The sequence below is a fragment of the Bos grunniens genome, chromosome 11 (genome assembly GCF_055505025.1).
Source record: "Bos grunniens cultivar Pamir isolate PY7600 chromosome 11, Bosgru_T2T1.0, whole genome shotgun sequence".
NCBI lineage: Eukaryota > Metazoa > Chordata > Mammalia > Artiodactyla > Bovidae > Bos > Bos grunniens.
In genome coordinates this window covers 68,011,977-68,156,155 of record NC_141175.1, presented here as the reverse complement: position 1 = coordinate 68,156,155, position 144,179 = coordinate 68,011,977, and the positions used below count along the sequence as shown (strand labels likewise).

The 144,179-nt window shown below is 38.0% G+C and overlaps 1 long non-coding RNA gene across 2 annotated transcripts; it reads right to left on the bottom strand.

Annotated features, from left to right (window-relative positions):
* Nucleotides 1-26,701: 26,701 nt before the first annotated feature.
* On the bottom strand, nt 26,702-91,191 carry LOC147363279 (uncharacterized). Of its 2 annotated transcripts, none has more exons than XR_015135939.1 (3): nt 90,760-91,191; nt 61,671-61,932; nt 26,702-26,760 (listed from the first exon to the last, which is right to left on the bottom strand). It is a non-coding gene; the product is annotated as an uncharacterized LOC147363279 (long non-coding RNA). The 2 variants fall into 2 exon arrangements; XR_015135941.1 differs by lacking the exon at nt 90,760-91,191 and adding an exon at nt 88,759-89,751.
* Between the last annotated feature and the right edge of the window lie 52,988 nt (nt 91,192-144,179).

Here is a 144,179-nt window from a genome sequence, read left to right as displayed (position 1 = left end):
AGGCAGGATAAACCCAAGGAGGAACATGCCAAGACACAGAGCAACTAAATTGACAAAAATTAAAGACAAGGAGCAAATATTAAAAATAACAAGCAACAGATAACATACAAGGGAATCCCCATAATGTTATCACAGTTTTCTCAGCAAAACTCTGCAGGCCGGAAAGGAGTGACAAAATATATTTAAAATGATAAAAGAGAAAAACCTACAAACCAAGAATACTCTACTCAACAAGGCTGTCATTCAGATTCAACAGAGAAAGCAAAAGCTTTACAGATAAGCAAAGACTAACAGAATTCAGCACCACTAAATGAGGTTTACAACAAGTGCTAAAGGAACTTCCCCAATCAGGAAAGAAGTCCCAACTAGCAACAAGAACATTATGGGTGGGAAAGCTCATCAGGAAAGGCAAACACACAGTAAAGGTAAGAAAATCATCCACACACAAAATACGATCTCAAAACCAGCAATTATGAGAAGATATGAGCATAAGGCAGGATATTGGAAATTTATTTGAAATTAAAAGCAAAGCAACTTAAAAAAATCATGTTGATATACAAAGCTCTATATCAAAACCTCATGGTAACAAACTGAAAATCTACAATTGATACAAAAAAGAAAAAGCACTTCAAACAAAACACTAAAGTTAGTAATCAAATCACTAGAAAAGAGAACAAAAGAAAAGAAAGGAAGGGAAAATGATTTACAAAAATAATCAAAAGCAATTAACAAAATGGCTATAAGAATATACATATATATCAATAACTACCTTAAACACAAAGTAAACTATTTATATGCTTCAACCGAAAGACATAGACTGGCTGAATGAATACAAAAACAACAACTGTATATAAGTGTCTACAAGAGATCCACTTTAGATCTAGGGGCATATGCAGACTGAGACTGAGGGGATAGAAGAAAGAATGCCATAAAAATGGAAATCAAAAGAAAACTGGATGTCTTCTTTGGAGAAATGTCTATTTAGTTCTTTGGCCCATTTTTTGATTGGGTCATTTATTTTTCTGGAGTTGAGCTGTAGGAGTTGCTTGTATATTTTTGAGATTAGTTGTTTGTCAGTTGCTTCATTTGCTATTATTTTCTCCCATTCTGAAGGCTGTCTTTTCACCTTGCTAATAGTTTCCTTTGATGTGCAGAAGCTTTTAAGGTTAATTAGGTCCCATTTGTTTATTTTTGCTTTTATTTCCAATATTCTGGGAGGTGGGTCATAGAGGATCCTGCTGTGATGTATGGAGCCTATTATACAGAGTGAAGTAAGCCAGAAGGAAAAACATAAATACAGTATACTAACGCATATATATGGAATTTAGAAAGATGGTAACAATAACCTGGTGTACGAGATAGCAAAAGAGACACTGATGTATAGAACAGTCTTATGGACTCTGTGGGAGAGGGAGAGGGTGAGAAGATTTGGGAGAGTGACATTGAAACATGTAGAATATCATGTAAGAAATGAGTTGCCAGTCCAGGTTCGATGCGCGATACTGGATGCTTGGGGCTGGTGCACTGGGACGACCCAGAGGGATGGTATGGGGAGGGAGGAGGGAGGAGGGTTCAGGATGGGGAACACATGTATGCCTGTGGCGGATTCATTTTGATATTTGGCAAAACTAATACAATTATGTAAAGTTTAAAAATAAAATAAAATTTAAAAGAAAAAAAAAAAAGAAAACTGGAGAAGCCATACTCGTATTAGCCAAAATAGACTGTGAAATAGAGACTGTTAAAAGATACAGTGGGACACCGCATAATCATCAATGGATCGATCCCAGAAGAAGATATAACAATTGCAAATATGTAAGCACTGAACATGGGCTTCCCTGGTGGCATAGGTGGTAAAGAATCCATGGGCAATGCAGGAAACCTGGGTTTGATCCCTGGGTTGGTAAAATACCCTGGAGGAGGGCACGGCAACCCACTCCAGTTTCTTGCCTGAAGAATCCTTATGGACAGAGGAGCCTGGTGAGCTCAGTCCATGGGGTTGCAAAGAGTCAGACATGACTGAATGACTAAGCACAGCATGTACACCCAACATAGGAGGATTTCAAAATACAAGGCAAATGCTAACAGCCATAAAATGAAAAATCAACAGTAACACAATAATAGTGGGGGACTTTAACACTCCACTTTACTCAAAGGATGGATCATTCAGACAAAAAATCAATTAAAATAACCACAAGCCTTAAATGACACATTATACCAGAACAACTAAATTGATATTTATAAAGGATTTTATCAGAAAGCACAGAATACACATTCATTACAAGTGCACATGGAACATTCTCTATGATTGATCACCTGCTGGCCCACAAACCAAACCTCAGTAAATTTAAGAAAGCTGAAATCATATCAAGTATCTTTTCTGGCCACAATGCTATGAGATTAGAAGTCAACTACAAGAAAAAAAAATTGTAAAAAACAAAACAAAAAAACATGTGAAGGCTAAACAGTATGCTACCAAATTATGTAAAGTTTAAAAATAAAATAAAATTTAAAAAAAAGAAATCAAAGAGGAAATAAAACATATGAGACAAACGAAAATGAAAACACAACAATCCAAAACATATAGGATACAGCAAAAGTAGTTCTAAGAGGAAAGTTCATATCAATACAATTTTACCTTTGGAGAGAAGAAATATCTCAGGTAAAAAAGCTACAGCTAAAGCAACTACAGAAAGAAGAACAAACAAAATTCAGAGTTAGGTAGAAGGAAAGAAATCATAAAGATCAGAGTAGAAGTGAATGAAATAGAGACAAAGAAAACAATAAGAAAAACCAATAAAATGAAAAGCTGGTTCTTTGAAAAGATAAAGTTGATAAACCTTTAGCCAGACTCATCAAGCTAAAAAGGGAGTGGGCTCAAATCAATAACATTAGAAACGAAAAAGGAGAAGTTATAACAGACACCACAGAAATACAAAGACTCATAAGAGACTACTATAAACAATATGTCAATAAAATGGACAAATGTTTTTTGGTTGAAGAATAAAATTAGAAAAAAATGGACAAATTCTTAGAAAGGTACAATCTCCCAAGGCTGACCCAGGAAAAATAGAAGTATGAACAGATTCATCTCAAGTACAGAGATTGAAATGGTGATTAATAAACTCTCCACAAACCAAAGTCCAGGACCTGATGGCTTCTCAGCCAAACTTCTATCAAACATTTAGAGAAGAGTTAACAGCTATACTTCTGAAATTACTGCAAAAAATTGCAGTGGAAGGAACATTTGCAAACTCATTCTATGAGGCCACTATCACCCTGATACAAAAACTAGACAAAGGTATCACAAAAAAATAAATTACAGGCCAATATCACTGATGAACATAGGCACAAAGATCTGCAACAAAATACAAGCAGACAGAATACTACAATATATTAAAAGGATCATACACCATGATCAAATGAGATTTATTCCCAGGCTACAAGATTTTTTCAATATCTGTAAATCAATCAGTGTAATACACAACACTAACAAAATGAAGGATAAAAACTAAATGATCATCTCAATAAAGGCAGAAAAAGCTTTTGGTAAGATTCAATACTGATTCATGGTAAGAACTCTACAATAAGTGGGCACAGAGGGGACGCATCTCAACATAATAAAGGCCATATATGACAAACCTACAGCTAATGTCATGTTCAGTGGTAAAAAGCTGAAAGCATTTCCTTTAAGATCAGGAAAAGAAAAGGATGCCTATTATTGCCAATTTTTATCAACATAGTTTTGGAAGATCTAGCCATGGCAATCAGAGAAGAACAAGAAATAAAGGGCATCCAAACTGGAAAACAGTAAGCAAAACTGTCACTGTTTGCAGACGACATGATACTACACATAGAAAATCCTAAAAATGTTTCCCCAAAACTACTAGTTTCATCAATGAATTCAGTAAAGTTGTAGGATACAAAACTAATACACAGAAGCCTGTTGCATTTCCATACACTAACAACAAAAGATCAGAAAGAAATTAAGAAATCAATACCATTTACCATTTCGTTGAAAAGAAGAAAATACCTAGGAATAAATCTACCTAAGGAGATAAAAGACCTGTACTCTTAAAACTGTAAGACTTTGATGAAAGAAATTGAAGATGACACAAACAGATGAAAAGATACACTATGTTCTTGGACTGAAGAGTTTATATTGTTAAAATGACTACTACCCAAAGCAATCTAAAGAGTCAATGCAATCCCTACCAAATTACCAATGGTATTTTTTCACAGAAATAAAACCAAATAATTAAATGTATATGGAGATACACAAAAAAATCTCAAATAATAAAACAATCTTAAGAAAAACAGCTGGAGGGAACAGGCCCTTTGACTTCAGACTATACTACAGAGCTACAGTAATCAAAAGAGTATGATTCAAGCACAGAAACCAATACAGATCAATGGAACAGGACAGAAAGCCCAGAAATAAACCTACCCACTAATGGTCAGTTAATTGATAAAGGAGGCAAGATTTACAATGGAAAAAAGACAGTCTCTAGATAACCAATGGGAATTTGCTGTATGACTCAGGGAACGCCAACAGGGGCTCTGTGACAATCTAGAGGGGTGGGATGGGGAGGTGGATGGTGGGGAAGTTGGGGAGGGAGGGGACATGGGTGTACCTATGGCTGATTCTTGCTGATGTTTGACAGAAAACCATGAAATTCCGTAAAGAAGTTATCCTTCAATTAAAAAAATAAAGTGGCAAGAAAATATGATACAAAGGAACTTATTTACAAAACAGAAATAGACTTACAGACACAGAAGATAAATTTATGGTTACCAAAGGGGAAAGGGAGGGAGGTAGTACAAATCAGGAGTTTGGGATTAGCAGATACAAACTACTGTATATAAAATAAACAATAAGGTCCTATTGGGCTTCCCTGGTGGCTCAGATGGTAAAGCATCTGCCTGCAATGTGGGAGACCCAGGTTTGATCCCTGGGTCGGGAAGAACCCCTGGAGAAGGAAATGGCAACCCACTCCAGTACTCTTGCCTGGAAAATTCCATGGATATAGGAGCCTGGTAGGCTACATTCCAAGGGGTTGCAAAGAGTCAGACATGACTGAGCAACTTCACTTTCACTTTAATGTAATACAGCGAACTATGTTCAATAACATGTAGTAACATATAACAGAAAATAATCTGAAAAAACATAACTGAATCACTTTGCTGTACACCAGAAACGAACACAACATTGTAAATCAACTATACTTCAATAAAAACAACCAACCAAACAAAAGAACATGAAAAACAAAAAGACTGTCTTCAACAAGTGGGCCTGGGAAAATTGGACAACTACATGTAAATATATGAAATTCAAACATTCTTTAACACCATATACAAAAATAAACTCAAAATAGACTAAAGACCTAAATGTAAGACCAGATGCTATAAAACTCTTAGAGTAAAACAGAGGAAGAAACCTCTGTGACGTAAATTGCAGTGATATCACTTTTGATCCACCTTCTAGAGTAATAGAAATAAAAATAAACAAATGGGACTTATGAAATGTAAAAGCATTTGCACAGCAAATTAAACAATAAACAATAAGACAGTCTACTGAATTGGAGACTATATTTGTAAACAATAGGACTAAAAAGGGATTAATATTCAAAATCAACAACAGCTAATGCAGCTCAATATCAAAATAAATAAATAAAAACAGCCCAATCAAAAAAATGAACAGAAGACCTAAAGAGACATTTCTCCAAAGAAAACATACAGATGGCCAAGAGGCATGTGAAAAAATGCTCAAAATGCTAATTATTAGAGAAATACAAGTCAAAACTATGATGAGATATCACCTCACACCAGTTAGAATGGCCTTCATCAAACAATACATGCTGGAAAGGATATATAGAAAAGGGGAACCCTCCTACACTATTGGTGGGAAGGTATATTGGCACAGCCACTATGGAGAACAAGTATGGTGGCTCCTTAAAAAACTAAAATAAAGCTACGATATGATCCAGCAGTTCCAGTCCTGGGCACGTATCTGGAGAAAACCATAGTTCAAAAAGATACATGCACAGCAATGTTCATTGCAGCGCTATTTACAATAACCCACACATTTAGGAAGCAACCTAAATGTCCATCAACAGATGAATGGATAAAAAGAAGTGGTACATTTTCTACAATGGAATATTGTTGTTTGGTCATTAAATTGTGTCCGACACTTTTGGGACCCCATGGACTATAGTTGATGTCTGTCAGTGGGATTTCCCAGGCAAGAATACTGGAATGGGTTGCCACTTCCTTCTCCAGGGACTCTTCCCAACCCAAATATCGAACCCAAGTATCCAGCACTGACATGGCAGATTCTTTACCACTGAGCCACTAGGGAAGCCTCACAATGGAATATTATTCATCCCTTAAAAAGAATGAAACAATGCCATTTGCAGCAACATGGATGGGCCTAGAGATTATATTACTAAGTAAGGTAAGTCAGACACAGAAAGAAAATTACATTTGATATCATTTATATATAAAATCTAAAAAAAATGATAGAAATGAACTTATTTATAAAAAAGAAACAGACTCACAGATTTAGAAAACAAAATTGTGGTTACCAAAGGGGAGAGATGTGGGAAAGGAATAAATTAGAAATCTGGGATAAACCTATACACACTACTATATTTAAAACAGATAATCAACAAGGACCTATTCTGCAATTGGATAAACTGGAAAAGAATTTGAAAAAGGATAGATATGTGTGTATGCATAACTGAATCACTTTGCTGTACACCTGAAACTAAGGTAACACTGTCAATAAACCATATTTAAATAATAAAAAAACAGATAAAGACCAAAACCTCATGGGGTTTACATTCTAGTTGAAAAGAGAAAATTAATGAGAGAATAAATAGTTATATAAAATAATTTCATATGATGATGAAGTGAAAATAATATTAGAAACTAAAATGTTCATTTGTAAACAAGAGAAAATTGTTATCTCTGGGATATTTTTGAGTCTTTCTTACATGGTCCCAAGATGACTAGAAATATCATGGTAAAAATAGAAAAATAAAAGGGAAGGTCCACTCAAAAGAATACAGAAAAATATGAGATTAGGGACCTTAGAAATTCATATACTCATGACAATGAGAACAGGATGTATGTGGTTCTACAGTTCCCAAACACCTGACTGCAAATTTTCTCCCTACTAGTGCTGCTTTATTTTTGACAGTTTCCTCAGGATCTATGGCCTTAAATGATGCATGGTGAAGGAGGAAAATGGAATTACTCCTTTGTGCCATATCTGAATTTAATGTCTCACAGCAATGCCCAAAATTTTTACTTTGGGTCTTGCAAAAGTAGTATCTCTCCATGAGGGATAGGCAAAACTGGAGGCAACAAAGACCTGAGTGCCTGAAAATAGAGCCATTATATTTAGCCTAAGAAAAAGAAATGGCAGCCAGAAGTAATTATGAACATTATAGCAAGTATGATTTATTGAGTTTCCACTCTGACTTATGTATTGAAGAGGCATCTGTATACTTTACCCAAATAAATTCAAAGACCCAGTGTAACCTAACTTTCAGGAAAAGTCACATTCAAAGTAACACAATCCAGCTGTCAAAAGACATTTCTAAATAGTTCTGTTCATTACTTGTATTTGAATTAAACTTCTTAAATTGAAAAAAAAAAAAGTATGCTTTTATTTTTCTCAGCAATAAACTACGGTCTTTAGAATATTTCTGTAAATATGTAAATCAATCCCTGACTCACCCAAAAAAAGAAAGAAAAGGAAGAAAAAGTCAGCTACGTGGTCTGGCTCAAAAAAACCAAAAAGTAAAAAAGGATGCAGGCTTAGACAGAGCCATGATGAAGAAACGACTAGGACTGAAATTGGAAGTACACCTGAATTCAGTTGAAATGAACACTACTGTTATTACAGTTATTTTCTAACATTGAATCAAAAAAATCCAGGAGATTTGAAGGCTTATAAATTAGTCTTTTGCTTTTCTATTCAAATAAGCTTCCCCCGCCCCCTTGAGGGTATTTTTTAATCTTTATATTATTTTGATCTTTCATTGCTAGAAAATTTTATAACATTGTGGCTGGTATATTGAGGTCATCTTGTTTCTGAGGTATCAGTCAATCATAAATGTTGCTGAAATGAAATTCTCTCTACTGCTGATGAATTTCTCCTGTGTGATCAGTCTTGCTAACTTGCTGGAAACAAATGAGTGACAGACAGTTCTGAGGGATGGAGACTGGAACTGAGATAAACAGACAGAGATATGAAAGCGCAAAACAATATAATGTAGAACATTATCCAACTGCAGCTTCCAGTCACTGTATGCAGCCATCCAACCCATTCATTCCCATGATATCCCCTAAGGAAGCTATACAACATAAAAGCACAGATTTGTTTCAGAATGAGAAAAATCAACCTAACAATTTTCCATACTTTTATATTTACAGTCAACTATATGAAATATTCAAGTAGGAAATTACCCTGGTATCTAAATCATACATAAATAATTCAAATTGTCATCTTTTGGCAGATCCACTAAAAGCACTGTTTTCATTTTTGAAACAATTGAGAATTTTAATGTAGAAGAACATATGTATAGGGAATACACCCACAATGTTTTATTATAAAGCCTGTCAAGCTCCCATGTTCCCAAATGATGTACCTGATGTACAGGTTCAGAGCCTGACATTCTATTAAGAACTAGTGATTAGCAGGCCAGAGGGGATGCCTTACTTTGCATAAAGACATCTAATAGAGTTTCACATGGTAGATGGCATTTACAGTAATAATTTTATGATACTGTTCTAAAGACAGAAAACAATTTATTTTGAAGATTAGGCTAACTGATTAATGAATCATTTAAGAAATGATTCAAGTGTTTAATATCCACCTGTCAGTCTATTTGGTTTTTTAGATGAGAAAGGTGAGATAAAATACAGTCCTTACCACAAAAAGGTGCTGCTAGAGGTAAAGAACCTGCCTGCCAATGCAGGAAATGTAAGCGACACAGGTTTGATACCTGGGTCAGGAAGATCCCTTGGAGGAGAGCATGGCAACCCACTCCAGTATCCTTGCCTGGAGAATTCCATGGACAGAAGAGCCTGGCGGGCTACGGTCCATAGGGTTGCAAAAAGTCAGACACGACTGAAGCAACTTAGCACGCATGTACCACAAAGAAGTCCCACTACACTTAAGGAACAATGTATACATATTTTTTAAATGAGCTTTATATAAAGTATTCACTGTATAGCAGCTTCCTTGTAAATTAGAATGATATGTAACATTTCAAAAAATTCTTCATTTGCTTTATTAAACTACTTGTGATCAGAGATTCCATTTTATAATTTTCAGTCTATTGACTATCACCCAAGGTGAGAGAGAGAACACTAACATAAATTCAGTTGTCCTCATGTCAAATATTTGGCAGATCCTAAAGTAGCTATCTCGGAGAAGGCGATGGCACCCCACTCCAGTACTCTTGCCTGGAAAATCCCATGGATAGAGGAGCCCGGTGGGCTGCAGTCCATGGGATCCCTGAGTTGGGCACGACTGAGCAATTTCACTTTCACTTTTCACTTTCGTGCATTGGAGAAGGAAATGGCAACCCACTCCAGTGTTCTTGCCTGGAGAATCCCAGGGACGGAGGAGCCTGGTGGGCTGCTGTCTATGGGATCGTACAGAGTTGGACACGACTGAAGCAACTTAGCAGCAGCAGCAGCAGCAAAGTAGCTATCTATATAGTTACAAGGTTTTAGTTGGAAGGAATACAGATATCCAGGTAAGCGAAGCTTCTCATGCCATATTAGGTTATGGTTAGTTGGATCAAAAATCCCGGAGATGCTGGTTTTGTAACCATGGAGAGGTATACAAAAATAAGTTTTGTAATTGGTCATGATGAATTTATCTATTAAATATTTATTGAAAGTATACTATGTACTGGCATGTGTTCTAAATACTTATTTTGAATACAGAGATGAATTAAATACACAGTTCACAATGAAAGATAAAAACATGTATATTGTTAAAATTATTATAGTAGATTTATACTAATACTTTGGATGATATTTTCGGAGCCACAGGAAAGTACAACAAATTCTTGAGGGTTGCAGGGTGGGCAGGAAATTAGCAGAGATTTCACTGAGGTAGTGATATTCGAGGTGGGTTCTAAAGGGTAATTTAGACATTGCATTCTAGGATAAGTCAAGAAATTTACATGAAAAGGTAAAATACCCAGATTAGCCAATGCAATATTGATGAAGAAAGTCAGAGGACTGACACTACTTGAATTCAACACTTACTGCAAAGCTGCAGTGATCAAGACAGTATAGTGCTGACAAAAGATTAGACAAACAACAAGCAATATAACAGAATAAAGAGGCCAGAAATAGACCCGTATAAATATAGACAATTGATCTTTGATAAATAAACCCAGGCTATTCAACAGAGTAAAACTAAGTCTTTTCAAAAAATGTTGCTAGAAAAACTGGACATTTGCATATCAAAAAGAAAAGGAAAAAAAGAGTCAAGACACTGACCTTAAATATTTCACAAAAATTAAGTCATACTATAGGCTTAAGAGTATGATATAAAGTTATGAAACTAGAAAATAACAGGAAAAACTCTAGTTGAGCATTGTTTTAGCCATAGATTTAGATGAAATACTGAAGGCACAATCCATGAAAGAAAAAAATGGTAAATTGGATTTCATTAAAATTTAAAAAACTGCTTCTCTGCAAAGGAAAGAATGAAAAGAACCACTAAACTATTAAAAGAATGAAAAAAAAAAAAAAAAAACGAAACAAGACATAGCTGGTAGACACTGTTTGCAAGGATTTGCTGGTATCTAAAATATTTAAAGAATTCTCAAAAATTAACAGTAGGAAAACAAACAACTCAGTTAAAAAGTGGGCAAAAGTTCTAAATGGAAATCTCACCAAAGAAGACATACAAATAGCAAATAAGCATATGGAAAAATGTTAATCAAATGTCATTAGAGAATTGCAAATTAATACAACAATGCTACAACACTATACACCTATTAGAATGGCTAAAATCCATAGCACTAATAACATCAGATGCTGGCAAGGGTGTGGAGGCTTAGGAACTCTCATTCAATGCCAGTGGGATTGCAAAATGGTACAGCTACTTTGGAAAAAGTGTGATAGCTTCTTGAAATACTACACATACTTTTACCATAAGATCCCACAATCACACTCCTTGATAGCTACACACGGGATGTTTACAGCTGCTTTATTCATAGCTGTGAAAAATCAGAAGCAACCAAGATATCCTTCAACAAGTTAATGGAGAAACAAACTGTGACACGTCCATGCAATGGACTATTAGTCACTGATTAAAAAGAAATATGTCATCAAGCCACAAAAAGACATGGAAGAACCTCTAATGCATATTGCTAAGTGAAAGGAGCCAGTCGAAAAGTCTATACACTACACAATTTGAATAATATTACATTCCAGAAAAACAAAACTAGAGAGACAACAAACAGATTGGTAGTTGCCAGTTGAGTTGTGGTGGGAGAAAGGAGTATGGTAAGAAGGGGAGACAAGAAAGAGGGAGGTAAGTGGAGCACAGGGAATTCTTAGGGATGTGAAACTAAGCTCTATATGATACTAAAATGGTGGATACATAATTTTCTGCATTTGTCAAAATTCATAGAATGTACAACCAGTGAACTCTAATGTAAATGGACATCAGCTAATGGTAATGCATCAGTATTGGTTAATCAATTGTTAAAAACATACCACACCAATGCAAGATATTAAAACAGAAGAAATGACAGGAGTGGGGGAAAAGGGAATATATGAAAACTCTGTATTTTCTGTTCAGCTGTTCTACAAATTTAAAACTGATGTAAAAAATAAAGTCTAATTATCTTAAAAGTATAATTGATTTACTAAAGAGAGGAGATAAAATACAATCATATAAAATATTCAAAATCAGAAGAGAGAAAAATGGGGGTAAGAAACAAAAACAAATACAATGAATATTTACACACACAGAGGATAATGATCTGACTATATCAATAACTCATTATATATATAAATGGTCTGAACACACCCATTAAATGACAAATGTTTTCAAAGTAGATTTTAAGAAAACAAGATCCAGCTGTGTGCTGTCCATAAGAAATAAACCTGAAATTTACACCCACTCAGATGGGTAAAAATTATGGGGACAGAGAGAAAGCTTCACTACGCTAACACTAATCAAAAGCAAGCTGGGTGATTATATTAATTTCCAGTTAAGCAGGGATCATTAGGGGCATTATGTAATGATAAAGGGGATAATTTTTAAAGAAGACATAACAATCCCAGATGTGAATGCTCCTTACAAAAGAATGTCAAAATACATGAAGCAAGAACAGAAAACTTCAAGGATAAATAGATGAATTCAGTATTATAGTTGGAGATTTCAACTTCTCTTTGCCAGTTATTGATAGCTCAGGTAGGCAGAAAATCAGTAACAATATACATGACCTGAATAGTACTATCAATCAACTTGATCTAGCTTCTATTTGTAGAATACTCCAGCCAACATCCAAAACCACATTCTTTTCAAGCCTATATGTTCACCAAGAGAGACCATGTTCTGGAACAATAATAAATATGCCACCAAATTTTAAAGAATAGAAACCATACAAAGGATGTTTCCAGGCCTCAGTGGAATTAATCTAGAAATCAATAACAGAAAGGTAGCTGGAAAATCACCGAATATATAGAAACTAAACAGCATATTTCTAAATAACCTATGGGTCAAAGATATTTTAAAAGAAACAGTTTAAATGACTGAAATGGCATGACAAATGCATTGAACTCTAATGTATCTTGCTGTGTAGAACTGATAGAAAGTAGGACTGGAAAACAGAGAGGAGGACAGGATTCAAAATGCAAAAAGCTTTCCTGAGCATAATAAGTGTAGTCTTTATTCTTTAAGTGAAACTGCACCACTGAAGTCACTGAACTCATATATGCATTTTGGATCTTTGCCAGAGATACAGACAAACCAATACGTATAGACAAATCAATATAAAAATAGGATCTGCCATATGGTAACTATTTTTAAGGAATCATCAATACCTCTCCTGGGCATATATCCAGAGAAAACCATAATTTGAAAAGATATTTGCACCCCAATATTCACTGCAGCACTATTTACAATAGCCAGAACATGGAAGCAACCTAAATGTCCATCAACAGAGGAATAAAGAAGATGCGGTACATATATACAATGGAATATTATTCAGCCACAAAAGAGAACAAAATGCCATTTACAGCAACCTGGATGAACCTAGAGATTGGCATACTGAGTGAAATAAGTCAGACAGAGAAAGATAAACATCATATGCTATCACTTACATGCATGCATGCATGCTCATTCACTTCAGTTGTGTCTGACTCTTTGCGACACTATGCAGTGTAGCCCTCCAGGCTCCTCTGTCCATGGGATTCTCCAGGCAAGAATACGGGAGTGAGTTACCATGTTCTCCTCCAGGGGATCTTCCTGACCTAGGGCTCGAAAATATGTCTCCCGAATTGTAGGCAGATTCTTTAGCTACTGAGCCACCTAGGAACCCCCTGGAATATGAAAAAATAAAAAGGGACAAATGAACTTGTCTACAAAACAGAAACAGAGTTACAGATAGATAAAACAAAGTTATGATTACTGGGGGATAATGGAGGAGACAATAAATTGGGAGACTTATATTGACATATACACGTGCTACATATAAAAGAGACACCTAATAAAGACCTCTCCTTCATGGGTCGCACTCATGTGGTGGCGAAGGAGCTTGCATAACTCAATAAAGCTATAAACCATGCCATGCCGGGTCACTCAAGATGGGAGGGTCATGGTGGAGAGTTCTGACAAAACTGGAGGAGAGAATTGCTAGCCACTCTAGTATTCTTGCCATGAGAACCCCATGAACAGTATGAAAAGGCAAAAAGATATGACACTGGAAGATGAGCCCCACCCCCCAGGCCAAAAGGGGTCCAATGTGCTATTGGGGAAGAGCGAGGGGCAATTACTAACAGCTCCAGAAAGAATGAAGAGGCCTGGCCAAAGAGGAAATGAAGCTCAGCTGTGGATGGGTCTGGTGATGAAAGTAAAGTCCGATGCTGTAAAATACAATACTGCCTTGGAACCTGGACTGTTAGGTCCATGAATCAAGGTAAATTGGATGTGATCAAGCAGGAAATGGAAAGAGTGAATATCGACATCTGAGGAATAAATGAACTAAAGTGGACGGGAATGGAAGATTTAATTCAGATGACATTATATCTACTACTGCGGGCAAGAATCCCTTGGAAGAAACGGAGTAGCCCTCACAGTCAACAAGAGTCCTAAATGAAGTACTCGGGTGCAATCTCAAAAATGGCAGAAAGATCTTGGTTCATTTCCAAGGCAAATCAATCAATATAGAATTCAACATCACAGTAATTCATCATCACAGTAATTCAAATCTATGCCCCAACCATGAAGGCCAAAGAAGCTGAAGTTGATCAGTTCTCTGAAGACCAAGACTTTCTATAACTAAAACCAAGAAAAGATGTCCTTTTCATCATAGGGGATTGGAATGCAAAAGTAAGAAGTCAAGATATACCTGGAATAATAGGCAAATTTGGCCTGTAGTACAGAATAAAGCAAGGCAAAGTCTAACAGATTTGTCAAGAGAACACACTAATCATAGCAAACACCTTCTTTCAACAACACAAGAGACAACTTCACACATGGAAATCACCAGATGGTCAATATTGAAGTCAGAATGATTATATTCTTTGCAGCCAAAGATGGAGAAGCTCCATACAGTCAGCAAAAACAAGACCTGGAGCTGACTATGGCTCAGATCATGAGATCCTTCTTGCAAAATTCAGGCTTAAACTGAAGAATGTAGGGAAAAGCACTAGGCCATTCAGGTACTTGTTGCTGTTCAGTTGCTAAGTCATGTCTGACTCTTTGCAACTCTATGGCCCACAGCATGCCAGGCTTCTCTGTCCTTCATTGTCTTCCAAAGTTTGCTCAAACTCAAATCCATTGAGTTGGAGATGCCATCCAACCATCTCATCCTCTGTCCTGCCTTGTTCTCCTGCTTTCAGTCTTCCCAGTAGTAGGGTCTTTTCCAATGGGTCGGCTCATCACATCAGATGGCCAATATACTGGAGTTTCAGATTCAGCATCAGTCCTTCTAAAGAATATTCAGGGGTAATTTCCTTAAGGGTTGACTGGTTTGATTTTTTGCTGTCCAAGGAATCTCAAGAGTCTTCTCCAGCACCAGAAATCAAAAGGGTCAAAACTTCCATGCTTAGTCTTCTTTATGGTCCAGCTCTCACAACCATACATGACTACTGGAAAAACCATAGTTTTAACTATGTACTCCTTTGTTAGCAAATTGATGTCTCTACTTTTTAATATGCTGCCTAAGTCTGTCATTGCTTTTCTTTCAAGGAGCAAACATCTTTTAGTTTCATGGCTGCTGTCACTATCCACAGTGATTTTGGAGGCCAGTTAAATATAAAGTCTGCCACTGTTTTCAACTTTTGCCCCATCTGTTCGCCATGAAATGATGGGACCAGATGCTATGATCTTCGTTTTTTGAATGTTGAGTTTTAAGCCAGGTTTTTCACTCTCCTCTTTCACCTTCATCAAGAAGCTCTTTCTTTCCTCTTCTCTATCTGCCATTAGAGTGGTATTATTTGCATATCTGAAGTTGTTATTTCTCTCAGAAATCTTCATTCCAGCTTGTGATTCATCCAGCTGGCATTTTGCATGAAGTTAAATGGAACAACAGACTGGTTCCAAATAGGTAAAGGAGTATGTCAAGGCTGTATATTGTCACCCTATTTATTTAATTTATATGCAGAGTACATCATGATAAATGCTGGGCTGGAGGAAGCACAAGATGAAATCAAGATTGCAGGGAGAAATATCAATTATCTCGGATATGCAGATGACAGCACCCCTATGGCAGAAAGTGAAGAGGAACTAAAGAGCCTCTAGATGAAAGTGAAAGAGGAGAGTGAAAAGTTGGCTTAAAACTCAATATTCATAAAACTAAGATAATAGCATCTTGTCCCATCACTTCATGGCAAATAGATGGGGAAACAGTGGAAACAGTGGCAGACTTTATTTTTCTGGGCTCCAAAATCACTGCATATGGTGATTGAAGCCATGAAATTAAAAGGCGCTTACTCCTTGGAAGGAAAGTTATGACCAACCTCGAAAGCATATTAAAAAGCAGAGACATTACTTTGCCAACAAAGGTCCGTCTAGTCAAGGCTATGGTTTCCAGTGGTCATGTATGGATGTGAGAGTTGGACTATAAAGAAAGCTGAGTGGCGAAGAATTGATGCTTTTGAACTGTGGTGTTGGAGAAGACTCTTGAGAGTCCAACTAGTCCATCCTAAAGGAGATCAGTCCTGGGTGTTCATTGGAAGGATTGATGTTGAAGCTGAAACTCCAATCCTTTGGCTACCTGATGCGAAGAGCTGACTCAATGGAAAAGGCCCTGATGCTGGGAAAGATTGAGGGCAGGAGAAGAAGGGGACAACAGAGGATTAGATGGCTGGATGGCATCACCAACTCAGTGGACATGGGTTTGGGTGGACTCTGGGAGTTGGTGATGGACAGGGAGGCCTGGTGTGCTGCGGTTCATAGTGTCGCAAAGATTCAGACATGACTAAACGACAGAACTGAAATAAGTAGAGTGACAATATACAGCCTTGACGTACTCCTTTTCCAATTTTGAACCAGTCCATTTTCCCAAGTCCAGTTTTAACTGATGCTTCTTGACCTGCCTACAGGTTTCACAGGGGTCAGGAATGGTGATCTGGAATTTCATCTTTTTAAGAATTTTCCACATTTTGTTCTGAGCTACACAGTCAAAGGCTTTCACATTATCAATGAAACAGAAGTAGTTTTTCTAGGATTCCCCTCCAAGGAGGCAAAGTGGTTGTCTTAGGAGGCTTTATAAATAACTCAGAAAAGAAGTGAAAGGCAAAGAAGAAAGGGAAAGATATATCCAACTGAGTGTAGATTTCCAGATAGTAGCAAGGAAAGACAAGAAAGCCTTAAGTGAACAATGCAAAGAAATAGAGAAAAAACAGTTTAATGGAAAAGACTAGCAAGCTTTTCAAGAAAATTGGAGACCAAGGGAAACTTGCACATAAAGATGGGTACAATGAAGGACAGAAACAGCAAGGGCCTAACAGACGCAGAAGAGATTAAGAAGAGGTGACTAAAATATGCAGAAAAACTACGCCAAAAAATTCTTAATGACCTGGATAATCACAATGCTTAGAGCCAGATATCCTGGAGTGTGAGGTCAAGTGGACCTTAGGAAGTGTTACTACCAATAAAGCTAGTGGAGGTGATGAAATTCCAGTCAAGCTACTTCAAATCCTATAAGATGATACTGTGAGAGTGCTGCAGTCAATATGTCAGCAAATTTGGAACGCTCAGCAGTGGCCACAGGACTGGAAAAGATCAGTTTTCATTCCAATCCCTAAAAAGACAACACCAAAGAATGTTCAAACTACTACCATACAATTGAACTCATTTCACATGCTAGCAAGTTAATGCTCAAAATCCTTCAAGCTAGGCTTCAGCAGTTCATGAACTGAGAACTTCCAGATGTACAAGCTAGATTTAGAAAAGGCAGGGAAATTAGAGATCAAATTGCCAACATTTGTTGGATCACAGAGAAAGCCATTTGGGTATGACCTAAATCAAATCCCTTTTGATTATACAGTGGAGGAGACAACTAGATTCAAGGCATTAGATCTGCTAAACAAAGTGCCTGAAGAACCATGGTCAGAAGTTCCTAACATTGGACAGGAGGCAGTGACCAAAACTGTCCTAAAGAAAAATAAATACAAGAGGCAAAGCACCTGCCTGAGGAGGCCTTACAAATAACTGAGAAAAGAAGAGAAGCAAAAGGTAAGGGAGAAAGGGAAAGATATACTCACTGAATGCAGAGTTCTAGAGAAGAGCAAACACCTTCTTAAGTGAACACTGTAAAGAGATAAAGAAAATCAACAGAATGGGAAAGATTAGAGATCTCATCAAGAAAATTGGAGATACCAAGAGAACATGTCAGGAAAGGATGGGCACGATAAAGGATAGAAACTGTAAGGGCCTAACAGAAGCCGAAGACATTCAGAAGAGGTGGCAAAAATACACAGAAGAACTATATAGCACAGGGAACTCTACAATACTCTGCAATGGCCTATATGGGAAATAAATCTAAAAAAAAGTAGACATATGTATAACTGATTCAATGCTGAAACTAACACAGCACTGTAAATCAACTACAAAAAAAATTTTTAATAGAGTAGGCCAAATATTCCCAACTAAGGCTAAAGTAGCATGACTAGAAAGGAAGAATGCCAAATGGTACCCAGGTGGTCAAAGTTGAAGTCAGTAGAACTTTGTGCTTCCCTACAGGTTGGAGGTTAAATAAAACAGAATATGACTTTAACATATTTGGTTTGGGCAACTAGATAGATGATGGTGCTCTTTACTGGGAGAAGTGAAAACATTTGTTTGTAATATGGAAATGTTAATTTTTAACAATTTAAGTACAAATGGTTATTTTTTTTTTTACAAACTGGTAACCAACTTAGAGTATGATTCCAAAAGCCTTATTTTGAAACTCTCATTTTTATTCTTTTATAAACTACTTGAGAGTAAAACTATTTTTATAAGCATGGTTTTCTTTATTCAAAAAGCTTCACTGAGATATAATCCACATATGACAACATATAGCCAACTAAAGTTTGCCACTGAATGGATTCCAGTACATTCGCAGTTTTTTGTATCTACCACTGCTATCTAATTTTAGAACATTTTCATCCCAAAATAAAGCATATACCCACTGGTAGTCACTCCCCATTCCTCTCTCTCCCTAGCCCTAGGCAACCATTATCTACTTTCTGTCTCTATTAAATTTTCCTATTCTAGCCATTTCATAAACATGGAATTATATGATACATGGTCATTTATGATTGGCTTCTTTCACTTATTGTGTTTCCAAGGTTCACCCATGTTATAATATGCATCATTCACTTTTATTGCCAAATAATTTTTGATTGTATAGATATACCACATTATGTTTATTCTTCAGTTCAGTTCAGTTCAGTCACTCAGTCATGTCCGACTCTTTGCCACCCCATGAAGAGCAGCATGCCAGGCCTCCCTGTCCATCACCAACTCCCGGAGTTCACCCAGACTCACGTCCATCGAGTCAGTGATGCCATCCAGCCATCTCATTCTCTGTCGTCCCCTTCTCCTCCTGCCCCCAATCCCTCCCAGCATCAGAGTCTTTTCCAATGAGTCAACTCTTCGCATGAGGTGGCCAAAGTACTGGAGTTTCAGCTTTAGCATCATTCCTTCCAAAGAAATCCCAGGGCTGATCTTCTTCAGAATGGATTGGTTGGATCTCCTTGCAGTCCAAGGGACTCTCAAGAGTTTTCTCCAACACCACAGTTCAAAAGCATCAATTCTTTGATGCTCAGCTTTCTTCACAGTCCAACTCTCACATCCATACATGACCACTGGAAAAACCATAGCCTTGATTAGACAGACCTTTGTTGGCAAAGTAATGTCTCTGCTTTTCCGTATGCTATCTAGGTTGCTCATAACTTTTCTTCCAAGGAGTAAGTGTCTTTTAATTTCATGGCTGCAGTCACCATCTGCAGTGGTTTTGGAGCCCCGAAAAATAAAGTCTGACACTGTTTCCACTGTTTCCCCATCTATTTCCCATGAAGTGGTGGGACCAGATGCATGATCTTCGTTTTCTGAATGTTGAGCTTTAAGCCAACTTTTTCACTCTCCACTTTCACTTTCATCAAGAGGCTTTTGAGTTCCTCTTCACTTTCTGCCATAAGGGTGGTGTCATCTGCATATCTGAGGTTATTGATATTTCTCCCGGGAATCTTGATTACAGCTTGTGCTTCTTCCAGCCCAGCATTTCTCATGATGTACTCTGCATAGAAGTTAAGTAAGCAGGGTGACAATATACAGCCTTGACGTACTCCTTTTCCTATTTGGAATAAGTATGTTGTTCCATGTCCAGTTCTAACTGCTGCTTCCTGACCTGCATATAGGTTTCTCAAGAGGCAGGTCAGGTGGTCTGGTATTCCCATCTTTTTCACAATTTTCCACAGTTTATTGTGATCCACAGAGTCAAAGGCTTTGGCATAGTAGTAAAGCAGAAATAGATGATTTTCTGGAACACTCTTGCTTTTTCCATAATCCAGCAGATGTTGGCAGTTTGATCTCTGGTTCCTCTGCCTTTTCTAAAACCAGCTTGAACATCTGGAAGTTCAGAGTTCACCTATTTCTGAAGCCTAGCTTGGAGAATTTTGAGCATTACTTTACTAGTGTGTGAGATGAGTGCAATTGTGTGGTAGTTTGAGCCTTCTTTGGCATTGCCTTTCTTTGGGATTGGAATGAAAACTGACTTTTCTAGGCCTGTGGCCACTGCTGAGTTTTCCAAATTTGCTGGCATATTGAGGGCAGCACTTTCACAGTGTCATCTTCCAGGATTTGAAATAGCTCAACTGGAATTCCATCACCTCCACTAGCTTTGTTCGTAGTGATGCTTTTTAAGGCCCACTTGACTTCACATTCCAGGATGTCTGGCTCTAGGTGAGTGATCACACCATCGTGATTATCTGGGTCATGAAGATCTTTTTTGTACAGTTCTTCCGTGTATTTTTGTCACCTCTTCTTAACATCTTCTGCTTCTGTTAGGTCCATACCATTTCTGTCCTTTATCGAGCCCATCTTTGCATGAAACGTTCCCTTGGTATCTCTAATTTTCCTGAAGAGATCCCTTGTCTTTCCCATTCTGTTGTTTTCCTCTATTTCTTTGCATTGATCGCTGAGGAAGGCTTTCTTATTTCTTCTTGCTATTCTTTGGAACTCTGCATTCAGATGCTTATTATATCTTTCCTTATCTTTCACAATCAAATAATTTTTGATTGTATAGATATACCACATTTTGTTTATTCTTCAGTTAATAGATATTTGTATTCTTTACAATTTTTATAGATGCTAATGGATAATGCTAATATGAGCATTCCTGTACAAAATTTTGTTTTCATTTCTCTTGAGCCTATACCTAAAGGTTGATTAACCTAGCTTAAAAGTAGGCAAAGGATTTGAATAGAAGATATACAAAATGACCAAAAAGTACCTGAGAAGATGCTCAATACAATTAGTCATTAGGGAAATGCAACTTCCAACTACAATGAGATATTTTTCACATCCACTATATCTCTATCTACCTACATATACATAGACATGCATAAAATTTCTGCATTAATTACATTCACTTTTTATCACTATGTGAATGCTCACTATAGCAATTTTCTATGTTTTGAAAGTGAAAGTTGCTCAGTCATGCCTGACTGATTGCAACAACATGAACTATACAGTCCATGGAATTCTCCAGGCCAGAATCCTGGAGTAGGTAGCCATTCCCTTCTCCAGGGGATCTTCCCAACCCAGGGATCAAAGTCAGGTCTCCCTCATTGAGGACGGATTCTTTACCAGCTGAGCCACAAGGGAAGCCCTTCTATGTCTTTAAATTACATTGAATATCTGTCATAGGAAAACAATATTCAATTCTAAAATTTGCTTTATTACAGCAAAAATATTTTTTCTCCTACCTGTTAAAAAAAAATAAACCCTACTTAACATATAAAAACATGTCATTTCACTGTTAAAACTTTATGTTTATGCAAAATAATATTGTTAAATGTATCTTTTTACATAAATTTCAAAAGGTACACCTATGGAAATAAGAATCTGATACAAGTCGTATGTGTCTAAGTTTATTTGTGATGTTCACAGCGAGTCTCCAAATGTCAGAAGTCATGAAACATTAACCATTGAAACAATTTTTGAAACTTATATACAAAATTAGGGTTGTGGAGAAAAGATTATTTTAGCTTTCTTTGTACTTAACTTCTAAATCATGTAATCATATGACAAAAAATAATAATTCTGAAGTTCATATAGAAAAAACATATGCTAGAAAATGATGCCAGGAATTAGTAATTCTGTATTATTATGCCTACTTTGCCTCTTTCTATCTGAGAGAGAGCCTGGGCTAGTCACTTAACCAATCTGACTTTCAGTGTCCTCATATGAAAAAAATAAAACCATTGTGCTGAATTACCCATAAAATCACTGCCTATTCTAAATAATATGATTCAACCTATACTCTTGCATTTAAGTATTTAAAGAATTCTAAATACACATGCATCAAAATAAAGAAAAGCTCTTCTCTTTTAAAGGAATATTTTCCATAAGAGGTCTGAGTACTAGGTTTCTATTTTAGATGATTTTCTGAAATAGGTAGTGGGAGGAATGACCAGCAGAATGAAAAAAGAGTAATAAAAACTTATGTATCAGGCCACTTGACTATTCTACTATTCATTATTATTATTTTATTTCACAAAAACCTGAAATTTCAGCCAGGGATAGAGAGAAGCTGTGCAATTTACTTGATTAGATGATAAATAATTTCATGGCTGATGATTTTTAAGATTCTCACAAATGTCACCAACTACCACAAGGTCACTTCTGATAAGCAGAGCAGAGTCTTCTTAATTTGTGCAAACTGCTGGAAAGCTGAAAGAGCCAATTAAGAAATCATCTCAATCTAGTAGTTGCATGGTATATTAAAGTACATGGTATAGTACTTGACATCAAAGGAGAACATCAGTTGGTAATAAAGCCTTGGGTTATCCTAAGATGGGAAATATGTTTGCTAAAATAAGGACTATTCATTATGAATTCAAGCAAGGAACAACACAAGAAAATATAAAACAAAATCACAACAGCATGAAGTGATTTAAGCTGAAGTTTAACAATTAACCCTGCTGAACTTTCACCCTCATGAAGCAGAACATTCTGTAAGTGCTAGTCATGAGTAATACATCATGTCAAGTCATAAAAAACAGTAAACTAGTCATCTCTGGCATTTGGTTCAATCAACTGAACATTTCATTTATTCATATGCCAATTTAGTGGCTTTAACCACTTCTCTGGGTATTATTCATCCTTTAGTAATGATACAAGAATAGCAGAATCAGGCAGATTCTTACATACAGGAATGAATACATACACACGCATTGCCCTTCATTAATGAAGACAAGTTCTAATTTTTGTTACTAATATAGGGTCCACAGTTAATGCTAACTTATGTTAAGTTTCATTTTTGTCAAAGATTTCAAAAATGTCCCTGGAGTGACTATTCCTTTAAAGTAGAAATTGATTTTCATTCACACTAGTATTTTCAGCACCTAGCATAGAAAAGCAATCCATTTATTGAAATTTCTATTAGTCAGAACATAGACAGTTGTAGTCTGTAATGGAATAATCCTTCTGCAAAAAGAACTTCCCATCTCACATTTTTTTTCAAAATTTATTTGAAGTATAGATGATTTACGATCATTCCATGATTTCTTTAGGAAAAACTCCAGACACTGGGATCAGTCTGCATGAAAACCCAACCTAAATATCAGGGAGGCTGCAGAATCAGGCTTTCATCATTTCTAGGGGACCCAAATAAATTTATCTCTAGAACAGCTGTAACGACAAACTGGTTCCAAATCAGGAAAGGAGTACGTCAAAGCTGTATATTGTCACCCTGCTTATTTAACTTATATTCAGAGTACATCATGAGAAATGCCAGGCTGGATGAAGCGCAAGCTGAATGAAGATTGCTGGGAGAAATATCAATAACCCCAAATATGTAGATGACACCACCCTTATGGCAGAAAGCAAAGAACTAAAGAACCTCTTGATGAAAGTGAAAGGGGAGAGTGAAAAAGTTGGCTTAAAACTCAACATTGAGAAAACTAAGAACATGGCATCTGGTCCCATCATTTCATGGGAAATAGATGGGGAAACAATGGAAACAGTGACAGACTTTATTTTCTGGGGCTCCAAAATCACTGTAGATGTGACTGCAGCCATGAAATCAAAACACACTTACTCCTTGGAAGCAAAGTTATGACCAATCTAGACAGCATATTAAAAAAAAGAGACAACACTTGGTCAACAAAGCTCCATCTAGTCAAGGCTATGGTTTTCCAGTAGTCACATATGGATATGAGAGTTGGACTATAAAGAAAACTGAGTGCCAAAGAATTGATGCTTTTGAACTGTGGTGTTGGAGAAGACTGTTGAGAGTCCCTTGGACTGCAAGGAGATCCAACCAGTCCATCCAAAAGGAAATCAGTACTGAATATTCATTGGAAGGACAGATGTTGAAGCTGAAACTCCAATACTCTGGCCACCTGTTGCAAAGAGCTGACTCATTTGAAAAGGCCCTGATGCTGGGAAAGATTGAAGGCAGGAGGAGAAGGGGATGACAGAGGATGAGATGACTGGATGGCATCACCGACTCAATGGACATGAGTTTGAGTAAACTCTGGGAATTGGCGATGGACAGGGAGGCCTGGCGTGCTGCAGTCCATGGGGTCACAAAGAGTCAGACATGACTGAGCAACTGAACTGAGAACAGCTGGTTCTCATCTGGGAGCAATTCTGCCCGAAGGGGCTTTTGGGAAGAATTAAAGATATTTTTTGTTGTCACAGTTGTGTGTGTGAGTACTACTAGCATCTAGTAGATTATTGAGCCTGGGTAAGCAGATAAACATCCTACAATGCATAGATCAGATCCCACAACAAGGAATCAACAGCCAGCACTGAGAAACTGCCCTACATGAACCAATCAGTGGAGTCTGGCAAGGGTGAGATCATCTGTGATTTTAGAAAGGAGATTGGGTTAGGTCCAAGAATGATGCTTTTGTAAATTTGTACTTCTTCCAGAAGAACAGGTAACTTCCAGGCTGCTTGAATGCAGCTGAGAATGTGTGAGATTCGGTAGAAGATAAAAGCAGCAGGAGTCTTCAATAATACACAGTACAGGAACACATGATCTATGAGGCACCCTCAGAATCTTGACAACCTAGGATCAAATCCCTGGAATATTAACTTTTCTTGAAGCTTCTCCTTTAGCAAACTGGATGCTGATTGTGACTGCTGAGAATGCAAATCAGAAACACCATCTTGCCCCTGAAATGACTAAGTATAACTTGGCAAAACTTCTTTGCAGAAAGTCTATAAAAAGTTTATTTTATTATACGGAGAGGATAGACAGGCCTTTGAGTCTCTCCCTCTTCTACTATCAAGATATCATTTGGTGTTTGTTCTGTTTCATTGCTTGTCTAGTTTCCCACTGGTGAATTCTTGGAACCTAGCTAAAAAAAATTTATAATCCATGTTTGGTTCAGTGAACAAGATATATTTGTAAAGTTTTTTATTCTTAACTGAAATGAACTCTCCATTTACCAGGCTTATTTTCTCCACAAATGGTGTAAAACTGCTTAAAAACCTAAATACTGTATTTACTTTTGTTTTAAACATATACTCACTTTTCACAATTCAGAATAAAGGATGAGGTCATAAAATTAGTCGACACTGGAAAAGTGACACCTATCTAATAAAACTGACACATAGTTGAATCTAGGATGCCTCATAAGCATAGTTTCATTCTTATGCAACTTCACTTGCTCACTTTATTAATACTTAATAGTATTCATTAGCTCTTTTCACACCCTAAAAAAGAGGATCAGCACTAAGAATAGAAGCACCAGCTTCTGTGGTTTGCCAAGAATTTGATCAGGCACAAGTAAACCATGCTCTGGTAAAATTGTACATAACTTTGGGTTATGAAGGTTAGGATGAACTGTTTCTGTGACTCCCTACCATTGCTGAAAAGTATAACAATTTTTTAAAAAGATCCAATATCTAGAACTAGAAATGACCACAAAGCAATATGCAGCAAGTTCTGATCAATTAGCAACATTCACAAAAGTCATGCTGGGTTAAAAAGTGCAGCAACACACATTTTTCACCGGAGTTCTTATGAGCAGTGAAAGCCTTACACAATGGGCTTTTCAGGGCCCTCTCCAGGATACAGCTCAGTATACGGTGCAGTCTCCAGCTGGCATCTTTAGGTAACATCCCTTCCCTGACAGGTGATTCTCAGCAGCAGACTATTCAATCCAATCAGCATTTCTATAGTCCAAAGCCCATACTGTCCGCAAGTAGGACCAAGAAATATATATTTCCTAAATCACCTCACGCCAGCCAGTTCTGTAAAAACTGCGAATAGGCCATCTAAATGATCTACTTTTTTAAACAGAACATTTTAACTTGGAGTTTTCAAAAGGAAGCAAGCCATATCAGAAAATTCCTTCTGGCAAAGGCTCCAGGATGCATTTTTTAGGATATACAACACCTCAAGAAATGTTGCAACAAACATAAATTTTAAATATTAAAATTACTTCACCCCCAACCACCAACATCATGCTTTCTGCATGTATTTTCTAGCAATAGAAGTCATCTTATTGTCCATTAGAAGGCTCATGATAGAAACATTAGAACCATCTTTGCATCAGCCTTTTCCTAAATTTTCACTTTCAAGTTGTCTCACAAGTATCCATTCCACTTCCTAAATGGTTTTCAGACTCACTATTTTCTTCCATCTGCTCCTGCAATAAAACTCAATGGTGTCTCACACTGCCTCTTACCTATTCTGATCCACTATCCACACACTAGCAAGTATAACCTTTTAGAAAATAGCAGCAAAGTAACAAGAATACTTACAGATCTACTATCCACTTTACTGTGCAGGCTTCAGATAAGCAGATGACAGATGATTACTGGTAAAGAAACAGATGATAGATACATGAATGATACATAGTGTACAGATCAATGGATGATAGGATAGGATTATGAAATTGTTACGGTATACAAAAATCATAAAAGTAACAAAATTAACATGTACATAACAGGCCCTCAGCTTAAAAAATATTATTTCATGAAGCCCCAAAGCATGTCTTTTTCATCCTCTTCCCTTCTTTTTCCCCAGAGATAACAGTCTTGAAATCTGGTATTCATCATTCCCGTGCACATTATCTATGACTACTTGTGCATGTATGAATACATATTATGTAGAAGAGTTTCTTTTTTCAAACTTTATAAAAATGCACCTCATCAGAAACTTGAATTTTTTGCTTCATGTGATGATTTTGAAGTGTAACTGTGAAGCTGTAGTTCATTCATTTGAGTAACATGAGGTAAATATTCTATTGTAAAGTAACAACATTTATGTTTTCTTGTTAATGGATATTTAAATCATTTTCAGTCTTTCCTATGACAAGCAATATTGCCAAGGACATCTTTTTTAAACCTGTGTCAGCAAAATCTCCCCAGGGTGTATAAACAGCGTGAAGGGTATGACCACCATTGACACTGTTGAATCATGCTAAATTCTACTGCCACCAACATAAATGAGAGTTCATATAGTTCCATACTCTCATCAACTTACTGAATTGTCAACGTGGATTTTAATTCTTCAAACTTAATAGCTATTAAATGGAGTTCTCCAAATAATAAGTGAAATTGAGGATATGTTTATGGGTCTGGGTTATGCTTCCATTTCTGTTCCCTCTTCCTCTCCTATGTTCATTCACTTGTTGTGTCATTAGTTTGTCTTATTTATATGTAGGAATCCTTTTTAATTCTAGATCCCAACTTTTTGTTAGATGCATTTCAAATACTTTTAGATATTTCAGATATTTGCTTTCATGTATGGCTTATATTTTAATTTTTATGGTGTCTCTTGATGACCAGAAACTTTTGATTTGAATATAGTCAAGTCATTAATAATTTCCTTTAAGATTTATGCTGTTTTGAAACTTAACTCATTTCTTAATTAAAGTTCTAAACCTAATTATTTCATCCACCTAATTATTTATGTAGGGTGAAATAGGAATCCAATTGTCTTCATCAGGAAAGCTAATTTTCCCAGACTGTTTACATACTTGGTCACTCTTTCCCAATAATTTTAGTGACACCTCTGGAATATAAGTATTTAAGTATTCACATAGGTACTTTCAGCTCCCTAAAAAAATCCAATTTTTCTATTTGTCTAATCTCAAGCAACTACTGTACAAGATAATCACAATCATTATGCTGGGAAGTAAGTTAGGTAAGGTCTATTTTCCATTTAAAAAAATTGTCTGAGCCATTTTTGGTCCTTTGTAAATTCACATTCATTTTATGAAGAGCTATGAAAGACCTCCAATAAATCTTTTAAAGTTTCAGTAGACACTGAACAGACAATATAAAATCCGGTATTAATCCGAGGCAAATCAATGTCTCTTTAAGATGAGTCATGAGATTCCAAAACTTACCTTCTTTTATTCATCTTAAGTATTTCAGTAACACTTTGAAATTATTTCCTTTTGAAAAGTGTATAAAATTATGTTAGGTCGAATCCTAAAATGTATTATATAATGTTATTTCTTTTTACTGGTGAGTAGTTGCTATATAGTCTTTTTTTCAGTTGATCTTGAAATCAGTAAATTTGCAAAACTATATTACTGGTTATGTAGTTTGTCTATATATGCTTTCCAGTTTTCCATGAAAGCAGTCATATTCTTGGCAATTTTTCCTTTTCTTTTCTAATGTTTTAACATTATGTCTCTATCTTGTAGCACTGACTAGTTTCTGTAGTCTGGCATTTTTTTCATTTCAGAATGTAGTGGGAGACTGCTAACCTTTTTTCAACTAGTATCATGTTTGTTAAAGAATCTGAAGAGATATCTTTTCCAGGCTAAACTTTTTTCAGCTAGTATGATACCTGCTAAAGAATCTGAATAGATACCTTTTTTCAGGTTAAGGAAGCTTCCTACTTTATCAGTTAGGACTACTTGGGGCTGAAAGTAAGAGTATCTAGCATTGTTATTTACAAAAAAGACAGTTAATTATCTCATACAGTAACTAAAACCAATGGAGGTGATGGAATTCCAGTTGAGCTATTTCAAATCCTAAAAGATGATGCTGTGAAAGTCCTGTATTCAATATGCCAGCAAATTTGGAAAACTCAGCAGTGGCCACAGGCCTGGAAAAGGTCAGTTTTCATCCAGTCCTAAAGAAAGGCAATGCCAAAGAATGCTCAAACTACCACACAATTGCACTCATATCACACGCTAGTAAAGTAATGCTCAAAATTCTCCATGCTGGGCTTCAGCAGTATGTGAATTGTGAATTTCCAGATGTTCAAGCTGGTTTTAGAAAAGGCAGAGGAACCAGAGATCAAATTGCCAACATCTGCTGGATCACTGATAAAGCAAGAGAGTTCCAGAAAAACATCTACTTCTGTTTTGTTGACTATGCCAAAGCCTTTGACTGTGTGGCTCACAACAAATTGTGGAAAATTCTTCAAAATATGGGACTACCAGACCACCTGACCTGCCTCCTGACAAATCTGTATGCCGGTCAAGAAGCAACAGTTAGAACTGGACATGGAACAATAGACTGGTTCCAAATCAGGAAAGGAGTACATCAAGGTTGTATATTGTCACCCTGCTTATTTAACTTACATGCAGAGTACATCATGAGAAATGCCAGGCTGGATGAAGTACAAGCTAGAATCAAGATTGCCGGGAGAAATATCAAGAACCTCAGATATTCAAATGACACCACCCTTATGGCAGAAAGTGAAGAGGAACTAAAAAGCCTCTTGATGAAAGTGAAAGAGGAGTGTGAAAAAGTTGGCTTAAAACCCAACATTCAGAAAACTAAGATCATGGCATCTGGTCAAATCACTTCATGGCAAATATATGGGGAAACAATGGAAACAGTGACAGACTTTATTTTGGGGGGCTCCAAAATCACTGCAGATGGTGATTGCAGCAATGAATTTAAAAGACGCTTGCTCCTTGGAAGAAAAGCTATGACCAAATAGACAGCATATTAAAAATAAGAGACATTACTTGGACAAAGGTCCTTCTAGATATAGCTATGGTTTTTCCAGTAGTTATGTATGGATGTGAGAGTTGACCTATAAAGAAAGCTGAGCACTGAAGAATAGACGCTTTTGAACTGTGGTGTTGGAGAAGACTCTTGAGAGTCCCTTGGACTGCAAGGGGATCCAACCAGTCTATCCTAAAGGAAATCAGTCCTGAATATTCACTGGAAAGACTAATACTGATGCTGAAACTCCAATACTTTGACCATCTGATGTGAAGAACTGACTCAGTAGAAAAGACCCTAATACTGGGAAAAATTGAAGGAGGGAGGAGAAGCGGACAACAGAGGAAAAGACAGTTGGATGGCATCACTGACTCAATGGACATGAGTTTGAGTAAGCTCCAGGAGTTGGTGATGGATAGCGAAGCCTGGAATGCTGCAATCCATGGGGTTACAAAGAGTCAGACACAAATGAGTGACTGAACTAAAAGGAAATCAAACCTGAATATTCACTGGAAGAACTGATGCTAAAGCTCCAATACTTTGGCCACCTGATATGAAGATCTGACTCATTGGAAAAGACCATGATGCTGGGAAAGACTTAAGGCAAAAGGAGAAGCCGGTGACAGAGGATGAAATGGTTAGACAGCATCACCAACTCAATGGACATGAATTAGAGCAAACTCCTGGAGATAGTGAAGGATGGCGGAGTCAGCATGCTGCAGTCCATGGGGTTGCAAAGAGTCAGACATGACTTAGTGACCGAACAACAACATGGTGGGTCTAGGTCTGGGCAGCAGTTCACTGAGAGCAGGGTACTGGATTACAGTCTTTGGTCTTCTCTTATGCCATAATTACAAGCATCACATCCACTTACAACCATGGTCAGTAAAAGAAAGAATGCATATCTCTTTTACCAGGGAGGAAAGTCATTCCTAGAATCCTTCCATCAGAATTCTCTTTTCACTTCACTGTCCAGAACTAGGTCATATGACCATTTCTACACAAGAGAGACTAGAAAAGTGAATGGTTGACTTTTTCACCTTGATAGTAAGAAGTAGGTAAGAAAAAAGTGTTTAGGAATGGGTATTGGATGGATTAAAAAACAGAAGTGACACATTTTATGTCTTTCATCTGCTAGGAGATTTTATTTTTTTATCTATGAAGCAGTGCTGAAATTACATTTGTGTTTTACTGCTTCTACAGAAATAATCATATAGATTTTTTAATTTGTTCTATTAATTATATATGATTTTGATAGCTTTTTAAATACTGAAGCATTCTTGCTTTCCTGGGATCAACTGCAATTGGTCACAATGTATTTTTTTATGTACTGCTCAGTTAAATACATTAGGATTTGGGGAGACTTTTTCCATTCAAATTCATAGGTGAGATTTTATATAATTTTTTCTGAAGTTTTTATTATCTCATTTTGATCTCAATATTACACTAGACTCATTAAAATGAATTTTCTCATTTCTATCTTCTGTTTTCCACAGAAAACTTCACATAAAGACTGTTGATTCAATAGGCTAATTCACCATTATGTGTTTTCTTATTTTTTGGAATTGTGTGCCCAATAGGCTGCAGAAGCCAATAATTTTTTGTGCCACCACTGACAGTGTAAGGTATCAGATACCAAAGCTCATGGCTTTATACTACTTGAGTTTCTGTTATGTTTTTGATCTGCATAAATAAGTTTGTTCTGGATCCCAACTGCATATTTTGAGGGGGGGTTGCAACTGTTTTTATATATACTGTTTTATATCATTGCTATTTGCTTAATATTAAAGGACTTCATATAAACTCATGTACAATCTTGATCAAAAGCCCAAAACAATTCTTTGAAAATGTGGTCTAGCATAGCCTGCAATATTTAGCTCTTGCCTATCTCTCCTCCTGTGCTCCTACCTATTTCTCTCCTAATCTTTATGCTTCATTCAAGCAGGCCTACATTTGGTTCCTAAATCTAATATCTTTCCATCTTAAGGATCTTTTAATATTTCCTAACCTAGCCCGAAATCCTCTCCCATCCATGCATTGTCATGTATATCATTACACCATATCATCTTACTAAACATCACTCAAGTTCAATACATGTGTCCATTCTCAGAGAAGCCTTTGTTCCCCACCCTCATTCTTGCTTAGTTCCAGTCCCCATTAAGGCCCACACAGCATCATGTGCTTTATTCTCACAGAATTTATCACAATTGTAATTAAATAAATATTTGGTTACTGACGTACACTTCCAAAACTAGATAGTAATCATTACAAAATATAGATTCAATTGTTCAGATCAGATGTATCTATAGAATGACTCAATATGCATGAGTTTGACCAAACTCTGGGAGATAGTGAAGGACAGGGAAACCTGGTGTGCTGAAGTCCATGGGGTCGCAAAGAGTCAGACACAATAGAGCAACTGGACAAAAACAATAGAATTAAGGCTAACATAGATGTGGAGTAAAAAAAAGAAATCATGTAGCAAAGAAGGACTGCTGATAGAAAGTGTAAAATACGAATCAACACTTTTAGGGAAAGAAGTAGAAATGTACTTAAGAACTTGGCCTTGTATGCACACTTTTTTATCATTATGCACAATTTTATCATTATAATTCAGAGCCACTATTTATAATTCTTTCTGGAGAATATAATATAGGAGTAGGTTGCATATTATTTATCACTAATAATAGGAAAATTGGGCTTCCTTGGTAGCTCAGCTGGTAAAGTATCTACCTACAATTCAGGAGACCCCAGTTTAGGAAGATCCCCTCGAGAAGGGATAGGCTACCCACTCCAGTATTTTGGAGCTTCCCTGATGGCTCAGATGGTAAGAATCTGCCTTCAAGGCAGTAGACCTGGGTTTGATCCCTGGGTTGGGAAGATCCCCTACAGGAGGGCATGGAAACCCAGTCTAGTATTCTTGTCTGGAGAATCCCCATGGACAGCGGAGCCTGGCAAACTACAGTCCATGAGGTCACAAAGAGATGGACATGATTGAGTGACTAAGCACAGCCCCAAAATAGGAAAATTATTAAATTTTTAAAGATTAAAAATGAATTACAACAGATTCATGATTAGACATAATCAAATCACTTCAATTCACTCACATTATAACACACATTAAGTGGGAGAGAAGGAGATGGAGACACAGCTTAAGAATGAGAAATTTCTACAATGAGATATAACCTCACATTCAGCAAGATGGATACTATCAACAAATATACAGAAAACAGCAAGTGTTGACGAGGATGTGGAGAAACTAGAACTTTTGCATACTGTTGGTAGGAATGTAAAATAGTCCAGCCACCATAAAAACTGGAGGCTTCTCAAAAAATTAAAAACAGAATGACCATATGATCCAGCTATTCAATTTCTGGGTAAATAATCAAAATAATTGAAAGTAAGGTCATGAAAAATTTTGTGCACGCTTGTTCATAGTAGTATTAGTCACAATAACTAAAGGGTGGAAACAATCCAAGTGTTTATTAATGGATTAAAGAATAAATAAAATGTGGCAAATACATATGCTATAGACCAAATACTTGTATTGCCCCCAAACTCACATGTTGAAACTTTATTATATAAAATAACCCAAACAACACAATATTAAAATAGGCAGAAGACCTGAATAGGCATTTTTCAAGAAGATATACAAATGGCCAACAGGCACATGAAAAGATGCTCAATATTGCTAATTATCAATAAAGATGCTCAATATTGCTAATTATCAAATAAGTACAAATCAAAACCACAGTGACATAATCACCTCAGACCTGTCAGAATGGCTATCAAAAAGACCACAAATAAATATTGATGAGGATGTGGATAAAAGGGAACTTTTGTATACTGGATATATATCCGAAGAAAATGAAAACACTAATTTGAAAAGATACATGCACCCCAAGGTTCACAGCAGCATTACTTATAATAGCCAGGATGTGGAAGCAACCTAAATGTCCACCAACAAATGAATGTATAGAAAAGATGTGGTATGTATATATATATATATATATATATATATATATATATATACACAAAATAGAATATCTCTTAGCCATATCACACTTAGTGAAATAAGTCAGACAGAGACAAATATGTTGTTACTTACATGTGGAATCTAAAAAATAAATGAATATATATAACAAAATATAAACAGATTAGATACAGAGAATGAACTAGTGGCTATCACTGGGGAGGTGGGGGAGAGGGGTATGGGATTAAGAGATACAAGTTACTATAAATAAAATAGATAAACACAAGGGTATAATCATACAACAGAGAAATATAGCTATTATTTGGTAATAACTTTAAATGGAGTATTATCTATAAAAATGTTGAATCACTATGTTGTACATCTGAAATTAATGTAATTTTGTAAATCAAACATATTTCAATAGAAAAAAGAAACAAAATGCTATTGGGAAGTGGATTCTTTGGGAAGTAATTAGGACTAGAGATCATGAGGGTACAGCCTTCATGAATGGGATTAACAACCTTATAAGATTCATAGGACAGCTTGATTTCTCTTTGCTCTCTTCCATGTGAGGATACATTAGGAAGTCAGCATTCAGAAGTCAGCAACCCAGAAGACAAATTTGACTATACTTGCACCCTGATTTCAGACTGCCAACCCCCATAACTCTGAGAAATAAATCTCTGTTGTTTAATATCCATCCAGTCAATGACATTTTTGATATAGTTGCCCAAGTTGACTAAGACAGAAATTAATACTGAGAAGGGGCTATGCTGCTGTAACAAATAACCTGAAGATGTAGATGGAACTTTGAAATAGGTAATGGTAGAGGCTGGGACACTGTTGAGGTACATGCTAGAAAAAGCATGCATTGCCATGACTGGATCATTAAGGGAGAGTCTGGAAAGAGCTCAGAAAGAAAACCTGTAGAGAAAATTTCAAACTCTTTAGAGGATACTTCAGTATTCCTAAACAAAATATTGGTAGTAATACAGATGATGAAGTCCATTCTGATGTGATTTTGGACAAAAATGAGAAGCATGTTATTGGATACTGGAGAAAAGGTAATACTTGTTATAAAGTGGAAAATACCTTGGCTAAATTGTGTTTATGTTCCAGTGTTTTGTGGAAGGTTCAGTTCAGTTCATTCGCTCAGTCGTGTCCGACTCTTTGCGACTTCCTGAACTGCCGCACACCAGGCCTCCATGTCCATCATCAACTCCCGGAGTTTACCCAAACTCATCTCCATTGAGACGATGCCATCCAACCATCTCATCCTCTGTCATCCCCTTCTCCTCCTGCCCTCAAATCTTTCCCAGCATCAGGGTCTTTTCAAATGAGTCAGCCCTTCGCATCAGGTGGCCAAGTATTGGAGTTTCAGCTTTAGCATCAGTCCTTCCAATGAACACCCAGGACTGATCACTTTTAGGATGGACTGGTTGGATCTCCTTGCAGTCCAAGGGACTCTCAACAGTCTTCTCCAACACCACAGTTCAAAAGCATCAATTCTTCAGCATGCAGCTTTCTTTATAGTCCAACTCTCACATCCATACATGACTACTGGAAAAACCATAGCCTTGACTAGACGGACCTTTGTTGACAAAGTAATGTCTCTGCTTTTTAATATGCTGTCTAGGTTGGTCATAACTTTCCTTTCAAGGAGTAAAATGAAAGTGAAGTCACTCAGTCATATCCGACTCTTTGAGATCCCATGGACTGTAGTCTGCCAGGCTTCTCTGTCCATGGGATTTTCCAGGCAAGAGTACTGGAGTAGGTTGCCACTTTCTTCTCCAGGGGATCTTCCTGACCCAGGGATCAAACTCAGGTCTCCTGCATTGCAAGCAGACGCTTTACCCTCTGAGCCACCAGGGAAGCCCTCAAGAATACTGGAGTGGGTAGCCATTCCCTTCTCCAGAGGATCTTCCCAACCCAGAAATCAAACCTGGGTCTCCTGCATTGCAAGCGGATTCCTTACCGTCTAAGCCACCAGGGAAGCCCAAGGAGTAAGCATCTTTTAATTTCATGGCTGCAATCAACATCTGCAGGGATTTTGGAGCCCAGAAAAATAGTCAGCCACTGTTTCCACTGTTTCCCCATCTATTTCCCATGAAGTGATGGGACTGGATGCCGTGATCTTAGTTTTCTGAATGTTGAGCTTTAAGCCAACCTTTTGACTCTCCTCTTTCACTTTCATCAAGAGGCTCTTTAGCTCCTCTTCACTTTCTGCCATAAGGGTGGTATCATTTGCATATCTGAGTTATTGATATTTCTCCCAGCAATCTTGATTCCAGCTTGTGTTTCTTCCAGTTCAGCATTCTCATGATGTACTCTGCATATAACTTAAATAAGCAGGGTGACAATATACAGCCTAGATGTACTCTTTTTCCTATTTGGAACCAGCCTGTTGTTCCACATCCAGTTCTAACCGTTGCTTCCTGACCTGCATACAGGTTTCTCAAGAGGCAGGTCAGGTGGTCTACTATCCCCATCTCTTTTAGAATTTTCTACAATTTATTGTGATTCACACAGTCAAAGGCTTGGCATAGTTTGTGGAAGGTAGAACTTATGAAATTGGATATCAATCTAAAACTATTGGTATCAAACTAAAACTCTCTAAGTAAAGAGTTGAAAGTACAGCTCGGGTTCTCTTGACTACATAAAATGTGAGAAGAGAGAAATGACAGAAAGATGGAATTTTTAAGCAAATACTGAGGCAGAAGTTAAAGATTTGGAAAATTCTCAGCTTATCCATAATGGGAAAAATAAGAACACGAAGGATGTGGACAGGCAGTTCTTTGTTAAGATTAGTATGAATCAGTCATTTCAACAGAAGCCAGGAAGTATTCAAGGCAACTGAAGAATGACCCCAAAGGTGAACTGAAGGCTGCTCAAGGCTGCTCCCTCCATCACAGAATCAGTGTGCAGAAGACTGGGGGGATAGGGTTGGGAAGAATGGTTTCAAAGGAGGGGGTCACCAGAAAAGCCAGGATGCTCCTATCAAATGCCTCAAAGGTTGATCCCCTGCAGAGAACTAAGCATGGGCCATATTCACCAGAGCCATGGGACATAATTTCCACCTAGATTTCAAAGAATGGGACCACTCAGCAAAGCCTCAAGCTCAGGATCTCTGATGAGCCATGGGCACATGATCTAAACCTGCTGCTCCTGCTGCTAAGTCACTTCAGTCGTGTCCAACTCTGTGTGACCCCATAGAGTGCAGCCCACCAGGCTCCCCCATCCCTGGGATTCTCCAGGTAAGAACACTGGAGTGGGTTGCCATTTCCTTCTCCATTGTATGAAAATGAAAAGTGAAAGTGAAGTTGCTCAGTCGTGTCCAACTCCTAGTGACCCCATGGACTGCAGCCTACCAGGCTCCTCCGTCCATGGGATTTTCCAGGCAAGAGTATTGGAGTTGGATGCCATTGCCTTCTCCTCTCTAAACCTAGAGAGCCATAAAATCCAGGCAGAAAGTTGTTGTGTGAGCAGGGCCCTTGCAGAAAGTCACTTAAGACTGTCTCACACTGTCATGCTGATGACACCTTCCCTATGACAGAAAGTGAAGAGGAACTAAAGAGCCTCTTGATGAAAGTGAAAAAGGAGAGTGAAAAAGTTGGTTTAAAGCTCAACATTCATAAAACTAAGATCATGGCATCCGGTCCCATCACCTCATGACAAATAGATGTGGAAACAATGGAAACAGTGGCAGACTTTATTTTCTTGGGCTCCAAAATCACTGCAGATGGTGACTGCAGCCATGAAATTAAAAGACACTTACTCCTTGAAAGAAAAGTTATGACCAACCTAGACAGCATATTAAAAAACAGAGACATTACTTTGCCAACAAAGATCTGTCTAGTCAAAGTTATGGTTTTTCCAGTAGTCATGTATGGATGTAAGAGGTGGACCATAAAGAAAGCTGAGTGTCCACGAATTGATGCTTTTGAACTGTGGTATTGGAGAAACTCTTGAGAGTCTCTTGGAATGCAAGGAGATCCAACCAGTCTATCCTAAAGGAAATCAATCCTGAATATTCATTGGAAGGATTGATGCTGAAGCTGAAGCTCCAATACTTTGGCTGCCTAATGGGAAGAACTGACTCATTGGGAAAGATCCTGATGCTGGGCAAGATTGAAAGCAAGAGAGGAAGGGGACAACAGAGGATGAGACAATTGGATGGCATCACCAACTTGATGGACATGAGTTTGAGCAAGCTCCGGGAATTGGTGATGGACAGGGAAGCCTGGTATGCTGCAGTACATAGGGTCGCAAAGAGTGAGATATGACTGAGCGACTGAACCGAACACTGTCATGAGGGTAGTATGCCACCCAGTGGGATTGGATGGCAGAGCTCAAGCCAAAGAGGCTTATTCTTAAGCCTTGAGGCTTACTGCTGCTTACCTTATGTTTTAGACTTATTTGAGACTCATTACCCCTTTCTTCTTTCCTACTTCTCCCTTTTGGAACAGGAATATCAACCCTATGCCTATACCACTATTATATTTTGGAAGCACATTACACATTTGGTTTCACAGATTCACAGCTGAAGAGAAATTTGCCTCAGGGTGAAGGACACCTTAAATCTCACCCATTTCTGATTTAGATGATATTTACATGAGCCTTTGGATTTTAGATTTTAGAGCTCATGTTGCAGTGAGTTGAGACTTTGGGGATTGTTGAGACGATTTTTTTTTCATGTGAGAAGGACATAAATTTTGGTAGCCAGGGATGGAATGTTATGTATTGCATGCTGTTTCCTCAAGAATTCATATCTTACTATCCAGTGGGGTGGTATTAAGAGATAAAGCTCTTGGGAAGTACTTAGGATTTGATGAGATCATGAGGGTAGAGCCAACAGGAAGAAACCAATGAGAGAATCAGAGTCAAATGTAAAGGAAACCATGAGTTTGTCTGAATGCAGACTCCAGTTATCCCAGAGTTACTGCCAATACTGTTTTTGAGATTTGGCTATGTGGCTAAGAAATTATTCTTTTTTTTTTCTTTTTTGGGCTGTAGCCTACTTTGTCTCAATTTAACTTATAATAGGGCTTTCCTGTGGCTCAGAGGTTAAAGCGTCTGCCTCCAATGCGAGAGACCTGAGTTTGATCCCTGGGTCGGGAAGGTCCCCTGGAGAAGGAAATGGTAACCCACTCCAGTATTCTTGCCTGGAGAATCCCATGGATGGAGAAGCCTGGTAGGCTACATACAGTCCATGGGGTCGCAGAGTCAGATAAGACTGAATGACTTCACTTTCACTATAACCTATAATACCACTTGAATTAGAGGGAGAGCTAAGAAATGAGACTTCTTCTCCCCTGACTAGTGAGACAAGGCTAGAAATGTTGCTGTGATGGCAAACTTAAGAAGGGGCCACTAGGAAGTCTCCTTCCAACATCTATATCTGATGCAGCACACTAATACACTCTCTTAAGAATTATTACAATTATTACTCTTAAGTAATAAAAGTACTTTATGACCACGATTCAGCTTAGTTTTCAAACATCTTTCATTCTTATTCCCCCCAGACACACGATAATCCTGTAAACAAAGAGAAAAACAAGACAAAAGAGTCTGACTTGAAACTCATTTTCCCCCTCCACCCATCCAGACATGTGTTTTCACAGAAGAATGCCTCTGATTACTACTTTCACTGAGATTCAAAACACTGACTTCTCAATAAATGTTCTTTAGGTTTATACAGAGGTTATTCCATTTCTTGTAGAATTCAAACATCAATAGCTTACTTTTAAATCAAGCACACTTCTATTCTCTTTGGTTGTCTAGACTTATTTTGGTATTTCCAAAACTCTGATACATATTAAAGGTAATTTTGAATAGTGGTATGACTTTCGTTCTCTCCCAAGGTTGGAAATAAAGGCTCAAGTAAATTTAACCCAGTAGATACTTTAAACTTAGATAGTGAAACAACTTTTAAACTTCTCACAGAAATTAATCCCTTGATTGCATTTATACCACAGGCAATTAATTTGGCTGAAACAAATATTCTTTGATGACCATCAAGGATAAAGCAGAGTAATTTTGATATGATGGAATTATTATTGACTGGGGAGTATTATGCAAAATTGGTATAACCAAGCAAGATCAAAAAGGCTCTCTAATTATAAAACATCAAAGAGTTCAAGCAAGTCCCTCCTTGGAGACAAGCCTAAAATATTGGAGAACCCATTTACACCATTATGTTAAGGAATGATTTTAATGATGGTCCCCTTGAGATGATATACTAAGGTAGAACTTCAGACTGTATTCAATCAGCTTCATGAATTGCTTAGTTAGAGAAATGATTCACACTAAGCATCTGTCACTCAAGCATGTACACATTATTTTTAAAAGTATGGTACTGAAAAAAGTATATGATTTATAGTTTATCTCAGTCTGGTCAATTACTATAGATTTGACCTCAGGTTATCCTCAACATTTCTGAATATTTTCCCCTTTGTGATTATCCTTTTTTTTTTATAATTTAAAGAGACAGTAATATGAAGAAATTGTCCAAATGTATTATCATATATTTATAAATCATACACTTCTATATCAATTACTAATATCTAGGGTATATATTTGAATAACAGGAACAACTTTCCAAAGTGTCTTTACTAAAATTAAACAAGTTGAAACAGTATTCTAGAACTTTATTTTCAACAGTAGCCAATAAGTTCTTTAAGCATATGTAATACAGAGAATATGCAAACTAAACTTAATATTCAAAGTAGAAAAATCCTTGTTTACCATTCTAGTATCTCCCTGTATAACTGCAGAAAATTATATTTTTTGGCAAACAATTTTAAGTCATTATATATCTCCCACACAATTCTACTCTTCTGTGAGGATGCAACATTTGAGAGTTAGTAATGCTGGGGAAGTACCTACAGAGAAGAGAGAGGCACAGAAGTACATTTGGTATTTATTATTGTGTGATACTGAAGGTAATCATTGTTAAATGGAAAATGCTATCTAATGGTAACTGCTAACTGACTACACCAACACTGAGTCTTGGCAAGCGGGGAGGACAATGATGAAGAAGGTTAAAGAGGCTTTAACTCTCCTGTTTTTTATACCAAGTTCTATTTCTAATTATTGAGAAAGAAAAATATATACAGATTAAAATGGGTCAAACTATGAAGTATCATGTAGGTTATATATAATGTAATAAAATATATCACACTGCATTAAGATATGGATATTTTAGCTTGTATTCTCATTAGTAGATATTCAATGTTATAATGTATTAAAGTCCTGAAGAGAATAATGTTAACAAAAAATGGCACAGCAATAAAATCTAAGTCTATCTTGCCATAAAATCATAAAAACACTGGCAAAATCTATCAGAATGAACTTTTTTTTTGGAATTCTGGAAAATAATCAGAAGCTTGAAGCAACTAAAATAATGTTTAAACACAAAAAACTGGTGGAATTTTGATAAAAATTGAGAGCACATGGTACTTTTACATTGGTCCTATTAACCAATTCTGTATTCAGACGTGGCCTTGACTTGACAGCTCACAGTCCCAATGTAGAGTACTACTAGAGACACTTAGATTTCATTCACAAAGATGTGGGTTGACATTGGCCTGTCTGGTGACTCCTTGGATCAAACTGCTTTCATTTTGCCTAACTTACAACTTCTGCAGAGCTGAAAGGTGGCTATCTGAGGAGGGGTATTTACCAAATTTACAAAAATACTAGTCATGGCTGCCTAAGGGCAATGGATGACAGTTGGGCCAAATAATAGACTAACCAGAACGCTTGGGAAGATTATAGAACGAGATACTTTGAGGAATAAAGGTTTTGAAAAGCTCCAATATAATACTAAGAATCCAAAAGACCACGTATACATGTTCAGAAAAGACATGAGAAGCCCCTAAATTCTCCCCTTAACTGATTCTCAGGCTATGCACAAGCAGGAAGTGAAGGCTAAAACAAAGCTATAAACTGTCTAGCTGAGTACTGAAGATATCTCCTAAAATGATGCACAGAGCTCATCTGAAAACTGAGAGACTGTACTTTAGTTCCAAGAATTTAGGGATCACCGGCTGATCACTAAGGCAACAAAACAGAAAATACGACAGCCAAACATAAGAACACAGGTTTTACAGAATTAGTTCAGAAAAACCACCAAATATATAACAACAAGCAGCAACAAAAACCCAAAGAGAGGAGGAGAATATAATTTCCAAGTTTGCATAATCATAATATTCAAAATGTTATGTTTTCAAAGAAAATTACAGGCAATAAGAAAACAAGAAAGCATAACTTGTACCACACCAAAAAAGAAATTAATAGGATCTCTCTCTGAGGATGCTTAGACATTGGAAATACTAAACAGAAATTTAAAATAGCCATTTTAAGTATGTCCAGGGACTTCTCTGATGGTCCAATGGCTGGGACTTTGCACTCCCAATGCAGGAGCCCAAGTTCAATTCCTAGTCTGTGGACTGGGTCCCACATGCTGCACCTAGGAGTTCCCATGCCGCAACCAAACATCCCACACATCACAGCACTGTTTATAATAGCCAGGACATGGAAGCAACCTAGATGCCCATCAGCAGATGAATGGATAAGAAAGCTGTGGTACATATACACAATGGAGTATTATTCAGCCATTAAAAAGAATACATTTGAATCAGTTCTAATGAGATGGATGAAACTGGAACCTATTATACAGAGTGAAGTAAGCCAGAAAGAAAAACACCAATACAGTATACTAATGCATATATATGGAATTTAGAAAGATGGTAACAATAACCCTGTGTATGAGACCGCAAAAGAGACACCGATGTATAGATCAGTCTTATGGACTCTGTGGGAGAGGCAGAGGGTGGGGAGATTTGGGAGAATAGCAGTGAAACAGGTATAATATCATGTATGAAATGAGTCGCCAGTCCAGGTTCGATGCACGATGCTGGATGCTTGGGGCTGGTGCACTGGGACGACCCAGAGGGAGGGTATGGGGAGGGGGGAGGGAGGGGGGTTCAGGATGGGGAGCGCGGGTGTGCCTGTGGCGGATTCATCTCGATGTTTGGCAAAGCTAGTACAATATTGTGGAGTTTAAAAAAAAAAGACATCAATTACTAAATTAAAAAAAAATTAAAAGTATTTGAGAATATTAATGAAAATGTTCGATACCACCTAAGATGTCCTCTATAGGAAAACAAATGTTTTAGTTTTTAAATTATCACTATGTTTAAGCTCATCAATTTATAAAATGCCAATATAAAGACTGCATAATTGCTTACTTCTTAATTTTACTAAAATTAAGGTTTTAAGAGCTGAGGATTCTAATTTAAACATGTAATTAAAGCTATTGGAAATAATAAAGTAACTTTTCAGAATACAGTAGGAAATAAAATGTGTTTCCAATAAAGAAGACATGAGCAATGAAACTACATTTTAGTTAAAGAAAAAGAATGAGCTAGTTAATTTTATTTAGTTGAAAAATGAAAGGCTGGATACAAAAAGTGGAACCTGAGGAAAAAGTTTTATTCCTAGTCAGGATTAACTTGAATTTAGATTGAAGTTAACTAAGTAAATGGACTTTGTTAAGTGAGCTAATGCAAGACTGGAATTTTTATTTCTGTCTGTGATAAGTGCTCCTCCTAATAAAAGATTGTGTGAGTTTCTGTGCCCTTAAAAAAAAAAAAAAAAAAAGACCATGCACCTAAATAAACAAACAGATATTTAAATATGTTCAAAAACTAAATGAAATCATGCCATAAGAACAAAATAAACTATGAGAATGAGTCACCAAATTGATAATATCAACAAAAGGAAATAATTATAAAAGGGTACCAAAAGTTATACACTAACAATGAAAAATCTGAAACAAAATTAAGAAAAAAAACCCATTCACAACTGCAACAAAGAAATAAAATACTTGGTAATAACCTAACCAAAATGGTGAAAAACTTGCACAATGAAAACTACAGAATATTGCTGAAGCAAATTAAAGACAACACAAATAATGGAAAGGCAGGCTGCACTCATGCCTTGGAAACTTAATATTTTTAATATGTTCATACTGTCCAGAGTGATCTGCATATTCAATGACATTCCAATGAAAATCCCTACATATATTTTTCAGAAATAGAAAAAATTATTCACATAAAGAACATACATAAAAAACACTTATAACTCAACAACAAAAAGACAAACAACCCAACTAAAAAATGAGCAAAAGTTTTGAATAGACAATTCTCCAAAGAATACACACAAATGAACAACATAAAAAGATGCTCAACATCTTTACTAATTAGGGAAATGAAAATCAAACCACATTAAGTTATCGCCTCATGCCCACTAGGATGGCTATAACACACAAACAAAACAGAAAATAAAACATATTGCAATGATGTGACTCAACTGGAACCCTCATACCTTGCTGGTGGGAATATAAAATTGTGGAGCTGTGGTAAGAAAAACAATTTGGCAGTTCCTCAACAAGTTAAATATGGAGTTAACATTACTTAGCAATTCCATTGCAAGGTGTACACCTGAGAGAAAGTATATATCCATGCAAAAAACTATACATGAATGAAACATCAGTATTATTCATAGTAGCCAAAATGTGAAAACAACCCAGATGTTCATCAATCAGCGAATGAATGAAGATGTGATATATTCATACAATGAAATATTATTCAGTCTTGAGAAGGACTGAAGTACTGATGCTACAACATGGATGAATCTCGAAAATGTTATGCTGAATGATAGAAGCCAGACATAAAATATCATATATGATTACATTTATTTGAAATATACAGAATAAGAAAATTCACTGATACAGGAAGTACATTAGTTCTTGCTAGTGCTTTGGGAGGAAGGAAAGAATGGTGAGTAACTGCTAATAAATGAAGAGTTACATTTTGGCATGATAAAAATGTCTTATTAGTGGTGAAGGTCATACAACTTTGTGAAAATACGAAAAATCATTGACTTGCATACTTTAAAATTGCTAAAGTGATAAATTTTAAGTCATGCAAATGTCTCAATTTTTTAAAATCCTAATATTCATGACACTTAAAAAGGAAATGTTAGAAGAAATGCTTTCAATTTTTCACCATTGAGGATAATGTTTGCTGTGGGTTTGTCATATATTATTATGTTGAGGTATGTTCCTTCTATTCCTGCTTTCTGGAGAGTTTTTATCATAAATGGATGTTGAATTTTGTCAAAGGCTTTCTCTGCATCTATTGAGATAATCATATGGTTTTTATTTTTCAATTTGTTAATGTGGTATATTACATTGATTGATTTGCGGATATTGAAGAATCCTTGCATCCCTGGGATAAAGCCCACTTGGTCATGGTGTATGATCTTTTTAATGTGTTGTTGGATTCTGATTGCTAGAATTTTGTTAAGGATTTTTGCATCTATGTTCATCAGTGATATTGGCCTGTAGTTTTCTTTTTGTGTGGCATCTTTGTCAGGTTTTGGTATTAGGGTGATGGTGGCCTCATAGAATGAGTTTGGAAGTTGATCTTCCTCTGCAATTTTCTGGAAGAGTTTGAGTAGGATAGGCGTTAGCTCTTCTCTAAATTTTTGGTAGAATTAGCTGGGAAGCCGTCTGGACCTGGGCTTTTGTTTGCTGGAAGATTTCTGATTACAGTTTCAATTTCTGTGCTTATGATGGGTCTGTTAAGATTTTCTATTTCTTCCTGATCCAGTTTCGGAAAGTTTTGCTTTTCTAAGAATTTGTCCATTTCTTCCACATTGTCCATTTTATTGCCATATAATTGTTGATAGTAGTCTCTTATGATCCTTTGTATTTCTGTGTTGTCTGCTGTGATCTCTCCATTTTCATTTCTAATTTTATTGATTTGATTTTTCTCCCTTTGTTTCTTGATGAGTCTGGCTAATGGTTTGTCAATTTTATTTATCCTTTCAAAGAACAAGCTTTTGGCTTTGTTGATTTTTGCTATGGTCTCACGTGTACCCCAATGTTCATCGCAGCACTGTTTATAATAGCCAGGACATGTAAGCAACCTAGATGCCCATCAGCAGATGAATGGATAAGAAAGCTGTGGTACATATACACAATGGAGTATTACTCAGCCATTAAAAAGAATACATTTGAATCAGTTCTAATGAGGTGGATGAAACTGGAACCTATTGTACAGAGTGAAATAAGCCAGAAATAAAAACACCAATACAGTATACTAATGCATATATATGGAATTTAGAAAGATGGTAACAATAACCCTGTATACGAGACAGCAAAAGAGACACTGATATATAGAACAGTCTTTTGGACTCTGTGGGAGAGGAAGAGGGTGGGATTATTTGGGAGAATGGCATTGAAATATGTATAATATCATATATGAAACAAGTCACCAGTCCAGGTTCAATGAACGATACTGGATGCTTGGGGCTGGTGCACTGGGACGACCCAGAGGGATGGTACGGGGAGGGAGGAGGGAGGAGGGTTCAGGATGGGGAACACATGTATACCTGTGGCAGATTCATTTTGATATATGGCAAAACCAATACAATATTGTAAAGTTAAATAAAATAAAATTTAAAAAAAAAGTAAATGTTAAGTTAAATGTAAACAGTTAAGTCTAATATTGACAAGAGGGAAATATGTTCTAGACCTTCTCTATAGTATAGTTATACAGGTACCACACTCTAGATTAAAGATTTTGCTAAATACTTCTTTATATTTCTTTTCATAATAATTCTTATGGAAACTCAAAAAATTCAATCGTTATTTAATTTTACACTGCCTTATTTCCCAGGGGATTTAAGAAAGCCATAATGAGTAGATCTTAGACTCTCACTGGTAAAGAAGAGTTTGAATCATAGCTCATGCTGAATGTTACAGAAACTAATCTAAGAATTTCAGCATTAACTAATTCAGATGCAATTAGGAGTACAATAAGTAGTATTTCATTAGATGATTTCTGGTTTTTTGTCATGAAAATTTTTTATATCAAGAAGTCACAACATTTCTGGAAAAAGACTATGTGATGAGAATTAATCTAAAGACATAAACACAGGCACACCTCAGAGATATTCTGTCTTTGGTTCCAGACCATTATAATAAAGCAATATGGCAGTAAAACAAGTCACAAGAACTTTCTGGCTTCCTAGCTCCTATAAAAGTTATGTTTACACTCTATTGTAGTCTATTGTGTGCAACAGCACTATGCCTTAAAAAATGTACCTACCTTAATAAAAAAACATTTTATTGCCAAAAAAAGATAACCATCATCTAACAGCCAAGGATTGCCACAAACCTTCAATTTATAAAAAAAAAAAACACAATATCTGTGAATTGCAATAAAGTGAAATGAGTGCAATAAAATGAGTTATGCCTATATCTGTATAATAAAGTATAATCAATTGCATAAATTCAAATTTCTACTGCCAATAATTTCAAAGAACATTTCTTCAAATTATATTTCCCAAGGTCATTACAATTCATATTATAGACACTGAACATCGTGGAAGTATCCTAAGAATATAATCTTTACCTTCTAAAGAAATCATATGAGCAGATCAATAATGTCTCTTGCCAGATCCATTTTTCTCTGTAGTGAAGCTTAACCAAAGATTCTATTGGCCTAATTTCATTTATTTAATATACTTAAGCAGGAGCTAAAACTGATGCTAATATACATACAATTAGCCCTTTGTAAAAGATCTTGTGGCTTCTTTCTTTTGTCAGACTTACTGCTCATTGCCTAATTCCCCAAACACCAGGTGACTGGTTGCTAGGCAACCAAACCCTACCACCCAGAGAATTCTATCCATCTCAACAGATGCCATCTCATTTGGATACAAAGGTGTTCAAAGCCTCAGAATTTGTTTATGTGACCCAGTAAGTCAATGTTATTTGGTGGTGAATTTCTGATGAGTAAATCATATAAGTGGATTGCACTGAAGTGTTCACATTAACACATTATTATCAACATTTTATAATTGTATGGTATAATACATGCTAATGGTGAAAAGTTTTGGAAAACTTGTAAATGAAATATATTTGTAGCTAATTTTAAAATAGCACTTTTCTTCATTTCTGACACAAGAGCTAATACCATGTAGATTCTGCCTTACTGGTTTAGAATCATCTAACTGAAATTAAAAGACACTTACTTCTTGGAAGGAAAATTATGACCAACCTAGATAGCATATTGAAAAGCAGAGACATTTCTTTGCCAACAAAGGTCCATCTAGTCAAGGCTATGGTTTTTCCAGTGGTCATGTATGGATGTGAGAATTGGACTGCGAAGAAAGCTGAGTGTCGAAGGATTGATGCTTTTGAACTGTGGTGTTGGAGAAGACTCTTGAGAGTCCCTTGGACTGCAAGGAGATCCAACCAGTCCATCCTAAAGGAGATCAGCCCTGGGTGTTCTTTGGAAGGAATGATGCTAAAGCTGAAACTCCAGTACTTTGGTCACCTCATGCAAAGAGTTGACTCATTGGAAAAGACTCTGATGCTGGGAGGGATTGGGGGCAGGAGGAGAAGGGGACGACAGAGGATGAGATGGCTGGATGGCATTACCGACTCAATGGACGTGAGTTTAAGTGTACTCCAGGAGTTGGTGATGGACAGGGAGGCCTGGCTTGATGTGATTCATGTGGTCACAAAGAGCTGGACACGACTGAGCGACTGAACTGAACTGAATTGCTAATTTAATAAATTTGATACATACTGTGTTCTGTAAGGTCTAATATAGTACATAAAAGCATTTAAAAACATTGTATCAACTTGGATACTTCAAAATGACTATTACATTTTTGTAAAATTGTGGTTTTTCCCAACTGCTCTTAAATTTATCAAATTCAGAATTTGATTTTGCTCTTCAGGTAATCTGGGATTACTTCTGTAAAGAGTTAATCAACTCTTCTCTAATTATTTGACATATCAGATCCCTTTATAGATATCAACTGATGTTAAGATCAAAGAGAATTCAATAAAAATGTCTTTTGGTGGTAATTCTTTTCATAAGTTATTTACAGCAATCCATTAGAAAGATGGTCAGGATCTGTTGATGTGTAGCAGAATATTTTACCATATCAAATAAGCAAACATACAATATTGTATTAAATGATGATATCCTAGTAAAAGATTGCAAACTCAAACAAATATTTAGGTTTATCTCCCTCTGGCTTTAGGATCCTTTTCAAATATATAAGAATTTTGTGTTTTTAAAATGATCAGTTTTCTCAAACACAGGTTTCACTCAGCTCAACCAGAAGTTACTCAAATAGGTAGATGAAGCTTGGGAGTTTCCAAAAGAGAGGGGTAAATAAGTAGCAACTCATTGTGGAAAGATGTTGTTCAGTCTCTCAGTTGTCTCTGACTCTATACAACCCCATGGACTGCAGCACTTCCAGGTTTCCCTGTCTTTCACCATCTCTTCACTGTCCTTTCCTGTCCTGTCCTATTCCTAGAGAGAGATGACCTTCAATAGAACACAGATGAATTAACCAAAACTGAAAAACTTGCTCAAGGGTCTGGCAAGAGAAAACCTGGATATTAGAAGGAAAGTAGAAATGACTTTCTGGCTGTAAAAATTTTGTTGTTCGGTCACTCAGTTGTGTCTGACTCTGCAACCCCACGGACTGCAGGATGCCAGGCTTTGCTGTCCTTCACTATCTCACAGAGTTTGTTTGAACTCACGTTCATTGAATTGATGATGCCAACCATCTCAGCCTCTGTTGCCCCTTTCTCTTCCTGCCCTCAATCTTTCCCAGCATCAATGTCTTTTTCAATGAGCGACTCTTTGGATCAGTTGGCAGGGTATTGGAGCTTCAGCATTAATACTTCCAAAGAATATTCAGGGTTGTTTTCCTTTAGGATTGATTGGTTTGATCTCCTTTCAGTCCAAGGGACTCTCAAAAGAGTCTTCTCCAGCACCATATTTCAAAAGCATCAATTCTTTGGTGCTCAGCTTTCTTTATGGTCCAATTCTCACATCCATACATGACTGCTGGAAAAATCATGGCTTTGACTATATCAGCAAAGTGATGTCTCTGCTTTTTAACAGGTTAAGTTTGTCAAAACTTTTCTTCCAAGGAGCAAGCATCTTTTAATTTCATGGCAGCAGTCATCATCTGCAGTGATTTTGGAGCCCAAAAAATAAAATTTGTCATTATTTCCAGTTTCCCCATGTATTTGCCATCAAGTGATGGGACTGAATGCCATGATCTCAGTTTTTTGAATGTTGAGTTTTAAGCCAGCTTTTTCATTCTCCTCTTTTACTTCATCAAGAGGCTGTTTAATTTCTCTTCACTTTCAACCATTATGTTGGTGTCAAGTGCATATATGAGGTTATTGATATTTCTCCCAGCAATCTTGATTCCAGCTTGAACTTCATCCAGCCTGGCATTTTACATGATGTACTCTGCATAGAAGTTATATAAACAGAGTAACAATATATAGCCTTGATGTACTCCTTTCCCAATTTGGAAACAGTCCATTGTTCCATGTCTAGTTCTAACTATTGCTTCTTGGCCTACAAAAGATTTCTCAGGAGACTGGTATTCTTATCTTTTTAAGGATTTTCCACAGTTTATTGTGACCCACACAAAGACTTTATCATAGTCAATGAACCAGATGGTTTTTTTTTTTTTCTGGAATTCCCTTGCTTTTTCTATGATCCAGTGGATGTTGGCAATTTGATCTCTGGTTCCTTTCCTTTTTCTAAATCCAGCTTGAATATCTGTAAGTTCTCAGTTCATGTACTGTTGATGCCTGGCTTGGAGAATTTTGAGCATTACTTTGCTAGCATGGGAGATGAGGGCAATTGTGCAGTAGTTTGAACATTCTTTGGCATTGCCCTTCTTTGGGATTGAAATGAATATTGACCTTTTCCAGTCTTGTGGCCACTGATGAATTTTCCAAATTTTCTGGCATATTACATGCAGCACCTACAGCATCATCTTTTAGGATTTGAAATAGATCAGCTGGAATTTCATCACTTCCACTTGGTTTGTTTGTAGTAATATATATTATTATTAACATTAACAAAGCTTAGGTTAATAACTATATATATATTATGAAAAATGACTAGAATAATTAAAACTTGCCTACTAAGGGTAATTTGCAAAGCTCCTTGACATAATTTTTTTTCTTTACTCAAAACAGCCACATGATACAATATGTTTTTATATTTTTAGGAAAGAATAAACTAAAATTCAGAGAGGCAAAGACCTCAGGATTAGAACCACAGCCAAGTGACTCACAAATCAGTGGTTTTGCATCTATACTTATATCCTAACAGGCAAGGATGTGCATTTTAGAAATTATTATGAATGAGGATCTTTTTATTTAAAATCTCTTAAACAATGTGGCATTTTCAATGTTTATTATAATCTCGGTGCTAGAGACATAAATTTAATATTATAGCCTATTGGAATCAATCAAGAAATCATCATCATATCTAAAACATACTAAGATATTTTGGAAGGTAACAAATTAGTCACATCAAGAGCTTCTTGTTTCTCTGTAAAGAGATTCACCCAAAGAAAATAAAATCACTGAAGTTCAAAATGAACTCTAATAGTCAAGCAGTTTCGTAAAATAATAAACTTCACTGTAGTTTTTGCTTAGGGATTTGTACCCAGTTCCCAGTTCAGTCACTCAGTTGTGTCCGACTCTTTGCGACCCCATGAATCGCAGCAAAAAAAGTTATTTTATGAGACTCGCTCCTTCACTGCCTTATGCCCTCAAGTATATTACAGATTTTATGAACTCTATACCTAAAACCATCTGAATTCAGTTTCTTCTAGATAGATCCACCTTGAAATTAATGTGTTTCAGTTCAGTTCCGTCGCTCAGTCGTGTCCGATTCTTTGCGACCCCATGAATCGCAGCACGTCAGGCCTCCCTGTCCATCACCATCTCCTGGAGTTCATTCAAACTCACGTCCATCGAGTCGGTGATGCCATCCAGCCATCTCATCCTCTGTCGTCCCCTTCTCCTCCTGCCCCCAATCCCTCCCAGCATCAGTCTTTCGCATGAGTTGGCCAAAGTATTGGAGTTTCAGCTTTAGCATCATTCCTTCCAAAGAAATCCCAGGGCTGATCTTCAGAATGGACTGGTTGGATCTCCTTGCAGTCCAAGGGACTCTCAAGAGTCTTCTCCAACACCACAGTTCAAAAGTATCAATTCTTTGGCCTTCAGCTTTCTTCACAGTCCAACTCTCCCATCCATACATGACCACTGGAAAAACCATAGCCTTGACTAGATGGACCTTAGTTGGCAAAGTAATATCTCTGCTTTTCAATATGCTATCTAGGTTGGTCATAACTTTTCTTCCAAGGAGTAAGCGTCTTTTAATTTCATGGCTGCAGTCACCATCTGCAGTGATTTTGGAGCCCCCTAAAAAATAAAATCTGACACTGTTTCCACTGTTTCCCCATCTATTTCCCATGAAGTGATGGGACCAGATGCCATGATCTTCATTTTCTGAATGTTGAGCTTTAAGCCAACTTTTTCACTCTCCTGTTTCACTCTCATCAAGAGGCTTTTTAGTTCCTCTTCACTTTCTGCCATAATGATGATGTCATCTGCATATCTGAGGTTGATATTTCTCCCGGGAATCTTGATTCCAGCTTCTGCTTCTTCCAGCCCAGCGTTTCTCATTAGCCTAAATATTCATGGCATCAGTATATCTTTATCTGAAGGCATTCTGTATTTTAAAATTGCTGATTCTTTGGGAAAACTAGGGTTAGAATTATTCCTACTGAGGTTGTCTTTTCAATAAATCAACTGTTGAAAGCACTTTCAAACAAATCTTTACTTTCCCTCTTTCTATACAAAACCTAATGTAAGCTATAACTAAAGTAGTGATGGTCTACACTGAAATGGAGAGAGAAAAAAATGCTCAACTGATTTTCTAAAAGGCATTTTCTTACAATCAAAGAAAGTCATCACATGACTTCATTTTTATATAGTCATATGGCTTCATCATAAATTTTCAGTCCTATTCATTCAGGCTGAATGCAGTTATTTCAGAATTTTGTGAATGTCCAAGGTATCATGAAGAGAAACTTTAAAATAAGGTAAAAATGAAGGTGCATTACAAAAACATATATTAAAAAACTTATGTGGGTTACAGCCAGACATTTATTATTACTGTATGGCTATTTTAATTGGACACATTTGCAAGATATTGAGACTATTTTAGTCTAATTAACTTGGCAAAAATTCAACAAAAGCCATCATTTTAAGCCTGATGCATATGTGGGTAGGCTAATTGATTTATATATGTAAGCAGGGGTTCAGTTTGTGTATGAGTTCCAAAAAAGCAAAACTTTAATCAGTACATTTTTTTAAATGTGTACAGGAAAAATACATTGAGTAAACTTGCATAATTCTGGATTTTGCTATCAAATTGGATTTTCAAGGGGATTGTTTAAGTAAGCAGATACAATAGAAAAGATAGAAAGGAGGAAATGGGCTACAATGATAAGGAGAACAAGCTCCAGCATAAGACTGGGTAGAAATTCTAGCTCTATTATTTAATTATTGTTTAGTCACTAAGTTGTGTCTGACTCTTTGCTTAATAACTGTGTGATTTTGGATGTTTGTTAAAATGCATAGGACTTTACCTTGTGGTTACATAGAGATAGTAACTATGTCAATACAAGAGTTTTTTTGTGCTTTTTAAATTTTAATAATACATAAAATTCCTTGGAACAGTGTTAGGTGCATCAGTTCAGTTCAGTCGCTCAGTCATGTTTGACTCTTTGAGATCCCATGGACTGAGCACGCCAGGCCTCCCTGTCCATCACCAACTCCCAGAGTTTATCCAAACCCATGTCCATTGAGTCAGTGATGCTATCCAACCATCTCATCCTTTGTCGTCCCCTTCTCCTCCTGCCCTCAATCTTTCCCAAAATCAGGGTCTTTTCAAATGAGTCAGTTCTTCGCATCAGGTGGCTAAAGGATTGGAGTTTCAGCTTCAACATCAGTCCTTCCAATGAATACTCAGGACTGATCTCCTTTAGAATGGACTGGTTGGATGTCCTTGCAGTCCAAGGGATTCTCAAGAGTCTTCTCCAACACCACATTTCAAAAGCATCAATTCTTTGGCACTCAGCTTTCTTTATAGTCCAACTCTCACATCCATACATGACCACTGGAATAACCATAGCCTTGACTAGCCGGACCTTTGTTGGCAAAGTAATGTTCCTGCTTTTTAATATGCTGTCTAGGTTGGTCATAATTTTCCTTCCAAGGAGTAAGCATCTTTTAATTTCATGGCTGCAATCACCATGTGCAGTGATTCTGGAGCCCCCAAAAATAAAGCCTGCCATTGTTTCCCCATCTATTTGCCATGAAGTGATGGGACTGAATGCCATGATCTTAGTTTTCTGAATGTTGAGCTTTAAGCCAACCTTTTCACACTCCTCTTTCACTATCACCAAGAGGCTCTTTAGTTCTTCTTCACTTTTTACCATAAGGGTGGTGTCATCTGCATATGTGAGGTTATTGATGTTTCTCCCGGCAATCTTGATTCCAGCTTGTGTTTCTTCCAGCCCAGTGTTTCTCATGATGCACTTTGCATATAAGCTAAATAAGCAGGGTGACAATATACAGCCTTGCCATACTCCTTTCCCTATTTGGAATCAGTCTGTTGTTCCATGTCCAGTTCTAACTGTTACTTCCTGACCTGCAAACAGATTTCTCAAGAGGCAGGTCAGGTGGTCTGATATTCCCATCTCTTTCAGAATTTTCCAGAGTTTGTTGTGGTCCACACAGTCAAAGCCTTTGGCATAGTCAATAAAGCAGAAATAGATGTTTTTTTCTGGCACTCTCTTGCCTTTTTGATGATCCAGCAGATGTTGGCAACTTGATTTCTGGTTCTTCTGCCTACATTATCATAAAATATTATTGTTGTTGATGGTCTCAAAATTAGGAGCAGTAACAATGTTATTGCCTTGACATCAAGCTATTAATGTTAGTGTATAGGAAGCAGAGACTCTTTCTAAATAAATCTTCAAATGTACTCCACATAGTAAGAACTCAAAAATGTTGATTTACTGAATCTAGGAACACTGCTATTGTAACTCTTCAGAAGGAAGAATTACAAGCCCAGCCCTTACAATATGTGGGCACAACGATAGCTGATTACACAATTAGTTTGTATACACCAGCAGTGGTCTGCTCTACATCCAATTTTGGATCCTGGTATAATCAAATAAAGAGGTCAAATAGCCACTGTAATCAACAGACAATTTGGGGATATTTTATCTCATTTAGTTAAAAATTTCTTGCTTAAGGACTTCGTCACTGACCATGTCTCAGCACATCTTCCGATAAATTTACAACAGCTAACATTTCAACACTCAATAAAATATGCAGAATTACATGTTATAGATAGAACACCTTTTTTTCTGTAGCTAAAGATTGATAGTTCAAATTTCTACCATTTTTTGAAGTAAAAGAATAAATATTGTGTATATAAATTCAGAAACATTTAAATTCAAATACATGTACAGACTACATATGGTACAATGCTAGAAAATCTAGACAAAGAATTTTTTGATGAGTTTAATGCTTTGAAAATGAAGAAACTACATAATATTTGGTATATTTTGTACACCTAGATAATTTCAACAAATTCTAAATGTTTCTATTTAATTTCTGTGTATTATGGAACCATAAGTCTAGAAAGTTCCATGGGAGATAATTGAACCTAATTCAACCTATTCTATTTTATCCTATTCAGTCATCATTCTTATATTAACAAGAAGCAGATTAAGAAGATGTTAGCTATGCCTGAATTCAAAGAACACAAAATCTAGTGAAAAAACACACACACACATGAATTTAAAATAACAACACCCTTGTTAACCAACAATTTGATGGGATATATGCTGTATCATCACTAGAGAAGATAGAGTAGCAGTTAACTATTAGTGAAGGCTTTGGAAATGAGGAATATAAATTGTGTTCACACCAAAAAACTAGAGGTATAAGACCTTTCCTATCAAAAACTATGTACCAAAGCAGAAAAGTTAAAATATTAGCTGCTCAGTCATGTCTGACTCTTTGCAACTCCATGGACTATATCCCACCAGGCTCCTCTGTCCATGGAATTCTCCAGGCAAGAATACTGGAGTGGTTAGCCATTCCCTTCTGCAGGGTCTCTTCCTGACCCAGGGACCAAACTGCAACTCCTCTATTGCAGGTGGATTCTTTACCATCTGAGCTCCCAAGGAAGCCCGAAAGCAAAAAGATGTGAATAATATGGAAGAAATGTTGTGGCACTGATGAATTCATTTGATGTAATAATCAGAGATGAAGCTGTTTACTCTCAGCAGTGGCCACAGGACTGGAAAAGGTCAGTTTGCATTTCAACCCCAAAGAAAGGCAAGGCCAAAGAATACTCAAACTACCACACAATTGCACTCATCTCACATGCTAAAAGTAATGCTCAAAATTCTCCAAGCCAGGCTTCAGCAATACATGAACCGTGAACTTCCAGATGTGCAGGCTGGTTTTAGAAAAGGCAGAGGAACCAGAGATCAAATTGCCAACATCTGCTGGATCATCAAAAAAGCAAGAGATTTCCAGAAAAACATCTATTTCTGCTTTATTTACTATGCCAAAGGCTTTGACCCTGTGGCTCACAATAAACTGGAAAATTCTGAAAGAGATGGGAATCCCAGACCACCTGACCTGCCTCTTAAGAAACCTGTTTGTAGGTCAGTAAGCAACAGTTAGAACTGGACATGGAACAACAGACTGGTTTCAAATAGGAAAAGGAGTATGTCAAGGCTATATATTGTTACCCTGCTTATTTAACTTGTATGCAGAGTACATCATGAGAAACGCCACAAGGTGGAATCATGATTGCCGGGAGAAATATCAATAACCTCAGATATGCAGATGACATCACCCTTATGGCAGAAAGTGAAGAAGAACTAAAAAGCCTCTTGATGAAAGTGAAAGAGGAGAGTGAAAAAGTTGTCTTGAAGCTCAACATTCAGAAAACTAAGATCATGGAATCTGGGCCCATCATTTCATGACAAATAGATGGGGAAACAGTGGAAACAGTGGCTGTCTTTATTTTTGGGGGCTCCAAAATTACTGCAGATGGTGATTATAGCCATGAAATTAAAAGATGCTTACTTCTTGGAAGGAAAGTTATGACCAACCTCGACAGCATATTAAAAGCAGAGACATTACTTTGCCAACAAAGGTCCGTCTAGTCAAGGCTATGGTTTTTCCAGTGGTCATGTATGGATATAAGAGTTGGACTATAAAGAAAGCTGAGCGCCGAAGAATCAATACTTTTGAACTGTGGTGTTGGAGAAGACTCTTGAGAGTCCCCTGGACTGCAACGAGTTCCAACCAGTCCATCCTAAAGGCGGTCAGTCCTAAATATTCATTGGAAGGACAGATGCTGAACCTGAAACTCCAGTCCTTTGGCCACCTGATACAAAGAACTGACTCATTTGAAAAGACCCTGATTCTGGGAAAGATTGAAGGTGGGAGGAGATGGGGACTACAGAGGATGAGATCATTGGATGGCATCACCGACTCAATGGACATGGGTTTGGGTGGACTCCGGGAGTTGGTGATGGACAGGGAGGCCTGGCGTGCTGTGGTTCATGGGGTTGCAAAGAGTCAGACATGACTGAACGACTGAACTGAACTGAACTGAACTGACTCAGAAGGATGATATAATGAAGGATCATGTGCCTCCCAATGACAATGAATAATGTATCTTAAACATGAGATCATATCTCAATTTGGAAATACACTTCCAGAATCACAGTAGGGGATGACTTCAAGAAAATGAATCTAGTTAAGAAAATAATACACTAGCTCAGGCAAGGTACAAAGAGATAAGAGCAACAAGAACCGAGAGGAGGTAAAAAGTGTATAGGCACTCAAAAGGTGTCATAAACTCTATAGTAGTTAATGAATGGAGAAAAACAGACATTGAAGACAACTTCAGGTTTATAATTTGAATAACTTGGGGCCTGGTGATCATATTATCAATAGTTGATACAAAGATAAAATGAGCTTGGGCGAGAAGCCAGAAATTAAAATAGAACAAATATATCAACAAAACAAGAAAAAGATCGAAAAAGTTATACTAACAACTATACTTACTGCAAACTTGCCACGTGCTAAGGATTGCATCAGCTCTTTATATATTTCATTTAATCATGGGCAAGATACAGTATGAGTGTAAACTAGAGAGAGATTGACATTTCTGGGAAGACGTTACTACCAAATGGGAATCTTATAGACCTTGGGTCAAGCAACAGAGGTTAGGGGATCATACTTGTATTGGGAATACCACTGAAAGGAGTGGAGAGAAAAAGGAGGCAATGGTATTTAATCAGAGTCCTAAAATAATACCAAGGGTCCAGATAAGGAAATCAAGATCAATCTCACGTCAAAAATACAAGAGCATGAGTGAAAATAAAAGCTAAAACCGAAGAGGAATGGATCAGCAGATTCAATTATAGTCCTCTGTTGACTCTTAGCCACAGGATGTGAGGGTGGTAGAAGCGTATCTAGAGGGAGCCACAGGTAAGTCAACAAAGAGTTAAGAGGTCTGGGTACTTTCTGGAAATTTATTATTTCTAGGGTAACTCCTCTAGGATCTAAGAACACATTTTGTATGCTTTCTACTATTTTAAGTTTGTAAACTTAAACTATTGTAAGTTTATCTTACGGCCCAGAATATGGTAAATTTAGTGATTATTCCTTGTGTATTTGCAAAAAAAAAAAAAAAAGTATATTGTACTGCATGTGTGTGTGAGTGTGTACGTGTGTGGAGAGGAGTGATCTATAAATGTCAGTTAGATTGACTTGGTTTGTATTATTCAGGTCATCTATATGCAAGTTTAATTTCTGTCTTGGTTAATGAGAGGAGACTTGAAATCTTCAACTAAAATTGTATATTTGCTTATTTCTTCTAAATCCTGTCAGTTTTTGCTCTTCTTTTGGTACATACATATTCATAATTGATAAGCCTTCTTGGAGAATTGACTCCTTTGTGTTATGAAATATCCTTTACTTCTGGTGCTGTTTCCTGTTATGAAGTCTTATTTAATTGATATTCGTCCAACTACTCTAGCTTTCTTTATTATTTACACGGTATATATTTTTCAACCTTAATATTTTTTATTTTTTCTATGTTTTAAGTAGGTTTCTTATAGAAAATACAGAATTGGATCTTTCTGTTATTTCCATTATGACAATATATGTCTTTTACACGGTGGGTTTAAAGCATTTATATGATTGTCAATAGGTTGTAGTAAAGTCTACAACTTTCTAGCTGTCTTTATTCCATTTGTTCTTTTTTAATTTCCCTTTTGCCTTCTTTTATATTAATTGAGCATCCTTAAGATTCTATATCTCCCCTTTTTATCAACCATACATTTTTATTATTTTACAGTTTATATAATTGCCCAAATACCCTGCAGAATCTGCATCACCCTCTCTCACTGACTGCTCCAGCCACTTGTCTTAGTTTTGTTTTGCATATGGCAGGCATGCTCCTCTCAAGTTCTTTCTACTCCATGTTTCATCTGCTAAAATGTTCTTCCCCAGATCAGCATGTTCTACACTCTAGCCACTTTTGTACAAAGATCACCTTCTTAGTGAAGCCTTCCTAGATTACCATATTTTACAGTGAATGCCTCATTGGTCCCTATCATCTTCTGTATTACCTATTTATTTAATTTTAAAATCTATTCTCTGCTCACCAGACTCTAACCTTCACAGAAATATATATTTTTGTCCATCTCAATCAATACCATATTTCCAGGGCCTAGAAAAGAGCCTGCTGTCAAACAGATTCTTGATGAAGAGTTGTTGAATTAATGAATATGTGTAAATTGAGAAAAAGAAACCAGTGAAGTTCAAGAGATTAATAGCTAAGAATAGATCAAATGATAAAACATATAATAAGAAACTAGAGATAGATAACAGGAGGGGATGGGTTACAGAGCACCAGAAAACAATAGGTCTTGACCCTCTCCCTCTGTAAGTGAAGTAAGTTTACAGAAGTAGATAAATTTATGGGTGGTGGGGCAGAAAGCTGAAAGAGTTTATGTTACGTAGCTCCCATTTTCCTTCTGACACAGGGGCATTTGCTGGGATTTGGGCAGGGTATGTGAGTGGTAAGCGCTTCCCAGGTGGTGCTAGAGGTAAAGAACCCAACTGACAATGCAGGAGACATAAGAGATGCGAGTTTGATCCTTGGGTAGGGAAGATCCCCTGGAGGAGGGCACTGCAACCCACTTGCAATACACATGTGAGTCGTAAAGGGTAGGGATTCAAAAGGACCACAACCAAAGAGCCAAAATCACCGTTGTGTCCTCTGGAGTTACATAAATTCCACTTAGTGAGAGAGTAGCTCAAGTTTATAAAACACGATCCATGAAGCATTAAAGTAAAACTCTGGAATGATTGGGAATTTTGTTTTCATTCTATCTATAACCTGAAAAATAAGTGCAACTTATTTTTGTGTGGCTTAAGTCTTTAAGTTAAAGGTTTTCAAGCTCAAATACTGTCTTAAATAGCAACTTCAGTTGCATTTTGCATACAGGTTTATCTACTTTGTGGAATATCTGCTTTTTATTACCTATCTACTATCTTCAAATAGAAAATATAAATTTAGCTATAAACGGGAGGAAGAATGTCAATTTAATTTACTTTGTTTCTGAATTCTCCATTTTTCACAAAAGACGATTTGGTCACAGCTGGACCTGACATATCAGAATATCTAAAAATCAATAATTCTACTTTCTTCCAATTTCAAATCATTTTGGAGCTGTCATATTAGTGCAGCTGCAGACTTTCTGGCATTCTGTGCCCTCTCTGCAATCCTTTTGGCAGGTGGACAGAGAGAGAACAGCACTTCCACTCTTAGAAGTCATATTATAACATCCCCTGACAACTATGAATGACTTCATCTTTCAGCCATGCCTGATTCTGCCACAGATACACAGGCCTTCCCTTTGTATAGTATAAATCCACATGTGATTTAATGAGAAAAATATTGGTAAACCTATTATATTTGAAGATTTTTTCTCAATGCTATCAGGGAATTTGGGACCGCTGGCCTTTTGCTTATTGAATGCATATCAAATGAATGTGTTTGCTTTCGAAGTTGCCCAATAATGCTGTAAAATAACCTGTGTAAATCACATATCTCTTTACTATACCTGTTAACCAGAAAATCAATAGCATGGATTTCCTGACAGTTAAAATGATTAGATAGATATTTACAAACCCTAAATCAAGCAGGTATGTAGGCTAAAGTAAAGGACACAGGCTCATAATAGGAAGGAATAAACTAATCAATAGGAAATGATGAAGATGTTTTGGTGATAATAAAGAACACAGATCCAGGAACATTATACATTTCATGATAACAGAATCTGGTTTCTGATAATATACAAACTGAATAAAGTTATGGCATTATAAACCTCTAGCTGTGTGACTTAATAAGTTACTAAACCAGCCCAAGACTCAGTTCCTTCACCTGGCACATCAAGATAAGGGAACTAACTGGACTGCTATGTGGATTAAATGAGATAAATGTATACGATAATCATCCAACATCTATCTACATGCAGTATGTGGTTACTTAAAAACTATCAGTTGACTTTTTGCATTCTTAAGTCTCAGTGACTTGGTTCAGAGACCAAAGTTTTTCTGAACAGATACCTTGCACTATGAATTTTTTTAAAAAAGACTTTCTTTGCATCATCTAAGTAATAAAGTTCTAGATAAAACTTACAATGATGTGAGAGATATTATTATGATTTTATAGATTTCTGACCTGAAAATCAAAGGCTTAAATTCAATATAATCTCAGGAAAAGACCAACATACCTTTTAGATTAGTTAATTTATATATGGCCTTCCTAGTCCAGTAGGGCTTCCCTGGTGGCTCAGAGGTTGAAGCATCTGCCTGCAATGCGGGAGACCTGGATTCCATCCCTGGGTCGGGAAGATCCCCTGGAGAAGGAAATGGCAACCCACTCCAGTATTGTTGCCTGGAGAATCCCATGGACGGAAGAGACTGGAAGGCTGCAGTCCATAGCGTCGCAAAGAGTTGGACACGACTGAGCGACTTCACTTTCCTTTCACTTTCCTAGTCCAAAACAAATGAAAAGATGAGTAAGAAACTTCGGGATCTTACTCCTCTTCACAAGCAACACCACCTGTATCTCCATGATGTAAAATTAACCAGTTCACGAGGCAAATCTGAAGATGTCCCAAGATGCAAAGACCAGTTCTTCAGGGACCATCAATTTCCCTATCAATTACCATCACTATATCTTCCTTAATATATAATCAAAATTTAAAAGGGATGACCATGCCCTTCTTTTAAAACACCTAACAAAAATGAGATATAGTACATAAATGCTTGTGTCTTTAACCTTTAAAAGGTTTCTGCTTTTTAAACCAAAAGTGAAAGATAGCTGATTAATGGAGTAGGGAAAATCACAGGATAAAGATTTCACCCCAACAAAATATTTATCTGACATCATCAAAATGCTCAAGACAAACACTGATTTTAAAAATGTGAATATTAAAGAAAAACACCTTAATTGCTTACTAGCTAATAACAAAAACTACCACTTATTGTAAAACTACTACATGCCACACACTGAAAAGTAACATGAAAAGATGAAAAGAACACAACTACTACATGGGAGAACTACAAATTGATTCCAAAGCTGATATTCTCCACAATGTAATCTTGTCTACACTACTTAAGTTCAGTCACTAAGTCGTGTCCGACTCTTTGAGCCCCATGGACTGCAGCACTCCAGGCCTCCCTGTACATCATCAACTACTGGAGATTACTCAAACTCATGTCCATTAAGTCAGTGATGCCATCCAACCACCTCATCCTCTGTCGTCCCCTCTCTTCCCACCTTCAATCTTTCCCAGCATCAGGATCTTTTCCAATGAGTCAGTTCTTTGCACCAGGTGGCCAAAGGATTGGAGTTTCAGCTTCAACACCAGTCCTTCCAATGATTATTCAGGACTGATTTCCTTTAGGATGGACTAGTTGGATCTCCTTGCAGTCGAAGAGAATCTCAAGAGTCTTTTCCAACACCCCACTTCAAAAGCATCAATTTTTCGGCGCTCAGTTTTCTTTAGGATCCAAATCTCATATCCATAAGTGACTACTGGAATAACCAAAGCCTTGACTAGATGGACCTTTGTTGGCAAAGTAATGTATCTGCTTTTTAATATGCTGTCTAAGTTGGTCATAACTTTCCTTCCAAGGAACAAGTGTCTTTTAATTTCATGGCTGCAATCACCATCTGCAGTGATTTTGGAGCCCAAAGAAATTAAGTCTCTCACAGTTTCCACTGTTTCCCCATTTATTTGCCATGAAGTGATGGGACCAGATGCCATGATCTTAGTTTTTTGAATGTTGAGTTTTAAGCCAACTTTTTTACTCTCCTCTCTCACTTTCATCAAGAGGCTCTTTAGTTCTTCACTTTCTGCCATAAAAGTGGTGTCATCTGCATATCTGAGGTTATTGATATTTCTCCCAGCAATCTTGATTCCAGCTTGTGCTTCTTCTAGCCCAGCATTTCACATGATGCACTTTGCATATAAGCTAAATAAGCAGGGTGACAATATACAGCCTTGACGAACTCCTTTTTCTATTTGGAACCAGTCTGTTGTTCCATGTCCAGTTCTAACTGTTGCTTCCTGACCTGCATACAGGTTTCTCAAGAGGCAGGTCAGGTGGTCTGGTATTCCCATCTCTTTCATAATTTTCCACAGTTTCTTGTGATCCACACAGTCAAAGGTTTTGGCACAGTCAATAAAGCAGAAGTAGATGTTTTTCTGGAACTCTCTTGCTTTTTCGATGATCCAGCAGATGTTGGCAATTAGATCTCTGGTTCTTCTGCCTCTTCTAAAGCCAAGTTGAACATCTGTAATTTCTCAGGTCACATACTATTTAAGCCTCACTCAGAGAGTTTTGAGCATTACTTTACTACCATGTGCTGCTGCTAAGTCACTTCAGTCATGTTGGACTCTGTGTGACCCTGTAGACGGCAGCCCACCAGGCTCCCCCATCCCTGGGATTCTCCAGGCAAGAACACTGAGATGAGTGCAATTGTGCAGTAGTTTGAGCATTCTTTGACATTGCCTTTCTTTGGGATTGGAATGAAAATTTACCTTTTCCAGTCCTGTGGCCACTGATGAGTTTTCTAAATTTGCTGGTATATTGAGTGCAGCACTTTCACAGCAGCATCTTTTAGAATTTGAAACAGTTCAACTGGAATTCCATCACCTCCACTAGCTTTGTTCATAGTGATGCTTCCTTAGGCCCACTTGACTTTGCATTCCAGGATGTCTGGCTCTAGGTGAGTGATCATACCATCATGATTATCTGGGTCATGAAGATCTTTTTTGTACATTTCTTCTGTGTATTCTTGCCACCTCTTCTTAATATCTTCTGCTTCTGTTATATCCATAATTAGACCTAACATTACTTAGACATCTATAAACTCTTCTCACCCACTCCCAACATCGCCACAACTTACATCTGCACAGCCTGTTGATCTGTTTATAAATAACCGCTGTAATGATATTGCTCCTTTCATCTGAACGTGCCTCACTTCTTTGTTTTAGGATAAAGCAATAAAGTGTTTCTTTCTGTATCCTCCTTCTCCACCAAATTGAAAACACAGAACCATAAATTAACATCTAGAAACTATATATAAAAAGACACAAGATCCTGTAAGTTATATACACATGTCATTTCCTACAAAACCAAATGACAACTATGTCTATGATGAAAATTCACCAATGTTCACCAGTTATTCATCCCTGCTGCTACTGTGCTGCGTCGCTTCAGCCATGTCTGACTCCTGCGTCCCTAGAAGAAACTATAAAATTAGGTAAAAGGATTATAACCCAGGAAGGAGATTTCCCAGAGCATACAGCAATTATCGAACTTGGCATTTGACCAGAGTCTTCAGGTTAACTAGAATTCAGTAAGGAATTTTATCCTTGCAAAATAACCTTGACTTCAAAATCATCTTGGATTATCTTTAGGAGTTTCTGTGGAAATGCAATTGACATTTTTAAATGCGACCCAAAGTTTCTAAGTTCTGCAAGTGCATTAAAAAAATAACAAAAACTAACCGCCATTGGCATTTTTCAATCAAGGGCTTGTCATCTAGAATTTTCAATGAGTTTGGAAATGTTTTTTAGTTCAGGGTAGTCTTAGAAAATGAAGTAATATATAAAAGACAGAAAAACAACCTCAGTTCAGTTCAGTTCTGTACTCATTTGTGTCCGACTCTTTGCTATCCCATGAACCGCAGCACGCCAGGCCTCCCTGTCCATCACCAACTCCTGGAGTTTACCCAAACTCATGTCCATTGAGTCGGTGATGCCATCTAACCATCTCATCCTCTGTCGTCCCCTTCTCCTCCTGCCCTCAACCTTTCCCAGCATCAGGGTCTTTTCAAATGAGTCAGTTCTTCACATCAGGTGGCCAAAGTATTGGAGTTTCAGCTTCAACATCAGTACTTCCAATGAATACTCAGGACTGATCTCCATTAGGATGAACTGGTCGGATCTCCTTGCAGGGACATTCACGTGTCTTCTCAAGTTCAAAAGCATCATTCTTCAGCACTGGCTTTCTTTATAGTCCAACTCTCACATCCATGCATGACTACTTGAAAAATGATACCTTGACTAGATGGACCTTTGTTGACAAAGTAATGTCTCTGCTTTTTAATATGTTATCTAGGTTGGTCATAACTTTCCTTCCAAGGAGTAAGCATCTTTTAATTTCACAGCTGTAATCACCACCTGCAGTGATTATGGAGCCCCCAAAAATAAAGTATCTCACTGTTTCTACTGTTTCCCAATCTATTTGCCATGAAGTGATGGGACCAGATGCCATGATCTTTGTTTTCTGAATGTTGAGTTTTAAGCCAACTTTTTCACTCTCCTCTCTCACTTTCATCAAGAGGCTCTTTAGTTCTTCTTCGCTATCTGCCATTAGCGTGGTGTCATCTGCATATCTGAGGTTATTGATATTTCTCCCGGCAATCTTGATTCCAGCTTGTGCTTCTTCCAGCCCAGCGTTTCTCATGATATACTCTGCATATAAGTTAAATAAGCAGGGTGACAACATACAGCCTGACGTACTCCTTTTCCTATTTGAAACCAGTCTTTTGTTTAACGGCCAGTTCTAACTGTTGCTTCCTGACCTGCATACAGGTTTCTCAAGAGGCAGATCAGGTGGTCTGGTACTCCCATCTCTCAGAATTTTCCACAGTTTATTGTGATCCACACAGTCAAAGGCTTTGGCATAGTCAATAAAGCAGAAATAGATGTTTTTCTGGAACTCTCTTCCTTTTTCGATGATCCAGCAGATGTTGGCAATTTGGTCTCTGGTTCCTCTGCCTTTTATAAAATCAGCTTGAATATCTGGAAGTTCACAGTTTGCGTATTGCTGAAGCCTGTCTTGGAGAATTTTGAGCATTACTTCATTAGCGTGTGAGATGAGTTAACTGTGCGGTAGTTTGAGCATTCTGTGGTATTGCCCTTCTTTGGGACTGGAATGCAAACTGACCTTTTCCAGTCCTGTGGCCACTGCTGAGTTTTCCAAATTCACTGGCATATTGAGTGCAGCACTCTCACAGAATCATCTTTTAGGATCTGAAATAGCTTAAGTGGAATTCCATCATCTCCACTAGCTTTGTTCGTAGTGATGCTTACTAAGGCCCACTTAACTTCACATTCTAGGATGTCTGGCTCTAGGTGAGTGATGACACCATCGTGATTATCTGGGTCATGAAGGTCTTTTTTGTACAGTTCTCCTGTGCATTCTTGCCACCTCTTCTTAATATCTTCTGCTTCTGTTAAGTCCATACCATTTCTGTCCTTTATTGAGCCCATCTTTGCATGAAATGTTCCCTTGGTATCTCTAATTTTCTTGAAGAGATCTACAGTCTTTCCCATTCTATTTTTTCCCTCTATTTCTTTGCATTGATTGCCGAGGAAGGCTTTCTTATCTCTCCTTGCTATTCTTTGGAACTCAGCATTCAAATGGGTATATCTTTCCTTTTCTCCTTTGCTTTTCACTTCTCTTCTTTTCACAGCTATTCGTAAGGCCTCCCCAGACAGCCATTTTGCTTTTTTGCATTCCTTTTTCTTGGGGATGGTCTTGATTCTTGTCTCCTGTACAATGTCACGAACCTCTGTCCATAATTCATCAGGCACTCTGTCTATCAGATCTAGTCCCTTAAATCTATTTCTCATTTCCACTGTATAGTCATAAGTGATTTGATTTAGGTCATACCTGAATGGTCTAGTGTTTTTCCCCACTTTCTTCAATTTAAGTCTGAATTTGGCAATAAGGTGTTCATTATCTGAGCCACAGTGAGCTCCAAGTCTTGTTTTTGCTGACTGTCTAGAGCTTCTCCATCTTTGGCTGCAAAGAATATAATCAATTTGATTTTGGTGTTGACCATCTGCTAAGGTCCATGTGTATAGTCTTCTCTTGTGTTGTTGGAACGGGGTGTTTCATGCCTAGCAACAGGAAAGTAAAGTTCTCTATTATTTTGATTGAAATAGGGGCTTAATCTTTAAGTTAGATGAGTAGAATGTCTTAAAAATAATTGTTACTAAGACAAAATGAGTTGCTTCACCATTTTTCTTATAAACCTGATGCACATCTATTTCTTTGAACATGAACCATCCCTATTGGTCATTAAATCAAACTGAAACATTGACTTAACTGTGTTCTAGTCCAGATATTTTAGATATATTATTCAGTCAGTCAGTAAGCATTTACGGAACCCCTACTTTATGCAAATACCATTCTGAGGACGCAGAGTCAAATATGCTATAGAGCTTACTCTCAAAGAACTCATAGTCCAAGGAGACACATACATATGAACATAGCTCAGTCTTCACTATTCTAACCCAACCAGCTGTATCTTACAAATAAAAATAATAAAGTCCATGTATTCTAAGACATTTATTACCACCCACAAAACAATGTTCCTTTCATCTGCAGATAGCACACATAGAAATGAAATCACTTACCTTCTTTCATTGCTTTGGTCTCAAGAACTTAAACAATGTATTTTGACTGTAAATTGACAAAAGCTATTTTATAGCTAATACTCTCCTTTCTATGTCAATAACCAAGCATTTCAGTTCAATCAGTTCAGTCACTCAGTCATGTCCAACTCTTTGTGACCCCATGAATCTCAGCACACCAGGCCTCCCTGTCCAACATCAACTCCTGGAGTTCACTCAAACTCACGTCCATCAAGTCAGTGGTGCTATCCAGCCATCTCATCCTCTGTCGTCCCCTTCTCCTCCTGCCCCCAATCCCTCCCAGCATCAGAGTCTTCTCCAGTGAGTCAACTCTTCACATGAAGTGGCCAAAGTACTGGAGTTTCAGTTTCAGCATCAGTCTTTCCAATGAATACCCAAGACTGATCTCCTTTAGAATGGACTGGTTGGATCTCCTTGCAGTCCAAGGGACTCTCAAGAGTCTCCTCCAACACCACAGTTCAAAAGCATCAATTCTTCAGCACTCAGCTTTCTTACAGTCCAACTCTCACATCCACACGTGACCACTGGAAAAACCATAGCCATGACTAGACGGACCTTTGTTGGGCAAAGTAATGTCTCTGCTTTTTAATATGCTATCTAAGTTGGTCATAATTTCTTTCCAAGGAGTAAGCGTCTTTTAATTTCATGGCTGCAATCACCATCTGCAGTGATTTTGGAGCCCAAAAAAATAAAGACAGCCACTGTTTCCACTGTTTCCCTATCTACTTCCCATGAAGTTACATGTGGTCAATCCTGGTGGCTCAGACAGTAAAGAATTTGCCTGAAATGCAGGAAACCCAGGTTCTATCCCTGGATCGGGAAGATCCCTTGGAGAAGGAAATGGTTACCCACTCCAGTATTCTTGCCCGGAGGATCCCACTGACAGAGGAGCCTGGCAGGCTACACATGTGGTCTCAGAGTCGGATATGACTGAGTGACTAACATACACAATCCTGTTGACATGGTTTAAGTCCCTTTCCTAGGGACAAAAGGCCATTCACAAATTGAGACGACCTACATCTAACATATTTAGTTCTAGCTTCCAGCTGTAGTGAGCAGCAAAGAAATAAAACATATCGAGATTCTTTTTAAACACACATGATATGTTTTATACCATCATATGTATGGATTTACAAGAAATCTGCAAAATGAAAGGATTAGGGACTATATATTGCACTTTATGTATGGCTATATTTAGGCAGAAAGAGAAAGGAGTAAGCTGTACTGAGCAATTAGAATTATGAGTTTATGTATTTTTTTATGTTTAATGGAAAGTGGGTAAGTAAAAATGTTTGATATTTGGTCTATTTAAAACTTCTGCATTGTATCTGAACTTTCTCTTTTTCTTACTTTTCCAACAGATCTACCAGTCATCTAACCACGAATTTCTGGATTAATTTAAAAATGTGTCTTCGATAACCATGTTCTTTCTGAAAAAAATAAGGAGAGGGGCAGCCAAAATAGGAGACAGTTTGAGTCAGTATACTTTTAGTCAGACAGATGGCAACATCATGATTTGCAAACACTGGTTTCTGGGAAATCTGGAGAAATCAACTACAATAATCAAAGTGAAAACCCAGGTAATATTGTTATTATGAACTGAACTGTATCCCCCCAAATTCACAAAGTTAAGCATCTGAAGGTGTGTTCTCTGGGAGGTATCAAATATAAGTGAGGTTATGAGATTGGGGACTTTGCTATGGAATTAGTGCTCTTATAACAAGAGACACCGGAGAGCTTGCTCTCTCTTCTCTGTGAGGATATGGAGAAAAGGAGGCTTATGCAAGTCAGGACAAGAGTCCTTACCAGAATCTGACCATATTACAGCCTGATCTAGACTTCAAAACTGTGAGAAAATAAAGTTATTTTGCTTAAGCCACTCAGTCTATAGCATTTTATTATGGTAGCCCAAGTAGATGAAGATAATTATCTAAAATTTTTAGCACCGAATTTGGAAGGAAATAATAATTATGCTATAAACTGCTGACCATCAATCTTTAAGCTTATGTTTCTGAATTGGGAAGTAATTTGAAAAGAATATAGGTATGTATCCAACCCATTCAGGTACTTTCTGAGTATTCAGGTACTTTCTGAATATTCAGCTTCCTGATATCAACAAGAATAATATTTTCTATATGTGTAATAAAAAAAATGGACATATCTTTACCCATACCAAGGAAAATAGAGAAGTGAATCTGAGACTATATCACAACTTATAAATATTATTGAGAATTTCAGTTACAGGGATGTAATTATGATTACTTCAGGGAAAATAATTTTCCAATACTCCTGAATATCTACAGAAGAACTAAATTTCCTATAGAAATCCTATGGACTCTTACACTTCCTTCTACTGATGATACTGGAAATTATCCAATGGATGTGCTGACATCCATTTGTCTAATTCCTTAAGACCATTCTGAGATTAAACCAACAGACAGTAAAGCACATTTACCACATTATCACAGCCTTTCAAAGAAGTGCTTTCACTAAGGCCCAGCTTAATGTAATGGTCTTTTCCTCTATTGAAGGTTGATATAGGGACCATTAGTTTAGGCAATGTTTCTTTGCTGCTGCTGCTGTTTAGTTGCTAAGTCATATGCAACTCTTTGCAACCCCATGGACTGTAGCCCACCAGGCTCCTCTGTCCATGAATTCTCCAGGCAAGAATACTGGAGTGGGTTGCCATTCCCTTCTCCAGGGGATCTTCCTGACCCAGGGATTAAAACTGCCCCTTCTGCTTGGCAGGTTAATTTTTTTTTTTTTTTTTTTTACCATTGAGCCACTTTTAAGTTTGAAGATTTTATTTCTAGACATTCTCTGCATAAGGACACAAGGAGAAATTTTCCGCTTTTTGTCAGGAAAAAAAAAATGTCCTCAATCTTCTTTTTGTCAAAAAATAAGTTGTTAAACTCACTACTATTTTATTTTCCTTAACATCTGAAAATTTAAAACCAAACCTCATTTGTGCTCAGGATGTGTAATCTACTTAATTAGAGTGCAAAAAAAAAAAAAAAGTCTATTCTTAATATACATAAGTCAACATACCTCTTAACGGTATGAGCAAGCATTTCTTTAAGACACATGGTACAGTAACTGAAAAAGAGTAATTTGCTTTACCCAGGGATTCAATCTTCCAGCTTTTCACTGATGTTGTTTGGAAATAATCAAAATTAAAATGAAACCATTTAATCCCAAATAGTATTTCAAAGGCTGTGTCATTTGAGAAGTGACTTGCACTTAATGGGCAGATATTAAGCTAAGTTGAGGAAAAGTGCAAAATCCACTACAGATTCAGTAGAATCCAAATAATAAAGCCATGTCACCAAATTTTTGATGGAAGGTATGTATAGTACCTCACAAGTCAGGTAATGTAATTCTTAAACAATGATCTTAATAAAAAAAAATCCTCCACATTAACCATATACTAGAAAATTAGAAAAATACTTTAGAAAACCAATCTACCACTGCAGACCTATTCCTCTCTACTCCTGCTACATCTTTTCCTAGCAGTGCTATGCTGTGCTGGTGAGGTGTAACCTGTTCATTTGGGACTCCTCCACTAAAAGGAACTATTTGGAAGATCCCTAACTGTTCTCATTGAATTTAAACTCAATATTAAGAATGGGATAAGACAATTCAAATATTCTTTATTCATGATAACTAATGGGAACCTTGGTCTGGAAGTGAAGGGTAAAAATGGTACAAAATATTGACACATTAGCTAAAAAATTCTTTTTTATCAGATAACCACACAGCATCTTTCAAATCTTGGCATATTTGATTTATTTACCCTGACAGAAGCAGCAGTTGTATGAGCAACCTTGATAAGGAACACATAAAGTGGACATTAAAACATATAATCTCGTTATGTTCTGTTGGCCAAACAATTCATGGCACCAAATGCCAAAATCCCAATAGGTAGACCAACCCCTAAAGTCAACTCAGGGTAACTAGATCTTTCTGCTGTCTTAACCTCACTACATTAAAGTGTTCTTTTATTTATACATTTGAGACCATTTAAATATTACCCAGTGCAGTTATAATACATTAATCAGATCAGATAAGATCAGTGGCTCAGTTGTGTCCGATTCTTTGTGACCCCATGAATCCCAGCACACCAGGCCTCCCTGTCCATCACCAACTCCCGGAGTTCACTCAGACTCACGTCCATCGAGTCAGTGATGCCATCCAGCCATCTCATCCTCTGTCGTCCCGTTCTCCTCCTGCCCCCAATCCCTCTCAGCGTCAGAGTCTTTTCCAGTGAGTCAACTCTTCGCATGAGGTGCCCAGAGTACTGGAGTTTCAGCTTTAGCATCATTCCTTCCAAAGAAATCCCAGGGCAGATCTCCTTCAGAATGGACTGGTTGGATCTCCTTGCAGTCCAAGGGACTCTCAAGAGTCTTCTCCAACACCACAGTTCAAAAGCATCAATTCTTCGGCGCTCAGCATTCTTCACAGTCCAGCTCTCACATTCATACATGACCACAGGAAAAACCATAGCCTTGACTAGACAGACCTTTGTTGGCAAAGTAATATCTCTGCTTTTGAATATGCTATCTAGGTTGGTCATAACTTTCCTTCCAAGGAGTAAGTGTCTTTTAATTTCATGGCTGCAGTCACCATCTGTAGCGATTTTGGAGCCCAGAAAAATAAAGTCTGACACTGTTTCCACTGTTTCCCCATCTATTTCCCATGAAGTGGTGGGACCGGATGCCATGATCTTCGTTTTCTGAATGTTGAGCTTTAAGCCAACTTTTTCACTCTCCACTTTCACCTTCATCAAGAGGCTTTTTAGTTCCTCTTCACTTTCTGCCATAAGGGTGGTGTCCTCTGCATATCTGAGGTTATTGGTATTTCTCCCGGCAATCTTGATTCCAGCTTGTGTTTCTTCCAGCCCAGCATTTCTCATGATGTACTCTGCATATAAGTTAAATAAACAGGGTGACAATATACAGCCTTGACGAACTCCTTTTCCTATTTGGAACCAGTCTGTTGTTCCATGTCCAGTTCTAACTGTTGCTTCCTGACCTGCATACAGATTTCTCAAGAGGCAGATCAGGTGGTCTGGTATTCCCATCTCTTTCAGAATTTTCCACAGTTTATTGTGATCCACACAGTCAAAGGCTTTGGCATAGTCAATAAAGCAGAAATAGATGTTTTTCTGGAACTCTCTTGCTTTTTCTATGATCCAGCAGATGTTGGCAATTTGATTTCTGGTTCCTCTGCCTTTTCTAAAACCAGCTTGAACATCAGGAAATTCAAGGTTCACATATTGCTGAGGCCTGGCTTGGAGAATTTTGAGCATTACTTTACTAGCATGTGAGATGAGTGCAATTGTGCAGTAGTTTGAGCATTCTTTGGCATTGCCTTTCTTTGGGATTGGAATGAAAATTGACCTTTTCCAGTCCTATGGCCACTGCTGAGTTTTCCAAATTTGCTGGCATATTGAGTGCAGCACTTTCACAGCATCATCTTTCAGGATTTGGAATAGCTCAACTGGAATTCCATCATCTCCACTAGCTTTGTTCGTAGTGATGCTTTCTAAGGCCCACTTGACTTCACATTCCAGGATGTCTGGCTCTTGGTCAGTGATCACATCATCGTGATTATCTGGGTCGCGAAGATATTTTTTGCACAGTTCTTCTGTGTATTCTTGCCATCTCTTCTTAATATCTTCTGCTTCTGTTAGATCCATACAATTTCTGTCTTTTATGGAGCTCATCTTTGCATGAAATGTTCCTTTGGTATCTCTGATTTTCTTGAGGAGATCCCTAGTCTTTCCCATTCTGTTGTTTTCCTCTATTTCTTTGCATTGATCGCTGAAGGCTTTCTTAGTGACTTAGCAGCAGCAGCAGCAGCAGAGGCTGTCTGGCTGGAATTGGTTTCAGGTGTCTCCCCTAAGACAGTAACCACTCGTGAATCTTATTTTCATTATTGATATATCTTGTGTGCTCTGATCAACTATTATATTTGCTTTGCTCTTGTCTTTTATCTATTTTTTTTGCTTTATTTTCATTTTGGTGGTATTATTATTTAAGTTTGTTCTCCCTGCCAATAAATTAATGCAAACAGATGAACATGGCAGGGAGAACAAACTTAAACAATAATACCACCAAAATGAAAATAAAGCAATAAAAATAGATTAAAGACAAGAGCAACACAAGTATAATAGTTGATCAGAGCACACAAAATATATCAATAATGAAAATAAGATTCGCGAGTGGTTACTGTCTTAGGGGAGACACCTGAAACCAATTCCAGCCAGATAGCCTCTGCTGCTGCTGCTGCTAAGTTGCTTCAGTCGTATCCGACTCTGTGTGACCCCATAGACAGCAGCCCATCAGGCTCACTAACTGAAGGAAGCAGGTGTGTACACAGAAGTAGGAGATGAGTCTGAAAAAGGGAGGATTTGCCAGAATCTTTATGCTGATAATTTAGGCCCTCAGATCTGCTCCTCTATCATACCATCTGGAGTAAAGTTTCTGGAAAATTTGAACTTAAGAATAAGTGGATTTGAAGCTGTGCAAATGAGGGCAGAGATATTGTGCCATTTTGAAAACAGAAAAATCAATTCAATTCCACATCCTTAAACGTTTGCACTCTAGTTCTTATGCTCCACTCCCAGAAAGCTAATAGACAAGTTTAAAGCCCTGCCCTGGGCAGTGGGTTAGAACAGTCTTCCACAGAGAGTCTGATCAGAACAAGAAAACACAATATACATATATTAAATCATTATGTCATATACATTAAACTCATACAGTGTTATATACAATTGTATCTCAATAAAATTGGAAACAATTCTATCTACAGATATTGAATTCTTTGGAATTCTTTAGAATTCTCCCTATGAAATGATCAAGACCCTACAACTCAGTGTTACAGGAAAATGATAAGCTCTGTGCAGTTTCCAATTACCTGTTAAGCACCCCACAATTAAAGTGAAATATATTATCAACATATTACAAGATACTTAGTGAAAAGAAAAAAGAAAATAAGGAAACAGGAACAAAGAACCTTGGAGAATCAGAAGAAAATACTAAAACTTTATCATTATGGCTCAAAGAAAGAAGTTATTGAAAACAGGATGTAAAAAGAGATTGCTATAAAATAGAAAACAAGAAAGATAATATCATTGGACAGCAGAAATATGAAATTCAAGGGAAGAATTTGAAGATAAAATTGGAAAAAATAAAATAAAAACACGGAACCAAAAAGAAACTAAAAAATAAAAGAGAAAAATAATTATAGGATCAGTCCAGGAATTCCAACATTCAACAAATTAGAGCACTTACATCCAGAATCAAAACATAGAAAAAGTAGATGGGGGTAAATTATCAAAGAAATATATTGTAAATCAACTATACTTCAATAAACATTGTCTAATATTTTATTTTATTTTTTTTTCACCTGTCATCTGTTTCTTTCTTTCTTTCTTTTTTTTTTTAATGACATTCTCCCAAATCTTCCCACCCTCTCCCACAGAGTCCATAAGACTGTTCTATACATAATATTTTAAATGAGAAAAGAAAGTTTAAATGAAATAGTATAAGAAAATGGTTTGAAAGAAATTGAGTTTCCAGACTGAAAATCTCCAAGTGTCTGTCACATGAAGGAAAAAGATCCAAAACAAGATGACTATCATGAAATTTAAAAAACAATATAAAAGAAAGATGTTAAGGGCAACTAGAGGGGGGAAAGTGACCAAAAGAATCAGAAATCAGAATAACATGACTTCTCAGTACCAACACTGAAAGCCAGAAGACACTCAGAGAATGGTTTCAACATTTTAATCTAAGGGAAAATTATTTCCAACATATACCTTTAAATAAATTCAAAACAAATTTTACATACGAATCCTTGTCTCTTTTCCCCACTTCTTCCTCCTGTTTGCTGCTCCTAGAGCAGATGCGATGCCAGCCATTCAACCCTGCATAAGCATGGTTTAACAGAAGGAGAGAAGCAGCCAGGATCCCTCATGACTTTCGGAGCTACCATAATTGAACTGGCTCTCTACCACTTTTATATTAGCAAAAAGTCAATTTATTGCTATGAAAGTCACTGTTGTTTTAGTGTCTTTTATGAGTTTGTTGCTGTTGTTCAGTCACTAAGTTGTGTCCGAATCTTTTGCGGCCCCATGGGCTGTATATAGCCGGCCAGGCTCTTCTGTCCATGGCATTTTCCAGGCAAGAATACTGGAGTGGGCTGTCATTTCCTTCTCAGGGGATCTTCCTGGACCAGGGATCAAACCATGTCTCCTACACTGGAACTCAGATTCTTTACCTCTGAGCCACCAGGGAAGCCTGTCTTTTATGAGAAGCCAAGTACAATTTATAACCAATACATATGAATCCCAGAAATGGGCTTAATCAGATTAGTAAGGCAAAGGAAATTTTTAGTATGACAAGGAGAAACTGCAAGATGATACTAATATATCTGATTGAGAGCAACTAGTCCATATGGTAACTGGAGGATATAGCTATCTCCCAGAGAAAACGGAACTGACAGGTTAATGGATGTCTTTGACAATGTTTTATATGTCCGCTAGTGAATTTACATATATAATGAAGCAAGACACACAAATAATGCAGTTATTAACTCCAATAAAAACAAAATATATATGAAAGACAGTAAAATAATTGTTTGACATGTAATTTCAGTGGTGAACAACAATTAATAACATGGTCATTTTTTAGAAGATGAAATTAGTTGTTTTCAACCAGAGGCAATTCTGTCCTTCAAGAGATATTTGGCAAGGTCTGGAGATATATTTTTTTTTTATTTTATTTTTTAACTTTACAATATTGTATTGTTTTTTCCATATATCAAAATGAATCCACCACAGGCATGCATGTGTTCCCCATCCTGAACCCTCCTCCCTCCCCGTACCATCCCTTTGGGTTGTCCCATGCACTAGCCCAAAGCATCCAGTATCGTGCATAGAACCTGGACTGGTGACTCGTTTCATATATGATATTATACATGTTTCCATGCCATTCCCCCAAATCATCCCACCCTCTCCCTCTCCCACAGAGTCCAAAAGACTGTTCTATACATCTGTGTCTCTTTTGCTCTCTCCCATACAGGGTTAGTGTTACCATCTTTCTAAATTCCATATATATGCATTAGTATACTGTATTGGTGTTTTTCTTTCTGGCTTACTTCACTCTGTATAATAGGCTCCAGTTTCATCCACCTTATTAGAACTGACTCAAATGTATTCTTTTTAATGGCTGAGTAATACTCCATTGTGTATATGTACCACAGCTTTCTTACCCATTCATCTGCTGATGGATATCTAGGTTGCTTCCATGTCCTGGCTATTATAAACAGTGCTGCGATGAACATTGGGGTACACGTGTCTCTTTCAATTCTGGTTTTCTCCGTGTGTATGCCCAGCAGTGGGATTGCTGGATCATAAGGCAGTTCTATTTCCAGTTTTTTAAGGAATCTCCACACTGTTCTCCATAGTGGCTGTACTAGTTTGCATTCCCACCAACAGTGTAAGAGGGTTCCCTTTTCTCCACATCCTCTCCAGCATTTATTGCTTGTAGACTTTTGCATCGCAGCCATTCTGACTGGTGTGAAATGGTACCTCCTAGTGGTTTTGATTTGCATTTCTCTGATAATGAGTGATGTTGAGCATCTTTTCATGTGTTTGTTAGCCATCTCTATGTCATCTTTGGAGAAATGTCTATTTAGTTCTTTGGCCCATTTTTTGATTGGGTCATTTATTTTTCTGGAGTTGAGTTGTAGGAGTTGTTTGTATATTTTTGAGATTAGTTGTTTGTCAGTTGCTTCATTTGCTATTATTTTCTCCCATTCTGAAGGCTGTCTTTTCACCTTGCTTATAGTTTCCTTTGTTGTGCAGAAGCTTTTAAGTTTAATTAGGTCCCATTTGTTTATTTTTGCTTTTATTTCCAATATTCTGGCAGGTGGGTCATAGAGGATCCTGCTGTGATGTATGTCGGAGAGTGTTTTGCCTATGTTCTCCTCTAGGAGTTTTATAGTTTCTGGCCTAATGTTTAGATATTTAATCCATTTTGAGTTTATTTTTGTGTAAGGTGTTAGAAACTGTTCTAGTTTCATTCTTTTACAAGTGGTTGACCAGTTTTTCCAGTACCACTTGTTAAAGAGATTGTCTTTAATCCATTGTATATTCTTGCCTCCTTTGTCAAAGATAAGGTGTCCATATGTGCGTGGATTTATCTCTGGGCTTTCTATTTTGTTCCATTGATCTATATTTCTGTCTTTGTGCCAGTACCATACTGTCTTGATAACTGTGGCTTTGTAGTAGAGCCTGAAGTCAGGCAGGTTGATTCCTCCAGTTCCATTTTTCTTTCTCAAGATTGCTTTGGCTATTCGAGGTTTTTTGTACTTCCATACAAATTGTGAAATTATTTGTTCTAGCTCTGTGAAGAATACCGTTGGTAGCTCGATAGGGATTGCATTGAATCTATAAATTGCTTTGGGTAATATACTCATTTTCACTATATTGATTCTTCCAATCCATGAACATGGTATATTTCTCCATCTATTAGTGTTCTCTTTGATTTCTTTCACCAGTGTTTTATAGTTTTCTATATATAGGTCTTTAGTTTCTTTAGATAGATATATTCCTAAGTATTTTACTCTTTTCGTTGCAATGGTGAATTGAATTGTTTCCTTAATTTCTCTTTCTATTTTCTCATTATTAGTGTATAGGAATGCAAGGGATTTTTATGTGTTGATTTTATATCCTGCAACTTTACTATAATCATTGATTAGTTCTAGTAATTTTCTGGTGGAGTCTTTAGGGTTTTCTATGTAGAGGATCATGTCATCTGCAAATAGTGAGAGTTTTACTTCTTCTTTTCCAATTTGGATTCCTTTTATTTCTTTTTCTGCTCTGATTGCTGTGGCCAAAACTTCCAAACCTATGTTGAATAGTAATGGTGAAAGTGGGCACCCTTGTCTTGTTCCTGACTTTAGAGGAAATGCTTTCAATTTTTCACCATTGAGGATAATGTTTGCTGTGGGTTTGTCATATATAGCTTTTATTATGTTGAGGTATGTTCCTTCTATTCCTACTTTCTGGAGAGTTTTTATCATAAATGGATGTTGAATTTTGTCAAAGGCTTTCTCTGCATCTATTGAGATAATCATATGGCTTTTATTTTTCAATTTGTTAATGTGGTGTATTACATTGATTGATTTGCGGATATTGAAGAATCCTTGCATCCCTGGGATAAAGCCCACTTGGTCGTGGTATATGATCTTTCTAATGTGTTGTTGGATTCTGATTGCTAGAATTTTGTTAAGGATTTTTGCATCTATGTTCATCTATGTGATATTGGCCTATAGTTTTCTTTTTTTGTGGGATCTTTGTGAGGTTTTGGTATTAGGGTGATGGTGGCCTCATAGAATGAGTTTGGAAGTTTATCTTCCTCTGCAATTTTCTTGAAGAGTTTGAGTAGGATAGGTGTTAGCTCTTCTCTAAATTTTTGGTAGAATTCAGCTGTGAAGCCATCTGGACCTGGGCTTTTGTTTGCTGGAAGATTTCTGATTACAGTTTCAATTTCCATGCTTGTGATGGGTCTGTTAAAATTTTCTATTTCTTCCTGGTCCAGTTTTGGAAAGTTGTACTTTTCTAAGAATTTGTCCATTTCTTCCACGTTGTCCATTTTATTGGCATATAATTGTTGATAGTAGTCACTTATGATCCCTTGTATTTCTGTGTTGTCTGTTTTGATCTCTCCATTTTCATTTCTAATTTTATTGATTTGATTTTTCTCGCTTTGTTTCTTTTTTTTTTTAATTTTATTTTATTTTTAAACTTTACATAATTGTATTAGTTTTGCCAAATATCAAAATGAATCCACCACAGGTATATATGTGTTTCCCATCCTGAACCCTCCTCCCTCCTCCCTCCCCATACCATCCCTCTGGGTCGTCCCAGTGCACTAGCCCCAAGCATCCAGTATCGTGCATTGAACCTGGACTGGCATCTCGTTTCTTGATGAGTCTGGCTAATGGTTTGTCAATTTTATTTATCCTTTCAAAGAACCAGCTTTTGGCTTTGTTGATTTTTGCTATGGTCTCTTTTGTTTCTTTTGCATTTATTTCTGCTCCAATTTTTAAGATTTCTTTCCTTCTATTAACCCTGGGGTTCTTCATTTCTTCCTTTTCTAGTTGCTTTAGGTGTAGAGTTAGGTTATTTATTTGACTTTTTTCTTGTTTCTTGAGGTATGCCTGTATTGCTATGAACTTTCCCCTTAGGACTGCTTTTACAGTGTCCCACAGGTTTTGGGTTGTTGTGTATTCATTTTCATTCATTTCTATGCAAATTTTGATTTCTTTTTTGATTTCTTCTGTGATTTGTTGGTTATTCAGCAGCGTGTTGTTCAGCCTCCATATGTTGGAATTTTTAATAGTTTTTCTCCTGTAATTGAGATCTAATCTTACTGCATTGTGGTCAGAAAAGATGCTTGGAATGATTTCAATGTTTTTGAATTTACCAAGGCTAGATTTACGGCCCAGGATGTGATCTATCCTGGAGAAGGTTCTGTGTGCGCTTGAGATAAAGGTGAAATTCATTGTTTGGGGATGAAATGTTCTATAGATATCAATTAGGTCTAACTGGTCTATTGTATCGTTTAAAGTTTGTGTTTCCTTGAAAATTTCTGTTTAGTTGATCTATCCATAGGTGTGTGTGAGGTATTAAAGTCTCCCACTATTATTGTGTTATTGTTAATTTCTCCTTTCATACTTGTTAGCATTTGTCTTACATACTGTGGTGCTCCTGTGTTGGGTGCATATATATTTATAATTGTTATATCTTCTTCTTGGATTGATCCGTTGATCATTATGTAGTGACCTTCTTTGTCTCTTTTCACAGCCTTCATTTTAAAGTCTATTCTATCTGATATGAGTATTGCCACTCCTGCTTTCTTTTGGTCTCTATTTGCATGAAAAATCTTTTTCCAGCCCTTCACTTTCAGTCTGTATGTGTCCCCTGTTTTGAGGTGGGTCTCTTGTAGACAACATATGTTGGGGTCTTGTTTTTGTATCCATTCAGCCAGTCTTTGTCTTTTGGTTGGGGCATTCAACCCATTTACGTTTAAGGTAATTATTGATAGGTATGATCCTGTTGCCATTTACTTTATTGTTTTGGGTTCAAATTTATACACCATTTTTGTGTTTCCTGTCTAGAGAATATCCTTTAGTATTTGTTGGAGAGCTGGTTTGGTGGTACTGAATTCTCTCAGCTTTTGCTTGTCTGTAAAGCCTTTGATTTCTCCTTCATATTTGAATGAGATCCTTGCTGGGTACAATAATCTGGGCTGTAGGTTATTTTCTTTCATCACTTTAAGTATGTCTTGCCATTCCCTCCTGGCTTGAAGAGTTTCTATTGAAAGATCAGCTGTTATCCTTATGGGAATTCCCTTGTGTGTTATTTGTTGTTTTTCCCTTGCTGCTTTTAATATTTGTTCTTTGTGTTTGATCTTTGTTAATTTGATTAATATGTGTCTTGGGGGTGTTTCACCTTGGGTTTATCATGTTTGGGACTCTCTGGGTTTCTTGGACTTGAGTGATTATTTTCTTCCCCATTTTAGGGAAGTTTTCAACTATTATCTCCTCAAGTATCTTCTCATGGTCTTTCTTTTTGTCTTCTTCTTCTGGGACTCCTATGGTTAGAATGTTGTAACGTTTAATATTGTCCTGGAGGTCTCTGAGATTGTCCTCATTTCTTTTAATTCGTTTTTCTTTTTTCCTCTCTGATTCATTTATTTCTACCATTCTATCTTCTAATTCACTAATCCTATCTTCTGCCTCTGTTATTCTACTATTTATTGCCTCCAGAGTGTTTTTGATCTCAGTTATTGCGTTATTCATTATATATTGACCCTTTTTTATTTCTTATAGGTCCTTGTTAAACCTTTCTTGCATCTTCTCAATCCTTGTCTCCAGGATATTTATCTGTGATTCCATTTTGATTTCAAGATTTTGGACCAATTTCACTATCATTATTCGGAATTATTTATCAGGTAGATTCCCTATCTCTTCCTTTTTTGTTTGGTTTGGTGGGCATTTATCCTGTTCCTTTACCTGCTGGGTATTCCTGTGTTTCATCATCTTGTTTATATTGCTGAGTTTGGGGTGTCCTTTCTGTATTCTGGCGGTTTGTGGAGTTCTTTTTATTGTGGAGTTTCCTCTCTGTGTGTGGGTTTGTACAGGTGGCTTGTCAAGGTTTCTTGGTTGGGGAAGCTTGTGTCAGTGTTCTGGTAGGTGGAGCTGGATTTCTTCTCTCTGGAGTGCAATGAAGTGTCCAGTAATTAGTTATGAGATGTCTATGGTTTTGTAGTAACTTTGGGCAGCCTGTATATTGGAGCTCAGGGCTGTGTTCCTGTGTTGCTGGAGAATTTGCTTGGTATGTCTTGCCCTGGAACTTGTTGGCCCTTGTGTGTGCTTGGATTCAGTGTAGGTATGGAGACGTTTGATGAGCTCCTGTCAATTAATGTTCCCTGGAGTGAGGAGTTCCCTGGAGTCAGGGTTTGGACTTAAGCCTCCTGCTTCCAGTTATTGGTCTTATTTTTACAGTAGTCTCAAAACGTCTCCTTCTATACAGCACCATTGATAAAACATCTCCTTTCGAAGACAATGGGTTGCTTTTCTGGGTGCCTGATGTCCTCTGCCGGTATTCAGAAGTTGTTTTGTGGAATTTACTCAGCGTTTAAATGTTCTTTTGATGAATTTGTGGGGGAGAAAGTGGTCTCCCTGCCCTATTCCTCTGCCATCTTAGCTCCTCCCCCTGGAGATATTGTTGATTATCACAACTAGGATGTGTTCCAGGCACCTAGTAGACAGACACCAGGGATGCTGCTAAACACTCCTAGAATGCACACAACAGCCCCTCACAATAAGGATTATCCAGCTGAAACATCAACAGTGTTGAGAGTGAGAAATCTCAGGGAACAGTTATATATTAGAAACGAAGAAGAGCGACTTCAACAAAAATTACAATTTTGAGAAACAGGAGAAATGCAGGTGTTTGGGGGGGTGTATTTATAGAGAGAGTTAGTGGAACAAAGTTAAAGCCCATGTTTCTTAAATTAATAATGATTTACAACATCTAAAATTTGAAGATCAAAATACAGATGCTTAAATATATTACTTACAAATATACAGGCAAATATCTCTTCTGAAATGATAAAGTGGCTGCTGCTCTCCAGTGGTACAGAGGATGCAGAGGGACAGGGTAGGGTATCAGTGTTCTTTTAGTTATAAGCTGCTTAATATTACTAAATTTTTTTAACTGTGCTCATTAAATTTATACTTGTAATAAATTATTATAAAGGAAAAATGGAAAATACAGCAATATGAATTTTGAAGTCAGATTTCTTATAGTGTGGCGATGTAAACGCAATCAATATCTGTCTTGGTTAAAGCAGATTTTTTGGTGTGAAGACCATTTTTCCTTCTCTTTTATCTTCCTTGCCTTGATCTTTAAATAATTGCTTAGCTCAGCTGTCATATCTCTTTTGTTCAATTTAGTGCCCTCCACTAAACAGATTATTGGTCAATAACTACTTTTCTAAATGTTGTTAAACTGAGACAAAGTTTTAGTATTTTTTTTTTTTTTGGATAAGGACATAAAAAATAATATGCAAATTATGTGAACAAATAACCCACAAATAAATGCATTCGTCAAGAAATACATGAAAGCTTATCTAAGTTTTTGCAACCATACACAATAAAACAAAAATTATTTGAGTTGCCATTGAGACTGGTAAAGAGTAAAAAGAGAATAAAGACAGTGAGTTGAGAATTAATCATTTTCATATACTGCTGGGTAAAATATATACACCTTTTATGGAGAGTTATTTAATAGTATCTATCAAAAGCTTTCATGTATATTTATTTTAAAATCAGTAATTCCACTTCAGAACATGCTTTAAAGTCATAAGTGGACAAGATTCTAAAGACTTATGTACAAATATATTTGTTCTGGGATTATTTATCAAAGCAAAAGACAAATATTATACAATTTCCCTTATATGGAGAATCTAAAATGAAATGATACACATTAACTTACTTACAAAACAGAAAGAGATTCATAGACTTAGAGAATGAATTTATGGTTGCCAAGGGGAAGGATGGGGGGAAGGGATAGTTAGGGAGTTTGGGATCGGTATGTACAAACTGCTGTATTTAAATGGATAAGCAACCAGGTCCTATCCTACACACAGGAACTCTGCTCAATGTCATGTGGCAGCCTGGATGGGAAGGCAGTTTTGGGGAAAATGGATACATGTGTATGTATGGTTGAGTCCCTTTGCTGTCCACCTGAAACCATCACCTATAGACTAACACAAAATAAAAAGTTTAAAAAAAATCTTAGATGTTTAAGAATGTGACATAAATTATAAACTTAATATTACAGTAAATTATAAAGAGTGATTCTTGGTTCATAACTAAACTGTGGTACAGAAATCATGGATAAAATCTGAGCCCTAAGAAAGCCTCCTCCAGCTGCCCTGTCTACCTCCCCAGGTCTCCTCAGATTTCCTCTCTGCTTCTTCAGGACCTCTGCAATAACACTGCAGAATCTTGCAACACTGCAAAAACCTACACATTCAATAACAAAATTATAAGGGATGTTCTGATATAAGGGTAGTAAACTGTACTTAATAAATAATATTTTCACTTATTAAAGGTTCTTCTGCTACAAAATTATTACAAATCTAAATGTTCACAAAAAAGTTCTTTCTCTTTGACTTTGTCATTCTATTTCATAAAATTTATCTTAAGAAACTGTGTAAGTGGACAAATACTCCAGACTTTTTTCATGCTGGACCCAACCCTAAAATTTGCAAGACCCAAAGCAAGAGTACAAATGAAGTGCACAAACCATATGTCTCAATATTTAAAAGTTATAAAACAAGCTAACACACTGTGACATAAGAGTGATTTCTTCTTGTTATAAATCTACGGTTTTTATGTGAAAAATTATCAAAATATCAAAGATGACTGAATTTAATAAATATTGTATATGTTAGGCATTCTCTTGTTGAGTTTGCAAAGTACGGACATGTAATAGACAAGTATTAGTCACTCAGTCGTGTCTGACTCTTTGTGATCCCATGGACCGTACCCCGCGAGGTTCCTCTGTTCATGGAATTCTCCTGGTGAGGATACTGGAGTGGGTAGCCATTTCCTTCCCCAGAGGGACTTCCCAACCCAGTTATTGAACCCAGGTCTCCTGCATTGCAGGCAGATTCTTAACACATACCTAATTCACAGAGTATATTCCAAAATACTTTTGCCTTTCTTATATTAAAATCTCAAATTGTTTTTATAAGTAATATTATAGTGGTATTTTTTTTCTACTGACTGGAATGATCTAAGAATTAAATATAAAATGTTACTGATCTCAAAGCATCCAAACTTTGAATATATTTTCATCAAAAAGCATAAAAATAAATAATTTAAAAATAATTATATAGTGTGATTTGTTTAACATTACAAACTGATTCTCGGCTGCCACACAAATGTTGCAAATACTGTAGCATTTTGAGTGACTCCAGAATCAGGAATTGGAACACAGAGGAGCAAAGAATGGAAGCTCAGAGCTGCTGGGATGCTTACTTTGTCATGAAAGAATCTCCATGTTAGAGGAAGAATTTGACAAGTTAATCGATACTGTCTTTTTTACCTAAGCAATTTTGATGCTCAGATCATTCTTGCACCTCAAAGCTATAGCCATCTCTGATTTTGACACTGGTCTGACACACAAATTTCATGCCGTTCAGACACTCATTTTTTGTTTTGAAGACATGGTATAAGGGGAAAAGAAGTATTTCACTGAAGACTGAGTGGTATGTCACAGAAGAGGATAATTAGGTCCACTGCATGTTTTACAAAAGCACTGAGTTTTAGATCACTCAGATTGCTGTTCTAGTAACAGCACTGCCGTGTGTGTGTTTGTGTGTGTGTGTGTGTTCTTTAAACTTTTTATTTTGTATTGGGGTATAGCCTATTAACAATGTTATGATAGTCTCAGGTGAAGAGCGAAGGGACTCAGCCATACATATACATGTATCCATTCCCCCTCAAACTCCTCTCCTGTTCACTGCCTATGTGTTCTTTAATAAACATGTGAGCCTGTGTGCTTGTGATCTGTATGTCCTTTTTATAATGCAGGTCTGAGAGTAGGGGCCACTCTCCCAGTTGAAAGAGTGGTATTGATAAGGATGGCATATCCTCGACTCCTTATTTCATCTCACCTCAGTTACCTTAAACCTAACTGAATTTGACTTATACTTATGAACCTACTAAGATGTGATCTTGAAAATTCATTAGTACCATCCTAAACAACGAATCCAAAAGAATACTACCAAGATATAATTCCTCTGTATCATTCCCATGGACTCCCACAGCTCCTTGAAACTCTTCTTTTCCTAGACTTTCAATGCAACACTCTATTTTTTCTACTCTCTCTCTCTGATTACCTCATATGTTTCCTTTACTGAAACAGGTTGATAATACCATTTTATATTTATAAACGTCAATAAATTTAATATTATGTATGCATGTAAGGACAGATGGACCGATAGATCAATGGACTTATGGATCAATGAATCAAAGGATGAGCTGGTGGATGAAACATGATACGGCTTTGAACTGAGACAGTAGGTTTTGTTCTCTGGTTGACTGATTTTGGGGTATGTTTATGTCTGTGTGCATGCATGTTTGTATAAGTGCTTGTATTTGATTATTTTTATTGTAATTCAGAATTCTAACTTTATATTTCCAGAAACTAGAGTACATAACAACCAAGAATTAAAATTAAGGAGCTGCTGCTGCTAAGTCACTTCAGTCGTGTCCGACTCTGTGCGACCCCATAGATGGCAGCCCACCATGGTTCCCCCATTCCTGGGATCCTCCAGGCAAGAATACTGGAGTAGGTTGCCATTTCCTTCTCTAATGCATGAAAGTGAAAAGTGAAAGTGAAGTCGCTCAGTCATGTCCGACTCTTCACAACCCTATGGACTGCAGCCTACCAGGCTCCTCCATCCACGGGATTTTCCAGACAAAAGTACTGGAGTGGGTTGCTATTGCCTTCTCCATAAGGAGCAAAACAAGTTTAAAAAAAAAAAAAAGAGGAATAAATCTGCAAACTTTGACTATTTGATTAAATACTAGAATCACAAGCCTCTATTACGTCTCTGTTATATAAAGAGCTGGATGTAAATTTTAAAGTAATATTCATTTAATAGAAAACAGCTACACAAACATGTGTACATATATATTCATCACATATGTATATATACAGAGTATCAACATTGCAATATTTTTACATCTCAAAAGCATTTCCCAAACTATTTTCTACATATTCCACAAGGCTGAGTCATTAGCTATTCAACAAATAACTCATGGCTAAGTCTAGCAATATTCAAAGCATTAGAGATAACAAAAGAGGAGAAAAACAGTCTTTTATTTACTTCTTCAATATGTCTTAAATTTGCTTGTATGACAAATTTTGAGATTATTCCCAGAAATTTCATATTTTACAACTTCAGTGTAATTTTTGTTCTGTTTAATATTTCTTACTGATAAAGCTATTGATTTGTAATATTTATTTTGAAAATAGTCTCTTTACCAAATGTTCTTAGCTTTAATATTTTTCCCATTGACTTGCTTTGATTGGGTTACATTAAGAAATAATATCATCCTTAAGAAGCACTTGCAAATACTAAAAGTTTGCAGTCAAATATACTCTCAGTTTACTAAGAAATATGTTGCTTCTTATCTTTTCACTATTTTTCTTCAAATGAAGCTGTTCCTAATGCAATATTTAAAAACTGGATATAGTTACTTCTATTAGTTAGTTCTTTTATCTTTCTTAGTTCCTTCTATTATCTTTCAGGTTTTTTTTTGGTAGGAATTCAATAGAAAACAACTTTTGTGTCACTATTTAGCATGCATTTTTTAAAAAGTTTTCTAATTTTCTCTCTGTCCTTGCCTATGCACTACTTGGAAAAGTGCATATAAAGTACATTAATATTTTCTTATTCATAATAACTTACATGAGAAAGAACTTTTTAAGAATTATCTTTTTTTCCAAGGAAGAGAGATTATCTAATTGCAAACTGAACTTATAAGACTAAGTTCAGATAACTTAATTAAGATGCCAAACAAATTACATTATTGCAAAGTGTTTTATTTCAAACCTATAGTTTTTCATTACTTGGTTTTACATTTAGGATTTTTCTAGTGCTTATTAAAAGACTTTATTATTCTATTATAAGCATCAAGTTTCATGAGAAAACAATTTATACTATTAAAATACAATTATATATTTGATCTGTTATAGAATTTCCTGATACTAAGCCCCAGTTTTATAAGATTATAGTAAAACATGCAAATAAACACATCAACTTATTTACTGATGACAATGAAATTTTGTATTCACCTTCTCTCTCCTACTTTCTTCTTATTCTGCTGCTGCTGCTGCTGCTAAGTCGCTTCAGTCGTGTCCGACTCTGTGCAACCCCATAGATGGCAGCCCACCAGGCTCCCCCGTCCCTGGGATTCTCCAGGCAAGAACACTGGAGTGGGTTGCCATTTCCTTCTCCAATGCATGAAAGTGAAAAGTGAAAGGGAAGTCGCTCAGTCGTGTCCAACCCTCAGCGACCCCATGGACTGCAGCCTACCAGACTCCTCCGCCCATGGGATTTTCTAGGCAAAAGTACTGGAGTGGGGTGCCATTGCCTTCTCTGCTTCTTATTCTACCTCTTACTAAACAGACTTGATAATTAAGAGGGAGAAACATGATTAAAATATATCTTTCTTCAGAGAAATTTATTTTACTTACCTTATCTTTAAATTTTTATCAATGTTATCCTTCAGGTTTCTTATTTTTTTTTTTTTACAAGACTTGCATCCTGCCCTCAAACGCATCAGAAGTCACCTAGCAATTTTTTTTATAAATAGTAGGAACTTTGTTAGATGAGTCAGTCAAAGTCAAATAGTTGGCTCCTCCCACTCTGCCCACCCCCCTACACAAGCACACCTGCTTTCAATTCTGGGTCCCAAACACTTTATTAAAGAACTAATCCAGTAAGCAATTCACCTGTGCAATGTGTGAAATCTGTCAATGTGTGAGGTATTAACTAGTAGGAAGAAAAATCCTGATTTCATTGAGTTTTTGTCTAAAACTCAACAGGGATTGTCAGTTTAAAGAAATAGGTACTGTGCTGAATCACTTCAGTTGTGTCTGACTCTTTGCAACCCTATGGACCATAGCCCATCAGGCTCCTCTGTCCATGGGATTCTCCAGGCAAGAATCCTAGAGTGGGTTACCATTTCCTTCAGGTGATCTTCCTGACGCAGGGATTGAACCCATGTCTCTTAAGTCTCCTCACTGTCAGGAGGGTTCTTTACCAATAATGCCACCTGGGAAGCCCTCTAAATCAATTGCTTAATTTTCTTGTCTGCAATAACACATAATTACTTAACTTTTACTTTGCTAAATTGACTGAATCTGTCTCCAGTCAAAAATTTACACTGAGGATTTGAACTAAAATAATTAAATAGACCACATACTCTGTACTCCTTTTGTTTTTTCTTCTTGTCATTGTCTGAGAAATGCTCTCAGACTGGCAATTTGCATTTAGTTATCTGGGGTATTAAGAGCCTTGACAGTTTCAAAACAATATTCACCTAAGTCTGTTTGGTCACATTGGAATCACAGCTTCAAAAAAGTCAAATTTCAAATGAAAAAAACTTTTAATTTACTCTTCTTACATTCTACATACCTCTGTTTTTAGCATTCTCTGATAAAGCTTTAAGTCTGTCTCAGGCTTATCTACATTCTTCTACACATAAAATAAGTATAAATACTAATAATACCTAATGAGTTTCATTAAAAAAAAAAACACTCATTTGCCAAATAAAATTAGCTCTTTCTATTCCAGATACAAAAAGACAATGGTAAAATGCATTCTCAATAATTATAACATGAATAGCTAACATTAGTTGAGATTCTAAGACTCAGCTCATCAAAGCAAAAGTGGGAAGTGGACATATGTTATCTTCATTTTACAGTAATGGAACTAAGGAGGCACAGATAATTAAATAATGTCTCTGTGTTAGTCTCATTTGAGGTAAGACTTTTTTCTTGACATGCAGGTAGCTGCCTTCTTGCTTCTGGACATGTGGTTTTTTCTCTGTATAGGGGGAAGCAGAGAGCCAAGTGGAGAGGGAAAGGACATTCTCAGGGGTTTCTTCTTATACAGACTAACCCCTTTAGACCAGGGCCTCACCCTATGACCTCATTAAACTTAATTACTTTCTTACAGGTCCCATCTTCAAACACAGCCACACTAAGAGATCTTTAACATAAGAATTTTGCAGGAACAAGAACACTGAGTCCATAACATTTCCTAAGGTCACACAGGTAATAAGTTGTAGAACCATGACTGAAAACCCAGCATTTATATTCAGAGCCTGAGCTCTTAATATTATTGCCTACTTTATACTGAGCTCCTTATAACTAAGCTTTTGCTGCACATTAAACAGATTAAAACTAATCACATCTATTTTTCCCCATAGGAAGTATCTATTGATAGGAGGGGAGTTAGAAAAGAAAGTAGCCCTTATACCGGGCCCTACTCGGCTTAGTGCTCTGTAAGGTTAAGGAAGAAACTGAAAAGAACAGTTCAGAAAAATTCAGTCATATTTTGTATGTTACAAAGAGTAAAAAGGTTGCAGTGAGGTGTGAAGACCCCTCACACCACCAGTGGGCGTCACATTCAGAGTCAAGCTCAGATAGAGTTACTCAGACATATGTCTGCAAAGACAGTGAGATGCTCACCTGGAATGGTCCACACACGCTCAGCCCCACTCGGACATAGTAGCCTGCACACAAACTGGAGGCTGGAATCTGAAAGGTTTGAAACCTCCGACCCAGCACTTCTGCCCATTGCATAGCAGGCAGTGCCGCCTCTCTAGCCCCACAGCCTCACCTCCTCTCTGTAATGACCGGCTTTCAGGAAAGAAAGTAAAATGTGCCTGTGGGACCACATCTCACTTACTCTTCTCTTTCTGAAACTGCACCTCAGATAGAGACTTGAACCCACAACCTTCCAACTGAAACTGCACAACTTGTCTCACGACTTGGTGAAGCTTAGGTTATGGCTTGTTGCATAAGGAATTCAGCAAGCAGGAAAGTGATATATAAGAAGTAGATTTACTAATATAGGATGCTTCTAAAGGATATAAGCAGACAAGCAACGGGACTCTGCCCTAATAGAACTAAGTGGCCTGCATTTTTATAATCAAAGGAGGGAGGGGGAGAAGACCACCTCAGGTCCCAATTCTCAGGTGAATCTGGGGGAGATGGGCTTTACATAGCAAAGAATTCAAGTGCGAGCCATAGTAAAGTGAAAGCAAAGCATGTTTTTTTTAGAGAGAGACACATTGTGTAGGCAGAATGTGGTCCAGCCCGGGGAAAACAGATTCCACAGATAGAGTACGGGCCTTCTCAGAAAATGAGGGCAACCAGGGTGCAGGGTTAGTTATTTATGGGTTGAGTGATTTCATAGGCTGAGTGAGAGAATTATTCCAACAATTATGGTGAAGGTGTGGGAATTCCCAGGAATTGAGCCACAGAACACTTTTCAGTCTTTTATAATTGGCCTGGGAACTGCCATTGCACCTGTGGTGTGTCATTTAGCATACCCCATGTCCGAGGTCAGGGGCAGAGGCTGGGAGGATCTAACCCACATCCAAGGTAAGGAGCAGCAGCTGTGCTTTGCTGGAGCACCCGTGAAGAGATACCCCACGTCCAAGGTAAGAGAAACCCAAGTAAGACGGTAGGCACTGAGAGAGGGCATCAGAGGGCAGACAGACGGAAACCACAATCACAGACAACAGGCCAATCTGATCACATGGACCACAGCCTTGTCTAACTCAATGAAACTAAGCCATGCTGTGTGGGGCCACCCAAGATAGAGGGGTCATGGTGATGAAATCTGACAGAATGTGGTCCACTGGAGAAGGGAATGGCAAACCATTTCAGTATTCTTGCCTGGAGAACCCCATGAACAGTATGAAAAGGCAAAGAGATAGGACACTGAAAGATGAACTCCCCAGGTTGGTAGGTGCCCAATATGCTACTGGAGATCAGTGGAGAAATAACTCCAGAAAGAATAAAGGCAAGGAGCCAAAACAAAAATAACATCCAGATGTGGATGTGACTGGTGACAGAAATAAGGTCCAATGCTGTAAAGAGCAATATTGCATAGGAACCTGGAATGTTAGGTCCATGAATCAAGGCAAATTGGAAGTAGTCAAACAGGAGATGGCAAGAGTAAACATCAACATTCTAGGAATCAGCAAACTAAGATGAACTGGAATGGGTGAATTTAACTCAGATGACCATTATATCTACTACTCCGGGCAGGAATCCCTCAGAAGAAATTGAGTGGCCATCATAGTCAACAAAAGAGTCCAAAATGCAGTACTTGGATGCAATCTCAAAAACGACATAATGATCTCTGTTCATTTCCAAGGCAAACCATTCAATATCACAGTAATCCAAGTCTATGCCCTGACCGGTAACTCTAAAGAAGCTGAAGTTGAACAGTTCTAAGAAGACCTACAAGACTTAGAACTAACAACCAAAAGAGATGTCCTTTTCATTATAGGGGAATGGAATTCAAAAGAAGGAAGTCAAGAAACACCTGGAGTAACAGGCAAATTTGGCCTTGGAGTATGCAATGAAGCAGGGCAAAGGCTAATAGAGTTTTGCCAAGAGAACGCACTGGTCATAGCAAACACCCTCTTCCAACAACACAAGCGAAGACTCTACACACGGACATCACCAGATGGTCAACACTGAAGACACACTGATTATATTCTTTGCAGGCAAAGATGGAGAAGCTCTATACAGTAAGCAAAAACAAGACCAGGAGCTGACTGTGGCTCAGATAGTGCACTCCTTATTGCCAAATTCAGACTGAAATTGAAGAAAGTGGAGAAAACCACTAGACCATTCAGGTATGACCTAAATCAAATCCCTTATGACTATACAGTGCAAGAGAGATAAGATTTAAGGGACTAGATCTGATAGACAGAGTGCCTGATGAACTATGGATGGAGGTTTGTGACACTGTACAGGAGACAGGAATCAAGACCATCCCCAAGAAAAAGAAATGCAAAAAAGCAAAATGGCTGTCTGAGGAGGCCTTACAAATAGCTGTGAAAAGAAGGAAAGTGAAAAGCAAAGGAGAAAAGGAAAGATATACCCACTTGAATGCAGAGTTCCAAAGAATAGCAAGAAGAGATAAGAAAGCCTTCCTCAGCAATCAATGCAAAGAAATAGAGGAAAACAAAGAATGGGAAAGACTAGAGATCTCTTCAAGAAAATTAGAGATACCAAGGGAACATTTCATGCAAAGATGGGCTCAATAAAGGACAGAAATGGTAGGGACCTAATAGAGGCAGAAGATATTAAGAAGAGATGGCAAGAATACACAGAACTGTACAAAAAAGATCTTCACAACCCAGATGAATACGATGGTGTGATCACTCACCTAGAGCCAGACATCCTGGAATGTAAAGTCAAGTGGGCCTTAGGAAGCATCACTATGAACAAAGCTAGTGGAGGTGATGGAATTCCAGGTAAGCTATTTCAAATCCTGAAAGATGATCCTGTGAAACTGCTGCACTCAATATGTCAGCAAATTTGGAAAACTCAGCAGTGGCCACAGGACTGGAAAATGTCAGTTTTCATTCCAATCCCAAAGAAAGGCAATGCCAAAGAATGCTCAAACTACCGCACAATTGTACTCATCTCACACGCTAGTAAAGTAATGCTTAAAATTCTCCAAGCCAGGCTTCAGCAAGACGTGAACCATGAACTTCCAGATGTTCAAGTTGGTTTTAGAAAAGGCAGAGGAACCAGAGATCAAATTGCCAACATCCACTGGATCATCGAAAAAGCAAGAGAGTTCCAGAAAATCATCTATTTGTACTTTATTGGCTATGCCAAAGCCTTTGACTGTCTGGATCACAATAAACTGTGGAAAATTCTTCAACATATGGGAATACCAGACCACCTGACCTGCCTCTTGAGAAACCTGATTGCAGGTCAGGAAGCAACAGTTAGAACTGGACATGGAACAACAGACTGGTTCCAAATAGGAAAAGGAGTACGTCAAGGCTATATATTGTCACCCTGCTTATTTAATTTATATGCAGAGTACATCATGAGAAATGCTGGGCTAGATGAAGCACAATCTGGAATCAAAATTGCTAGGTGAAATATCAATAACCTCACATATGCAGATGACAGCACCCTTATGGCAGAAAAAAAGTTGGCTTAAAACTCAACATTCAGAAAACGAAGATCATGGCATCCAGTCCCATCACTTCATGGAAAATAGATGGGGAAACAGTGGAAACAGTGGCTGACTTTATTTTCTGGGCTCCAAAATTACTGCAGATGGTGAGTGCAGCCATGAACTTAAAAGATGTTTACTCCTTGGTGGAAAGTTATGACCAATCTTGACAGCATATTCAAAAGCAGAGACATTACTTTGCCAACAAAGATCTGTCTAGTCAAAGCTATGGTTTTTCCAGTAGTCATGTATGAAAGTGAGAGTTGGACTATAAAGAAAGCTGCATGCTGAAGAATTGATGCTTTTGAACTGTGGTGTTGGAGAAGACTGTTGAGAGTCCCTTGGACTGCAAGGAGATCCAGCCAGTCCATCCTACAGGAGATCAGTCCTGGGTGCATTAGAAGGACTGATGTTGAAGCTGAAACTCCAATACTTTGGCCACCTGATGCAGTAAGCTGACTCATTGGAAAAGACGCTGATGCTGGGAAAGATTGAGGGCAGGAGGAGAAGGGGACGACAAAGGATAAGTTGGTTGGATGGCATCACTGACTCAATGGACATGGGTTTGGGTGTAATCGGAAGTTGGTGATGTACAGGGAGGCCTGGCATGCTGTGGTTCATGGGGTTGCAAAGAGTTGGACATAACTGAGCGACTAAACTGAACCAAATGTATTACAATGAGCCTATAATGAGACACAAGTGTCTACTGGAAGTCAAATCTTCTGCCATCTTGGGCCTAGCTTTTTCTCACCAGTTTATATCATATTCTTAATGGTTATGTCATTCTTTTGATTGTGTGCCCTGCTGCCTTCCCTCCTGTCTCATTTCCAGGTTTTTATTATCCTGGAAAGAGAATGTTCTATTATAGTTTTGCCTAACTTGAAAACCATCCTACTTTACTCTTTTATAAATTCATAGATACACTTCAAGTGTCACACTAAATCCTCTTTGGCCCATATCACTGGATATGTGCCATAGATAATGCTAAACAGGACGTTTCATGTTTCAATGTTGTGAACATTATATCATAGCTTCTCAAATTGACTGGAATCTTTATCATCAGCAACTGCAATTCTGTTCATAGGAGTACACAGTTGCTTTATTTCTATCCATTTCTCTCAGTCTTAGAAGCTTACCTCTTTCTACAGTGAACACATACATGAGTTGTAGAATATGTATATTTCTACATGTGTAGAAACATGTATATTTTACATATGTACAAATATATATAAATATGTATATTTCTACATATATCATTTGTGAAAGCATGTAACAACACATAAGTTTATTTCCTGTATCATCACTGAAAAATGCTAACATTCAGTGACTATTATTATAATGGTAAAGTCAAATTGCCCTTACACTCTATAAATGTTGTTGCCATCTTCATCTCCTTTGGTGATTTTGAGACATTCTTTAATATAATTGGAATTGACACTAATTCCACAAATAGAACTATCTCTTGGAAAGCAGCTGAAATCCTAACATAATTAAGAGATCGTTTTACTAGATCCTATGAAGCAAGCATGTAGTTCTAGAGAAAGCAGTGGATCGAATTTCAGCAAGAAGAATTTAGAGTAAATATAATATTTTATAACGGATATTATTTCAAAATTTATAGAAATTATAAAGTGTCCTTCAGTGGAAATGTTAAAAAAAAAAACCTTTTGTTTTCCTGTATATTGCCATCTACATAGTATAAACTTTGTAGTATTGTTATAGTACTAAACAAACAATGCCCCTAAAGTGAGCTGGCTTTCAGCCAAGGCATGATTCTACAATTATTTGTACTTATAGTAAGCACATATTTGGTCTTTTTCCTCAGTTCCTAACACAGACTTTCTAAAATCCTTGGAATTTCCTGAGTGATAGTGGTGATAGGAGAAGGAGAAGTGGTGATGGAGAAGGCAATGGCACCCTACTCCAGTACTCTTGCCTGGAAAATCCCATAGACAGAGGGCCTGGTGGACTGTAGTCCATGGGGTCGCTAAGAGTCGGACACGACTGAGCGACTTCACTTTCACTTCACTAGTGGAGATAGTAACATCTTTTGTTATTTGTAACAAGATTCTTTGAACTCTACAGAAGTGTATGTTAATTAGTTGACTCTTGCTGGGCCCCTAGATAGCTTCAGGATGGCCAGAGGAACCAATCATGTCCACAGAGGACTGGAACTTTCACCCCAAACCTCAGACCTCTGAGGAAGAGAGAGAGGCTTGAGACTGGGTTCAATCACCAGTGGCCAATGATTTAATCAACAAAAGCACCATAACAATTCTTAAATGATCCGTTCAGAAAACTACCAGGTTGGTGAACACATCCAGACGTTGGGACAGTATTGTGCCCAGAGATGGCATGGAAACTTTATGTCCCTTCCCCTTTCACTTGTCTTATGCATCTCTAGGCCAGAATACTGCAGTTGGTTGCCATTCTCTTCTTCAGAGGATCCTCCCAACCCAGGGATCGAATCCAGGTCTTCTGCATTGCAGGTGGATTCTTCACCATTTGAGCCACCATATGACCCAGAGGGATGGTATGGGGAGGGAGGAGGGAGGAGGGTTCAGGATGGGGAACACGTGTATACCTGTGGCAGATTCATTTTGATATATGGCAAAACCAATACAATATTGTAAAGTTAAAAAAAAAAAAAAAGAAATCCTTCTCTGAAAGCCACCTGGCAGTTCAGCTCTTTTGAGCGTAAATTGTTCATTCTCTTTGCTTGGAACTCTGAAATAAATGCTATTCTTTCCTTCACTACAACTAGAGTCAGTAGATTGACTTTGTCATAGATGGGAGAGTGGATCCAAGTTCATTTTGATAACAGTTCTTCCTGAGTTGTATGTTTTATAATAAAACAGAAAAAGTAAACTCTTTTCATGAGCTCTGTTAATCATGGAACAAATTATTAAACTTGAGGAAGGGTAGAAACCCAATTTGCAGCTAAGTTGGACAGAGTGTGGGTAACATTGGGACCCAATATTTGTGACTAGCATCAAAAGTGAAGACAATCTTGAGGGTCTGAGCCCTTAAATCTGTGGAGTTTGGCATTAGCTCTAAAGAGTTAGTACCAGAACTGAACTGAATTCTAGGACATAGTTTGCATCCGGAGAACCAGATACTTGGCTGTTGATGTTGGAAAATACCACTGAACCCTGTAAACATATTTTGAAGACATATACCATTATAGCCATGCCAGTCAAGGCCAACCTTGGTCTAGGCCACCATCGCCTCCCAACACTCCACTTTCTCAACAGTCTTTTCTCCCCAGAGCAGCAAAAGTGATCATTTAAAAATCATTAAGTCACCTTCTCAGAATTCTCTCTGCATGATACTAAGAATACAACGAACACTTTACCATGGCGTAAAAGATCAAGCATTCTCTACCTCTTTAAACTGGTTTTCTTTAGCAGTCTTCCTCTCTCTTCCTCTTTAAGTGTACTGGACTCTTGTTCTTCCACCATACACCCCTCCTCAGAGTCTTCATACTTACTGTTCCTTCAGTCTGGAAATTTCTTCCTCAGTTTGACTCCCTCTTCGCGTCCTTCAGGACTTGACTCAAGTATCACATGAGAGAGTCCTTTCCTGATCACTGCCCTGAAAACAATACCCCTCCATCAATATATCTCCTATTCTTGTTTTCTTTTCTTCTTAATGAAGATATAAGGTGCAAAATAGCCTCTACCCTGCCTCCAACTAGTACACAGCTCTGTGCTTGCAGACACTTTGTTTTATCCCCTACCTTACTTCCAACTCCTGGACAGAACCCATACAGACCTGAGTGGGTTAATACTATTTGACAATAATATTAGGCAAGAGTGAAGGCAGACTGTTTCATTGCCCCCTTTTCGTACATTTAGATGTATCAGAAGCTACATGCACAGTGACAATGTATTACAAGGTATAAGTCAGTGTTTCTCACTGGGGAGCAGCTACACACCACCTGAATTTGTTATTGCTAAGATCAAAATTCTAGGCTCTGCTCCAGGCAAAAAAATCAGAACTTCTGCATAGGAGATGTGGGAAACTACATTTTAACAAACTTCAGTAAAAATTTAACAAACAGAAACATCAGTTAAATAGAGTTGGTATGCCAGATGGAGATCTCTTATGCTCTGCAATCATAGCAGAGCCCAACAGGAAGAAGAGAGATGCCTTTTCTTTCGTGGCAAGAACCCATGGGCTCTGTTTCCTGTAGCCAGCCCAGCTTTCTTTTCCTCTCTTTAAAAGGGTTCTCCATCCCTTGCCTACAGGGACTTGCAGGTTGGTGGCTGGCCAGGGTTGCTTGCAGAGTCCAAATTGCAATCCTCTGCTGATCTTGAATAAACCCATCTTTGCAGGAGAAATATCTAGCAGTCCATTTGTATCAGGTCAACACTTCCCTTGGAGATTGCTTGAAACTGCAATAGATAGCTCAGAGAACACTGGAAAGACATAAAGGATGAGAAGGAATAAAGGAAACTAAGGCAGAGCCAAGACAGTACCCAGGAGCTCTCTGAATTGATGTTGTCAACTCTAACATCCATTTCGCAGTGGACACTTGCCCCGGAAAACTCACTGTGACAGTTCTATGAGTAAACTTAATTCCCTTATCTTTAAGTGATTCCCTTAATATTAAATGTTCTATTCATAGTGTCCACGTAGTCAAACCTATGATATCTGGCTGCAGTTTAGCTTCCAGAAGTCAAAGAATCATCTATCACTTTCACTGCTTTAGTGAGAGGCAGGGTCCTGCTTACCACCACTGTTAGGGTTATCCCACAGTAAGAGAGATGTTTGAATCTGGGGATGCTGAGCAGCCAAAAACAACACATGCTCACTGTGAGACTCATTTTTCTGTAGGAAACTTTGAAATCATGATCAATGTTCTATTTTGCTTAAAATAATTAAAACTCACTATTAAATTGTACTAAGCACCTATCAGGTACCCAATAAATTTAACTGGATGGAAATAATTGAAATATATTTTAAAATAAAAGAGTAAACCTAAAAATCTAATTATAGTATGTATGTATGACAAAGTTATTACATGGGTTGATAGCCAGGACTATGTGGAGAAGTAATCTTAAATAACATAAAATCTGGAAATGTATAATGAATAAACCTCTAACTGTATCAGAAATCAAATTTAAAAGTTGTTTTTCCCCCCCCAACAATTGGAAGCTTAGTTTAGATGCCTGTACCAAACCAGCAATTGTATTTACCTTAAACATAAGAGGGAGAAAGATAAAAGAAGAAATTAGCAATAGTAAAGGACTGTATTAGCATAAAAGTATTTATGCTTTCTTTCGTATGTATGCATTATCTATGTTATAGAGCAAGACAGTCAATTTTACGTATTTTTATAAGAGAATCCAAATGGATCAGGAAAAAATTTTTAAAGCCATGTACTAAATATGGGCATGGCCTAGATTTTTTTTCCAGAGTCTTTGAAATTATGGAATAGCAGAAGTTGTCATGTCTTTATTGTGGTACTGAGGAACAGTTTCAGTATTTATGAACACAGGAACAGAAAAAGTGTCACATCACCCAACACTGAGCCACTAAGTAAACTTAGACACGAAGATACCCACAAATAATTTGCATCTTCTTCAAAATAATTCGGTTTTTTTTTAAAGAAGTTTCCCCTGTGAAAAGTGAAACTTTTCTTCAAGTTTAGACAACTCAGGTTGACTTGCTTTCAAATGAGCCAAAGTGAAAAAAGTCAGTCTTTGAAAAGAATTCTGCTAATGCAACCACTGGAAACTTTAATATGTATTATTACTCTCACTTTTTCCCTGAAGAGATTCAACACAATTATTGCCAGAATTTGCCCTAGATTTTTAGTCAGCTGCTGCAAGAGAAAAATAATACTGCCAAAGGAGTTAATTAAAACTTGTGTTAATAAACAACAACAGAGTGAAACAAAAAATGGACAATAGGTTTCAAATATTTCTCATTGGCAGCAATTACATTTATTTTTAAACATATGTAACCCCAACTGACACAGTCCATAATTCTCATGGTGGCTTCTCTTCCCAAGAAAACCAGTTAACTTACTTCATGATGTTTCACAGTATGTCAGTCTAGACAGCCTCTGAAGATGCGCTTTCTAAGTTAGGACCTAATGTGTCTGTGAAAAGAAGAGAAGCGAAAAGCAAAGGAGAAAAGGAAAGATATAAGCATCTGAATGCAGAGTTCCAAAGAATAGCAAGAAGAGATGAGAAACCTTTCCTCAGTAAATAATGCAAAGAAATAGAGGAAAACGATAGAATGGGAAAGACTAGAGATCTCTTCAAGAAAATTGGAGATACCAAGGGAACATTTCATGTAAAGATGGGCTCAATAAAGGACAGAAGTTGTATGGACCTAACAGAAGCAGAAGATATTAAGAAGAGGTGGCAAGAATACATAGAACTGTACAAAAAAGATCTTCATGACCAAGATAATCACGATGGTGTCATCACTCACCTAGAGCAAGACATCCTGGAATGTGAAGTCAAGTGGGCCTTAGAAAGCATCACTACGAACAAAGCTAGAGGAGGTAATGGAATTCCAGTTGAGCTATTTCAAATCCTGGAAGTTGATGCTGTGAAAGTGTTGCACTCAATATGCCAGCAAATTTGGAAAACTCAGCAGTGCCCACAGGTCTGGAAAAAGTCAGTTTTCATTCCAATCCCAAAGAAAGGCAATGCCAAAGAATGCTCAAACTACCGCACAATTGCACTCATCTCACACACTCAAAATCTCAGTAATGCTCAAAGTTCTCCAAGCCAGACTTCAGCAATATGTGAACCATGAACTTCCTGATGTTCAAGTTGGTTTTAGAAAAGGCAGAGGAACCAGAGATCAAATTGCCAACATATGCTGGATCATCGGAAAAGCAAGAGAGTTCCAGAAAAACATCTACTTCTGCTTTATTGACTATGCCAAAGCCTTTGACTGTGTGGATCATAATAAACTGTGGAAAATTCTGAAAGAGATGGGAATACCAGACCACCTGACCTGCCTCTTGAGAAATACGTATGCAGGTCAGAAAGCAACAGTTAGAACTGGACATGGAACAACAGACTAGTTCCAAATAGGAAAAGGAGTACGTCAAGGCTCTATATTGTCACCCTGCTTATTTAACTTCTATGCAGAGTACATCATGAGAAACACGGGGCTGGAAGAAACACAAGCTGGAATCAAGATTGCCAGGAGAAATATCAATAACCTCAGATATGCAGATGACACCACACTTATGGCAGAAAGTGAAGAGGAACTAAAAAGCCTCTTGATGAAAGTGAAAGAGGAGAGTGAAAAAGTTGGCTTAAAGCTCAACATTCAGAAAACGAAGATCATGGCATCCAGTCCCATCACTTCATGGCAAATAGATGGGCAAACAGTGGAAACAGTGGCTGACTTTATTTTGGGGGGCTCCAAAATCACAGCAGATGGTGACTGTAGCCATGAAATTAAAAGACACTTACTCCTTGGAAGAAAAGTTATGGCCAACCTAGATAGCATATTGAAAAGCAGAGACATTACTTTTCCAACAAAAGTCCGTCTGGTCAAGGCTATGGTTTTTCCAGTGATCATGTATGGATGTGAAAGTTGGACTGTGAAGAAAGCTGAGTGCCAAAGAATTGATGCTTTTGAACTGTGGTGTTGGCGAAGACTCTTGAGAGTCCCTTGGACTGCAAGGAGATCCAAACAGTCCATTCTAAAGGAGATCAGTCCTGGGTGTTCTTTGGAAGGACTGATGCTAAAGCTGAAACTCCAATACTTTGGCCACTTCATGCAAAGAGTTGACTCACTGGAAAAGACTCTGATGCTGGGAGGGATTGGGGGAAGGAGGAGAAGGGGATGACAGAGGATGAGATGGCTGGATGGCATCACCAACTCGATGCACTTGAGTCTGGGTGAACTCCGGGAGTTGGTGATGGACAGGGAGGCCTGGCGTGCTGCAATTCATGGGGTCACAAAGAGTCGGACATGACTGAGCGACTGAACTGAACTGAACTGAACTGAATATGTGTGTGCTAAGTCACTTCAGCTGTGTCTGACTTTGTGACAAACTGGACTACAGCCCACCAGGCTCCTCTGTCCATGGGATTCTCCAGGAAAGAATATTGGACTGGGTTGCCATGACCTCCATCATGGGATCTTCCCGACCCAGAGATTGAACCCATGTGTATTACATCTCCTGCATTGGCAGGTGGATTCTTTACCACTACCATCAACTTGGGAAGCCAATGAACCTAATAATGCTTCCTTAAATGATAATATATTTCTAGGTATATTATATTTCCCCTCAATTTCCTTTATTAATTTGAGAGGTAGAATTCTGTTTTATTCCTCTTTTTTTCTCCTTGCCTTTTTTTCTGACTGTCTTATTTTGCTAGAGCTGCCATAACAAAATACCTGGGTGTCTTAAACAAGAGAAATTTATTTGTTCACAGTTCTGGAGGCCACAAGTCCAAGATCAAGGAACTGTCAGGGGTGGTTTCTAGTGAGAATCCTCTTCTTGGTTTGCAGACTTTCTCACTGTGTCCTCACATGACCATTTTCCTGTGTGTAAGAGGGGGGAGAGAGAGAGAGAGAGTGAGCTTGGGTGTCATTTCCTCTTCTTCTAAGGGCACCAAACCCTATAAGATTAGGGTCCCATCCTTATAACCTCATTTAGCCTTCAGTTCAGTTCAGTTCAGTTGCTCAGTCGCGTCTGACTCTTTGTGAGCCCATGAACCGCAGCACGCCAGGCCTCCCTGTCCATCACCAATTCCCGAAGTCCACCCAAACCCATGTCCATCAAGTCAGTGATGCCATCCAACCATCTCATCCTCTGTCATCCCCTTCTCCTCCTGCCCTCAATCTTTCCCAGCATCAGGGTCTTTTCCAATGAGTCAGCTCTTCGCATCAGGTGGCCAAAGTATTGGAGCTTCAGCTTCAACATCAGTCCTTCCAACGAACACCCAAGACTGATCTCTTTTAGGATGGACTGGTTGGATCTCCTTGCAGTCCAAGGGACTCTCAAGAGTCTTCAACACCACAATTCAAAAGCATCAATTCTTCAGTGGTCAGCTTTCTTTATAGTCCAACTCTCACATCCATACATGACCACTGGAAAAACCATAGACTTGACTAGACAGAACTTTGTTGACAAATAATGTCTCTGCTTTTTAATATGCTATCTAGATTCGTCATAACTTTCCTTCCCAGGAGTAAGCATCTTTTAATTTCATGGCTGCAATCACCATTCTTATTTACCTCTTAACACAGCTGTCTCCATATACAGTAGCGATGAGAGTTTGGCTTCAACATATAAACTTCATGGAGACACAAGTCAATCCATAAACACTCATGTCTTAGGTTTAGTTGAAACTCTAGAAATGAGTTTTCCACACAATAAGAACCTCAAACAAGTTACATCTCAGCTTCAAAGCATTTCTTTTATGAGTCTCAAGAGTCTTCAGCAGAAATCCAATAACAGCACAGAATTTTATATTGCTTATCACATACTGGAACATTAGAATTTTGAGAGTTAAAAAAGTTATTTCCCAGTACTTGAGGTCATTTATAAGACCTCAGACATTTAAGAAAGCTGAGTTCTTCCATTCTGAGTCCTCTTTTCCAATATTAAAGCAGCTGGTAACATTCATAGTAGAACGACAAGAAAATAAATTCAATAAATCCTCAGATATCTACAAAATTAAAGTCAAATCCCTGTGCCCAAATTCAAGCCTGCCACAAAATTTTTAAAAATATTTTATTCAAATATAGTTGATCTACAAAGTTGTTTTAATTCCTGCTGTACAGCAAAATGATTCAGTTACACATATATATACACAAATATCCTTTTTCATATTTTTTCCATTATAGTTTATCACACTATATTGAATATAGCTTTTCCCTGGTGGCTCAGACCGTAAAGAATCCTCCTGCAAAGTGGGAGACCTGGGTTCGATCTTTGGGTTGGGAAGATTCCCTGGAGAAGGGAAGGCTACCCACTCCAGTATTCTGGCCTGGAGAATTCCATGGACACAGGAGCCTGGCAGGCTACAGTCCATGACATTGCAAAGAGTCAGACACGACTGAGAGACTTTCACTTTGCAGCCCGTGGACTTTTTTTTTGATTGGTTAGAGTCAGACATGACTGAGCTGAACTGAACTAAAACATTTATTTAGCTATTTACCATAAATCTAACTCTCTGATGTCCTTTCATAAGATGCTGTTCATTTATTTTGGTTCCTACCAGCCTGTGTTTCACATGTTTATGTACCATCTCCCCAGTTTATTTATGGACTCAATCACTGTTTTGAGTCACCACAACCCTACCAGAGTACACAGCATGCAGTAGATACTCAGTAAATATCTCACTGTGTTGTATTGTGTTCAGCTTATGTATCCAAATTACTCATTAATATTTTAACTGCCCTCTCCTCATTCCCAACTCTCAGCTTTCAGAAAGCAAGAATATTCTTTTTTTTTTTTTGGACTTCTAGTATACTGCCTTGGAAATAGCAAAGACTTCAAAAAATTGTGGAATGAAGATTTGCTCTCATTATCAACACTTTAAGTGGCAGGCTAAGGAGGCCAGGAAAAATAAGAAAAGCTGAACCAGGAGTGGTGCCTGTCCATTTTAAAATGTGCACAAATCCACTGATTATGGCTCAGGAGAGACAGTAGCACTTCCTCTGCTGAGGAGACTGGAGAGGAAAGAACTAAGGGGACAGACCAAAGGCTTCAAAGAAAGGCGATAAGAAATCCTAGCACAAGCTCCAGGTTTCATGATTTGGAGTCCCCTAAAAGGAAAAGCAAGTAAACTGCTCCATTGCAAAAAATCTCTAATGAGAACAGAACTGCAAATCATTTAGGTAAGTCATCACATGTAAATGACATTTTGTGAATAATGACTTTCCCACCAAAAGGACTAAGCCTATTGTATTTTATCTGACCATTTAAAATATGTTTTTTTATGCTTATGTTTCTCATATGTATTAACTGATTCCTGAATTTTTTCATTATGTCCAAGTGGCTCTAAGAGGTCTTAAAGAATCATGATCCCAGTCTTAAAATACAATGAGTTGATTGCCAAGTGAGCTGACATACGCATTTTCTAGGCATTTTACGTGCTATTGTCCTCTAAATGGGAAATTCAAGCAGAGAAGCACTTAGAAGGATGACCTCAAGCATGAATTTTTTCTTTTTTTTTTTAATGTGCCCAAGTTGTGTATGGGGGACAACTTACCACAGTCAACCCAGGCTAGCACTATTTTAGCAACTACCCCAATGCAGGTATACGTATAAGACCTGGGTTCTATCCCTGGGTTGGGAAGATGCTCTGTAGGATAGCATATCAACTTACTATGGTATTATTGCCTGGAGAACCTCATAGACAGAGGAGGCTGGCAGGCTGCAGTCCATAGGGTTACACAGAGTTGGACAAGACTGAAGTGACTTAACAGGCACACATGCCAAGCCTTCTGCGAGGCTAATATTTAAATAATGGAGAAGGCGATGGCACCCTATTCCAGTACTCTTGCCCAGAAAATCCCATGGATGGAGGGGCCTGGTAGACTGCAGTCCATGCGGTCGCGAAGAGTAGGACACGACAGAGTGACTTCACTTTCACTTTTCACTTTCATGCATTAGAGCAGGAAATGGCAACCGACTCCAGTGTTCTTGCCTGGAGAATCCCTGGGATTCTCCAGTGTAGAAAGGCCAGAGTACACATATATAAAACTGTCATCATAGCTGACTTGTGAGGGCTCCGGTCTCTCAGTTCACTCCGCTTTATTCCTTCCAGTTTTATGGTATTGTTTCTTCCATCTAATGTACGCTTTCTCTGTTTACTCTTCTTCCACCCATCAGAATGGCTCTTTGGAAAAGAAAATTTTTTTATACCTTAGTATGAACTTGAATCAGAATGTCTCCTGTTCCAGAGAAATTTAAATTTAATTTTCTTTCCTCATTATGGAACTAAAAGTTATCCCATATTAATTTCTGCACCAAGGATGCTGTGCTGGTATTATCTTCACACTAAGTAGGTAAATATGCATGTGAAAGCTTCAGAAGAAAACAGGTATCCTTTCAAACACTGCTATGAAAATATGCATCTCAACCCTCTTCCTCAGTGAAATCCTTCTTGAGAACTTCACTCTGCTGAGATCTCCCAGAACACAAAGATTCAGATTGATTCTGAAAGAACAGTGCTTAATAAAAATGAAAAGTGTAATCCTTGGATCTGTTCTATTTCTCTGGGTCAGAGAAGCTCCAAAGTATCAGGTGCTTTGCTGAAACGCGAATACCAGTAGGAAAAGTTAAACCTTCTCAGGTCACTGAAACTTTTAGGAGGCCTGGAGGCATTTTTCACCTCATCTCTGAGCCTACTCTAAAGTCTCTTTTTTAAAATACAGTCTTCAAAAAGCAAAGAAAACGTCAAATATATAAAATTCCCTTCGCAGCATATCACTGCACTATTTGGTGTCATAGACTGGCTGTTTCACTTTTCAATGCAATCATCATTGTTTCATAGAAAATACATTCTCTTCCTCTTAGAGAATAAAGAGGAGACTTTGATCCAAAAAAAAATGCTTTTCCTTGATTTATTTTGGTTTATTTTTTAGTTGATGTTAAGATCGAACTATACCAGGAAGAAAAAAATGGGCATATTAAATGTTCTCCTGGGCTTCCCTGGTGGCTCAGAGGTTAAAGTGTCTGCCTCCAATGAGGGAGACCCTGGTTCGATCTCTGGGTTGGGAAGATCCCCTGGAGAAGGAAATGATAACCCACTTCAGTATTCTTGCCTGGAGAATCCCATGGACGGAGAAGCCTGGTAGGCTACAGTCCACGGGGTCGCAAAGAGTCAGACACGACTGAGCGATTTCACTCACTCAAACGTTCGCCTAATCTTCAAGTATAAGAAATTAATAACAAAGTTTGGTTTAGAGCCTGAAGAATTAAGTATTGTGAACATCAGTTTAAACCACTGAAATTTTATAATTTCTTCACTTTGCACACGTGTTCATCATGCCTCTCTAGCCTCAATCACAAGTTGAACAGTGAAAAAAAATGCCAATCTAGAGGTTGAGGGCTAATAATGTAAGATATCATCTAAAGAAACATTTCTGCAACAACATGCAAGCACCTGTGTTGTCCTGAATGAACACACATACAGACACACAGATATTTATAAACAACCCTATATAAAGTCACAATGATGAAACTTTAGTAAACAAATGATACATGGAAAAAATGCATTCTTTGTCTAAGTACCTGAAGGACATTAAAAGACATTAAACAAACCTGGCTTTCCTCACAGCACATTTTACAAATGCAGTTGCTGTTTCAGAGCAAAACCTTAAGAAAAGCCAGTTCACAGTAAGGATCTCTGTATCATAAAGATAAGAATATAAATCATCTCTTAGAAAACAATACAGGCTTCTCAAATCTGTCAAGCTTATAGTACATAAAGTTGTGCAAATATGATTACCTTTCAGTTTCTCCATTGAGAAATGCCTAGAGGTGTACTGGCTTATAATTTCAGACTGGAAAATGGTATCATCTACTTCTGATAGAGGAATATAGTTTCTAAGAAGAGGGAAAAGATTTTCAATACTTAGAGTCTAATGAGGTGTTGTTGGTTTTTTTCCAGTTGGTTTCCCAGTAACTTACATTCAAAAGCATAACTGATGTTTAAGGTGAAATGTTATATATTATTAAAAACTATATATATTTCTATATTTATGGAAACTAAAAGGCTTATTGAATTAGTTGGACACAGAAAAGTTTCTTATTCTTACCATTTGACTTAAGTCACTATTTAAATGTATAGTTTCCTAGAACCCTTCATAATACTGCTATAGAGAAGAATGTGGTTTAGAATTTAGAAAAAGTCCTTGGTAAAACACATACCATGAATTTGTACTTAAAAGTAAACTTATTCACAACACAGAAGTCATATAAACTACTTGAGAACAGTCATGCTCATAATCAGAGTAGATTATTTTGTGTTTTAGTGCACCTGTGAGTGGTAGCAATTTTCTTCTTCAGCCAAAATACTTCCTTCATGTCTCAAGCATTCTTTCAATTATTCATTCAACTTAACATTTATTAAGCCCCATAATTATGCTAGGTGTCTACTAGAGAAAACGTGACATAAAAATCACAGTATAATTTGATGAGTTTGGTAATATTGATAACAAAATGTGTGAAATGTTATGGAGAAAAGAGAGAATGGTTTTATCTGCTCAAGTTAGGAATAGAGAGAAAATATCAGAGGAGCTTTTTAAGATGGATTTTGAAAGATGAGTAAGCATTTTCCAGCTAAGAGAAGAAAAAGAATGTATTGTAGATATATGCAATGGCATATGCAAAGATCAAAACACAGGAAACTCTGGAAAGAGCAATGTTGTGAATTTGAATACATTGATTATAAGAGCAAGGGATAAGGTTGGGAAAATAGTTGATAGTACCAGATTGTGCAGACCTTTGCATACCATGATAAGGAGTTTTCTCTTTATCCATTGAGGGAGCAGGGAACTGTCAGGAGCTTTTTATAGATGAATAATGATAAGCTCTTTATTTAAATGCCATGGACTGGACCAGCACTGATATTGCAGTAGAAGGACTAGGTCACTGTGATTATCTGACTGAATACATGAGAAACATAAATAAAGGAGGAGGAAAATGTAAACTATAAACCTGGAGGCAAGTGCTAAGGCTGAAATTGTAAGACACTATAGAGCATTTGGTAACTTCTTAGAGAATATCTGGTGGCTCAGACGGTACAGCGTCTGCCTACACAATGTGGGAGATCCAGGTTCAATTCCTGCGTTAGGAAGATCTCCTGCAGAAGGAAATGGCAACCCACTCTAGTATTCTTGCCTTGAAGATCCCATGGACGGAGGAGTCTGGTAGGCTACAGTCCCTGGGGTCGCAAAGACTCGGACATGACTGAGCAACTTCATTTACTTCACTTTATTTGCTTGACTCTAGAATACATACGGGAGAAGGCAATGGCACCCCACTCCAGTACTCTTGCCTGGAAAATCCCATGGATGGAGGAGCCTGGTGGGCTGCAGTCCGTGGGGTCGCTACGAGTCAGACACGACTGAGCGACTTCACTTTCACTTTTCACTTTCATGCATTGGAGAAGGAAATGGCAACCCACTCCAGTGTTCTTGCCTGGAGAATCCCAGGGACGGGGGAGCCAGGTGGGCTGCCGTCTATGGGGTCGCACAGAGTCGGACACGAATGAAGCGACTTAGCAGTAGCAGCAGCAGCAGCAGCAGAATACATACTAAAGAATTTCAGAATTACTTACCTATACACTTCTGAAAAACAATTCTCCTAACTGGAATTCAACATTTGTGTACAGGTTTTTTTTTGTTTTTGTTTTTTTTTAATCTTTAGCTTTAGAGTATATTTAGTCAAAATACTGTTGTTTAAAGTTACTTAGGTTGATTCTTTTCCTCCTCTTTCTCTCTCTCACTATGGTTATGGCATTTATTGTAACTATAGTTAGGATCAATTGTTTCCATTTGTTTTCCTTGTTGGGTTCCTTATATCAAAATCTAATTTATTTTTGAGTATATATGAACACTGATACATTTGTAAAGGCCAGAACTGAATAAAAAAATACATTCAGAGAAGCGTTCCCCCCATCCCTTCCTCACTATTTTAATTGTCCCTTCCTTCTATGCCACTTTCACCTACTTTCTAGGAGGTCTATAACAGTAGTTTTTGTTGTGTCTTTAGTGTTTCTTCTTCCTCAAATGAAATAAACACATGCACATATATATTTTTTCTTATTTCCCTTTCTTTCTTATATGGATGATAGCCTACTAATTTGTATAGATGCCAACTTAATAATATATCCCGAAAAGGATTTTTTAAATAATTTGATAATAAACCCTGCAAATTGCTATATAGCAGCTTTAGAGAGCTATGTCTTTTTTTTATACTGTGCTGATATATGAATATTCATTTACCTAATTTCTTATGTTTCCATAATCTGCAATTTCAAACAATGCTAAATAACTCTGTACACATGTATCTTTATATTATTGGGTGTATACCTTCAAGGAAAAGTCCTGTAAGTGGGATTATTGAGTCCAAAGGTAAAATGGATATATATTTTTGTTCAGTGTTGCCAAATTCCCATCTGGTAGAATTATGATCATTTGCATCCTGCCCTCCAGCAAAATATGTGAGTGCTGGTTGCCTCATAGCCTTGCCAACAGAATCTGGTCATACTTTTTAATTTTCACTAATTGGGAAAAGTTATAATGGTATCACAGTGTAATTTTCAACTTTCTAATTATGTCTAAAGTTGGATGCCCTTTTATATTTGTATTTTGCTCTGTTTTATTGTTTTGAAACAAGTTTACTGAGGCATAATTGAGATACAGAAAACTGCACGTATTTAATGTTTACAATTTGATATGCATATGCACAAAACTATAATCACAGTTAAGGTACTCCTCCATATCCATCACCTCCAAAATGTCCCTGTGTCCCTTTGGTTTTCTTGGTTCTGTTCTCTTTTGTGTTAAGAATATTTAATAAAAGATCTACTCTTCTAATAAATTTTAAGTGCATATTACATACTGTTGACAAAAACACTATGCTGAATAACAGATCTCTAGAATTAATTATTTGAGCCCCTTTTTTGGGTGGTGGGGGTCAAGAATACTGGAGTGGGTTGCCATTCCCTTCTCCAGGAGACCTTCCAGACCCAGGGATTGAACCCGGCTCTCCCGCATTGTAGGCAGATGCTTTACCGTCTGAGCCACCAGGGAAGTCAGCTTGTATAACTGAAAACTTATATCTATTGAGTAACAATTGCCCATTTCTCTCTCCCCACATCCCTTGTAACCACTGTTTTATTCTCTGCTTCTATGGGTTTGACTATTTTAGGTATCTCATAAAATTAAATTGCATAGTATTTATCCTCCTGTGACTGACATATTACATTTGTTGTAATCTCCTCCAGGTTCACTCAGTACAACTCAGTAGCAATAATAATAATAATAATAATAATTTTTAAATAAAGAACTTGAATAGACATCTCTCCAAAAAAAGCACTATAAATTAGTATAGGATGCATGTGAAGTGAAAGTCACTCAGTCGTGTCTGACTCTTTGCGACCCCATGGACTATACAGTCCATGGAATTCTCCAATAAATTAGTATATGTATGCAAAAAGATGCTCAATGTAACTAATCATTAGGGAAAAGCAAATCAAAACCACAAGGAGGTATCCTCTCACTGCAGTTATCAAAACAATAAAAGGTAAATGTTGGCAAAGATGTGGAGAAATTAGAAACATTTTTATGTTTAAGGGCTATTTTTATTGTGTATTATCTGTTTATATCTTCTTCCTAATTTCTACTAGTTTTTTCTCCATTCTAATTTTAAAAGTTTATTATGAATTAGTGATGTTAACCCTTTATGGGCTTCTCTGGTGGCTCAGCTGCTAAGGAATCTGCCTCCAATGCGGGAGTCCTGGGTTCAATCCCTGGGTTGGGAAGATGGAACATGTGATGTGTCTTGAAAATATATTCTCCAAATTTATCAAGTGTTTTTGATTTTGCTTATGAATTTTTTATGCATTTGAAGAATTTTATATAGTCAAATTTGTCAATTTTTTTTTTTTTATCATCTCTGATTTTATAATTGTTTGACCCTTAGTAGCTACTCTGTTAGACAGAAGTCAGGATACCTGACACCTTGACCAAAACCATGAAGTAGAGAAAGAGCAGGGAGCCAAATGAAAATATATTGGGCAGACAGGAACAGCAAATATCTATTACAGAAAAGTCTCTGACTGGGGAGTTCCACCACTTCTCTTCCTTTCCTAATCCACAAGCATTCCAGTCCCCTGTGGTTACTCAATTCTTCACAAGTGAAAATTTCTAAGACCAACCTCCCATTTGTGCCAAATGGCAGCATAGTATTTACACAGCTGTGCAAAGAGATTCATCATTCCCTAGAGCAAAACTTCAATGGGAAACAAAACCAACCCAGAATTTATGTTGATGCTCTTATTATTTGAAGTGTTAAACAAACAGCTAGTGAAACTGACACTTTGGTTCTTTCTCACTACCCTTGAACTGAAAATGTTCTCAATTCTAAATCATTCAGGCCCCATTTTCATGTCCCTTGCACACTTTTATGATCTCAAAAAATCTCCTCCAGAAGAGAAAACAGCACAACATCAATTTGATATCTGAAAGTTGAAGGAGATATCAGACTTGTAACGGCTAATACATTCTGAAAAGTGAAAGAGTGTGTGTTGTAAATACCCTGACCTTTTAATAGTTAGATTTGTTGGTATTTATTTTCTCTTTTGATCTCTAGGTATAAGCTCATAAACAAAAGACAGTGAGGAATGAGTGTTCAAAAAAGCAAAGGGAAAAGAAGATACTTAGTAGAAATTTCAAAGCTTATAATCAACAATACTCCCATTGCAGTAAATGGAAGTAGAAATAGTTTGGATTTATACTCTAGGATTTTTTACATCACATAACAAGAAAAATTAGGCTGTGTTATATGAATTTTTTAGTACAAAATTTAGAGAAGATGATATTTTTCTTTGTTCATGTAATTTTTCATTTTTTTTCATAACTTAAATACTAAAATTACTCAAGGAAGTCCAATGTTCTTCATTTAATCTAATAGAATTTTACATGACTTTTGTTCAATTTTTTCACCATCAATACTAATCAGCATATGTCTCTACTTTGCATTCAAAAAGGAAGAAAGGAGCTCAGGAATAAAAATAAATTAAATGCAACTTTTCCAAAGAAGGGAAAGCTAACAATTATTAAGTACCTAATTCAAAAATACAAGAGATAACAAATGTTAGTAAAGATGTAGAGAAAAAGGAACATTTGAGCACTGTTGGTGGGAATGTAAATTGATACAGCCACTGTGGAAAACAATATAGTGATTTTCCAAAAAATTAAAAATATAAGTAACATATGACCCAGTAATTCCACTTCTGGATACGTAGCCAAAGAAAATGAAATCACTATCTTGAAAAGATACGTGTGTGTGCTCAGTAGCTTAAGTTGTGTCCAACTCTGAGACTCCATGGCCTGTAGCCTGCCAAGCTCCTCTGTCCATGGGATTATCCAGGCAAGAATACTGGAGTGGGTTGCCATCCCCTCCTCCAGGGGATTTTCCTGACCCAATGATCAAACCCACATCTCCTGTGTCTCCTGCCCTGCAGGTGGATTCTTTACCACTGAGCCACTGGGGAAGCCCTGAAAAGATATTAGCACCCCCATATTCATTTCAGTATTGTTCACAACAGCCAAGACATGTTTCCAGGAAACAACTGTGTCTGTCAGTGGATGAGTAGATAAGGAAAGTGTAACATATGCATTTATACCATGGAATATTTTTCAACCATTAAAAAAAGAAGAAAATTCTGCCATTTGTGAGAACATTTATTGGAGGGTATTATGCTAAATGAAATAAACAGAAAAAGACAAATACTATGTAATCTCTTTTATATGTGGAGTAAAGTCTAAAAAAACAAACTCATGGACACAGAGCACAGACTTGTGGTTGACAGAGGTGGGGGTGGGAGATGGACAAAATGGATGAAGGCCATCAAAAGGTACCATCTAGCTATAAGATGAATAAGTTCTGGGCATGTAACATACAGCATTGGAAGGAAATGCCAACTCACTCCAATATTCTTGCCTGGAAAATCCCATGGACAGAGGAGCCTAGTGGGCTATAGTCCATGGGGTTGCAAAGAGTCAGACACGACATAGTGGCTAAACAACAGCAATGTACAGCATGATGACTATAATTAACAATACTGTATTGCATCAGAGAAGGCAATGACACCCCAATCCAGTACTCTTGCCTGGAAAATCGGTGGGCAGAGGAGCCTGGTAGGCTGCAGTCCATGGGGTCGCGAAGAGTTGGACATGACTTAGCGACTTCACTTTCACTTTTCACTTTCACGCATTGGAGAAGGAAATGGCAACCCACTCCAGTGTTCTTGCCTGGAGAATCCCAGGGACGGCGGAGCCTGGTGGGCAGCTGTCTATGGGATTGCGCAGAGTTGGAGACTACTGAAGCAACTTAGAATCAGCAGCAGTAGCAGTATTGTATATTTGAAATTTGCTAAGAGAATAGAGCTTAAAAGTTCTAGTCTCATGAAAAAAATATTTGTAACCATATTGGTTATGAATGTTAGCTTAGAACTTATTATAGTAATAATTTTGCAATATATGCATATAATAAATAGTTATGTTGTACACCTCAGACTATTACAATGTTATGTAGAAATTATATCTCAATAAAACTGGGGGTGAGGAAGCAAACACTCTCTCTTATGTGGCCATAACTGGAGGCAGTCATTGTAATTATATTACATTTTACAAGTTTGGGTTGATCCTTGAGACCTGAGTCAATGTCTTGAATCCACCAGAACAAACATCTTTGGTGAGAAAACATCAGCTGTCATGATCTAAGGGAAATCACCATCATCACATACAGACAGCTAGATTCCTCCCAGAGGAGGCTTTCCATTATTTTCTGGTCCGAAATCCCAACTCTTTCAAAATCTAGTTGTGTGACAGAAAATATGTGCTTTCACTCTCTGAGCCTGTTCTTCACCTAAATAATACTGAAAATAATTGATGCCTCTTAATTTTGTTATGAGGATGAAATGATGTATTTTAACCAGATACTTTCGATTTACTTTATACTGGCACTATTTTTCAAGCCTTTACTGCTTCCACACCCTAATTCCTTAATGTTGTGTTGCCTCGGGTTTTGGTCTTTTTTTCTCTTATCACTTCCTTGGTGATTTCATTCAACCTAATTACTTGAAATACCACCTCGATTAGCACTGTGCATCAGAACTTTCTTTGATGGTGGAAATACTCCATACGTGGACAACCTAATACAACCACCACCAACTGCACGAGGGCTGCTGAGCATTTTATACTAGTGCATGTGACTATCATATTGGACAGTGGAGAGCTTTAGCTTTATGTGCTGTGCTTAGTCGCTCAGCTGTGTCGGATTCTTTGCAACCCTCTGGAATGTAGCCCGCCAGGCTCCTGTGGCCATGGCATTCTCCAGACAAGAATACTGGAGTGGGTTGCCCATGCCCTCCTCCAGGGGATATTCATAATTCATGAATCAAACCCAGGTCTCCTGCATTGCAAACAGATTCTTTATCATATATAATGACTCCCAATTTATTACTCCAGATCATATATCTGATTTCCTACTTATGATTTCTAATTGGAGATATCAAATATACATGCCAAATATATTTGGCATGTCCTAAGCCAGGCTGATCTCCCCACACTCCATCTGAGGTGATACAAGTCCACCTTACCAATAGTCAAAGATGCAAACCTTGGAGTCATCCCTTATTCTTCCTGTTCTCTTTTGGCCCAGATTCTATCTGGGCTCTGACCAATTTGCATCACCTTTGATATCACCAAGGATAGAATCACTATCATTTTCCAAGAAAACTACTATGGTCATCTCCAACTAATTATCTTCCCTTCAGTCCCTCTCCCTGCCTGCAGCTAATTTTAACTAGGTATCCAAAGCTATCGTGTTAAAATATGTCAGATCATATCACTGTTTTGTTTAATATTGTGCAGTGACTCCCAGTTTCAGAGTAAAACCCAGTTTATTTGCAATGACTTTCAATAGCTCCGTGGTCTCTGATCTTCTACTATTATAAGCCAGTGCACTCACTATGCTCCACAGCCCTCTGTCTTCCATTTTTCTTGATTGAGTAGGACACATCATTCTTAGTACTTTATCTATAGTTGCCCCTTCAGCCTGAAATGATCCTACCCCAGATATCCACTTGAATAATGCCTTTATCTCCTTACAGGCTTTACTTAAACGTCTCATTTTTAATGAAACTCAACTAACTATCCTATTCAACACTCCAAATTACCCTCTCACTTCTGACAATCCTGAATCCCCTTATCATGGTCAGTTTTTTTCCCTCTTTTTACCTGGTACTTATCACTAGTCAAGGTTGGTAGAAAACAGACGGTATGCTCAAAAAGGGAGTGAAAGGATTGAAGGTACTATTGGGCAAATACGAGGGAGATTAACTAAGAATGTTGAAACACATCAAGGCTAGAAACAGCAGAATTCTAGGGCCAATCTCAGCTAAAAGGGTGAGGAAGGGAGAAGCAGTTTGCTGGAACCTTGAGAAACCTGTAGGAGAGAGCATCTTACAGAAGTTGAGCCTACTGCTAGATAAGCCCACTCATCATCAACACTTAGATTATAGGAGGAGAGAACAACTCTTTCTCCTCTGAGATTCTGATTTCCTTTTGTTGCCTCTCATTAGTTAAACTTAATTGGAGGCCTGAAAGCTAAAAAGCCCACTGATTCATCTGTAAAAGTCAGACTTTCAGAGCTCTGGGCAGGAAGAGGAAAAGATAAAATAAATCTAGGGAAGCAAGTAGAGAATGAATACCAGCCATATTGACATCTAATATATTACATACTTATGGGCCACTGTAATTTGCTTATCATCTGTATTCAGACTTCTCTGATAGTTCAGTTGGTAAAGAAGCCTGCAATTCCAGAGACCCCAGTTCAATTCCTGGGTCTGGAAGATCCCCTGGAGAAGGGACAGGCTACCTCTCTAGTATACTTGGACTTCCCTTGTGGCTCAACTGGTAAAGAATCTGCCTGCAACACAGGAGACCTGGGTTCAATCCCTGGGTTGGGAAGATCTGCTGGAGAAGAGAAAGGCTACCCACTCCAGTATTCTGGCATGGAGAATTCCATGGACTGTATAATCCATGGGCTCACAAAGAGTTGGACACACTGAGCGACTTACACTTTTTCACCTGTATTTAGCCCTAAAAAGTAAACTACAAGAGCAGGAATCATTGCTTTGTCCACTAACACTTCCCAAGCATATGGAACAATGTCGGGCTCATAGCAAGTACTCAGTAAATTTTGTTGAAGAATTGAACATATGAAAATATCTAAAAATTTCCTGAAATATGGTAAAAGCTTAAAATATTGGTTTTCTTCCCCTTTTCCATTGTTTAAAGTCTCAGCCTCCAAATATCCCTGCATAGTATTTACAGTTGATTATAAAAATATATAAATGTTCAGTTCAGTTCAGTTCAGTTCAGTCGCTCAGTCGTGTCTGACTCTTTGCGACCCCATGAATCACAGCATGCCAGGCCTCCCTGTCCGTCACCAACTCCCGGAGTTCACTCAAACTCACATCCATCCAGTTGGTGATGCCATCCAGCCATCTCATCCTCTGTCGTCCCCTTAAATGTTACCTCTGTAATAACTCGTACACGCATATCCTCTTTTCTATTCTTGCTGCTAATTTCATTATTCTAGGCCCTTAGGACAACATTCCTTTGTTAAAATAGCTTCCTAAGGGACTCCCTATCTCCAGTCCTTCAATTCCTCTTAAATAATCTGTCTAGACTTATGTGAAAAAAATAAAAATAAAACACAAAGGAAAAGCATCACAGCTAAACTATTTTTAAATTGGAGAATTCATTATGTAATAAATATAACTGAAAAATTTAAAGTACAATAATGCAGTCAGAAGAATGAAAGTCAAGTATAATTCTATGAAGAGCTAATATCTTCATGATATGGAAAATCAATATGGATTGATAATAAGGACTGTAATTAAAAAAGGATTCAATGGACAAAATTTGTGGTGACACCAAGCAGGACCCTGTGGGGTTTTTGGGCACAAAAGCCTTACTGTATCCTGCATTTCTTAATTACAGGAAATAGGTTTCTTTTAGCCTCCAAGACACCTTCTGAGTTGCAGTGAGCAGATTCAAACAGTTGCAGTGAGGGAGGTGACCCAGTGAAAAGAAACAATAGAGTGGCCTTGGGGCAAAGTCCAGGTTCCCCATTAAGGGATATACAAAGCACCATCTTTGAACTGTTTTGCAGATTACTGAAACCCCAACCTGATTGTAGTGAAGGACAGAGAAGCCTGGCTTGCTGCAGTCCATGGGGTCTCAAAGAGTCAGACATAATCCAAACAACTGAAGAACAAATGAACACCACCACCAGGTGGGAGAAATTAACTGTATGCTGCCCATAAGCTCCTAGACTTCAGACCTGTGGCAATCAGTTTCATTGAGAGTCGCTCAGTCATGTCCGACTATTTGCGACTGCAGCATGCCAGGCCTCCCCATCCATCACCAACTCCCAGTGTTTACTCAAATTCATGTCCAATGAGTAGGTAATGCCATCCAAACATCTCATCCTCTGTTGTCCCCTCTCCTCCTGCCTTCAATCTTTTCCAGCATCAGGGTTTTTTCAAATAGGTCAGTTCTTCGGATCAGGTGGCCAAAATATTGGAGTTTCAGCTTCATCATCAGTCCTTCCAATGAATATTCAGAACTGATTCCTTTAGGATGGACTGGTTGGATCACTTTGCAGTCCAAAGGACTCTCAAGGGTCTTCTTCAACACCATAGTTCAAAAGCATCAATTCTTCGGTCCTAAGGTTTCTTTATAGTCCAACTCACATCCATACATGACTACTGGAAAAACCATAGCTTTGACTACACGGACTATTGTTGGCATAGAAATGTCTCTGCTTTTTACTATGCTATCTAAGTTGGTCATAACTTTTCTCCAAGGAGTAAATGTCTTTTAATTTCATGGCTACAGTCACCATTTGCAGTGATTTTGGAGCCCCCCAAAATAGAGTCTGTCACTGTTTTCATTGTTTCCCCATCTATTTGCCATGAAGTGATGGGACCAGATGCCATGATCTTAGTTTTCTGAATGCTGAGTTATAACCCAACTTTTTCACTTTCCTCTTTCACTTTTATCAAGAGGCTTTTTAGTCCTTCTTCACTTTTTGCAATAAGGGTGGTATCATCTGCATATCTGAGGTTATTGATATTTCTCCCAGCAATCTTGATTCCACCTTGTGCTTCATCCAGCCCAGCATTTCGCATGATGTACTCTGCATATAAGTTAAATAAACAGGGTGACAATATACAGCCTTGACGTACTCCTTTTCCTATTTGGAACCAGTCTGTTGTTCCATGTCCAGTTCTAACTCTTGCTTCCTGACCTGCATACAGATTTCTCAAGAGACAGGTCAGGTGGTCTGGTATTCCCATCTCTTTCAGAATTTTCCTCAGTTTATTGTGATCCACACAGTCAAAGGTTTGGCATAGTCAATAAAGCAAATAGATGTTTTTCTGGAACTCTCTTGCTTTTTCGATAATCCAGTGGATGTTGGCAATTTGATCTCTGGTTCCTCTGCCTTTTTTAAAACCAGTTTGAATGTCTGGAAGTTCACAATTCATGTATTGTTGAAGCCTGGCTTGGAGAATTTTGACCATTACTTTACTAGTGTGTGAGATTATTGCAATTGTGTGGTAGTTTGAGCATTCTTTGGCATTGCCTTTCTTTGGGATTGGAATGAAAACTGACCTTATCTAGTCCTGTGGCCACTGCTGAGTTTTCCAAATTTGCTGGCATATTGAGTGCAGCACTTTCACAGTGTCGTCTTTTAGGATTCAAAATAGCTTAACTGGAATTCCATCACCTCCACTAGCTTTGTTCATAGTGATCCTTCCTCTGGCCCACTTGACTTCACATTCCAGGATGTCTGGCTCTAGGTGAGTGATCACACCATTGTGATTATCTGGGTCATGAAGATCTTTTTTGTAAGGATCTTCTGTGTACAGAAAAATGTGTATTTTTGGTGTGAGCATATTACTCTTCAATCAGAAGGCCACACAAACTGTGTATCTTGAAAATTTATAAAGTTTGTATTCTTGCCACCTCTTCTTAATATCTTCTGCTTCTGTGAGGTCCATACCATTTCTGTCCTTTATTGTGCCCATCTTTGTTGCATGAAATGTTCCCTTGGTATGTTTAATTTTCTTGAAGAGATCTCTCGTCTTTCCCATTCTATTGTTTTCCTCTATTTCTTTTCATTGATCCTTGAGGAAGACTTTCTTACGTCTCCTTGCTATTCTTTAGAACTCTGCATTCGAATGGATATATCTTTCCTTTTCTCCTTTGCTTTTTGCTTCTCTTCTTTTCACAGCTATTTGTAAGGCCTCCTCAGACAACCATTTTGCCTTTTTGAATTTCTTTTCCTTGGGGATGGTCTTGACCCCTGCCTCCTGTATAATGTCATGAACTTCCATCCATTGTTCTTCAGGCACTCTATCAGATCTAATCCCTTGAATCTATCTGTCACTTCCACTGTATAATCTTAAGCAATTTGATTTAGGTCATACCTGAATGGTCTAGTGGTTTTCCCCACTTTCTTCAATTTAAGTCTGAATTTGGCAATTAGGAGTTTATGGTCTGTGCCACAGTCATCTCCTGGTCTTGTTTTTGCTGACTGTGTAGAACTTCTCCATCTTTGCCTGCAAAGTATAAAATCAGTTTGATTTCTGTATTAACAATCTGGTGATGTCCATATTTAGAGTCTCCTCTTTTGTTGTTGGAGAAGGGTGTTTGCTATGTGGGAATCTGAAGGATGACAATGCTGACTCCCACTTATCTCTCCACCAACCAATCAGAAGACTATCCACTAATTGATCACTCCTTTGAGTTTTTGTTGTTCATTTGCTCAGTCATGTCCCATTTTTGCAGCCCCATGGACTGTAGCACACCATGCCTCTTTGTCCTTCACCATCTCCTGGAGCTTGCTGAAACTCATGTCCATTGAGTCAGTAATTCCATCCAACCATCTCATCCTCTGTCGTTCCCTTCTCCTCCTGCCTTCCATCTTTCCCAGCATTGGAGTCTTTTCCAATGCGTCAGCTCTTTATATCAGGTGGCTAAAGTACTGGAGATTCAGTTTCAGCATCAGCATCAGTCCTTCCAATGAATATTCAGGGTTGATTTCTTTCAGGATCGACTGGTCTGATTTCTTTGCAGTTCAAGGGACTCTCAAGAGTCTTCTCCAACACCACAGTTCAAAAGCATCAGTTCTTCGGTGCTCAGTCTTCTCAATGGTCCAACTCTCACATCCATGAATGACCACTAGAAAAACCATAGCTTTCACTAGATGGACCTTTGTCAGCAAAGTGATATCTCTGTTTTTTAATATGCTGACTAGGTTTGTCATAGCTTTTCTTCCAAGGAGTAAGCATCTTTTAATTTCATGGCTGCAGTCACCATCCACAGTGATTTTGGAGCCCAAGAAAATAAATTCTATCACTATTTCCATGTTTTCCCATCTATTTGCCATGAACAGATGGGGCCAGGTGCCATGATCTTACTTTTTTCAGTTTTAAGCCAGCATTTTCTTTCTCTTCTTTCACCTTCATTAAGAGGCTCTTTAGCTCCTTTTCACTTTCTGCCATAAGGGTTGTGTCACCTGCATATCTGAGGTTTTTGACATTTCTCCAAGAAATCTTGATTCCAGGTTGTGCTTCACCCAGTCATGCATTTTGTATGATATACCTCGCATATCAGTTAAATAAGCAGGATAACAATATACGGGCTTGACGTACTCTTTTCCCAATTTATAACCAGTCCGTTGTTCCATGTCCAGTGCTAATTATTGTTTCTTGACCTGAATCCAGGTTTCTCAGGAGTCTGGGAAGGTGGTCTGGTATTTCGATCTCTTTGAGAATTTCCCACAGTTTGTTGTAATTCACAGAAAGACTTTAGTATCATCAATTAAGCAGAAATAAATGTTTTTCTGGAATTCTCATGATTTTTCTATGATCCAATGGATGTTGTCAATTTGAACTTTGGTTCCTCTGCCTTTCCTAAATCCAGCTTGAACATCTAGAAGTTCTCAATTCACGTACTATTGAAGCCTAGCTTGGAGGATTTTGAACATTACCTTGGTAGTATGTGAAATGAGTGCAATTGTGCAGTAGTTTCAACATTCTTTGGCTTTGACCTTCTTTGGGATGGGAATGAAAACTGACCTTTCCCATTCCTATGGCCACTGCTCAGCTTTCCAGATTTGCTGGCATATTGAATGCAGCATTTGAACAGAATCATCTTTTAGAATTTGGAATAGCTCAACTGAATTCCATCACCTCTACTAGCTTTGTTTGTAGTGATGATTCCTAGGGCCCACTTGACTTTGCATTCCAGGATATCTGGATCTAGATGAGTGATCACACCATCATGGTTATCTGTGTCATGAATCCTTTTTTGTATAGTTCTGTGTATTCTTGCCACCTCTTCTTAATCTCATCTGCTTTTGTTAGGTCCATACCATTTCTGTCCTTTATTGTGCCCATCTTTGCATGAAATTTTCCCTTGGTATCTCTAATTTTCTTGAAGAAATCTCTAGTCATTCCCATTGTATATTTTTCCTCTATTTCTTTGCATTGTTCACTTAGGAAAACTTTCTTATTTCTCCTTGCTATTCTTTGGAACTCTTCATTCAGATGAATGAAATATCTTTCCTTTTCTCCTTCACTTTTCACTTCTTCTCTTTGAACCATTACTATAAAAGTTCTCTTGGGCTTCCCTGATGGCTCAGAGGTTAAAGTGTCTGCCTCCAATGCGGGAGACCCGGGTTCGATCCCTGGGTTGGAAAGATCCCTTGGAGAAAGAAATGGCAACCCACTTCAGTACTCTTGCCTGGAGAATCCCATGGTTGGAGGAGCCTCGTAGGACTACAGTCCATGGGGTTGAAAAGAGTCAGACACGACTGTGCAACTTCACTCATAAAAGTTCTCACTATCCTGTTCAGGTTGGAACATACAATTCTGAGAGCATTAATCCACCCTGGTCCCCTTTGCTAGGCAAAGTAATAAAGCTGTTCTTTTCTAGTTTACTTAAGACTGTGTCTTTGAAAAATTAATTTAGTGTTGCAGAACAGAGGCCAGATTAAGCTTCTGTGAAGATAATATTTTATCTAAATGCACTTATCCAACAAATATTTTTGACTCTTCAACCCTGATTTATCTTTTTGCCTTGATGTTTTCTCTTTGCCTCTGCTTTCTTCTCCTTCTGCCTCTTCCTCCTCTGTTTGACTTATTTCCCAACCCACTGTTTTTGGCCCTGATTCGTTCTACACATGCTCCCTCAGTGATGCCATACACACAAATATTTTCAAATGCTATGTGAACAAATGACTTTAAAATCTTTGGTTCTCTTCTGAGTTTGCAAGCACATAGAACTCAATGTGCCCAAAGCTTCTTTTACCTCCTATCAGAACTATCAACATAAGTGTAGTTTTCTCTAACTTCAGCAACTTGTCACTCTTAAATCTCTACTCCTTAAAACTTACCAAAGGATTCTTTTATAGTAGAAAACTATGTTGGATATTTAATCTACCTAAAACCCTTCATTAAAACCATCACTGCCTACATGTCCAGTTCCTAAACTGGGTATATAAGGCTTTTCATCATCTGTGTCCCATTTAGCAGAGCTCAGCCTCCTTCATACTTTCCTGTTGCTAATGAGTGGAACAATTCAGAAAAATCCAGTTTACCAGACTTCCAGGTCCTTGCACAAGTTCTTTCTTATGTCTGTAATCCTTTCTGTGTTCACAAAACTAGTTAAAAACAACATATTTTTCAAGACTTGGTAATAGCATCAGGTCCTTTACATATTAAAATATATATGACCCTTTAGGAATTTACCATTGTCATTCTCTCACTGTACCCACTGCTATAGCAACTGTTGCCCAGTTATTTCATGTCTATCATCACTAAAATGTAAATTTTAGGCAATGGATCATCTCCACACTGTGCTGCTTTTAAAAGAAGGAAAAAAAATTATATATGTTGCTCTATTATATAACTGCTTGTCTCAATGCTTTTAATCATAGAAAACCTTGGAAACTCTCTATTTTTTTTTTTTTTTTGTGTTTGACATTCTTTTTTTTTTTTTTTTTTTTAATTTTATTTTAAAAAAAAAAAATCACATGCTCCCCATCCTGAACCCTCCTCCCTCCCAACCTCCCCATACCATCCCCCTGGGCCTTCCCAGCGCACCAGCCCCAAGCATCCAGCATCGTGCACTGAACCTGGACTGGCATCTCGTTTCATACATGACATTTCACATGTTTCAATGACATTCTCCCAAATCTTCCCACCCTCTCCCACAGAGTCCATAAGACTGTTCTATACATCAGTGTCTCTTTTGCTGTCTCGTACACAGGGTTATCGTTACCATCTTTCTAAATTCCATATACATGCGTTAGTATACTGTATTTATGTTTTTCCTTCTGGCTTACTTCACTCTGTATAATAGTCTCCAGTTTCATCCACCTCATTAGAACTGATTCAAATGTATTCTTTTTAATGGCTGAGTAATACTCCATTGTGTATATGTACCACAGTTTTCTTATCCATTCATCTGCTGATGGACATCTAGGTTGCTTCCATGTCCTAGCTATTATAAACAGTGCTGCGATGAACATTGGGGTACACGTGTCTCTTTCCCTTCTGGTTTCCTCAGTGTGTATGCCCAGCAGTGGGATTGCTGGATCATAAGGCAGTTCTATTTCCAGTTTTTTAAGGAATCGCATCAGCTATTAGAGAAAATTTTAAGACATAACATATCTACCAAAAGGATATAACCACAAATATGATAATTTATGAAAATGATTCAACAAGGAAAATATATATGACATCAATTTTAGCATAAAATCAGACATAATTCTATCTGCACCTTGATTAACACTATGTAGTATTTGTATGAACACAATGTCTATAATGAAAATTTAAGACATTTTCTATAATTGAGTGGTGATATTTCAGACAACTTCTTTCTTTGTTCTTTATGTCTTGGTTGTTATTTTATGCTAATTGCATAATAAACAAAGAGAAGAAAAAATGCTGATAAAAGCACAACAAAAAATATACTTTGTGGGTATGGAGTAGGGAGTAGGAGAATTTCAAAATGTCCTTTTGTCATAAAGATATAAGCTTTATATGGTAGTTTTGAAAATATTCATCAGATCCCTAAAAGTAAGTGAACCCAGGAAAATTATTGTTCTCCAAAGCCACACATTAAGTGGTAGATTGATTTGTCAATATCTAAGAATCCATAATGTCTTGGAGTCACATCCCCACAATTATACAAGGACAGGAAAAGAAAAAAAAAAATCAATTTTGAAAGTTCTGGTGTAAACTGCATCCAATCCAGAGCAAACTTGGGCATTTGTTTCATATTGGTAAGTTACTATTTTAAAAAAATGTCCTTCCTTCCTTCATTACTGCCCAAAGAGATTACCACAGGAAACAATTTCTAAGGTGCTGAATGGGAAGATACTGACTGAGTTAGGCTGACCCTGGGGCTGTGTCCCATGTTACTTCTGCCACAGCCATCCTAGCTTCTGCCCAGGCTACCAGAACACAAAGCTGGGAAAATTGTTCTCTTTGGTAACCATCCCTTGGGGTGAAATCCAACAGAAAGGCTAGGAAGCCAAAATTCACTCTGCCTACTGACTTGTCATTGCTTCTCATCAAGCTATTTAGAGAATTAAAGCTCTCTACTCTATCAAAAACAACATTTGTTCCACAAATATTTGTCAAGAACCCACTGTGTGCAAGGCCTTATGTTGAGCATTGATTATTTAATTTAGCTGAAATGAAAGGGCATGAGTCAATGATCACTGAATATCATGTACACTGCCAAACTACTTCTTGATATGCAGGCAGAGAGCCCTTCCTGGAATAGCAGAGCTGAAGTAATGTCATAAACGCTACTCTCTTTCCTAAGGTAAATCCATTCCAGCCAAATGATAATCTGGCTCATTGTTTTTCACTCAGACTATGCTTTTGGGATTCAGGAATTCACAGGTACAGGGGATTCAAGTCCACCTCCTCTTCCAACTGATTTATAAAATGGGCATCCGTCCTTTTGAACAGGTGGTTTACAACTAAACACACACACATACACACCTAGATTTCTAGATTATTTTTCAAAAATATCTCAGTGTTTTAAAAAATATAGGTCTATATTTTTTTCCCCAGAAACATATTTCTACATTTAATTCCAGGGAATTTTGTATAACTCACCCCAAATCACCATGGTACAGTTCAGTTCAGTTCAGTCGCTCAGTTGTGTCCGAATCCTGCAACCCCATGAATCGCAGCACGCCAGGCCTCCCTGTCCATCACCAACTCACAGAGTACACTCAGACTCACATCCATCAAGTCAATGATGCCATCCAGCCATCTCATCCTCTGTCGTCCCCTTCTCCTCCTGCTCCCAATCCCTCCCAGCATCAGAGTCCTTGCCAATGAGTCAACTCTTCACATGAGGTGGCCAAAGTACTGGAGTTTCAGCTTTAGCGTCATTCCTTCCAAAGAAATCCCAGGGCTGATCTCCTTCAGAATGGACTGGTTGGATCTCCTCACAGTCCAAGGGACTCTCAAGAGTCTTCTCCAACACCACAGTTCAAAAGCATCAACCCTTCGGCGCTCAGCCTTCTTCACAGTCCAACTCTCACATCCATACATGACCACAGGAAAAACCATACCCTTGACTAGACGGACCTTTGTTGGCAAGGTAATGTCTCTGCTTTTGAATATGCTATCTAGGTTGGTCATTCTTTCCTTCCAAGGAGTAAGCGTCTTTTGATTTCTTGGCTGCAATCAGCATCTGCAGTGATTTTGGAGCCACAAAAAGTAAAGTCTGACACTGTTTCCACTGTTTCGCCATCTATTTCCCATGAAGTGATGGGACTGGACACCATGATCTTCATTTTCTGAATGTTGATCTTTAAGCCAACTTTTTTACTCTCTTCTTTCACTTTCATCAAGAGGCTTTTGAGTTCCTCTTCACTTTCTGCCATAAGGGTGGTATCATCTGCATATCTGAGGTGATTGATATTTCTCCCAGCAATCTTGATTCCAGCTTGTGTTTCTTCCAGTCCAGCGTTTCTCATGATGTACTCTGCATATAAGTTAAATAAACAGGGTGACAATATACAGCCTTGACGTACTCCTTTTCCTATTTGGAACCAGTCTGTTGTTCCATGTCCAGTTCTAATTGTTGCTTTCTGACTTGCATCCAGGTTTCTCAAGAGGCAGGTCAGGTGGTCTGGTATTCCCATATGTTGAAGAATTTTCCACAGTTTATTGTGATCCACACAGTCAAAGGCCTTGGCATAGTCAATAAAGCAGAAATAGATGTTTTTCTGGAACTCTCTTGCTTTTTCAATGATCCAGCGGATGTTGGCAATTTGATCTGTGGTTCCTCTGCCATTTCTAAAACCAGCTTGAACATCAGGAAGTTCATGGTTCATGTCTTGCTGAAGCCTGGCTTGGAGAATTTTGAGCATTACTTTACAAGCGTGTGAGATGAGTGCAATTGTGCGGTAGTTTGAGCATTCTTTGGCATTGCCTTTCTTTGGGATTGGAATGAAAACTGACCTTTTCCAGTCCTGTGGCCACTGCTGAGTTTTCCAAATTTGCTGGCATATTGAGTGCAGCACTTTCACAGCATCATCTTTCAGGATTTGAAATAACTCCACTGGAATCCCATCACCTCCACTAGTTTTGTTCGTAGTGATGCTTTCTAAGGCCCACTTGACTTCACATTCCAGATGTCTGTCTCTAGGTCAGTGAGCACACCCTCATGATTATCTGGGTCATGAAGATCTTTTTTGTACAGTTCTTCTGTGTATTCTTGCCACCTCTTCTTAATATCTTCTGCTTTGGTTAGGTCCATACCATTTCTGTCCCTTATCGAGCCCATCTTTGCATGAAATGTTCCCTTGCTATCTCTAATTTTCTTGAAGAGATCTCTAGTCTTTCCCATTCTCTTATTTTCCTCTATTTCTTTGCATTGATTGCTGACGAAGGCTTTCTTATCTCTTCTTGCTATTCTTTGGAACTCTGCATCAGATGCTTATATCTTTCCTTTTCTCCTTTGCTTTCACTTCTCTTCTTTTCACAGCAATTTGTAAGGCCTTCCCAGACAGCCATTTTGCTTTTTTGCATTTGTTTTCCATGGGGATGGTCTTAATCCCTGTCTCCTGTACAATGTCATGAACCTCAGTCCATGGTTCATCAGGCACTGTATCTATCAGATCTAGGCCCTTAAATCTATTTCTCACTTCCACTGTATAATCATAAGGGATTTGATTTAGGTCATACCTGAATGGTCTAATGGTTTTCCCTACTTTCTTCAATTTAAGTCTGAATTTGGTAATAAGGAGTTCATGATCTGAGCCACAGTCAGCTCCTGGTCTTGTTTTTGCTGACTGTATAGAGCTTCTCCATCTTTGGCTGCAAAGAATATAATCAATCTGATTTTGGTGTTGACCATCTGGTGATGTCCATGTGTAGAGTCTTCTCTTGTGTTGTTGCAAGAGGGTCCTTGCTATGACCAGTGCATTTTCTTGGAAAAACTCTATTAGTCTTTGCCCTGCTTCATTCCGTATTCCAAGGCCAAATTTGCCTGTTACTCCAGGTGTTTCTTGACTTCCTACTTTTGCATTCCAGTCCCCTATAATGAAAAGGACATCTTTTTTGGGTGTTAGTTCTAAAAGGTCTTGTAGGTCTTCATAGAACCATTCAACTTCAGCTTCTTCAGCGTTACTGGTTGGGGCATAGACTTGGATTACTGTGATATTGAATGGTTTGCCTTGGAAACGAACAGAGATCATTCTGTCATTTTTGAGATTGCATCTAAGTACTGCATTTCGGACCCTTTTGTTGACCATGATGGCTACTCCATTTCTTCTGAGGGATTCCTGCCCGCAGTCATAGATATAACAGTCATCTGAGTTAAATTCACCCATTCCAGGCCATTTCAGTTCACTGATTTCTAGAATGTCGACATTCACTCTTGCCATCTCTTCTTTAACCACTTCCAATTTGCTTTGATTCATGGACCTGACATTCCAGGTTTCTATGCAATATTGCTCTTGACAGCATTGGACCGTGCTTCTATCATCAGTCACATCCACAGCTGGGTATTGTTTTTGCTTTGGCTCCATCCCTTCATTCTTTCTGGAGTTATTTCTCCACTGATCTCCAGTAGCATATTGGGCACCTACTGACCTGGGGAGTTCCTCTTTCAGTATCCTATCATTTTGCCTTTTCATACTGTTCATGGGGTTCTCAAGGCAAGAATACTGAAGTGGTTTGCCATTCTCTTCTCCAGTGGACCACATTCTGTCAGATCTCTCCACCATGACCCACCCATCTTGGGTTGCCCCATGGACATGGCTTAGTTTTATTGACTTAGACTAGGCTGTGGTCCTAGTGTGATTAGACTGACTAGTTTTCTGTGAGTATGGTTTCAGTGTGTCTGCCCTCTGATGCCCTCTTGCCACACCTACCGTCTTACTTGGGTTTCTCTTACCTTGGACCTGAGGTATCTCTTCATGGTTGCTCCAGCAAAGCGCAGCCACTGCTCCTTACCTTGGATGAGTGGTATCTCCTCACTGCCACCCTTCCTGACCTTCAACGTGGGATAGCTCCTTTAGGCCCTCCTGTGCCTGTGCAGCCACTGCTCCTCGGACGTGGGGTTGCTCCTCCCGGCCGCCACCCCTGGCCTTGGGCATACATGGTACCACTTAAATATAATTTGTTCTTTTCATGCCTTCAATCAATAGTTCTGGTCATTACAATTTTTGCTGTAAGAACTGTTTTAATGCAGCTAGCTTTGAATTTCCCATTAGCCTATTCTTGTCCATGCCAAATACTTACAAATTCCATATTGGGTCTAATTTTCCACCATTTAGTTCTCTCTGGGCTCACTCTGCTTTAGCTTCTGCCCATATCCAACATGTTGTGATTTGTGCATGTGCATGCTCAGTCGTGTCTGACTCTTTGCGATTCCATGAACTGTATTCTGCTAGGCTCCTCTGTCCATGGAATTTTCCAGGCAGGAATACTAGAATGGGTTGACATTTCCTTCTCTAGGGCATCTTCCCAACCCAGGGATTGAACCTGTCCCTCCTGCATTGGGAGGCAGATTCTTTACCACTGGAACACCTGGGAAACCCAACATGTTAGAGTTACACAAATCAGACATGGGTTTGATCCCTGGTTCAGGAAGATCCCCTGGAATAGGAAATGGCAGAGAGTCAGAAAAGCTAAGTTCTCAGTCCAGGGGACTGAGACTGAGATTCAGACTGTGCCCTTTCACTGTAGGGGGCATGGGTTTGATCCCTGGTCAGGGGACTAAGATCCTGCATGCCACACAGCTTGTCAAAAAAAAAAAAAAAAAGCCAGGTTCTCATATGTATTTTTATACAAATCTGATGTGAGGCATTTGGCAACTCAAAATGTCTATGGCCTCAGATTTCCTACTCTATTAAGTACAAGTGGAACAGAGCAAGATCCCTGAGATGCTTTTATCAAGCTTGTAGTTAGCTGTGAATATCAGAGAGGCTATGCACCTACTCATAAACAGTGATACTAAGACAAATAATTTAGCCATTTGCAGATTAACACCAAATTCCCTTAGTAAAACCCAATACCTCTACATTTATGTAAGACCTCAGATTTATTATCCCTGGAAGAGAGAAGTAAAGTTGACTTCTATTCACAGTTGAGAATTATGACTTATTGCAATTCCATCTCTAAAAGCAGTTTGAGAAAGCTATAAAACCACTGGAGGACTAGGTAGTACTAAGTATATTATAGATACTCAAAAATATTTGTTCTGTGAATGATGACTCAAAAGAGCAACAGAGGGTGTGATGATAAAAATGAAAAAAAAAAAGCTATGATGAGGCTGACATACTGGCATCTCTGTTCACTGATGTATCTCAGTGAGTAAGATGGGAATACTGAGTAAGAAAAGAAAGAAAAAAGATTTAAATGAAAAGTTCTAGTCCTTCCCAATTTTGTTAAGAGTATGACCTGATCATACTAATCATTTTCATGACCTAGAACTAGAGTCACAAAAGTTCCAAATAAATAGACTTCTACACAGAGAAAAAAATGAATGATCTACACAAATTACAGTGACAAATACATGTTCCCTGGACTAGAGCCCCACTTTAGACTGCCAGGTATCTAAATGAAAATACATATTCAGAAGTTTGAAGGGTAAGACACAAACCTGTCTCCTCAAAATAGTAGAATACAAACAGTATCACTAAAAAACACAGGTATAAGAAATCATCACAGAGCAATGTTTTTGTATAAAAGATCTGATTTCAATTGAGTATAAGGTAAACTAAGGACTTCCCTAGCAGTTCAGATAGTAAAGGGCCTGCAATGCAGGAGATTGGGTTTGATCCCTGGGTCAGGAAGACCCCCTGGAGAAGGGAAGGGCTACCCCTCCAGTGTTCCAGCCTGGAGAATTCCATGGACAGAGGAGCCTTGTGGGCTACGGTCCATGGGATCACAAAGAGTCAGACACAACTGAACTAACATGCACACACACAGACAAAATGTAAAGTAAACTCTTCAGTTGCCATAATAATAATTTAAAAAAAGACTTATTTCTAGCTTTTAAACTTGAAACAAGGTTTACAAATCCTTTGAAATAAGTTTAATCTCTGGCTGAAATTGTCAAAAATAATTTACATGAAATTCTGCAGGGATAAAGGTCTACTGCCATAAGAAATGTATACATATTTGTGGCTTGTGGGATCTTAGTTCTCTGACCATGGGCTGAACCTTGGGCCCAGGGCTGTGAAAGCGCCAAGTCCTAACCACTAGAATGCCAGGGAATTCCCTGCCACAAGAAATTATAAGTATTTTCATTTCTTGGTTTCAACTGGAATGGCAAAAAAAAAAAAAAAGTGCAATTTAAAGGGTTAAAACTGTGAATTTCTTTGGAACAAACATATCATTATATTTGCCTTTGTAAGTATCAAATTTGGATTATTTTAAAGATATTTTATATTTTTCTGACTTTCACAACCCTATGATCAGGTAAACATGAGTGCACAGCAAAGCAGCCATTCACTATCTGGTAATCACACAATTGCTATAGGGCTCCCGGCAATCTTGATTCCAGCAATCTTCTGGCAGATTGCCAGGAGAAATATCAATAACCTCAGATATGCACATGACCGGAGAAGGCAATGGCACCCCGCTCCAGTACTTTTGCCTGGAAAATCCCATGGACGGAGAAGCCTGGTGGGCTGCAGTCCATGGGGTTGCTAAGAGTCGGACGTGACTGAGCGACTTCATTTTCACTTTTCCCTTTCATGGATTGGAGAAGGAAATGGCAACCCACTCCAGTGTTCTTGCCTGGAGAATCCCAGGGACGGGGGAGCCTGGTGGGCTGCTGTCTCTGGGGTCGCACAGAGTCGGACACGACTAAAGTGACTTAGCAGCAGCAGCATGCACATGACACCACCCTTATGGCAGAAAGTGAAGAGGAACTAAAAAGCCTCTTGATGAAGGTGAAAGAGGAGAGTGAAAAAGTTGGCTTAAAACTCAACATTCAGGAAACGAAGATCATGGCATCTGGTCCCATTACTTCATGGCAAATAGATGGGGAAACAGTGGAAACAGTGTCAGACTTTACTTTTGGGGGCTCCAAAATCACTGCAGATGGTGACTGCAGCCATGAAATTAAAAGACGCTTACTCCTTGGAAGAAAAGATATGACCAACCTAGAGAGCATATTGAAAAGCAGAGACATTACTTTGCCAACAAAGGTCCATCTAGTCAAGGCTATGGTTTTTCCTGTGGTCATGTATGGATGTGAGAGTTGGACTGTGAAGAAGGCTGAGTGCCGAAGAATTGATGCTTTTGAACTGTGGTGTTAGAGAAGACTCTTGAGAGTCTCTTGAACTGCAAGGAGATCCAACCACTCCATTCTGAAGGAGATCAGCTCTGGGATTTCTTTGGAAGGAATGATGCTAAAGCTGAAACTCCAGTACTTCGGCCACTTAATGCGAAGAGTTGACTTATTGGAAAAGACTCTGATGCTGGGAGGGATTGGGGGCAAGAAGAGAAGGGGACAACAGAGGATGAGATGGCTGGATGGCATCACTGACTTGATGGACGTGAGTCTGAGTGAACTCCAGGAGTTGGTGATGGACAGGGAGGCCTGGCGTGCTGCGATTCATGGGGTCGCAAAGAGTTGAACACGACTGAGCGACTGAACTATAGGGCTCAGAGAAGATTCCAAGTCAGACAGCTTAATTTTTATATGAGGTCCACTACATGGTGAAAAATGTTATGGCAAGGACAATTCAAAGATCTGTGTAATCCTGAAAACTGGAAACAAAACTTTTCATTAGTATCAACCAGGAGGCATCTTGAACAAGCATTTTTAAAGAACAGCATTCCTTTTCCATAGCCTAGAATGGTTTTTGCTGGCTTTCTCCAATGACCTTAAAGTCTGTCTAAATGACTGTGGAACATGGAACACTGGTGCACTGTCCTCCATGTTTGGGATCACTAAATTGTCGTTATTGGGCCAGGCTTTGATAAGCATGACTACTATCATGTCCATATGTCTGGTGCCTGGCTATACCAGCACTCCTGGTGTGAGGGTCTGCTTGAGTTATCCTGGTAGCTACACAGGACCTAAAATTTTTTCGCTGGGTTGCTACTGTTTAGCACAACATCTGCATGACAATGTGTTATAGAAAAGCATAAGAACAGAAGGAGAATATGATGGGAAAGACAAGAAAACCTGTATAGAAATGTAACCACATAAGACTTACATGACTTTGTCAAAACAGATGGTAGACTTTGTGCTCTTACCAAAGTTACAAACTAGCCTAGACAACATTGGTCACATTTCAGTGAAGACAGGAAAGGATAATGTGGAAGACCAACATCAATCCCTCAAAAGCAGAATATTCTGTAATTAGGACTACGAGAACAAGACATCCAAAGGCCGTGGAACTTCCCTTTGTTCTTTCAGTTTCCCAGGATGACCATGAGGTTTAGAAGAACTTTACAGACCCACAGAGAAACCCTTTGATATGCCCTTCCTTCTGCACACACTGGATGAAAAGCATTGAGGAAACATATACTCCCCAGCTGTCCATACACTCTCTTACCTGCCTGCTATGCCAAACTCTACTTAGCTAAACAGAAATTCCCATCCACTTAGATGCAAAAAAATGTAGCTAAGGAAATTCCCTGGTTGTCCAGCGGTTAGGACTCCATGCTTCCACTACAAGGGGCACAGGTTCAATCAGTGGCCAAATGCAGCCAAGCTCTAGCAAAGTAATATTCAGTGTTTGGGCCCTAGACTCAGAGTACCTGGGTCTGAATCCCAGTTCTATCACTTACTAGGCTATGTAGCCTTGAATAAATTATTTAAATTTCTTTAAGCTTCAGTTTCCTCTTCTATACAAGCTTCCTACAGAAGTCAGTGTTCTGGTTGCAGTAGATTCCTAAGTGTTAACTGCTGCTGTCATTAATGAAAGCTTCTCACTGTGTAACAGGGAAGAACAAACTCTGATTCCGTGTTGGATCTGTTTCTTTCACTTTAATCTTTGCTTTTCCTTGCTTTTGTTATTATAATCACTAAAAGGAAGCTGTCTATAGGATCTGCTATGGGAAAACTGCCCCCTTTGCCTGAATGTTAAAGTGTCTTTGTTCAGCTCAGAAGGAGACATTCTGACTCTGCCCACATGTGAACTGGCTGCAGAAAAGAAGAAATTAACACATCCTCTCCCTAATGCTGGAGAAGGCGATGGCAACCCACTCCAGTACTCCTGCCTGGAAAATCCCATGGATGGAGGAGTCTGGTAGGCTGCAGTCTGTGGGGAATGCTAGGGCTTTCCTGGTGGCTCAGACAGTAAAGCATCTGCCTACAATGCGGAAGACCCCGGTTCGATCCCTGGGTCAGGAAGATCTTCTGGAGAAGGAAATGGCAACCCACTCCAGTACTCTTGCCTGGAAAATCCCATGGATGGAGGAGCCTGGTGAGTCTGACACGACTGAGCAACTTCACTCACTCACTTCCCTAATGCTGGCCAAGGCCGGAGATAGTTTAAAAGACTAATGGACTTCCCAGTTGACACAGTGGTAAAGAATCTGCCTGCCAATGCAGAAGACATAAGAGATGATCCCTGGGTTGGGAAGATCCCCTAGAGAAAGAAATGGCAACCCACTCCAGTATTCTTGCCTGGAAAATTGCACGGACAGAGAAGCCTAGCGGGCTACAGCCCATCGGGTCACAAAGAATCAGACACAACTGAGTGCACATACACACACATTGGCTTTTTTACTTTACTTCCTTCCCTCTTCTTCATCTGTGTTTTATAAAAGAAACTGGCATCTAGACCACCCCCTCTAAGATGGTACCTAGGACATCAGTCTGCCATCCTCTCGGACCTCCAGCTTTCTGAATAAAGTCACTATTCCTTGCCTCAACATCTTGTCTCCCAATTATTTGTCTGTTGTGCAATGAGCAGACAGAGTTTGGATTCATTAACAACTGCATGCAGACATTATTTTCCAAAGAAAAGGCTTTACAAGTAATTAAATCAAAGCAGACAAGGGCTCAGATATAAACTGCTTCACTCATATTGTAAAAGTAAGATTAAAGAAATGTCTATTTCGTTCTTTGGCCCATTTTTTGATTGGGTCGTTTATTTTTCTGGAGTTGAGCTGTAGGAGTTGCTTGTATATTTTTGAGATTAGTTGTTTGTCGGTTGCTTCATTTGCTATTATTTTCTCCCATTCTGAAGGCTGTCTTTTCACCTTGCTAATAGTTTCCTTTGATGTGCAGAAGCTTTTAAGGTTAATTAGGTCCCATTTGTTTATTTTTGCTTTTATTTCCAATATTCTGGGAGGTGGGTCATAGAGGATCCTGCTGTGATGTATGTCGGAGAGTGTTTTGCCTATGTTCTCCTCTAGGAGTTTTATAGTTTCTGGTCTTACGTTTAGATCTTTAATCCATTTTGAGTTTATTTTTGTGTATGGTGTTAGAAAGTGGTCCAGTTTCATTCTTTTACAAATGGTTGACCAGATTTCCCAGCACCACTTGTTAAAGAGATTGTCTTTAATCCATTGTATATTCTTGCCTCCTTTGTCGAAGATAAGGTGTCCATATGTGCGTGGATTTATCTCTGGGCTTTCTATTTTATTCCATTGATCAATATTTCTGTCTTTGTGCCAGTACCATACTGTCTTGATAACTGTGGCTTTGTAGTAGAGCCTGAAGTCAGGTAGGTTGATTCCTCCAGTTCCATTCTTCTTTCTCAAGATCGCTTTGGCTATTCGAGGTTTTTTGTATTTCCATACAAATTGTGAAATTATTTGTTCTAGCTCTGTGAAGAATACAAAAAAGACATACAGATGGCTAACAAACACATGAAAAGATGCTCAACATCACTCATTATCAGAGAAATGCAAATCAAAACCACTATGAGGTACCATTTCACACCAGTCAGAATGGCTGCGATCCAAAAGTCTACAAATAATAAATGCTGGAGAGGGTGTGGAGAAAAGGGAACCCTCTTACACTGTTGGTGGGAATGCAAACTAGTACAGCCACTATGGAGAACAGTGTGGAGATTCCTTACAAAACTGGAAATAGAACTGCCTTATGATCCAGCAACCCCACTGCTGGGCATACACACTGAGGAAACCAGAAGAGAAAGAGACACGTGTACCCCAATGTTCATCGCAGCACTGTTTATAATAGCCAAGACATGGAAGCAACCTAGATGTCCATCAGCAGATGAATGGGTAAGAAAGCTGTGGTACATATACACAATGGAGTATTACTCAGCCATTAAAAAGAATACATTTGAATCAGTTCTAATGAGGTGGATGAAACTGGAGCCTATTATACAGAGTGAAGTAAGCCAGAAGGAAAAACATAAATACAGTATACTAACGCATATATATGGAATTTAGAAAGATGGTAACAATAACCCTGTGTACGAGACAGCAAAAGAGACACTGATGTATAGAACAGTCTTATGGACTCTGTGGGAGAGGGAGAGGGTGGGAAGATTTGGGAGAATGGCAATGAAACATGTAAAATATCATGTAGGAAACGAGTTGCCAGTCCAGGTTCGATGCATGATGCTGGATGCTTGGGGCTGGTGCACTGGGACGGCCCAGAGGGATGGTATGGGGAGGGAGGAGGGAGGAGGGTTCGGGATGGGGAACACATGTATACCTGTGGCGGATTCATTTTGATATTTGGCAAAACTAATACAATTATGTAAAGTTTAAAAATAAAATAAAATTGGAAGAATAAAAAAAGAAAAAAAGAAAAAAAGAAAACAAAAGAAAACAATTTTTAGTAATTATAGGATAGGTGGTAGTATTGATACTCCTATGACTATGGCAGCAGTATTTTAGAATAAAGCAAATAAAAAATTGCCTAAGTATAGAGATCCTGGAATTAGGAACATGGGAAAAGAAGAAATCAATGTAAATGGATGAGTTAAAGTAAAAATCTTATAGTCCTAAATTTGAATTGGGAGTACCAATATGAATTCATAATATATTTGATCCTAAAAATATATGTATGTATTTCCTAGCTCTAATAAAGACCAACCACAGGCAAAAAAAAAAAAAAAAAAAAAGTAAGATTAAAGCATAATTTGGAATTTTTTAAATTGTATGTATTTAGAGTTAGGATTAAAAGAAGAAAAAGAAAATAGAAGACTTTAGGGGCAGGTAAAAAGTGATTTTCTCTGCATTAGGGAAAAATGTGAATCAGAAGCTGAGTTCATGTCACTCAGCAATAACAACACTTTCAGAGTGTCTTAGGCAAATCATTTGAAGTGTCTAGAACACTGAAGCCACTTGAAAGCAAAAATATCTTCATATGAAGATACACTTTAAAGAGATGTATCGAGAACAAAACACAATATATGACATTTATCTGAACAAATAACGCTTTAAAAAAATCACAGTAGAAATATTATGAGAGTCATGTTTCATTGGTCATTAGATTTAAAAAATTAAAAAAATAAAGAAGTGATTTCAGAAGGGAAGACACATATATTGCCCAGGTCACTGAAGGGACCTGCTGGTTTTCTGTAGCTTATAGTTTGCAAGACATTTTGGATGATAATTCCTTCTATTCTTTGAGCCACATGGAAGCATCACTTTGGCATTAACACTATGCAAATATGATCTCAGCTAGGTGTGCCACACTAATTGCCACAATTGTAGGCTTTTGGCATCTTATAGAAAATGATTATTGCTTTGCTTGCTTTCATAATTATGTGTTTTCCATATTGTAATTTCAGAGTATATTGAGCAAAATTGTAACAAAAACAAACCTAACGCATTCATCCTTCAAAAGAAACAGAACAAGTGAGAACAACAAAGGGCTCAGAAGATTTCTGTGGACCCCTGAGGTGGTAACAAGAGAATCTAAAGGAAAATTGTTTTGCCTTTCAGTAAATGACTAATCCGGCACAGTGATTTTGACTCCATTGTCCCGGAAATTTAATGAACCTTTCCAGCTTACCCATCTCCTCTCAGTGCTTGCTTGTGGATATATATTGGCCACAGTACTCTCTGGTTGGAGGAGGAGTGGTGGAAGAGAAGAATAACAATACCAGGAAATAAATCAAAAGGAATCAATAAACAGTCTGGGAATAGCTTCAGGTTATTTGAGACTATGAAATCACTTGATTATAATACTTCAAACTCCTGGTTGAGACTCATAATGTAGAACTCTAGTTTATTTTTAATTTTTTAAAAATGTATACTAGAAAAGGAAATTCTATCCTGAGCCAAATAAATGGGCCATCCTGCTATATATATATGTATATATATGCCAACTGATTTAGCTACAGAAGTTACAATATTTTGTTAGGGGTATGAGTTTTTCTGACAGAAAACTCAGTGCCCCTATAATAAACTCATTTTATAAATATAATCTGAGCACATTATTCCCCTTTAATAAGTGATTATTTCTTGGATTACTGTCAGTTTTTTATTTTTCTCATAAGAACTTTCAGAGGCTACTGGATAAATGTCTTCTATTTACTACCCACTATGTGAAAAAGCTATTGTTACTGCAATTTGAGGCAGGCATTATTTGTAGGTCATTAGCCAGCTGTTGATGTTTCCTATTGCTGGCTCTGGCAGATGTTCAGGTTCCCTCAGCTCAATTAGCACCATCCCAAATCCACATCCTCACTGCTTCAAAGTGATTCCCAAGAGATGACACAGGATCCAAACTGGCCAAATGCACAGTCGTTACCACTTCCATGGCTTCTGTTCTAAATACTTGTCTGCTCCCTATCCACCTAAGCTGAACAGTATAGAATTTAAAGAGCCCTGAAGTCTGACCCAGAGACAGTCAAGCAGCCCTTCTTGCTTCCTTTCACCATATCTCCACCCACCCCCAAGGCTTCACCTTGGCCCAGGTTAACCCTCCATTAATCCCTGCTTGGCAAAAGACACATTCAGACCTTTAATTACCACCACTGCTTCCCTGGTGAAAGTGAAGTCTCTCAGTCATGTCCGACTCTTTGCAACCCCATGGACTGTAGCCCACCAGGCTCCTCCGTCCATGGGATTCTCCAGGCAAAAATACTGGCATGGGTTGCCATTTCCAGGGGATCTTCCCGACCCAGGGATTGAACTCAGGTTTCCGCATTTCATTCAGACGCTTTAACTGAGCCACCAGGGAAGCACGTCTGCCTGCAATGCGGGAGACCTCAGTTCTATCCCTGGGTCGGGAAGATCCCCTGGAGAAGGAAATGGCAACCCACGCCAGTATTCTTGCCTAGAGAATCCCATGGACGGAGGAGCCTGGTGGGCTACAGTCCATGGGGTCGCAAAGAGTCAGACATGACTAAGCGACTTCACTTTCACCTGAAAGAGAGGGCCAAAAAGTACAAGCAAGCAGTCTTTTTTCATCTTCTCTCAAAGGCTCAGTCCTCTACAATACCGGCCCCTAGCGTTGGCCCTTTCTGGAATCCTTTCTGCTAATGTAATTGTAGGTGACTTGATTCCTCTGCTCTACTCTATGGTGCTTTTTAAATCACTCAGACAGTGCAGGTATTAAGAATTGAGTCTCTGAAGATTCCACACTTACTCTCCTTGCTTCCTTCCCATTGGAGTCTAACCTTTGGTCTCTGCCACCTTACAGTCTCTGCTGCAACTATTCAACTTTGCCACTGCAGCACAAAAGCAGTCATAGACAATACATACATTAAACAGATGCATGGAGATATGTTATCAACAAAACTTTATTTAAAAAAAAAAAAAAAAACAGGGAATGGGTTGAATTTGGCCTGCAGACTACAGTTTGTCAACCCCTGGGCTGGAGGGAAGACTCACATAATTACAAAAGTTATGGCTACAGTGAAGGTGTGCAAAACTCTCAATGAGCATTAAGAGAAAACACATCTCATTTAGCTCCTGCCATTAGTGATTTGTGCCATTGGTTAGCACTTCCTACAAGGTGGCAGAAAGAATAAGACGTTTAAAGGGAGCAAAAAAAAAGCCTAAAATTAATGGATAGAGGGACTTCCCTGGTGGTCCAGTGGTAAAGAATCCACCTTCCAATGCAGTGGATGAGGGTTTGATCCCTGGTCAGGGAACTAATATCCCATGTGTCTCAGAGCAGCTAAGCCTGTGAGCCTTAGCAACTATAATACTAAGCACCCATGCCACAGCTAGAGAGTCTGGGTGCCACAGTGGAAGATCCTACATGATGCAACAAAGACTTGACACAGCCAAATAAATAAATACTTGAAAAAAAATAAAATTAAATTAATGGATAGATGGATTCACTAAGAATATCAATTCTCTGAGATTCCTCTGCTTTGTAGCATCCTTGATTTTGAAAACTTAAGCTAAAAAAATCTTTATCATCATGTCATCTCACTCACTGGGCAACCTATAATCTTCAGAAAGACTGAAGACAAATATCATAGAAGACTCTATTTACCATAATTTCCAAAATCCAGTCTACTCCTGGTGGATGAAGACAACAGGGTCTTGAGAACAGTAATAAAGCATTTAGACATATTATAAACCTGAGTTTTGGCTACAATAGGATCTAACTTAAGAATCAAAATATGTTCCGGAAGAAATGTGGTAATGCTAGCACATAGTATAAAAACATTTTTGAAGATGCTTACACACAAAACCTCTTATTTTTTTAAATGAGCATCTTTAGCTCATTAAAATGAATATCTCAGAGAGAATAAGACTTGGAACATAATTCACAATAGTAAATACAATTGCTGGCTGCTTTCGGCTTTGAATAATTATACTGGAAACATAGTTTGTCCCAGCGGCTGTCAGAACTGTCTGAAGTGTGGGCATACGAGACTTGTGCATAATGCTGTGTACATACAACCCAGATGCCCCATCCTACTCCCAAGCTGCACGCACTTCCAGTGCTCCAGCCCGAGCCTAAGGAGCACAGGACCAGCAATCAACACTGTGTCAACTGCAATGAAAACAGTATATGGTGCTTCCCCCTTATTATGTATTTTTCTGTTCTCTCCAGAAAAAACTGCAGCTTCTCACAGAAAGACAGAACCAGTGCATATCACCTAGGGGAGCTCGGTTCAGTCTCAGGGAGAAGCTGGACATTGGATTTTCTTCTTTCTCCTTCCATCTCTCTCAGAGAGGCCTGGGCAATTCATTGCTAGCTAATGCTTCAATGCTTAAAATCCTTCATTTAAGTGGATTCAAGGGAAATGAAATATAATTAAGTCAGAATCGGTCTCATTTTAGCGACTTGCTAACCCCTCTAATAAAGGTTACCAATAGATAAGACAGAAATGACTGCCTAAATGAATATGCTTAATGCCTCTGGACTTCATTGCTTGTGTGAGCTCGGAATCTGAGTAAAATAATCATAAGTTTGACATAAAACTTCAACACTGCAGAACTCTCAGGAGCTAGATGAATCATGAATCTTCAAGAATCATGAATATCCATGGTAAACAGACACTCTGATATTTTTAAGAGTCCATGTTGGTACCAGGCTACATATCAGGGCTCAAAAATACCTGTTACTGAGGGGTAGGAGGTCATTACACCCTTCTGAAATGAAGGTTAAACAAACAAACAAACAAAAAACATGTAAAACTGCTTCATATTTTTTTCATGTTCCAACAACTCCAAAGAAAGAGACAAACATATATTTTTTTAAAAGTAAGGAATTAATTGGACTTTCCAGGTGGCTCAGTGGTAAAGAATCTGCCTGTCAATACAGGGATGCAAGTTCGGTCCCTGGGTTGGGAAGATTCCTCTGGAGAAGGAAATTGCAATCCACTCCATAGTCTTGCTGGGAAATCCCATAGACAGAGGAGCCTGGCAGTCTACAGTCCATGAGGTTACAACAGAGTCAGACATGACTTAGTGACTAAACAACAACAACAAAGGATTTAAATAAGTTACTTCCTAGAAGTAAAATGGTGTCTCCCATTTTTATTTTGTTGCTAATTTTCTTTAGTCCCATCATAACTCTAGGAAAAATTATAAGAATCATTAATAAAGCTGGCCAAAACAGTAACCTGTGTTCTAACTCTGCTTCTTTAAGGATTAAAGGCATTCCATAGAGAATGTAGAGGAAAAAACGAAATTGCTTACATAATGTTGGAATCCTTTGTGAAGAGGTAAGTCAGAAAACTTACCAAGTTTACCCAATTTTTTCCACTGGGATTGTTTTCTTTCCTACTTACTGCTTGAACTCACAATGTTGTAGTCTCTGCTTCTTTCTGTTTTGCTTCCACCATCAAGTCTAACAGATAATAATATCCTTCTTGCTAACAGGGAAAAAAATCATTTAAATTAGGAACCTGAGATATATCAATTCTGTTGATAGAAACTCTCCTACTAAATAATGATGCCAATAACTACTTACTGAATCTAAGCTCAGAAAATTCCTAGGAGTGAAATTTTTTTTTTTCCCCTACATTAATGTTGCATAGTATCTTGACAGGTATTTAATTCCTTTGGCTAAAACAATCCCTCATCCACATCTCTTTGACAAAAACACTAAGACTGAAATACCAGTTCCCAGTTCCTTGTAGGTGTCCTAATAGCACCTGCACAGGCGGGGTCCCTGGCTTTACAGCCAGGAGATCTCCTGGCAAGACCCTAGCTGGAAAGTATATCCTGCCACCCACCTGAAGATAATCATCAGCCAACAGAACACAGGAAAGAAGAGTGCTCCCTAGACAGAAGATGCTTTTCTTATTCACAGGAAACCAGAAATTCAATTTCAGGCTTGCTGCTATCTGGAGGATCCAATAGACAAAACAAAACATAAAACAGGATATGAACAAATGCCCATATGAACCTCCAGCTCACATTTTCCTCCTATCTGCTTGTAGAAAGAAGGAGAACTAGAGACGAGCCAAAGAATGAGATGCAATGATTCCAAGCTCTGTGTTAAGACAGAGGGAACAGCACACACAGAGGACTGGAGCTAGTGGAGAACTAGATGGCATGGAGCTTGAAAGAATCTAGTGTAGCTGGGGCTGAGAGAAGGAAGAATGACATGGCAAGCAACAAAGTGAAAGAAAGTAGACAGGTCTATTTGAAGAGCTTGGTGGTTACCTTAATGGTAATGGATGCCATGGGAGTAGGGAAGTGACGTGACTGGACCTACCTTTCGCAAAGCTTATCCTAAGTGCAAATGGAAGATAATATTGAACAGGAGCAAATCAGGAGTTGAGCAGAACTTTGAACAGAATACTGAAGTCATACTGCCTTCCCACATCCTCTGAATCTTAGCAAAACTTGGATAGTATAGGAGTAGAGAAAAGTTATGCCAAGAGAGGCACTCAATGATGACAAAAGAAAAGTGTCTGTCTAGCTTATAGTCTGAGGTATCTGAAATTCCTGAAAGTTTCTGCATCCGTAGCCACTCAGACAGAATAGAATCAGGAGCCATTATCAGAATCTCCAGGAATTTAAGGCACTTGAATTGAAGGGACTGGAGAAGAACCAAAGGGATGGTTGGAAGAGTAAAGAGGAGAGGGAAAAAATGAAACGGAAGAGTTTCTCAAATTTTCATGTGAAGCCAACTCTATGTGAACTGAAAGGTGATCATAACAGAAAATTGAAGAAATGCTGTGGCCCATCCCATGGAGCCTTGTTTTATTCTAGTTTGG